General features: G+C 46.5%; 4 protein-coding genes and 1 pseudogene across 5 annotated transcripts; 3 read left to right on the forward strand and 2 right to left on the reverse strand.

Moving 5' to 3' along the window:
- Positions 1–622: 622 nt before the first annotated feature.
- Positions 623–28,408, reverse strand: LOC135910498 (ribonuclease 3-like). The gene is made up of 6 exons (XM_065442546.2): positions 28,249–28,408; positions 9,425–9,518; positions 8,190–8,265; positions 6,040–6,165; positions 4,746–5,053; positions 623–1,659 (listed from the first exon to the last, which is right to left on the reverse strand). Exons 2-6 carry the CDS (start codon positions 9,497–9,499, stop codon positions 1,480–1,482), a joined length of 765 nt encoding a protein of 254 aa, XP_065298618.2. The 5' UTR covers positions 9,500–9,518; positions 28,249–28,408; the 3' UTR covers positions 623–1,479.
- On the forward strand, positions 27,364–27,543 carry LOC135910533 (U2 spliceosomal RNA; annotated as a pseudogene).
- A 14,548-nt stretch (positions 28,409–42,956) lies between the features above and the next one.
- Positions 42,957–49,406, forward strand: LOC135910496 (T-cell immunomodulatory protein). The gene is made up of 3 exons (XM_065442544.2): positions 42,957–44,869; positions 45,591–45,848; positions 48,070–49,406. The coding sequence occupies exons 1-3, from the start codon at positions 43,457–43,459 to the stop codon at positions 48,208–48,210; spliced, it is 1,812 nt and encodes a 603-aa protein (XP_065298616.2). The 5' UTR covers positions 42,957–43,456; the 3' UTR covers positions 48,211–49,406.
- A 136-nt stretch (positions 49,407–49,542) lies between these two features.
- bug (thioredoxin domain-containing protein bug) lies at positions 49,543–51,036 on the reverse strand. Its single transcript, XM_065442545.2, has one exon. The coding sequence runs from the start codon at positions 51,013–51,015 to the stop codon at positions 50,140–50,142; it is 876 nt and encodes a 291-aa protein (XP_065298617.2). The 5' UTR covers positions 51,016–51,036; the 3' UTR covers positions 49,543–50,139.
- Positions 51,037–52,625: 1,589 nt separating this feature from the next.
- Positions 52,626–107,710, forward strand: Atg17 (autophagy-related 17). 2 transcript variants are annotated; one of them, XM_065442540.2, is made up of 28 exons: positions 52,626–53,049; positions 53,321–53,421; positions 54,069–54,277; positions 58,899–58,984; positions 59,938–60,053; positions 62,281–62,367; positions 62,682–62,796; positions 63,239–63,295; positions 64,389–64,559; positions 65,056–65,240; positions 67,577–67,763; positions 70,654–70,794; positions 76,147–76,428; positions 76,864–77,055; positions 80,929–81,030; positions 83,221–83,430; positions 84,966–85,190; positions 86,483–86,683; positions 87,872–88,012; positions 90,648–90,835; positions 92,497–92,593; positions 94,470–94,570; positions 96,004–96,061; positions 96,453–96,500; positions 99,799–99,866; positions 100,158–100,285; positions 101,687–101,757; positions 102,521–107,710. In XM_065442540.2, exons 2-28 carry the CDS (start codon positions 53,354–53,356, stop codon positions 102,755–102,757), a joined length of 3,771 nt encoding a protein of 1,256 aa, XP_065298612.2. In that variant the 5' UTR covers positions 52,626–53,049; positions 53,321–53,353; the 3' UTR covers positions 102,758–107,710. The 2 variants fall into 2 exon arrangements, with proteins under 2 accessions (XP_065298612.2, XP_065298613.2); XM_065442541.2 differs by lacking the exon at positions 80,929–81,030.
- Positions 107,711–144,179: the final 36,469 nt, after the last annotated feature.

A 144,179-nucleotide genomic window follows, 5' to 3' on the forward strand; every position in this document is an offset into this window, starting at 1 on the left:
GTGTGTGTCCGACGCCTTGTAGTTGCCAGGCAGCAAGAAACGACATCAGGAGGGCATGCACGGCACGAGTAGAGCTCGAAGCACACAGTCAAGTACGATCGAATGATTTTGATTCGGCAACGCGTCCACCCAGCTTTCCAGTGACACGTTCGTGGCGTGCTTCGTGGCCATCGGCCTGCGTGGAGCTCACGTGAACGGTTTGCAACAATGCTTAAATGCTAGCAGCTTTGGTTAGTTGGTTCGAGAATTCAGTTTGAAAATTCTCACTCGAGCGGACGCCCAGTTGTAGACGGCGTTACACTGCACGTACACCAACATACGTGAATAAGCCATGCTTTTTTAACAGGTTCCACGCAAACTTTATTTTCCAGTTTGCGTCCAATCCGGAGGTCGTTTTTCACGAAATTCTTGTGTCGTTTGGTTCGAAATAAGGTTGTGGGATCGTTCCCCACCTGCGGCAAGTTGTTTTTTCATCCACTTTCATTTCCATTAATTTCTCGTTTCTTTATCTCATTTATTAGGCACAAGTAATTTCCCCTATGTTGTCCTTGGTGTCGGTGTTTGTTGGCTTCTTATGATATGACTATTTTAGAGGAAATTCATATCCATCACAAAAGAGAATAAGTGCACTGCGACAGTTTTGATTTAAAAAAAAAGAACACGAACGTCAGTTTTATTTTTTTTCTGCGACACAAGCGCAAGAGTCTTGAACTTGACATACACACGCTTCAGACGGATGCATCACTGGTGAAATAGCTCCACCTTCGGTTAGCAGATCAAGGTCGCAGCCCACATTACGCGTAACAACGCCTGATCTTCTTCCACGTATGACCAGTGCTTAAAAAGTAAGAAATGCATACGCGAGAACAACTTCAAGCACACAAAACTCAATTCAAATGCAAGGAAAACGGGTCGCTCAGGCGTCGCGTGAATATTTCAAGTTGCCGGAGTGTACTGGGACGAGGCCGTGCGTATTCCTAGCCGATCAGTTTCAAAAAGCAGCGACGTCGATTTCCCTCTTCAAAATCAAAAGGCAAATGCCGGCCGGAAGATCAGGCTGCGATGTAGCCCCGAAAGAACTTGCAGAAGGCGCCATGTGACGATGGACCACATACATTGCGCCAGCTACATCTGCCTGCTTTCCTTTTCACTACCTGTGGTCCCCCGGAAGCTGACTCGCTCAATGTGTTCTGATCTTCTTCTGCGTCAGTAAATCTAAAACTTCAGGGTAATCAATAGCTGCAGCACTATTGAAATTAATCCCCCAGAGGTACTGCTACGATCGACCGGGAATGCGGGCCTGTATAGCACACAACTTGGCCTTCTATACACGTAATCCGTCGGCGACACGGCGTGTAGTGTGAGAGCGCCCGAAGAGGTAGTAAAGAAATGTAAGCGTGGCCTTCGAGATCCGGTGGCACACGCCATTGGATCTCGGATGCCATGTTACTACAGGGAAACACGATGACTAGGGCCGCCTCAGTCTCCGAGCTCCATGTCGACGACTTCGTCGAGGAACGGCTTGAGCATGGGCAGGAACACGCGCTCCACGGCGCGCAGGTCGTAGCCGCTGTCCACGTACACGGCACCGGCCACGGACTGGAAGAAGTTCTGGATGAAGCAGCGTCGCTTCTCCACGCTGCTCAGCTGCTTCAGGGTCTGCGGGAGGGGGGGGGGGGGGGGGGGGGGGAGTCCGGGGCGTATGCACGGGAGACACACATACGAAGAAGCGTTACCGCAGTGAACATTTCATCCATTCGTGCGTTCATTCAATCGTACCACCTACTGCATGTATTGGTAGCACAAATCAGTAACTATGCACACGTAAGCGAAGTTCAATTAAGGCCGGCAAACGTAGAACAAACTGAGCTGCGAGGTGCGGGACCTTCACTGTTAGAAGCATGAGCGATGCCGCCCAGTGGAGGTCTTCAGATTATTTTCCCCCGACCTGCTCGGGTTTCTCCCACGTGCACACAATACGCGAGAGTCTCTTTCTGCATTCAGTTCTCACGGGAATCAGACCACCGAGGATGGGAATCGATCCCTCGACCCCGTGCTCTGCTGTGCAACGTCATCGACAACAGCAGCCTAAACGCATAAATGTCATTAGAGTGTTTTAAGATACGAGGACGCAAACGGCTTCCGCAGGCGAGCTCGTTAATGGGCGCAAGCAAGATCGTTTCTGGAGCACCGAAATCTCTCTCGTCCAATTATCTAAGGCTCTCAATTAACGCCTTCGGGTGCCAATTCATTCCCTTCGTCGAAAATTCAGTTTCGCCATATTTTTTTGCATCGACAGGATGACCAAAAGAGTGTAAGAATTTTTCTATTTTCAATTGAGCTTTGTCAAGTTTGCAGAATACGGATTCCCACGCGAGAATTACCCACAGGAACGTCACATACAAGATTAGCTATTTCCAGTCTAGCGCGCACGGAAAGAACCGATCCCGCAACCTGACAATATATGCCTGACGTAGAATATTGTCAACAACGAAAAAAGTGAACCCACTACATGAAAACATACTGACGCGGAGAATAGACACCCACCGTCTACATTCCGATTTGTTTGAGTCGGACTCCTTACACTCTTAAACAAATTTACCCCCTTTAGGTCGTATCTTGCCATACAATGATAATTGTCACATATCTTGTCCGCATTTCCTTTCTTTAACGCTGCGAGCCCGGTACTTCCAAGTCACGAACGGCATGCGCGTTATCAGCATGACATGGCATTCTCGACAGGAAAGCAGCGAGCGCATCGTTTTCAAGAAAGGAAACGCAGCAAGACAGACGACGATTATTGTTGTGTGGCAAATATACACCTCAAAGGGTGTACATTTGTTTAAGAGTGTACACATAGCGTCCAACCTTGCAGAACAGGCGGTGTCAGAAGTGCTTAAAGATGTATACCACTAAACTACGTTCATCAATGCTGTTGATTTTGGTGTGCTATCTTAGTGTACACGATTGTGCACACAAGCCTAAATAAGTGAAGGTTCACAAAAGTGGACAAAAGTTCATAAAAAGTTCATTGGACAGCAGTGAGCATCTTCCAACGATGGAAAAGTGTAAATTTGTCTCTTCAAGAGCTGCGGCCTCAAAACTTCTTGACCAGAGGGCCAGATTGGCGTTCAGTGACGATGTGGATGGGCCGCACGACAAAGAATTCAATAAATATTAGCGAAAATAAACTCCTAAACGCTAATAACAGTACTGGGCGTAGACTAAAACATTATTCTAGTTACTCGACGTACTTTCTTCAGCTAAATGTTTATTTTAATTGGCTGCGTTGGCCTTCTAGCATAGTCGAGAAAACAAGCGAAATATATTTTTTAAGATTAGAATTTCGCTTTTACGACGAGGTCGATATCGATTTTAAAGAATATAAAACATCCCTGGAGCAAGCTTTGAGGGCTTTTTCTGCGCCCAGAACGGCCTAAAAAATAAAAAAAAATAGGAAATCCGTTTCGTCGAGATGTTTTGCCGCAAACTTCAAGAAAGGAATGCTTGGCCTTAATTTTCCTTCACTATATAGTAAACAACCCTGTAGTAAAAAAACGGGGTTCTGAAAGAACACTTTACCTGCCTTAAATATCCATGTTTAAGGGGAAAGTAAAAATACGCTGAATTAATCTAGACTAGTGAAGTTCAACACTTTTAAAAAAACTTCAATTTCCTTATTTTCTCCGGAATAATGCAAGCCAAACCTAAATTCGTTTTTTAATTGCGCACTGAAACACTATAACGTCCGGTACCTCACCTTGGCGTCACGGATTTCAAAGTACTTTTTCCTGTTTCAGCAGCTGCACCGCCGTAAACGTTCTCGAAACCTTCGGTGTTTGAACTTCTTTCGAACAAAATGTACAGCATCTTAACAGAGGGGAAAAAATTAGCCATGACCGCGTAGACATCCTGTCACGGTGAGCTGAAGTGGGAACTGAATAAATTAAATTATTGGGTTTTACGGTGCCACAGCCACGATCTGATTACGGGGCACGTCGTAGTTGGGGGACTATACGGATTTAATTTAAACCGCCCGGGTTTCTTTAACGTGCACCTAAAATCTAATGTACACGACCTTTCTTTGCTTTTCGCCCTCCTCGAAATACGACTGGCAGCGAATCCGCGCCCTCGAGCTTCGGTAGCGCAGCGCGATATTATAACCATGCACCATGGCAAGCTATACCGCGGAGAGGTTATCGGTCAGTAATATCCACGTGTTCGATATAAAGAAAATTTTGGAGGACGCTTAAGCTTCGCCTTTAACAGTGGAACGCAACTGCAGCTTATGTAACCGTAACGTTTACCGGGAAACGCTGGTTGCGAACGCTATGCACGAAGGCGACCTTTCTGATAGAAACGCGGCCTCTTGCGTGGGTCGATCTCCCATTATTGTTTCGCACTTCTAATATTTCAGTCTGAAAAGAGCTTACATAAAGGACATGTGCTGTCGGTGTTTTTTTTTTCTTTTTCTCACTACATTTGTTTGTGGTCTGCCGTTCTCAGAATTCCGAGGACTAACTTTGTAAAGATTGAAAGACAAGGTATGAGCAACTTTGGTGGTAGAAGAGTGGTTGCGTATGCGTGGTTGGGAATTTTGGTTCGAAATTCCTTTTTTTCCGAAGCGACGTCCAACGCCGATGCAGGACGCCGACGCCGGATTTTTGTGACACGGGCTCCTTAACGCTTTCGCGTTAATAATTGGTTTCACCCGGGTTCGACTGTTAGCAGGCGGTTAGCCTCACCTGAACGTCTTTCACGTTCTTGATGTACTCGTTGAGGTGCTCCCAGTCCCGGCGGTCGTCGATGAACACGGCCTCGTGGAACCCGTTGCGCACCGCGAGTAGCGCGTACACCTCCTGGCACTCCACCAGGGCGCGCCTCTGCGCCAGCTGCTCCTTGGTCTTGACGGCGCAGTGCTCGAGCAGGTACTGCGAGATGATAAACTTGAGCACGTAGTCGCCCACGTAGTCGAGCGGGTCGCAGAAGGTCTTGTTGTTGGGACGCTTGCTCTGCTTGTACGTGCGGTGCAGCAGCGCCCGGAGCAACGTGCCTGCGGCGGAGGGGAGGAAAAGGAGCGACGTCACGGTGGCAAGAGGTATAACTCGGCCCGAAGACTTCCGCGTTCGCATCACATCACCGCGTCACTTTATTTCCTTCAAAGACCCCTTTTGGGGTTGTTACACAAGGGGTGGGGTTTTCACAAAATGCAGGCCTCTACAGCGGTCGAAAATGTCGATGGGCAGGTTGCGGTTAACGGTGAACCTAGGGTTCTTGGGAGTACTTCTCGTTGGGCTAGTTGGTGAAACATGGCCGAATGCAATCACCCGAGAGAAGTGACCGAGAGGAGAATGGCCACGGTGGTACCTTCATTTTCAAAGCCCAGCAAACGTAATTCGAAGGGTGTGGGCTCGGTTCCCATCTGGTGGCATGCTAGCTCTTCGTTCACTTTCGCTTCCCTTTACCTGGTTGTTTCTGCATTTAAATAAAACATAACCATTGATTTCCCCTTTGAACTCCCTGGCCTCATTGTATGGTTGTGACTAACAGAAAATAGATCGCCATCCCCTTACTCGCCACGATGACAGCTATTCGAAGAGGGGAGCAAATTTGTCTGTCGTTTGTGCATACGTGTCGATTCGCCCTCCTCTTCTGCTGGAAGGAGGGCTTTAGTGCGCAAGCGAGGCTCTGCGACTGAGAGAGTTGTGGAGCTTCACAAAAACGTTGAGCACTGTCACGGAGCATGCAGTCGCTCTGCTCATCGTCTGGAATTCCTCCCAAGAAATGTTACCTGCCATAAATCGCACGCACGCCCGCACGCACGCACACATTTGTAAAAGTAGTGTTATATTTTGGCAGCGCGAAAGCGGGCACGAGACTCGTTAAAGAGGACCACATGGGCCCCCTAGTGTCCTACATGGTTAATTCTCTCTCTCTTTTCGTGTCACTTGTGCAGTAACCCTGAATCACATATTGGGCAGTTTTAGAGGAGCGTTAGCGTGTACCGGCTGCCATACGACTGCGCATGCCCAACTCAACTCTTCGTCTTGAACTCGTAGCCTCCGAGCCTTTCCTTGACGAACTTGTCCGGGTACTCCATCTGCAGCTTCACCACCAGCTCGGTCTTCAGCACGAAGTGCGGGTGGGTCGCCCCTTCGGTCGAACCTGGCCACAGAGAGGGAGAGAGAGTACTGCAGAGTGCCTCTTGGAGAAAAGTATTAAGCACAGCACAAAACAGCGATGGAACGAAGATTGCTAGGCATAACGTTAAGAGACAGAAAGAGGGCAGTTTGGATCAGAGAACAAACGGGTATAGACGATATTCTGGTTGACATCAAGAGAAAAAAATTGCGCTGAGCAGGTCATGTAATGCGCCGGTTAGATAACCGTTGGACCATTAGGGTTACAGAATGGGTACCAAGAGAAGGGAAACGCGGTCGAGGACGGCAGAAGACTAGGTGGAGCGATGAAATGAGGAAATTCGCGAGCGCTAGTTGGAATCGGTTGGCGCAGGACAGGGGTAATTGGAGATCGCAGGGAGAGGCCTTCGTCCTGCAGTGAACATTTTAACAGGCTGATGATGATGATGATTATGATGATGATGATGAAAGCGGTAATTTGTCCGATGCGGGTCGCTTGACGATAACGGCGGCAAAGTCAAAGGTGCAACGATGACTATAAGGTCGACAAGGGCGACTACACGGTGATGATGACTAATAAGGACAACCGTACAAAGGTGACGATAACGACGACAGCATAGACGATGATGACAATGCTGCAACAAGGGCGATACCAGACACGGCGCACAACTCTAGTATACCCGGAATCGAATCCCAAATGAAAAGTATTTTTTTTTTTTATTCTGGTGACCTGTTTCTGTTATGAGGACAGACGCAATGACGATATCATTGCGAGACACCAAGAAAGTTGGCTACAGCCACCGTAAGTTGGCTAAGGAGCCAGATCCTTTCCCAAGTACACGAGAACACCGATACCTCTTTGATCGGCCTCCACCGGAGCAATTTTGATGACCTTTGTTGCCATCGAAAGGAATGAAAAAAACCTGGAAACTGTCGGAGACGGATTTTTCATTCAGGCCACCAGTTTGCCTGACAATACTATAGGAAAATCGACCAATTTACAAAAAAATTAGGTGTACTGTTTAGAAGCGTAAGAACAGTGTCACATTTATGCCGACTGCAGGTATTGGGGCATCTAAAGCGAACAAAATTGTAGTTAAATTTATTTTTGATTATTTGTGTAGTTTCTTGCAGTTTTTGTAAGAAAAGTTGACGTCCTAAATCAAAATTCCGCTTCTCGCAATCGAGAGAAGTTTGCTTTTTTCTGTCACATCTAACAAACCTATTTTGATCCGGTTCAATGGTTGTCTAACAGAGGACCAGACTCTGCGTTTCTCACATGTATACTTAATAGGATACTCGGAGGCTAAAATAAAGCTTTCTCTTAATATCGCCCGTAAAGAAGAAACGATCCATGTGCATCAACAACGGAGGGTTGATGATGATTCATTGAGATTCCCTTTAAAGCGCGGCGGTGACAAACAGTCGCCTAGCTTGCTTGAGTTAATCAGGTATATTATGTACTCCTTTAATTCTAGTATTTTTATGCACATCGCGTTATTTTTTTTTCTCTACCTTAAATATTATCTACCTTCTATACCGCTACCTATGCCTATACCTACCAATCTCTTCCCTGCTTTTTGTTTCCCCAACAATAGTCTAAATGCTTCTTGCTTGTCTCGAATGCCCACCCGTTGATGCTGTTTAAGGAACGTCAAGTTTAGAGAAGGACACCTTTCCCGTTTCAAGGAAGAAGTTTCCAGGAGGATGGATGCTTGATGTGACCAACAATGGCGGAACAAAAAATGGCGCTCCGCAGCCGACGTTCCGACAATAGTCGCTGCCCTGACGGAAGGCATGGTCCCCCTTATCGAAACATTGGCTACAGCTACATATTGGTTGGCATGCTGCTACGTATTCGGGCGCTTCTCAGACATCGGCTTTTAAGCAAATAAGCATGGTGATGGTATACACGCTACCAATTTGAAGCGTTCACGGACGCTTTGCAAGCTTCGAGCAGACACGTTCAGAGTTGTAGTATTTGATTGGATTTAAGCATTCCCTATTGCCTTTCCTTACCTTTCTCAGTTGATCCTAACTCAAACTCACCGTTCTCAGACAGCCTACTCGCGGCTGATGAGCCAGTCGCTGCCTTCGGCGCTTCTTTCAAAGGAGCGCTTGTAACCTGCGCGAAAAAAAAGAAAGAGGAAGGGGGACATCTATGAAGCATTATCTTTTCAAAAGTTCAATTCGCGTGCTGCTAGCATTTCCCATGCTGTCATCCGTTATTAGTTACAATATGCGTTATTCACCACTGGCCTTCACCTTGTCCCCCAGTGCTGCATATATTTGGGCTACACTACGACCATGTGTCTTATAGTCCAAATGTTCGATGCCGTCGCACTTGTGCGTGCATAATTTTAATGCGAAGACTTATTGAAACCGATACTCTTCGCTTGTCGGGAGGGTTAGTGCAATTTAAATTAGAACAATTAATTAGAGCCAGTGAGCGCATCCCTGTTCCGCATCATAAAGCAATGAATTAGGACATAGAACCTGCACATATAACGTCGGCTTATAGCTATCTCTAAAGCACACAGAAGAGCGCGTGGAACTCAACTGCTTTGACTTGCTAAAATTTCTTACACTTGTGTCCCCCCCCCCTCCCCCTCTTTCTCCACTCATGGCGCATCCTCCACAATTGGGCATGCGCCACTGTTACACAAGGGGTATAGAATGCTTAATTATATTTAGACATGTGTTCTCTGCGCGTACACCTCGTCACTATTCTTCTATCGCCTCATTACTTCCGACATCGCAGCGTCCACACCTCATGCTTTCGACGCTCGCATTTCTGCATAGGCTATGAACGGTGTACTGCCTAAACACAGCAAACTGGAAGAGCAAAGCAATGCCCTCTTTCCTGTAAAGGAAGGCTAATATCTTGGATCAAAATCTGAAGAGGATGTGTGCAATTTATCTCCCATCTGCACACAAACACACACACACACACTGCTGCTCGGTGTAAAAAGTACAGGTTAAGAAACATGCGAGACATTATTTCTATGAAAGTGAAATGTATAAATGTGTTTTCCCCATAAACCTGCTATGACACAAGATAAACGAAGAAATAGCGCCTAGTAAGACACTTGTTGTTTTCGTCGCCGAGCGCGGTCGTAATAGGCCGACAGTTCCGATCATAATGCGTCAAACTAGCTCGGAGGCTTGTATAACCTGTACTTGACAGAATTAAAAAAAAGGGTGAAAGCTAACTGCATGTGGGCGGAGCCCTGAGAGAGAGCGACTTTGAAGGTAGATCTGTATCAAGAGCAAACAGGGCTCACCTTTTTGGTGGACTCGTGTTCTTCCAATTCGTCAAGGATGTCCGCCATGTCGACAAATCCGTCGGCGTTCTCCATCGTGAGGAAAGTGCCTCGTCTAAGGAAAAACGAATATAGCGCACGAATAAGAAGAAAAAAAAAGCTTCGAAAGCTGGGCAGACCTGCAGATCAGGGCGCCATTTGCATTGGTTGGACTAAAGCGCGTCTATAGCACTCAGTGAACGGGGTACAACAAAAATATGAATGTCGATTAAGTAAAAAATGGCTGTGGCTTAGGTAAGGTTAAGCCCAGGATGCGAAGCATACTAGCCTTTATTTTAGTTGTTGAACCACTGTTTAGCCTGGTGAACTGCTGTTGCTTGGCTATATTTGGTTCGGCTAGACGAAGAAACAACTCATGCGTTACTCTGCTTCGCCTTGGACGCCCCGCATTGGACGCGGTGAGCGTCGAGCAACGCAGCGTTCGGCGCGGCAACGAAATGTGTGCCTGAGCAAGCGACGCACGCCTGAGCCTTAGAAACAGCTCGTTTCTAAGGCAACACCGCATTCACTAGAGGCGCTTTTGTACCGCTTTGAAGCATCGTACTCGTGGCTCAGTGGTAGCGTCTCCGTCTCACACTCCGGAGACCCTGGTTCGATTCCCACCCAGCCCATCTTGCAAGAGTTGAGCCACAGCCACTTCTCCTCTGTCGTGACGTCACGGTGTCACGTGGTTTCAAGGCGACACCGCCGCGCCTGAGGAGCTGGGTTGAGCTCTCGTAATATGCTTCGCATAAAAACACCGACAGCATTAAAGAAAAGATAGGCCGGGAGGGAGGGCTGTCAGAACGATTTACAACAATCATGAAGCGTGTTCGTGAACGAGGTGAAGTTGTGAGGCGAGATCCGTAGGTGCTTAGCGAGCGCTTTAGATATGTTCTAAAAGAAGTCTTTTCAAAAGTTTCAAGAGTTTTCATGAGCGATTCACCGCGCTTCCCGTAATCAGGTCAGGCCTCCTAACGATGCACAATATATTAGGGAACCTTTGAGATCAGGGACCCAAAAGTCACACGAGAAGCTATCGGCCAAACGTGCCCAAAATAACGTGAAATGAGCACAAAAAGATCTCAAGCGAACTTTTTGGTAGCGCGCAAACGGCAGTGCTGCTGAGTGAGTGAGTGAGTGAAAACTTTTATTGAGTCTTTCAAGAGTTTCGCGGTTACGAGGTCTCCGTCGTCTTCATCTGCTGAATTCAGCGCGCGAATAATGCGCTGCAGCTACAGGCTCCATTCATCCGCAGCACAAAGCATACGCCTGGGGCATCGACGTACCGAGGTTGCTTTCTCCCTCGTGCTGTTGTGATATTGTTCGGGCTGCCGGCTGAGTTGTTATCTCCGTACACTGCTCGATTCTCGTATTGCTCTCCTGCTCGCCCAGACGACCGACGTCTGCAACGCGATGACGTCACTGCTCGCGAACACACGGCATTGGAAGCAGGGCGAACGAAACAGGCGCGACTGTATACACACACCGGGGCGAGCGGTGTCTCCACACCACCGGCCGAAAGCCGAGAACCACAACGTAACTGAATGCTGCAGGAAATCGCGGAGAGGGAACGCACGTGCCATTCGAGAGCATACTGAAAAGATCTTGCGCCAAAAAAGAAAAAGCAACACACACAAGAAAGACGACGACACCACGTCGACGACACACGCTTCTTGTGTGTGTTGTTTTTTTGGCGCAAAATCTTTTCAGCATGCAGGATCACCAACTAGCCCAGCAGTTATATTCGAGAGTACCTGCGCGGTACGGCGAAAGCGGCCACAGCTTGGAGCTGTAACAGAAACCTGAAAGTATTGTACTTTTTTTTTCTTTTGGGGGGGGGGGGGGGGAGTGGTGCGGCTGTGCACCACCTCCGGGATCGGCCCACGCGAGAGGCCGCGTTTCTACCAGAAAGCTCGCCTTCGTGCATATAGCGCTCGCCTCCAGCGTTTCCCTGCAAACATTACGGTCACATAAGCTGCAGTTGCCGCGAAGCGTGAGAAGCAGTCAGGGATCTTTGAATGCTATCGCGTTCCACTCTTAAAAGGTGAAGCTTAAGCGCCCTCCAGTTTATTTTATTGCTGCTTAAGCCGGGTTCGGTTTCGGAACTGGGGAAGTGGAAGGGTCATGACGTACGTTGGCTATAGCTCCATTCTCGCTATAGGCGTTGTCAAAAACAAGGAGTCCATGGCGTGTAACAAGGAGTCTATGGCGTGTTTCCAGCTCTGCGGTTGCTTCCGGGGCATGTAGTCAGCAAAAGCATGGCCTTAGAGATTGGCTTCTGTTAATCGGTTGGGGCCGTCGCTGGAGGTGGATTTCGACGCCTTCTTATATATGCTGCTGCTGGCACAGGCGACAGCTGCCAGTAGCGCGGGTAGCACGCTTTGGTATTTTTTTATGCGAAGCATACTAGCCGCACAACCACGCTCTTCCTTGCTGCGCCGCGCGCGGCCGCGTAGCTACCATATGACGTCGTAACAGCTGCAAAAGCGGAGGCTCAACTCGTGCGCTCGCTTGCGGCCGCGTAGCTACATAGCCGGGTCTCAGCTCGTGCGCTCGCCTGCATGAGTTGTTTCTCCGTCTAGCCGAACCAAATATAGCCAAGCAACAGCAGTTCACCAGGCTAAACAGTGGTTCAACAACTAAAATAAAGGCTAGTATGATTCGCATCCTGGGCTTAACCTTAGCTAAGCCACAGCCATTTTTTTTCTTTGTGAGCAATGTCATCATACGTAGCTTTATAACTTACGCGCTCAATGCTATCAGCCGGTATGACTCGAGGAGGAAGGAAAAGGGGGGGAGGGGGGGCTGGATCCGTCAAATATTACAGGTCGTTGATGATGACGGAGGCCGTTGATGATGATAAGGATTTTATTTGTATCGGGGAGAGCACTGCAGTGCGAGAACAGGGTCTCAACTTTTGATGATTAATATGTCTCACTATAATATGCTTCAGAAAGATGCAACTCAAGAACATACAGTTAAGCTAAGCTGGCGAAAACACGCGAATATAGCAAATTAAGACAGCAGCACCCGCCATATTTCGTCCCCACGATGGGCATGCAACACGGCACTCGAGACCCACGATAGTGGCCTTTCAAAGCTATAAAGACGTTCTGTCATGAAGTGTAGATACGGTAATCACATAAATTTATTAGTGTTTATTAAATGCCCATAAAATCAGAACATACATCACTGGTCATGTCGAACGCGATGCAAACATTATGACATAAGAGAAGAAAAGCTCGAGTGATAAATAAGCCACGCCCACACTAACCTACGTTATTAATATAAAGATAACGTATATGTCCAGGTTTCCAGGAAAATTCGTATGGCCACGTAATATACTTGCACGTGCTTTTGTCGTTAACTTTATCAGCGACCACAACGTCATCTTCAGCAATTAACTTAGTAATGACGTCACTGCGCGGTACGCAAATTCACGCCTCAGTGAAGCGCTAGAAAACTTCGAACAGATTTGGTGTTCTCTACGGAAGGTATCGTATGGTTACAACCTGGAAGGTATACTCAGAATTTATTTTCTAAAATTCTGTGGCTGTAAACAGCCGCATGCAACGCACGTATACATTATTCTATCTATAATAATGCACCACAGAGGTCGCTGAAAGGGCCGATAAATTTCGATGTAGATAATGTTCGAAAAGAAAAAAAAATGTCATTGTACCTCGGGAGAAAGGATTGCAACAGAAATAAAATAAAATGAAACCGGTTCAGCTTTATTCGGACATAAACGTTAGAGCCGAAAAAATAAAATGCCAGGATTCAATCCGTGGTTTAACACCTATAAATAGGTACGGCGAATTTCCTCAGAGAAAATGTTCGGCGAAAAAATAAACAACATTACAGTTGGCGCAAGAAAAAAAGAAAGAACAACATAGAAAACTGGAAAATGATTTGTTTGGATAAATACCGACGTACGCAGAATCCCGCTGTTCCCCAAAAGAAAAAAAAACATGAACAAGTTGACAGCAAAATGAAAAAAGGCTGGATTCTTTCTCAAATGCAAACTGTTTATTATCTGCAGAGCGTCGGCGTGAAGCGTGTTGCTGCCTTCCTCGGCCGCGTCTCTCGTGCGTCTCTCCGTGCCGTCCCTCGTGCTCGGATGACCCCCGGCTCTTCTCTCTCGCCTCGCTCGAACCCCCGTGTCTACTCGTGGGTCTCTTCTTACAGTCCCAGGAACTACGGCAGGGCATCGGTGCGATGAGTCTTTCCTCGTGTTTACTCAAGGGTCTCTTGCGCGGAGCAAAGTACCATGCGGGGCGTCTCGTGATCTACGGGATTGCGGCGGTGGAGCTCGCTGCCTGACAGGTCGGCGTAAAATGCGTGACGGCTAAGTTATGAGAGTGCGCGCCGCTCACACGGCCTACCCAAAATTTGCGACTGTCCTCAGGCGCACGTGTCCGTCGATGTCAATTCCTCGGTGTCCAAGGCGCGTTCTTTGTACTTGCTCAGCTGTTCGACGTTTACAGTTTTTTTCGTTTGATCTTCCGGGGATGATGTTTGGAACGCCGAATCGTGGGATCCACCGGTTCGTAAGAAATTCCAGGTAGTACTTGGAAGATGTGCTTGGCACTGCTGCTGCGTCCATGTACCTTGTAGCGTGGTCGATGCCATACGAGGATATAACCTTCACCTCCATCCAGGGGACCCATGTGATCGAGAGAGATGACAACATTGGGCTCGTTTGGAACTTCTCTGGGGCTGAGGCACTCTTCAGCTCGAGTCGTTCGTGAGTTAATAATCTGGCACGTGTGGCATGACTCGATGTAGCGGCGGATGTCGTTTACTTTAGTTTGCCACCAATACTTTCGCTGGACCAAGGCTTTCCTCTTCTCGCTTCCAAGGTGTCCGTTGTTGTCATGAAAGACTGCCATTACGCTGCTTCGGAGCGCCGCAGGAACCACCACCGTTTTGCAAGCTCCTCCGCCCTCGATCGATCTTCTCACCACGATGTCGCCTTCCACTTCGTAGATGGGGTTAACAGTTCCTGCTTCCGCCCGTAACTTTTGGCATTCGGGGTCGCTCTCTTGAAACTGAGGGTCAGCGGGATAGGATCTGTATGTCTTTGAGGCGACGGGAATATCGTCCCTGAGTTCGATGCTGTGCTCATCGTGGGCGCAGAGCCCCGGCGCGTCCCTCCTCGTGGTGAACGTTTCATGGTGACCACGATGAAGAACTGAGCGCAGCTCATCTCGTTCGTCGGCGTTTGCGTCGCGGGACATATTGGATACTGCCTGTTCAACCTGATTGGTGTAATCTTCGTCAGGACCGGGGTCCTTCGTGTTCAGCTGTACGAAGCCGATATCGCTCGCCGGTAGTTCGTCTAGGACCTTGCGATTGCTAAAGGCTGTTATTAGGGTCTCTCCGACGCGATGCGCACTGTGTGCGCTTGGTGCGTGACCCGACGGCTCGCTCACCGATGGCTGAACGGGGACGAGGGTGACGTCGTTAGTGGGTTGGAACGTGACGTCAACATTCGCAGCGCGGCGCCAGTCCGAACCAAGAATCAGATCCATGGCACCTGGCAACGGCGCGATCACCACCTCCTCGAGTCGCACGGTCGATGTTCCGATGGTCACGTTCAGAGTCGCCACTCTCGCCGGTCTGATGCTCCGGTCGAGCACTTCTATCGTTACGGGAGACGTCCAAGGTCGGGGATGAACCTCAGGACCCACGCAGCTCTCGCCGAGGACGGAGACGTTGGAGCCGCTGTCTATGCAGACTCTGACCGGTCGGCTCCCAACGAAGCCCTTCACGATGGGTAGGGTGCCGCCCGTCGATTGCAGGAAGCAGTTGGCTTGCCTGGAGGTTGTGCCGGCGTTGCCTGCGTCATATCTGGCTTCTCGGCGTCGTTCCGCGTGGATTGTGGCCTCCGTCTTGGGTCTGGTGCACTCCCTCGACAAATGTCCCATATTGCCACAGTTAAAGCATGCTCGTGCTCGTGCAGCTCGAACTGGTTCTCGGTGTTCGCTCCGCATTGACTGAGCGCTCGGCTCGGGGCGTCTGTCGTCAGCTGCCGCTCTGTTCTCGTAGCTGTTCCTCGTTTGGTTTCGTTGGCTCTGTTGTCCAGCTTGAGATTGTCGGAACTGCGCTGGTTGCGTCGTTATTGCTTTACGCCGCCTGGTGTCGAGCAGCGCTGCGCGGCCTATCAAATCAATGACGCTGCTGCAGGGCTGTTCAGCGAGAGGAATCGCCCAGGTGTCGTCTTCGATCCCGCTGAGTATCAGTGAAATTCTCTCTTCATTCGCCAGCGGGTACGGAGATTTGTCCAGTAGAGCATTTTTAGAGTACATGTACTCTACTAGGGTCTCCGAATTGCGCAGTTTTCGTGAAGCTTGCAAGTCCAAGAACTCCTGCATTGTTAGCTTCCGGTCGAAACGAGAGGCAAGTGCTTCCTTCCAAAGGTCCCACGTTTCACAAGCCATACCGTAAGAACTGTGCCAGTCCCTTGCGGCACCTTGCAGCCGGGTTGCTGCCGTTGCGAGCGTCAGTGATGGGGACCAGTGGGCCAGCGCAGAAATGCGTTCCACCTGCGTAATCCACGTTTGGACATTTCGTTGTACATCACCGTCGTACTCGGGGATGGCGGACGCGGTATCGTTCGTAGACTGAATCAGCACGGGCGGAGCTGGCGCGGACATTCTCGACAACGCTTCCGTCATCTGCAGCTGCGCGCGTGCGAACATGGCCACGATTTCAGTCATGCTTGGCGTACCTTCTGTAGCTGTGGCGGTGGTGTTCTCCGGCGAGGGCTGCGGAGATGCGCCACGGTTGACTTCTGCAGGCCGTTGGTTCGCTGCCATAGCGGGGGCTTGGATCCCGTCGAAACGTTGGGAGCCCGTTTCGTCCCCAGCTTGCGCCTGCGTTGGCTTCGGTGCCGCCGTTGTGTCACTCGTAGCGTGTGACCCTCGTTGCTGGGTTAGAAGCCGTCGCAGTTGGTCAACCTCTGCACGCAGACTCTCGATCGTAGCCGGCGCCTTTGAGTCCGCCTTTTCGTGGTCGTCGCCGTCAGCTTCGTTCTGGAGGCGAGTGTTGTCGTCTTGGAGACGGGTCACGAGATCGTCCTTGCGGCCGCTGCACGGAAGTCCACGCATTCTCAGCTCGTCAGTCAGCCGTTGCTTTTTCAGGGCGCCGAGAACTTCGCGGACAGTTGATTTCACCGGTGAATAGATGAATGTCGACTCCGAGCTCACTGATGGCGTTCTGCTGGGCTCCATGGTGGCCGCTCGTTCTTCGTTCGGGAAACACGCGTCTGCAGATCCTGTCGGCTGCGCCATGACAGCAAAATGAAAAAAAGGCTGGATTCTTTCTCAAATGCAAACTGTTTATTATCTGCAGAGCGTCGGCGTGAAGCGTGTTGCTGCCTTCCTCGGCCGCGTCTCTCGTGCGTCTCTCCGTGCCGTCCCTCGTGCTCGGATGACCCCCGGCTCTTCTCTCTCGCCTCGCTCGAACCCCCGTGTCTACTCGTGGGTCTCTTCTTACAGTCCCAGGAACTACGGCAGGGCATCGGTGCGATGAGTCTTTCCTCGTGTTTACTCAAGGGTCTCTTGCGCGGAGCAAAGTACCATGCGGGGCGTCTCGTGATCTACGGGATTGCGGCGGTGGAGCTCGCTGCCTGACAGGTCGGCGTAAAATGCGTGACGGCTAAGTTATGAGAGTGCGCGCCGCTCACAAAGTAAAAGAAGGAAAACGCTGAGCACTGCCAATGTACTGACGAGCAAGCCACGACAATAATGCTTTGAGTCACGTTCCTGTTTCCGTGACGCTGTCAATAACTGATAATCTGCACGCAGAACCGTTGCCCGTGAACAACAGACGACGAGGCACGAAATGATTGGAATTAATTTTTACACCAATTCACGTCGCGATATGTTTTCACTAATAAACGTCATTCCCAATACGGACTGGGGACGTATTCTGGGACGATCACTTTCGGCGATCACTATCGCCTCGGACACCAGGCGCAAGCTGATTGGCTGCTTGAGCAAACTCGGACGAGTTGATTGGTTAATCGAGCACTACGTCACGCGAAGGCGATAGTACCGCCGAAAGTGATCGGCCGTGCGTGCGTCCCCTGATGTCAATCCGTGCCGCTTTTCTCACTCCGTCAGATTCCCAAGGGAGTAAAGTCACGTCTCCGTTTTCCTTCTTAAAAAAAAAAAACGAAATCCATGGTGGTGAAGTAAACATTGCGAGCTGTGTAGTTTTACAATGCAGTGTAGCCAACAAAACTCCTAGCTCGTTCTTGTTTGGCTTACGTCGCTTAGCACATAGTTTCGGTTTCGGATCAGAGTGGGGCGACTGCGTCCGCGAATAGCCTCGGCGACCTCGGCTATGAGTCAGGTTCGCCAGCTGGCAGCGGCGAGCGACCCCGGAAACCGAAACCACGGCAGTGCGAGTCAGAGACCTTGAGCTGAAGGAGCAACGCAAAACTTTGCGCAACCGGTAGCCGCTGACACGCCCTCGCCCTGTTTATATCACCCTCCGCAAAAATTAAAAAAAAAAGAACAGTCAGACGACCTTGCAGCGTATCGCGCGCATGCCGTTCGAAAACGAAACTATGAAGCACTCAAGAAAAAAAATAAACTCTCGCTCCGGAGGAAAACGAAAAGAATAAATACAGCTGCAAGCGAACTGGCATACCACGCAACGCATCCGCAGTTCGCCCTGTTGGGTGCCCCGGCTAACACGCAGCAGAGTTTTTTTTTTTTAATTATGAAGCCCTCTGGGCGGATGAAACCAACCGTACGTTGCTAGCAAGCTCCTGAAGAAGCCTCCAGTATTCTTGCATTTTCTAATTAACGAAGTGAGTAGAATTCACTAATTGACAAACTTTTTTTAATTATTAAGTTCACGGCTGCAATGTCAATACAGTTTCTGTAGAGCACATCTGAAAACATCGCTTTCAATTTGCGATGCGTTAAAGCATTGCGCATGCTTTCTTTCTTTCTTTCTTTCTTTCTTTCTTTCTTTCTTTCTTTCTTTCGCAATTCCATGATGCAAAGAAAGCCCGCGATCTCTTATATACGCGATTAAAAAAATTACGCAAGATCTATCGCGTCGCATAGGCCACTGGTCATCTGTCCTAAGCATTACATGACTCAACCAACTCCGCATTTTCCTCCTTATTTTAGGGTATCAGCTACACCCGGTTTTTATGCATATAACTTTAAGGTAAAGGTATTTATAGTACATGATATAAACGACATGGGGTGATGGCGTCGTTGATTCTTTAACTGGATATGCACCAGGATATGTGTGGAGAGACATGCGTGCATGACATGACATGGAATGACATGCCCATTCATGCCTTGTCAATAATGTCATCTCATGCAATTCATGGCATTCATGTCATGTCATGTCAGAAGTTTGCGGGGACAACATGGCCACAATTAGTACATGAGCGGGGTAGTTTGAGAAGAGGCCTTTGCCCTGCAGTGGGCGTAACCAAGCTGATGATGATGATTATGATGATGATGATGTCATGACATGCATTTCATTCATGTCAGGTCATGCACGCAGGTCGTCATTCATATCCAGAAATATACCGAGTTAAACAAACGACCCCGGCATCATCATGCGTCATTGATGCCATGACACGCATGTCATTCATGTCATGACATTTATGTCATCTCGTCCATGTCAGGTCATGCATGCAATTAATTCATATTCTGACGTATATTGAGTTAAAGCAATGACCACGACGGCATCGTGTCATTCATACCATTTATGTCACGATGTTCATGCCATGACAAATATGTCATGTCGTTGATGGCATGAAATGCCATTCACGTTATGTCATTCACCATGCCTAATCTGATATATGTACAGTCGAAGAAGCGACCGCGACGGTATCACAAATTCCACCATATTGTCGAATTCTGCAATGGCGGCATTCAATTGGCAGCTGGCAATATGAAAAATTCGACAATATGGCGGTATTTGGCAACGCCCAGAATTGTAGCCCCCGGTCACTCAATCTTTTGCGACCACGCCGAATGTGACGCTAGAGCGTGACGTCATGCCTCGCATATGCACCCCCCCACATCCCGAAACATTGCCTCAGCCATAAAGGAAGGAAACAAACAAGGAGGAGAGTCACGCATTTAGCCTCGGCAAGCGCTCCATTCTCCTCACCCATTTCCTCGCAGTATTGGTTGCAACATGTGATCTCCGAGACTCGTCGTATTGGCCTGGAACGTTTGGTTCCCGGCAGTATTCAGTCGATGTGCACTTCTTCGGCTGCGTTGCCGCGGCTCTACCTGCAGAGCGGGAGCACTAAAACCTACCGCGCGCTCTGACGCGACGATCACGTGCTGGGCCACCACCATTTTTGGCTTCAGTCGCGTTGCGCGATGCCGTCTCCCAACTTTTTCTTTCTCTTTCCTCCACGTCTTACTCACCCGCGGGACTGGACGCGCAAATAAAGTCGGCTAACGCTGACTCACCGAAAACGAAACTATGGCAGTCAATGACCGAACATGCGCTTTTTTTTTTCGCCGTCGCACTGTAGTCGCACGTTGATGGAAATCACCGTTCGGAGCTCCCACTGAACTCACCCCATTTCCCGGGACGCAGACGCGCCAGCGATATGCTTCAGTGAGTACGCTGAACCCCGACGGATGCCCGACGTGTCAGCCGACGCGTATCTGTAGGAAACTGCGAGCCGACGCTCCGAAAGCTATTAAACGCTCAGCTGCTGCCTTGTCCTCCGTGTTGATTCTAGACACGGTGCAGCTTGACGCAGTAAAGGCAGCTCTTTTTCGCGAAACTATAAATAAATGGGGGAAGCACACAGGGCAACTCCATCGCGTTTGTCCCCTATTCGCCGTCGTCTAAATTCGCGCTGCAGTTAATCACTTCGCCAATGTGAACCGGTTGGCCCAGCAACACGCGGCGTGTTATTAGGCTATATTGAGCTGCTTCAGTCCCTTCAGAGTCTGCTCAACCTTTGGTCCTGATTACCCGCACCGTATCACCATAATGAATAGAGAAGGAAACGCTTTTCCGTGTGTTTTTATCCTCGTATAAGCCTAAGTTCGTGCTATATTTATTCCTTCGCGAATACGAACTAACAAGCCCAGATAAACACTAACAAACAAATGTCTTCAAAGTTTCATTGACAGCACATGTACACCAGAGCGGACAACAGAGAACAGAGCGCTTACTTCCAACAGTTTATTTTCTTTTCGGAAAGCATCGCTATATATAGAGTCACACAGAAGCACAACAGTCATGCGCATAGATAGATAGATAGATAGATAGATAGATAGATAGATAGATAGATAGATAGATAGATAGATAGATAGATAGATAGATAGATAGATAGATAGATAGATAGATAGATAGATAGATAGATAGATAGATAGATAGATAGATAGATCTACACAGAAAAATTCAACGTAGTGATAGCCCGCAGTATCTCATGTCCTTGTCAGTGAGAGAGAAAGAGGAGGTACTGACGCAAGCATCCTTTAAGCATACATTTTTTTCCACTTCGATTATCGCGCACGTAAAAGACACGCACAGGACACGTAATGAGGAGGGAAGATAACCGATGGTCATTAAGATTTACGGACTGGATTCCAAGGGAAGGGAAGCGTGGCAGAGGGCGGCAGAAAGTTAGGTGGGCGGATGAGATTAAGAAGTTTGCAGGGACAACATGGCCACAATTAGTACATAACCGGGTAGTTGGAGAAGTATGGGAGAGGCCTTTGCCCTGCAGTGGGCGTAACCAGGCTGATGATGATGATGATATCGCGCACGTGACACGACCTCCATATTTCGCGATGGTACTGCACTCTGTGAATCTTGGGCTGCATCCAAACGTGCTGCAGGGCAGAAGGCTATCCCTGTTTTGCGAGGTCTACATTGTGCATTTGTTCTTTCAGCCTTTCATTAACGCATCAGCCTGTCTGCCCGATGCAATAAGTACCACAGCTAGGACAGGGGAATCTGATATACTACGTTATTTGCGCGCTCTCTAAATTTATTTCGGTGTCTGATAAGGCATCCTCGTTTGGGCTTAGATGCTGGGACGGTCATTTTGCACATGTTTCTTAATTTTGCCTCTTTTCACTGAATATAACCCACATGTTTTTCTGGTTAGCGGTTCGTAACAAAACGTGCAGCACTGTAAAGTTCGTGTGTAGGAAAGCGTCCCCCACCGTCTCTTATCAGCAAGCATGTAAAGAAAAATTACCACACTTTCGCCGTAGGGGTGAAGCAGTGAATACGATAGCAGTGCATTACAGTACCGTATAGAGTCATTTTGATGATGCGCTCGTGCTGCAGCGTCAGCGCAGTCAACGCGATTGATTATTGGTAGAAACATTTTTGTCTCAATGTTTCGGACGCAATGTTTCGGACGCAATGTTTTGGGCTGCCAAGTTGGAGGTGCGGCCCTTACACGGGTTTATACGGTACTACACGAAATAAGGATCGTAGCTTTCGGGACTTGACGTCTATCATTTACTCTGGCCGGGCTCGCAGCTCACATAAACTCCGAACCGGATAAGCGCAAGTTTGAAAAAGCAATCTGGAGCGAAGAACTCGTTCCCCAACTCAGGTCCACGACGCCGTCAGGAAACTCAACCTCCTAGTTCCGTCGTGGGAGGCGCCCACTCCACGAGAGCCCCCAAAGCTCTCGTGGCCTGCAGGACCTTGGAATAAAGTCGATTTCCTTCCTCCCTTTCGGGGCAGTATGAATCGCAGTAAGCATTAGCACGTGACGGAACCCGTATGAACGGGGAGAACTCGATGACCACGATCGACGAGCCGAGAGAACGCTGGCGCTGATGAAAAACGCGTGACGTGGTGCCACCATGTGCTTGTCCGAAAGCTTACACGTTCCCACGTTCCACTCCGTTCAGCGTTGCAAGTGTCCCGTGCATTGGAAACATAGCAGGTCACATGACCAACGATCTCGGAGTACCTGCGATTCATCTATAGGGTTACCGCTAGGCGCTCATCGAGACACCAAAGATTTATGGAGCGGGAAGGTGCAAGAATTGAAAGTTCAAACAGACACGTGGGGCGGATGTGATTTCTCAATAGTCGCACGTGCGGCCATTTGCAGGATCTTCTTGATTTGCAAGCTATAGGATCTCCTGCAAGTCCTGAGCTGTTCCCGAATCAGTTTTAAGAAATTTCATGAGTATTCGCTGTGTTTCTTCCGCAGTCCGAATACGAAAGTACAAGCGGAAGCAACCTAGCTGTGTTTCGCAAGTTAGGTCGGAGAGGCTTGTCGCTACCGAACTTGTTAACAACTTAAGGCAACTGCATGGTTTCTAGATCTTTGTCCCTGCGAGGCACAACGAACCTTTTCTTGCGAGCAGTTATTCAATTCCGATTTAACAATGCCCTATCTTACTTTGTTGACTAGATGAGAGAAGACGGGTGCTACGCAGCGAATACATTTTTACCTGAAGTGGCAGCGCTAGTATGTTTCTTCAACCACAATTTTTCCATCGAATATTAATCTGCTGAGACACGTAATTGGATAAGCTGGGATTTATTAGACGTTATGTTCCCAGAACAACTGTATCGGTTAATTCACTGTGAAGACCAAGGGACAGGTGAGCTAAAACGTGTGAAACGAATGATGGTAGCAGAGGCTGCCCAAACTTTATTTTTTGAACTACATGCTAATACCTTTCCGGTGAAAGCTTGACCAGAAAAAGGGGAATATTTACCGTGAGGAACTAACTGTTTACTCTGCACAAAAACAATCTATAGAACACGTATTTGTGGATTGTTGGTGGGCGGTCTTCTATTGGGATATTAATGCAGAGGACTGTGGCCAAGCAACTGATGAAGACACCATTAGACACTGCAAATGGCCAAGTGGACTCACAGAAGTCTCAAGCGGTCAACGGATGTGCATACTAGCCTGACATGATCACATCAGTGGAGAACGTGACTGAAATCGCAAAACGCCTTTCTAGGTATAAAGCTAACGATGTTACAGGACAAAATAACCTAGCGGCCATTGTTCTTTAAGTTGCTATCGTTTAGGAAAGAAAAAAACGGACAGAAACCAAATTTTCTTTACCAAGCCTTTTCACTTCGATGCGTTAGTTAGCTTTTTCTGCGCCAACAAATTCTCAATGAGAACGCTTGTCGCTAAGCGTTAGCAGTCTCTTTAAGTTCCTCTAGAGTGACCGTATCACTGCGAACGTAGCTATAGCGGCTACTTATCTTTCGGCTCAGACACGTTAGGATAGCGAAAGTAAATACACTAGTGCAAATACGATCCTCTGCGACTAGGGGGTCAGCGTTTCTTATCGTGACGGTCCAGCGTGCCTGCATATTTAACAATACCGTCGGGTACAACAGGTTGATAACGCGGAACCTCCGGCAACAATACAAGTACGGTCGGGTACTTGATTTATTTTATTTGTCCGAAGCCCGAGCTGAGTTTGCACATGCGTATACAATGACGAAGACGTCCGAAAAATTAGACACTGACGCCGATCCACGAGGTCACTTGTGCTGCGATTTCGGTTTACATCCAATACGCGATTGGATCGCTGTGATCTCCATTTATGTAACATGAGATGGACACGCAGTAACACTTCTGGAGTGGAAGCGTTTAGGCTGCATTTGCCCGCACTGACATACCGGTCTGTCTCGTGCTGATGCAAACGGCTGTATTTTATACAAGAAGTGACGGATTTTCAAAACGTTCAAAGTAAAAACTCGCACAACCTTCGATGCTCCTATTACGACACGGACCCGGGGCTTCTTCGGTGTCCGTCTCGAGCGCTCGCAAGCGCGTCGCTTGCTGCCTTCTTTAACCCATGTAACGCGAGGAGCAGACGACGAGGCCTCGGATGTTTTCTGACCTATGAGGCCGTTTCCGCGGTAAGTCCTTTTTGCTCTCTCGTTGCAGTCTGCTTCCTGCGCTCGACGGGCTTTGAAGAGTAACTTGAGCAGCTCCGAAATATCGTCGCACCTACGCCGCATCTGCAGGACGTGCTCGACCGGGTTCTGCATGCTAGCTACAACGGCCGCCGTGCTGAGCAGTCCACGCCTGGGTGGGAAAAGCAGTATAAAAGTGCTTTTCGCTGAACGTGATCCACTGGTGGAAGTTATGGCCTTCCTCCGCAGTTTTTAGGTGGTCGTACCGTATCGGTCTTCTTGCTGGTGGAATATCTTGGCATTCCATTGCGATGTGCTGAGTCGTTTGCGGAATTTCGCTGCAGCAGACGACACATGCCTTAATCGCGTTGCGAATATCTGCTGCGATGTGTTTTTTGTCCTCGGGCAGTCAACACGAACTTCAAATAGCAAGGTTGTGTTATTGTGTTATTAGAGTTGTGTTATTGTAGAGCTTTTCTCTCCTAATTTCTCCCTTGCCGTACTCGCAAATCGCAACGGTCTTTTTGTTTCCACCCTTTGCATGCAATTTACCGACTATATTTACCGACTATTCTCTCACTTTCATTTCGATGACTTCTGGTCGTCCCCCCAGTTGTACCTTCACTTACCCTGTAGTTTGTTGCCAACCTTCTTGACTTCTGCTTCTATTCCGTGTCCATGGTTCTGAGCTGCAGATATTTGTATTTCATCAACGTTCCCGAGTCTTTTTTCACAACTAATTTTACGCTGCGCTGCTCTGACTTCAAAAGAGGCCCAACCAAGGTCACTCTGCACTGCCTGATTTGTGGTTTTACTGTGGGCCCCCAACGTCAATCGCCCCTGCCAACCTTTGGTGAACTTCTATGCCCTACAAGATATGTGATGTTAAGTGCAGAATTGAATTTGCGAACGTTAAAGCCGGCACCATTACTCTTTTCCAAATTCCTCGCTCCACCTTACATTTATTCTAGCCCCAAGTTCTCTTTTGTTTCATCATTTCGGGCATTCCACTTTCCCTTCATCCTCCTCAGATTGTCTTGGTAGATGTATGAGCAGGTCTTTCCCTCGTTTACGTTTACATTCAGGTGTTTATGTTACTTTACTATGAGTATGACTTGATGTTGAATTCACACCACCTCATTACGTACACGTGTCTTCATTAATTAGCACGATTCCCAATTTATCTGTGCTAAAATTAAGGCGCTGCTGCGTTGCCACGCATATATTGGCAAGACTCTTTAGCGCCACCAAGAGAGGTGCCACCCCCTAGCGGCGGTGAACATCTTTTAGCCGCTTTGTTCCCCATACAGCAGGGCTCCATCGGAGCACCTTGCTGTTTGTTCCGCGCTTAAATTGTGCCTAAAGAGAAAAATGATTTCAGGTGTGTTAGTAAGCTACCCTTTCATATAATAAAAAAAGTTATTCTTGCGCGAGAAGATCCTTGGTAAGCCAGAAAAACAAAAACAAAAGACAGGTGGCGACGCCGCCTTCAAATTGCGGCACTAACTTGCTGTGACGTCATGGATTTCGACACAGTCTGCTCGGGCTTAGATAAACTTTGATCGGTAAAAAACGGGCTACTTTTTATTCTAAAAGAGCCAAGGACTGAACTTCGAAAGTTACAAGAAATTTTACTGAACAATAACGGCCGAAATAAGAAAAAAAAATTGCGATTCATGACGTCAGGGTTACGTAATGGCCTGCGGGATTCCAGTGCGAAACTTTGATCATCATTTTCTCTAGTAATAATTAGCCTAATACCACGAAAACAACGAAAGTGGAGTTATCCTAGAATACCTTACTAACCTAAAATGATTCAGTGTTCCTTTTTGGTGCTCCTAGAAGCAGGAGACTCAGTGACGAGGGACGCTGTCCACTGAGCGTACAAAGTTGATGCGCAGTGGCGGCGGCGGTATATATTTAGGTATTGCGCACGCTACTTAGCAGGTAGCTGATTGCAGACGATACTTCTGCATCTCCCTGTCGTCTGTGCTTGACACGGAAGCTTCCGCAGTCCAGTAGACAATGACGGAGACAGAGGAACGCACATAAGATGATATTCGGATCATCAATGTATATAACATGCGCCAACTTTCCAATAAACTCGGTTGGAAGCACAACAACCGTGCGCGTATGTTACTGTCTCCATCTTAGTCTACTGCGTCGCATTATGCATAAGCTTTTGAATGTTTTGTGAACTTACGTCGTCTTACACGGAGGTGCGAGGGACGCACTTCTAGCTAGGTTTCTCTCTTTTTGTAATAGAGCATTGACATATGTTCGTGTGACTGTTGTGTAGCAGTTCCTTGTTCCTCCCGTTAAAAAAAAGAGATAAACGTAACGAGCAGCACTGGTTTCAGAACTTTGCCGTGCGAGATCCTGCTCACATGCACAAGCAGCTGCACAGGCCGCCACTGGGTTTGGAAGCGATGGCTTAGCAGCTGTGCAGAATTATTGCCGTTATCCACGCTCGCTGTATTTTCTAATCACAACTTAAGTTGCTTTTTTACTTTCCCCAGATGTGCCAAAAGACGTCGCAGAAAAATGTATTTCTCATGCGCGGAGTGAAAGATCCATCGCTGCGTTCGCTGGAACACCTGTTGCATTTCAGTAGAGTTCAAGGCATCGTTCACTGCCCACGGTCGCGATTCTACGATTATGTCGAACGACAGTTGAGCGTTGTTCAGTCCCGTGAGAGCGGTCGGACTGTCACAGCATATTGCGTTTACTTCTTGCGTTACATACAGCGTCAACACTTAGACTTAAGAGTCGCATGAAGATGCGTGATAGTGATACGAATGGCAAACTTTATAAAATAAACAAAAAGAATGCAAGGACCACATTTCGAGTAAACAGTACACTAGTATTACACATGTCCACACTCCGTGCCATCTAAAGGAATTCACGAGAACGAAACAAAAACTATACAAACGTTACGTTTCGACGGAACCGCCACCACGGGAGAGCGGAAGGAAAGTAGATACGCATGCGCTTGGAACGCCGACAAAGAAAGGGTGGTGCGAGCGTAGACATTGTAGATACGGCCGACTCGGGTCAAAGTGTATCTGTTCTGATCAGCTTACTACTTGATACGGATTCTATTTCGACCCAAGATATCAAACTTATTTCTGCAAGCTGGCGGGAGTGCTTGGAGCCTGCTTCACCTCCGCCGCGGGTTGGCCCGGTATCGTACTATCTTCGGGATTGGCCCACAATATTTGCACACGCTCGCGAAAGAAATGCACGGAAGCATAGCCATAAACAGCTTTGCTGTAAAATCCTGTAGGCATCACTTTTTCAAGTTTTACACAATTTTAAATGAAGTAAAATAACTACTGCGTAACACATGGCGCCAAATAGCACATCCACGTCGTATTATACAACCCGCGCTCAACTTCCCGCCTCACATTGTTGTAAACGATAATGGCGGAAGAACTGATTTAGCAACAGCTGGAAACGGACGCGTTCGAACGTTGTCTGCGCAGCAGGCTTCTTGAAGCATAGATAAGGATAAGGCCACTGGTTTGAGGCACCCCCTCCTTCGGCTTCCTCACTCCGTCCGTTAATTCCCTTCTCTCGACCGGACTGTACGGCGGGAAAAGCGGATGTCATAAAAGCTGCCGCAGTTTGGAGTCTTCGACGCTTGTCTGAGCCGCACCAGACTCGATTTAGAAAGCGAACTGGCATTAGAGACCAAGCTGGACGAAGCGCGCGACCGGCGCGAATACGACTTGTTGCTATCGCGCAATACCCGGCTTCTTTAACTTGTCCGACATCCGTCGCACGCGCACAGATAACGCACGCTGAACGCTCACAGAACACCAAACGCTCTCGCGCGACGGCGAGCAACACAAAACAAAGGCTGGGAGACTGGCGGGTGCCGCAAGAAAAAACTCCGGTAGAAAGCGTGAGACAATACTCACCTGCGGTTTGAGACAGCGAGGCTTATGACCGCCTATGACGTGTATAGGGATCGGGTGTCAAAAGCTACAGCGGTCCCCGACTGTGTTGTCACGGCTGCTGCCGGCGCTAGCTGTGCAGACGACGCCGTGAAAGCGAATGAGCCCGATGAGCCGCTGCTGGGGCTGCTGTATGTTGCTGCCGCCGCCGGCTCGACAGACCCGAGCGACCTCTACAACTCGCAGACGGAGGAGGAGAGAGCGCAGGGCTGATGAGAGAGACCAGAGAGGTTGTGAGGAGGATTTGGCGGCGGCTTCCGCAGGAGATTCAATAGCTGGCTGGGACAGACGAGGCAAGCGGGTTTGGGAGGAGGATTTTGCTACGCGTGCGCGAGAGAGTCAGTGCTCGTTTAAACACATGCCTTATTTCGCGGCGTCCGGTTGTGTGTGTGTGGCGGAATAAAAAAATTGAGAAATAGTGTATATTAAGGGGCGCTAGGAGAGCGTGTCTGGACGAGCCCCTCGCCGGCGTTGGCCGGTTGCTCTCTCACGCTCTATCTTCCACTCTCGGTCATTTTACATTCTTGTTGCTTACGGCCGCCTTCAGCTGCATCGTTATCTATTGTCGCACTCGCTTTCGGAACTAGGCTTCCCAGTTGCTTTCTTTATGCTTTCAGAGCTTCGCTCGTGGCTTGATAACAGAGAGTTTTATATCAGGGGACGAAATTGCGAATTCCGAAACCAAGAATGCCAAAGTCTGCTTGTGTGTTGATAGCACCCAGGCGACTCTCGTATGCGAGCGGAAAGCAAGCCTCTTGCGTCCGCCGATCCATAACTCAAGTGCTGTTGGAAAAATTTTTAAGTAGGCCTAACTGCGTGGAATGCGGACACGCATTGAATTGTAGCTCAACTGCCGATGGTCTGCATTGTTAGCATATGTGAACAGCACCACCGGATGGAGAAAAACGGTCCACAAGAAAGCGTAGAGAGGTCAGAATGTTTATCGATGTGAGAGCTCGTTGGCATTTCCTGCGTTGGTGTCTGCAGCCTTTTGGAAGGGCTATTTAAAGGGACACGAAAGAGAAAATTGATTTCTTCTGTATCAGTAAATTGGCCTTTTATAATATCTAAAACACCACTCTTACCACAATAAGACGTTTGGTAAGCTAGAAAAAGTGCATTAACAAAAGACGGGTGGCGACGCCTCAATGAAGTTCCCACAACCCCTCGCTGTGACGTCATTGATTTTGACAGTATCTTCTAGGGTCTAGTAAATAATATAGCGGTAAAGATCGACTACACTGTTCTAAAGGAGCCACAGATTGAACATGGCGGGTTTGGGAAACCTTTGCTGAGCTAACGCGGCCTAAATACAAAGAAAAACAAAAACACTTTGAAATTCGTGAAGTCACAGTGATGTACCAGCGTTGCATTTTCGGCGCAAAATTCAAAACCTGAAATTTTGACCTTCATTTTATCTTATAATAATCAACCTAGTATTTCAAAATTAACGACAACAGAGTTTTCAAAGAACGCTTTATCCGTCTAAACTGATTGTTTCGCTTTTTAAGGGGAAGCTTTAGCTCGGGGGCCCCTATCTAAATACATGGGAAAGGACAAATCGTTTTTTATCGGCAACCACTGCACTAAATTTGGTGAAGTTTGTTGTATATATAGAAGAAAGCGGTAAAATCTAGTTTAGAATTTAGGATGTTGATCTTTTAATAAAAATTGTCGAAATGACAAATTTTCAGAAAATGAAACTATCGAGTTTACAACTCTAACTCAGCAATGAAAACTTGTATCACGATTCGGTAAACTCCATGTAATAGCACTTCTCAAATGGACAAAATTGATATATGACCTTCTTATGTGAGTGTGACTGTTGCAACGCCCTCGTAAACACTGTAACAAATTAATGTAAGCTGTAAATTTATGCATCGAGTTTGTCCACTTTAGATGCTATAACGGATGCAATTTATAGAACGGCGATCTCTGTTGTTGATGCAGGAAGAAAAAAATATAAGAAACTTCGGGCTTCCGTTTTTCTTAAATTTACAATTGTTTTCAATTCTTCTACAGTCATCTCTGGTGTCCCCCAGGGATCCGTGCTGGGACCACTCCTTTTTCTGATATTTATAAGTGATCTTCCTAATGCCATATCATCTTGTATCCGCCTCTTCGCAGACGATTGTGTCCTTTACTGCCGCATATCTACTCCCGATGATCAGGCTCTGCTTCAACGCGACTTAAATCTCGTAGAAACCTGCTTATGCAACTGAACATTTCCAAATGTAAGTTCATGCATGTATCAAGAAAGCGAAATAACCTCAGCTATCCGTATTCATTAAATTCTATACCACTCTCTGAAACAGAATCATACAGGTATCTTGGAATCATCGTGAACAACAAACTAACATGGTCTGAGCACATTGCAAAACTTTGTACAGATGCTTCTAAGTTGCTTGGGTTTATCAGACGATTCCTCGCTTTTTCACCCCGTTCTGTCCGTCAACTCGCCTACGTAACATTCATCCGTTCGAAACTCGAATATGCCTCGGCGATCTGGAATCCCCATCAGACCTACATAATCGATCATCTTGAAGCCATCCAAAATCGCGCGGCCCGTTTTATCACATCGCAGTATGACAGACGACACAGTATAACTCTTATCATCATCATCAGCCTGGTTACGCCCACTGCAGGGCAAAGGCCTCTCCCATATTTCTCCAGCAACCCCGGTCATGTACTAATTGTGGCCATGCCGTCCCTGCAAATTTCTTAATCTCATCCGCCCACCTAACTTTCTGCCGCCCCCTGCTACGCTTCCCTTCCCTTGGAATCCAGTCCGTAACCCTTAATGACCATCGGTTATCTTCCCTCCTCATTACATGTCCTGCCCATGCCCATTTCTTTTTCTTGATTTCAACTAAGATGTCATTAACTCGCGTTTGTTCCCTCACCAAATCTGCTCTTTTCTTATCACTTAACGTTACACCTATCATTCTTCTTTCCATAGCTCGTTGCGTCGTCCTCAATTTGAGTAGAACCCTTTTCGTAAGCCTCCAGGTTTCTGCCCCGTAGGTGAGTACTGGTAAGACACAGCTATTATACACTTTTCTCTTGAGGGATAATGGCAACCTGCTGTTCATGATCTGAGAATGCCTGCCAAACGCACCCCAGCCCATTATTCTTCTGATTATTTCTGTCTCATGATCCGGATCCGCAGTCACTACCTGCCCTAAGTAGATGTATTCCCTTACGACTTCCAGTGACTCGCTGCCTATTGTAAACTGCTGTTCTCTTCCGAGACTGTTAAACATTACTTTAGTTTTCTGCAGATTAATTTTTAGACCCACTCTTCTGCTTTGCCTCTCCAGGTCAGTGAGCATGCATTGCAGTTGGTCCCCTGAGTTACTAAGCAAGGCAATATCATCAGCGAATCACAAGTTACTAAGGTATTCTCCATTAACTTTTATCCCCATTTCTTCCCAATCCAGGTCTCTGAATACCTCCTGTAAACACGCTGTGAATAGCATTGGAGAGATCGTATCTCCCTGCCTGACGCCTTTCTTTATTGGGATTTTGTTGCTTTCTTTATGGAGGACTACGGTGGCTGTGGAGCCGCTATAGATATTTTTCAGTATTTTTACATATGGCTCGTCTACACCCTGATTCCGTAATGCCTCCATGACTGCTGAGGTTTCGACAGAATCAAATGCTTTTTCGTAATCAATGAAAGCTATATATAAGGGTTGGTTATATTCCGCACATTTCTCTATCACCTGATTAATAGTGTGAATATGATCTATTGTTGAGTAGCCTTTACGGAATCCTGCCTGGTCCTTTGCTTGACAGAAGTCTAAGGTGTTCCTGATTCTATTTGCGATTACCTTAGTAAATAGTTTGTAGGCAACGGACAGTAAGCTGATCGGTCTATAATTTTTCAAGTCTTTGGCGTCCCCTTTCTTATGGATTAAGCTTATGTTGGCGTTCTTCCAAAATTGTGGTACGCTCGAGGTCATGAGGCATTGCGTATACAGGGTGGCCAGCTTCTCTAGAACAATCTGTCCACCATCCTTCAACAAATCTGCTGTTACCTGGTCCTCCCCAGCTGCCTTCCCCCTTTGCATATCTCCTAAGGCTTTCTTTACTTCTTCCGGCGTTACCTTCGGGATTTCGAATTCCTCTAGACTATTTTCTCTTCCATTATCGTCGTGGGTGCCACTGGTACTGTATAAATCTCTATAGAACTCCTCAGCCACTTGTACTATCTCATCCATATTAGTAATGATATTGCCGGCTTTGTCTCTTAACGCATACATCTGATTCTTGCCAATTCCTAGTTTCTTCTTCACTGTTTTTAGGCTTCCTCCGTTCCTGAGAGCATGTTCAATTCTATCCATATTATACTTCCTTATGTCAGCTGTCTTACGCTTGTTGATTAACTTCGAAAGTTTTGCCAGTTCTATTCTAGCTGTAGGGTTAGAGGCTTTCATACATTGGCGTTTCTTGATCAGATCTTTCGTCTCCTGCGATAGTTTACTGGTATCCTGCCTAACGGAGTTACCACCGACCTCCATTGCACACTCCTTAATGATGTCCACAAGATTGTCGTTCATTGCTTCAACACTAAGGTCCTCTTCCTGAGTTAAAGCCGAATACCTGTTCTGAAGCTTGATCTGGAATTCCTCTATTTTGCCTCTTACCGCTAACTCATTGATCGGCTTCTTACGTACCAGTTTCTTCCGCTCCCTTCTCAGGTCTAGGCTAATTCGAGTTCTTACCATCCTATGGTCACTGCAGCGCACCTTGCCGAGCACGTCCACATCTTGTATGATGCCAGGGTTAGCGCAGAATATGAAATCTATTTCATTTCTAGTCTCGCCGTTCGGGCCCCTCCACGTCCACTTTCGGCTATCCCGCTTGCGGAAGAAGGTATTCATTATCCTCATATTATTCTGTTCCGCAAACTCTACTAATAACTCCCCCCTAATATTCCTAGTGCCTATGCCATATTCCCCCACTGCCTTGTCTCCAGCCTGCTTTTTGCCTACCTTGGCATTAAAGTCACCCATTAGTATAGTGTATTTAGTTTTCACTCTACGCATCGCCGATTCCACGTCTTCATAGAATCTTTCGACTTCCTGGTCATCATGACTGGATGTAGGGGCGTAGACCTGTACAATCTTCATTTTGTACCTCTTATTAAGTTTCACAACAAGACCTGCCACCCTCTCGTTAATGCTATAGAATTCCTGTATGTTACCAGCTATATTCTTATTAATCAGGAACCCGACGCCTAGTTCCCTTCTCTCTGCTAAGCCCCGGTAGCACAGGACGTGCCCGCTTTTTAGCACTGTATATGCTTCTTTTGGCCTCCTAACTTCACTGAGCCCTATTATATCCCATTTACTGCCCTCTAATTCCTCCAATAGCACTGCTAGACTCGCCTCACTAGATAACTCTTATCAAGACATCCCTTTATCTTCAACATCTGGCACTCCGGCGTAAAATTTCACAGCTTTGCCTATTGCACAAATTATACTATACCTTCCCGCAGCTAGGAAATTCTGTATTACACCCGCCGCTTCGCACCTCACGCCGTCTTTTCAACTCTTTAAGTTTGCAGCGCATACATGGCTCCACAAACTCATTTAATAAATATTTTTTACCTAGCTCCATTACATTGTGGAATGACTTACCCGATTCCATAGTTACTTAAATAGAACCTAATATATTCAGGCACTTATTAACAGCACATTTCAAGAGCTGAGTTATTTTGCCGTGTTTTTTAATGTGTATGCGTGTTTTGTTTTGTTTCCACGTTGTTCTTGAGCCGCTGTGTCTATCTTAATGCTGATGCTTCTGATGATGTTAATGTTGAACATGAACCCTGCACTTTGTATTGCTTTTTTGTTGTTACCGACCATTCTATATGTAACGACTGCTACCCCCCCCCCCCTTATGTAATGCCCTAAGCCAAGGCCATTTAAGAGTAAATAAATGATGATGATGATGAAAAATCTCGGGCCTTAAATGGAAATTCAGCTTCTAACAGTTACCGGAATTTATTTTTCACTCTAAAATGCAACAGATGTAATTAAAATCGGCCCATGGGTCATCTCATAACGCATCTCTGCGTTTTACATGTACTCGAATAGGCGGCATCGGAGTTGGGCTCGAGATAAAGCTTCGTATTGGGTGGTTATGTAAATTTATGCAGTGCCGGAGAAGAACTTAGGGAATGAGTTCACTAGACATACCGTACAGATGCATGCATTTGTGTGTGCGTTCTCAGATTTTTTTTTATTATTATTATTGTCGATGTGCCACATAGTGCGATTCGGCCTGTTCAGGTATATTCCTGAAGAAGCAGACCTCACTCGCCCGACAAATCGCAATGTTCACTTACATATTGAACAAACTTTCTGTAATATTTTTTTATTGTTTCACATTGCAGCACATATTGAAATTGACAAATTGAGCCCGATCGGTACCGAAGTCATATCTGCTTAGCAAAAATGTCGAGAAAGCACCAGTTTTGAGGTATTCGTTTCAACTTTGTCACAAACTAACATAGGCGCTCCAGTTAATTATTCCCAATAGCCCACACCACCTATTACAGGAGTGTGTTAATTGCAAGTGAATGCATTTCTTTAGCAAATAGTAGGAGCAGATATCTCAAAAGTGGTTCTAGTCCAGAAACTCCTGCTCAGTGGATTTGACAAATAGCGTCGTTGCATTTTAGCAGATATTGGGAGCAGATATCTCAAAAGTGGTTCTACTCTGTAAATTCCTGTTCAGTAAGTCTCGGCATGTATCCTCAATGCATTTTAGCGTACAGTGGTTCTGGTCCAGAAATTCCTGCTTAATAAGTTCGGCATGGAACGTCAATGCATTTTAGGAGTTGGTGGGAGCAGATATCTGAAAAGTGGTTCTAGTTTAGAATTTCCTGTCTCCATAGATTTGACATTTAACGCGAATGCATTTCAGCAGATAGTGGGGGCAAATATCTCAGAAATGGTTCTAGACTAGAAATGTCTACTGAATGCATTTGGCATGTAACGTCGATGCACTTTAGCGGATTGTGGGAGTAGATATCTAAGAAATGGTAGTAGTCTAGTTCTGTCTACTGAATGGATTTGCCATGTAAAGTCAATGCACTTTAGCGGATTGTGGGAACAGATATCTCAGAAATGGTCCTAGTCTAGAACCGTCTACTGAATGGATTTGGCATGTAACGTCAATGCATTTTAGCAGCTAGATAGCGGGAGAAATCTCGGAAATGGTTCTAGTCTGGAACCGTCTTCTGAATGGATTTGGCACGTAACCTCAATGCATTTTAGCGAATAGTGGGAGAAGGTATCTCAAGCGGTTTTAGTTTGGCAATTTCTGCTCAGTACATTTGACTTCATTACTACTCAGCTTCGTTTATCTTTGCAACATCTGCCCTAATGTGAAAGATTAATATGGTTACTTTTTACTTCAGCTTTCTAAATTGCTCCTTGGATATTGTGATTTATCATGCGAGTAATATTCCCGTCTTCCACTAATCCACCTTCTAGCGGTGAAACAGCGCTATCAGCGAGATTACTATTTAGAAATATGGTTTCAACAAAAAAATCGTGAACGCATTTTAGCGTTTCCGTGCATTATAAGACATGTCCAGCGCATGTTTACTGTGGCTAGACAGATGACCAAGGCGAATCCTACTGTGATGTTTCAATCGAGAAATACACTTGGGTGGCTTTGTGAAGCAAGCACTAATTGCTGCATCATGTATAATACAGCATGCGGTTATAGGGTGTTTTGTGGAGGACACCAGAGATTTGTTTTCTCTCGAGAGAACAAATTTGGCGGCAAAATTTACTGTATGCACGAGCTACACCTTTTATTACCACTATTATTAGAGCAGGATAGATAAGAAAGCCAAAATGCATGCAGTTTTTGCGATGATGATAGCGTGAGGCCTGCCACGTTCCAGGGGCTAATAACAACAGAGGCAACAAATAACTCTCGGAAGAATAGGAATAAGATTAACTTTCGGATTGTGTCAGACTGCTAAAGACTATGGAAAGCAAAAATTAGCATAAAACGAAGGTCCACAAATAATCCAGTTGAAACATTGAAAGTGTCAGCAAGTCAATCAAGTATGACGCAATCAAATTTTAATGGAGCTTGTTCTAGCGGAGCTGTAAGAAATATGCTCCATATCATCAAGCAATGTGGCAAGTTCTTTCGATGGTTGTGATATTTTTTGTAAGTGTTCTGCAATTGAAATGTTCTTTAATGGTAAAAAATATACCCGTAACTGCATGGTGTATCACATATGATACGCGATAAGTTTTGCTCATAAATTTGCAATCAAGCGTTGCTTTAGAAATGTGAAGTTGATTTACGCATTTCTGACCTTAACAAAGGCTCGTCTAACTTTTTTACAACAAAATAAATATTCAAGCGGCAAGGGGGTTAACATCGAACAAATGCAGGAGGATAAGCATGTAGTTTGCATATCTTCCAAGAAAGAAAGAAAACAGCTCACATTAAAAATTCCATTTGTCATTTGGGACACGTTCTTTTCTGCTCCAAGGATGTGAGTGAATGGTTGTTTGGAGGGTCAAAGTGTGCATATATATGGAAGGCTATTGTTTTACATACACGCAATATCTCGTGATTCATCAGTATGTTTGGCAAAATTTAGTTTGAACTTGAATGCGAGATCTTGGATGTTAAGTATTTATAACGTTCAAACGGGCAATCCACGAAGCGGGGAGAAGATACACGCGCACACATCCTCACTTACTCTCTCTCTCTCTCACCCACTCACTCACGCTCGCACACACACGTGATATATAATCAAGATACATCTTACGTAAACAAGCACGCATCACTTGTTCCTTTGTTCTCCATTTTCTTTCTGTACTCTTCCCTCTCCCTCAGTGTAGGTTTATAATTTTCACCTCGCATAACGAATGCGTATGGTAGCAAACCATGTACGACCTGGCCTTTCAGTTTCTCTCTCTCTCACTTTTACTGTTTGAAGATCGCCCAAAAGTAAGGTCGAGTTCCCGCAACTAATCAAACGACGCTCTATTGTTTCAGACTTATCACAAGGAGGACAGCTAACGAACAAGACACACAGGTCCCAGGTAAGAAGGGCTCCGAGATGCAATTTGGGAAGCGTGCAAGATGGACTTTTTTGTTTCCTTTTTATCACACTCGCACAATTGCATTAGTACCAGGCGAACAACAGAAAATGAGACCGTACAGCGATACGACGGAGCCAGAAGAGATATGTTTTACAGAGAAGGCTGTAAAACATGGTATCTACAAGCACTCAGAAGTGTTACATGCGTGTTTTTATGGTTTTCTGAAAGAAAGAAGAAAGCTAATCGCTCATGAAGTTTATACCTTTAGGAAATGTGGGCTATGTTAGGGGCAATATACGAAACGCATACAAAGTTTTGCCTCTTCCAGGGGGGACCAAGAACGGCAGGGATTTTATATTTAGAGAAAACAGGAACCACTCTATCGGTGACGTGTACCGAAAGTTTGGGGTGTATGATTTAACCCGTGCCCTGGATGAGCTGGGTTGGTAAACGTGCTTCTGATAAAAACGGCCAAGGACGAGTTTAGCTCGTCGACAGTACTTTATATCTTCTAGCAATGAGCCATCCACGAGCTGAGGCTGTAGCGTATTTTGCAAGGTCACCGGGTGAGACACATGTCTTTGCAGATGCCGAAGCGCGGTGGGCTTGCGCGTATATACCGCATGAACTTTCTTCTCAACATCAGTCCTTTTTCTTCGCCTCACACTTCTCCGGAGCAGAGTATAGTTGGTCAGCGAAAGCTGTGGGTATAGTTTCAGGCCAGCCCCTCTGCCCTTCTGTAAATAATGTATATTTTCTCCTATGACACTGAATACGGAGAGAACCGAGCCTTAAACCAACGACTAATCACGAAATTCGGGTGACACTGCTCAGAGCGTGGGCTAAATTTATTTGCGGAAGAGTTCGTGTTAATGGGTGAGAACAGTTCCTCGCAAGAAAGTTGCAACATATATGGACACCATCTGCGATGGTGCGCATAAAAACTTCTGTTAAGCCGACGATTCTGAGGATTTAATTAGGAGCGACACTGCGGAGAGCTCCGGATGAGTTTCGATCACCTGGAATCATTTCACATGCGCAACATAAACTGCAATGCACGAACGCTTTTTTTTAAATTTCCGCCTTTATCAGAATGTGGGCGCCGCTACCGAATCGAACCCTCGAGTTTGTGCTCAGCATCAGGATGGCATAGCCATTGAACCACCGTGCCAAGACTATGTAATCAGTGTATGTGCCGACTGTGTGTTTTTTTTCTTTTTTTTGACTCATTTAGTCTAACATATGGAGATCGGAGGGAATCGGTATATTCTATTCTCGCGCATATGGCCAAAATGGAAGCTCTCTCTCTTTCTCTCTCTCTATCTCTCTCTCTCTCTCTCTCCACCTTCTATTTATGATCAAAACGGGGAGGAAGTATACGACTGGCAGGGTCAATTAGAGTGGCAGAATAATTCGTAAATTGCTTTTTTTTTGCGCCATGCTGGGAAACTCGGTTGTGCCGTTGTGCTATAGTGCTTAATTATCAGTGTCACTGTCTCGCGAAGCACGAGGGCCAAAATGTGAAATGAAGAAACAAAAAGAGCGCCGCGGAGTTCACTCCAGCTGTGGGAGAAGCGACTTATCACTTTCCAGCAGTCCCTCGGAACTTTGCTCACTTGACGAGCCGCGTTAAGCGTCACACGCACCTGCGTTTGTGCACACGTATACAGAAGACTATATATAGACTGCGAAGCACAACAAGGCTCGTACACGTCCTCACTCCTGTTTTTCTTTTTGTTTCTTTTGCGAAATATGCTGGCTCTCCGATCCGCACGTCCATCCGAAGTCCACTTGTTCTCACGCTATTTGAAACACTGCTCCACCACAGCCGCAGTCTTGTCATTAGAGAGCTTTAGGTTAGGGGTAGCAAGCGGTTTGCGCACGCAAGAACAAAGGGCCACGGTACTGCGCACGCGCAGACCCCTACGTCTGAGTCTTGCGCATGCGCAGTACCGTCGCCTCTAGTTCTTGCGCACGCAAGCCGCTTGCGTCCCCTAACTTAACATTCTATTAGAGAGTTTCAGGTTAGGGGGCACAAGCCGCACCCATGCGTTGGGGGAACGCAAACCGCCTAGCGTATACGAAAGAACCCAAAGCGAGCTCAACAGAGCGCGAAGAGACCATAATGAGGCTTGCGTCTTCTAATCTAAAACACTCTGTTGAACACGAGGTCGCGGGTTCGTATGTGTTTTCTCGCACTCGATCGTCGCCCGCAGCAATACGTGAGTTTTCCACCCGCGCGCGCTAGTCCCCAGTTCTGGCGCACTTCTGAGCGTCTTGTGACGTGTACGATGACGTTCCAGTAGCCATTCATGGCCGCTTAGTCAGTAGAACTCCAAGCATGGCCATTCGGCGGTGTCAAGCTGAAGCACGCTGCACCCAAACAACGCAAAACATCCCGTGGATGTCCCGGAGAGATCCGAAAGTCCTCGCTTTTTATGGGACTCACTGAGGACGTCCAACAGCAACATGCCCACGATGAATTTTAAACACATCTACGGCGGTACTTATCGTGAACCTAACTTGACATATATCCGAGCAACACCCTCGGCAAGACATTCTCGGGACACTGCTTTCAGGTGTGTTTGTATGGGAGCTTCATGCTTGAGTATAACCAAAAACGAAATACGAATGGCACACTGCAAAAAATAAAATATAATAAAAAGAATGTTTATTTATAGACTATTTTGTTTTAAGCATTATTATTATTATTATTATTATTATTATTATTATTATTATTATTATTATTATTATTATTATTATTATTATTATTATTATTATTATTATTATTATTACCGTCTTATTAGTGGTCGTGTGGTCCAACGTGCACATTTCAATGAGGGTTCTCTTGAAGTGACCACAGGTCGTTCGTTTGATACCGAACTGCTTTTTAATGGTGGCAAGAAACAAAGACGAAAAGTTTATTTGATTTCAGTACCCATGAAAGGGCGCACAAATATCCAAACGGAGCCCTACAGTATGGTTTCTCTTATCCAAACTGTGCACGCCTATTCATATTATATTAAACCAATCTGTAAATAATGAATTGTCCTCTATTTAGAGTGCCGAACAGTAGTGTCTCGGAACACGTCCTGACACCATCTTAAGAAAACTTGGAGGACGCTTAAGCATTACGGGCGGAACGCGATAGCAAAGATCCCCAAGTCCTTCTCACGCTTCCCTGCACCTGCAGCTTATGTAACTGTAATGTTTGTAACTTATGTAGCTTATGTAACTGTAATGGGAAACGCTGCCAGCGAGCGCTATGCACGAAGGCGAGCTTTCTGGTAGAAACGCGGCCTCTTGCGTCGGCTGATCCCGGAGGTAGTGCACAGCCGCGCCAAAAAAACAACAACAACATAATTTCACGCTTTCTGTTGTTGCTTCGCGCTTTCAATATTTAAGCCTGAGAAAATTTAACAAAGGGTATGCGCTGTCGGTGTTTTATTTCGTGACATTTGTTTGTGGGTTGTAATTTTCGGAATTCCTAGGAATAACTTTATCAAGAATGCAAGACAAGGTTGAGCAAATTTGGTGATAGAATGGTGTGGCAATATAATTCGCATATAATGCATGTCATAAGTATATTCGAAAATTTTCGCTCACGGACAACTCCGCCGAGGCCGTACTTTCTGCCACACAGGGTACTTGACGCTCTCGCGTTAAAATGCTCCTTCAATTATCCATCTGTTGTGTTCTCAGTATCGACTTAAGACGGACAAATGGACTTGATCAGGAGCCTTTTAGGATTAGTGCAGGACATTCTCAGGATGTTCGAGTGCCCTGATGCCGACATCCCGAATGTCTTTGCGTTGTCTGGCAAGTTCGTAAAGCAATAACTGCATCGTGAAGATGTGGTGTTAGTTGTATGCAAATCGGATGAAAAAGTTTGGTGGTCATACGTCCGTGCTTCATTAGCAATCTTGTGCAGCGCGTTGGTGCGCAGCTACTGGGATGGAGCGCCTTTTACACACTTGCCGCTGTGTCGTGGGTGTCCAGTTAAACGTGCAGCCGAAAAATGATGTTTGCAGCCTCTTAAAGCAAATTTATTGATACAGAATTATGACATTACACTGGGTTGTATTTTTCTGCTTTCCGCGTGAGTTGAGAATGAGAGCTTTTCCTTTTTTTTTTTTCAAATGATGCCCACCTTCTAGGGCCTTTTTTCTCCTTCGTCCCGTTCCATGCAGAGTAGCATGTAGGCGGAAATACGCTGGCTAAACACTCTGCATTATTAATAAAGAGCTTTCTCTCTCTCCCTCTCCACTGGTGACGTACAGAGGCCCTCGTACACTAAGCCAGAGTCAGAAAAAAAATGGAGGATGCTTAAGCTTCGGTTTTAAGAGTGGAACGCGATAGCACTCAACGATCCCTGACTGCTTCTCACGCTTCCCGGCAACTGGAGCGTCTTTACGTAACAGTAAGATTTACTGGGAAACGCTGCCTGCGAACGCTGAGCACGAAGGCGGTCTTTCCGTTATAAACGCGGCCTCTTGCGTGAGCCGCGATGGATGGATGGATGGATGTTATGAGCGTCCCCTTTGGAACGGGGCGGTGGGTTGCGCCACCAAGCTCTTGCTGACGCGATGCGGCGGAAGCGAGCGCCATCTGGAGGTATTGCAAAGAACCGAGCGCGCCGCTCTGTGGCCCCCAAGATTCTCGTGTGCCGGCGCGCGTGAATGGCGGACGCCTTGGCCGGTCTATGAATGATAGAAACGCTGGAAAAGGGGTTTATTTGAGTTTTCGCTTAACAGAATTACGTTTTCTCGTATATTCAAATTACATTCCGAGAGCTATCACGTATTGGTTATGTACAAGTCGTACTTTACGATTTTTATACGTATTTTAGCTCAAGAAATAAAATTAGCTCAGTAACTTCCTTGAGCCACATGGAGGGCCTGGGTATGGGTGGGACGAATATATCTCTTTGCCGTAATGACGTTGGACGCTGAACGCCGACCCAACCGGATTTTCTGCACATAAGATCAACTAGCCCAACAGAAGTGTATTCTAGTACATTGGGCCCTTCTTTCTGCTTGTTTTCTCTCTCTTCACTCCCCGAGGTTTAGCGCTCGTCCGCGTCTGTGGTGTCTTCTTTATGCGTATGTGTATCTTTTGCGCTGTATTTGGAATTTGCAAGACGTTCAATGTATATGCATATGCGTGCGTGTATAGGTGGTGTCTGCGGCGTCTTGTGGCGTCCAAGCAGTCAAAGTTTACGCCTTATAAGGTGGCGCCCTCTAGATTTGAAATGCAGTCGTAAATGCTATGCTTTTGCTGGTTGAAGACGCCGGACGCGATTTTAGGTGCCGAAAACACGTCATATAGACGTCTTGTTTTTGGACTCCACCTGTTTACGATAAGCTTCCAGCCCACTGTCATTTCTGTTTTTTTTTCTGTGCTTTTCTGAATAGGTGTCCAAATCAACGTCCCAAACCCCGTGAAGTTAAAATGCAGATCTTAGAGGCTATGCTTTTCTGGTTGAATGCAAGCTCCAGAATCACGTTGAACACTACAAGACGTGCTTCTGACTCCTGCAATTGCTTCCGCCTCACACAACCAGCCAATACATAGCCTGTGAAGTCTGCGTTTTTAATTTAGAAGACGTTACATTCATAGAGGTAGTATAATGGTTACATTAGTGTGTTGTGTTAATATCCACGTCTCACTATAGACTTAAAATACAGATTTTAAAGGTAGTGTTATTGCTGTTTGAATGTGGCGAAAGCAATTTCAAAAGCCGGAAATACCTCGTAGACGTCGAGTTTTGAACACCACCTATTTTAAAAAGGCTGGTGGCGCCATCTATACAAAACTTTTCATAGTATTCTCAAGTGCTGACTCTAGGATGCATCGGAAACGGAAACGGGATACGCTGTATTGGTATTCTATGGTATGCGTTCCGTGGGTTCCGCGTTTGCTTGCGCGATTTTTGGTAAATATGGTAATTTAATTCTAGTAAGTTATATTCGCCGCGACAATACGACAAAAGACCAGTGCTCACGCCACAGCTCGCGTCGCCGTTCCTCATCCCTGTCCGAAGAAATTATGTCGCTCGAAGCGATCGACGCGGAGCTACAATGTTGATGGAAGTCGTGACAGCCACCAGCGCGATCGCCGTCCTGCTCTCGGCCGTGTTTCTCAAAGAAGCTTCGAGCTTCCGCGACATCACGGCTGAAGTATTCGGCAGCGCCCAACCGAGCGTTCTCGGCGCCTTCGGCGACTTCAACTCGGACAAGCTCACCGATCTCTTCCTCACGTCGAATGATTCCCACAAGCTGGAGATATGGGCCGCCACGGGCGTGAAGCCGTCGTTCGAGAAGTCCGAGGTGCAGTGCACCGTTCCGGGCGTCATCACGGGCATCATGCCGGGCGACTTCGACGGTGACTCCATCATGGACGTGCTGGTAACGTCCAAGGACGGCGGCGACAAGTCCGACGCCCTCGACGTTCGAATCTTCTGGGGTCGCTTGCGAATGGGCGTGGACTGCGAGAACAGCACGCACATAGCGGGCGTAGGCTGGCAGCCGCTGCTGTTGGACTACAACGGTGACCGGATCGTCGACCTACTGTCCGCGCGAGTGGAAGACCCCCACACGAGGACCGTGTGGATGTTCGGTCCGAGCAGGACTCCGGCGACCGTGGCGCTCGGTGTGGGTGCGAGCGCGCTCTCGAAGCCGCACTCGAATTCCTTCGTGGACCTGAATGACGACATGACCGCCGATCTTATGCTTACCTCTGAGTCCTCCATGGAGGTCTGGTACTGGGTCGGCAACAGTTCGTTCAGCGGTCCGAACAGGCGCGACTACCCGCCTGACGCCGCAGTGAAAGGTCAGTCCCTCTTTGTCGACGTCGACGCAGACGGCGACATGGAGCACGTAATGCCCGTCTGCCTCGGAAGCTCCGACTGTAAGCACTCGGCGATAATGGTGCTCAACGGCAGTAGCCACTGGGTCACCTGGTTCGAGTCATTTCAAGACGCCGCCAACTACACTTGGAAATTCCATGTCGATGAGGGCCAACCGTCCGACGTCGCGATTCCAGTCGCCTTACGTACAGGGGACGTTGACATGGACGGTTACCCCGACTTCTTGGCGATATTGGAAGGCAAGCCGCCGGGCCAGAAGAAGATAGTCACCCGGGTCACACTCCTGCTCAATGTCCGCTGCCCGAGCTGCCCGTTCGGGCGAAACTTGGTCCCTTACTGGAATTACGGAGCCCTGGCGAACTTTGACTCCGCCAAGCTGGCAGCGTTCTTCGACATCGACGAAGACGGGCACATGGACATCCTGCTGACTAACGGAACCAGGCAGAATGGCTTTCACACGTACGCGCTTCGCAACCAGTTTAGCGACGATGCGTGCTTCATCAAGGTTTTGGCTGTAAGCGGCCTCTGCTACACCGACTGCCCACAGGGTCACCTGGCCTACGGCACGAATCAACCGGGTCCCCTCGTGCGGTACCGGATCATAACGTCCAGTGGCCACCCGCAGGTGTGTACCTTTTGCATTGGCCGGAATGCCAATTTGTGCGTTGTGATGCACGTTTGGCAAAGAAAGTGCGCTCACTTTGTTTGAAGTGTAAATTTGTACAAAACATTTGTTGTATGAATTATCACCGCCGCTGGTAGAATGTGAAACATGTGCCAAGTTCTCGGGAGTAATTTCTTATTTAGTATTAACAGTAGATACAACATGCATCAGAAATGTTGTGAAGCAGATCAGCAATGCGTGTAGGGCAGTGCGCTGCTCCCACAGGATAAAAAGGGATTCAACGACTCAAGGCTTACGCTGGCACTGACATGGTTAACTTGCTGTGACTGTGTCTTCTTTTTTAAAGAGAAGAGTGATCAACCCAGACACCCACTTATAGTAACTATGCTTCTTATTTATGCTGCTTCACTGGCCATTTGCAGGCAGTAAAGTTTTTCGTGTTAAACAGCTGCATGGAGAAAAAAGTGACACAAAAGTATAAAAAAAAGATATTCACATGAGAACAGAGGTGAGGGCCAGCTATGAATTGTGGTCATTCTTATTGCCCCTTTTTATTTCTTTGCACTGTTTCGTACGACTGAGTTCATGGGGTGGCACATTCATGTAAGTGCCAGAATATTTTTAGCAACATCTCCAGTGTTTTAGCATAGTTGTGTTCTTGTGTACTGCTTTTTAACTCATATATCTATCTGCCTTTCTTTTTCCTTCTTGCATGCTGCAGGAAAGTTGCAGCAGCCAGCTATACCAGTCCGCACACTATGCGCTGCAGCTGCCTTATTCGGTGTTTGGCATTGGCCAGTCGCCAAACTTTGTGGACGTTCTGACTGTCGCCTTAGCTAACAACGAGAGCACCGAGCACCTCAGCGTGCACCACCAGTGGACCCAAATCATCCCAAACTCGCAGATGGTGGTCATCCCATATCCGGCAAATGACCCGTCACGCTGGGTCAACAAGCTTTTCGTCACTCCGGGACGACAGGTACAGTTTCCTGGAATGAGTGCACATTCCTTCCAGCTTTCCCCCTCCAATCTCCCGAATTCGATATGACATGTCTGAAGTGTGGAGAAATGTCGATAAGATGTGACTTTACCATTGCTATGAAGAATTGGAGAAACTCATCAGGCAGATTACAGTGAAGCTAAAATGTAGATTGCACTGCACCTGAACGGTGGTGCCATCTGTCACCACTACTGTTTCATTGTAGTGGCGCCATTGCTGCAGACATGGCATTAAAATGGACCCACTGCGAAATGCTATATCTGTGCAAATCTATTTTCACGTTTGTGCAAAGCCACAAACATGAAAAGAAATACATGTGCTACCATTCATTCTCATAGTAACTGAACATTTAAAGCACTAGAGTTTTAGCACATCATGAGTATATCATGAAATCAATCGTGAGCACATCAGAGGAGATTACAGTCATAATGGGATGCGTTGGCCAAGACAATGCAGAAGATATAGACGATTATGCAGGGCATAAGCTTAAGCTTTGAAAGCACTCAAAATTTTTGTGTCCCCCTTTCCTATGCCATTATAGGTAGCTGTAGGCTCCGTGATTGTGATACGAAGCAGTGATTTCATAATTAATTACACCACCATTTATGCGAGCAGTTCCAAACGCACATGTAGCGCAGCGCTGCTTCGGACATGAAGAAGACTGTTCACACCATCGAAAGGTGGAGGGAGCAGTTACGTTGCATCACGCACAGCTTGATAGCATGCCAGTCAGCCCGGTGTGGTGTTGAAGACCATACAATGACCATGCCGTTGAAAGCTGCCAGTAGTGGCCTTCCAATTGTTCACTTCTCTAGAGGGCATCTTGTTCTCTCTACTCTTATCCTTTCGAGTGCCGAGCGGACTTGGCTTTAAGCAGTGTGCATGTACACATGCCAGTGGTGTTTGGTACCTCGAGATTGCCGCATCACGCTTTGGCGACATGAACAGCTTCCCTTTTCATGTCTAAAGCAGTGCTGCACTTCACATGCCTGTTTAACTGGTTGCATCAAAAGGTAACCTAGTTAATTATTTCTTGCATTCAAGATGAATTGTGCCGCCAAAGCTTAGTTACCGGGTCAACAGCTTTCCAATAAAGAAAGAAAAGCGAGATAGTTGTTTTCTGTCAGTGTTCTTCCTCTGCAATGGTACATTAGATTATTTACTTGTGTACCTGAAAGGGGTACTCTAAAGGAAAAAAATCAGTCTAGCTAGATCAACAGATTGTTTGTCTAGAAGTCTATCATTGTTTTCTATATACTAATACAGGAGATTTCCCTTAATTTGACTCCGGTTAATGTGATCGCCACCGGCACCCATGCATTTCTATGGGCCGTAACTCATTATTTCGATCCTTAAATTGGCCTTTGCCGGATTATGCCAATTTGACCAGTGAGCACGAATGCGCCTAACCCATATGGTGACCCCAATAGCGACCCCTTTAGTGGCAGTGTCCGAATTGGCGGAGTCGTCGAGCACATCATCTTTTGTCGAAAATGCCTACTTTCAGGCTGGCCGTATAAGGTTTTCGAGCAATAACTGTAGCTCACAATGTTTTATAACGGTATTTATCCTATTCTAACGCGCGCCTTATTCCTTTTTTTTTTAAGTTATTGGGCCGAGAATTGACAGCCGGGTGCAGTCGGACACAAAGCCAAAACCACTCTTGCAACGTTTGCATGCTTTGCCGCATAACACAAATATACCGCGGCGAAGCTGACTTAGGAACCGTGCGGCGAAGCTAACTGTAGGGGTTCGGCCACCATTGTGCAACAATGTTCTTGTTATAGAATCGGGTGCGCGTTAGATTTCTAATTTGTTTAGGAGTTTTAATGTCATTTATGCGTTAGTTAACTGCTTTGGACACATGGAAAATGGGCGCGCGTTTCATTCGAGGGCATGCTAGAATTGCGGAAATACTGCCAAATGAATTGGCAGTGTGCTTTGGCATTGTTTCTTCATCTTGTTTAATTCGACCCGCCGGATAATTCGATAGATTCAGTCGGTTCCGTTAGGGTCTATTAACGGAAGTCGACTATGTATAACTGTATAGAAAATTGTCAATAAAGGTCCCATTGCTGCTTCTCAAAAGCCTTGTCTTTCAGTCTAGCTTGACCTAATATTTTCTTTTTGTCCCTTTAAGTTTGCCCTCACCAGCATTGAATTGTCTGTGTACTAAAATCTGTGGTCATGCATATTTCAGGTGTTGCTGACATTTGTTGCCCTGGCTGGAACATGCGTCTTCATTGTGCTGACCATCGGAGCCTTGCACTGGTTGGAGAAACGAGAGGACCGCCGTATGAAGCTCCAAGAGGCACAACAATTCCACTTTGATGCCATGTAGTGCGATCTTTATAACATGTTGTCACGCTAAGTGTTCTCATTGTAAATGAACCTGTGGTGCACCGTGTTCAGCAATAAGACTGCCTTATCTGGCTGCCATTCCGTGCAGCAGCGAAGAAGCGTTTGTGATGAAGCTTTGAAGACAGTTTGGTGAATGATACAGGGCCCAATAGGGCGGGGCCGTAAACCTTGGAAGTCCTGTGCTTCGCTGGGATAATTGGTGTGCACCTTCCAATGGGAAGCCCCATTCTTCGCGCTTCATGAAGCGGTTGAACTTTAGCAGAGGGATAGTGTGGACTCTGCCTTTTCAGGGCTGATTATGAAGTCTATTTGCGTCATTGTGCTTGAGTGCTGGTAAACATCAGGCACTTCAACAATTCATAGGTCTTGTTCATAGCTGTCAGCCTACTTCTTATGTCACCATGATTGTAGGACCACTGGCACTTGGTCTGCATAAGTTTTCACAGAATTGAAACCTTGCTACGATTGTTCTTCCAATTACACTTTCTAACGAGAGTTATATGTTTTATGCACTGGAGTTTTGAGATGTCCAGAATTTTGTTGTTGCCTTGTGAAGTTGATATGAAGCACTGAGTAAAGAATGTGTGCGATTGAGTGAGAATTATTTTAAGCACCCTGGTGACCAAGCAAAGTGTATTGTTTTTCTTACGTCTTTTCACTGGTATTCACTTTAAACAAGTCTTTGCATGCTTGATGCCTTATTATCTGCAAGCAATTATAGTTTTTTGGAATCCCTACATATTTGCTAGAAACATCTTAGCATGTGTGAAGCCCAGAAGAGGCCTGTCATCCCAGTGCTCTCATGCTCAGCATATTTGCTTTTTCGTCTCGTAACTGTGTTTTGTTTACAAGGACATTGATTTGGTGCAGAGTAAACCCTTTGAATAATGTGCATCTGTATGTAACATGAATATGGTGGGAACCTATTTCAATACAACTGTTAAAAGCAGGTGATTATGTGCCTTCATAGGCAGTGCTTAAATGCAATGCAAGTTTTGAGACTTACTTTCATATTTATGCAGCACTTTCATATTTATTGCGTTGGTGACTTGTGTTACTTCATTCCTAGTCGAGCTGTTATCAGAAACTTGCTGTTGGATAAATTTATTGGAACAGCTAATGGCGATCTGTTTTCTTGCCTTGTTGGTTATAAAAGCATGTTGTTTGCCCCCCTAAGGTGTCTTTTTTTTATTGCATAGAGACTTTCATTTTATAGAATAGAACAGCAAAGCGTATAAACAAATAGTCAATTATTTCATCACTAGAGATAACAATAAAGCCTGGTTGGGTATTGTGAAAAGTGTCAAGCAAAATGCACACACACAGGCACAGTGCTGCTACATTTATCTAGGTCTGTAACCAAAACACCTCATATTTAGCACACAACTGTTTGTGAAGACTTCATATGGTACATCACAGTCCATGGTTTATTTACACATCACACAATGCGCCTACTCTCGCCACACATTTCAGCGGCATCCTCGACAAACGAGCACCTGTGAGCCAACGCACTAATGATAAGCATTTTCACGTGGGCCTAAATCTTGTCATTGGCAAGATCAGGCACAAATATGCACCGTTTCCTTGACAAATGCACTTTACGGGCAACCGTCTTCTAACCACATAATGGCCAACCAGCACAGGGTTCTACGGTTGGTCTGAACAGCTTGTAGCATCACCACGTATGGCGTGTCATGGTCGGCAAAATCCGCTTTGCGATTAATGGGTGTGGGCTTCTTACCGCAGCAGACGTACAAGAAAACAGTGCAAATCTTGCCCGTTTCTGAGATCCTCGTCTGACACAAGCTGCGTTGACGTCGCACGGGGCATCATCTTTATGAGCTGCTATCTGACCAAAACAATCCTGCGAAACTTCGGATGCGTGCGCACTTCTTACAACGTCGCGTTCTCAGTCTTGGTGCTGGTGCTGCGCTTCCCGCCAAGCGTTCTGGACACTGGCCACCATTCTCTTGCAGAGGCTCGACCGCAGAAAGGCGCCCACGGCACAGACGATGGTGAACAGCCACGCCGAAACGAGCACCCAGTCTGTGTATTCTAGCGGCTTATCGGCCAGCGGACCATTGTAGTCTGGGTCTAGCGGCCGACTGGGTTGCATTCCCGTGTGCCTAGTCACGAACGCCATCAAGCCTTGCATAGTCACGAACGTGTCGTTGAACTTGGCCACCGCGCGGCCGTTGTGGAAGAGAAGTATGCTGGGGACGGCGACGAGGCCGTAGCGCATGTTTATGTGGCTCGACTTGACGACGTCCACGGCGTAGAACTCGAGATCGGGAAAGCCGGCGGGCAGAGCGTTGACGTAGGGCGCAGCGCTGGCGCAAAAATTGCAGTAGGGCGAGTAGAACGTGACGACAATGCAACGGCCGCTGGTCGAGTTCGTCTTGTTTGGCGCAGGCGAGAGCTCCTGAAGAAGGGCCGTGCCGTTGATCAGCTGCAACGCGTTGAATTCATCGCTTTCGTTCCTCGACGCGTTACTGGGAAGGCATCGGATCGGATTCGTCGTCGACGACGCGTTGCGGGCGCCAGCCGTTTCCGTGGAGTTGTTGGTGTCGTTGGCGGTGCTGTTCGTTTCCGCGTCCCCTGCGGCGGCGTCGACAGCACTGTGGTCGACAGGTAGTACACTCTGGCCACCTGGGACTTCTGGATCATTGACGACCACGTCTTCGGTGTTTTCACTAGATGTTACAACAATTTCATCAACCTGCTCGCCTTGGCAAGAAAATAACGAAACGACGAACACGCAGCACCAAAACGACACAGGAGCCATGTTGCTGATATCAGTGGCGATTGCACTGTTGCCGTGATATCGTACCGAAAGTGTACTTATAAAATAATCGTAACGCGACAACAGAAGCATAAACCATGCGAATGGAGACATATAGTGACAACGTTAATTTTCTGGATAATTGCTTGTTATCGTTACAAGATATTCATTTATAACCCTAATTACGGGCGTCCCCTATATAGGTCTAATTGAAATATCGCGGAACACTTTGACATTTTATAGCGTGCATTTTTTATTGTATCGACCCTTGGAACACTCTATAAAAAAGAGTGTGAATCTTTTGAGGCTTATCTTGTCCTACAACTACAATCGTCATCTGCCTTGCTTGCGTTTCCTTTCTTGAAAAGTCAGCGCTCGATACTTTCCTGTAGAGAATAATATATGGCACACTGATAACGCGCAAGCCGTCGTGCCTTATGATGGCTTTGTATGGAAAGGAAATGCGGGCAAGAACGATGACGATTATCGTTGTCGGACACGATTAGCCGCAAAGGGTGTTTTAAGAATGAAGAATGTAGAGTTTCATGCCTCCTGGCTTCTTCCGACACCGAGCACGATATGTGGCGAGCACGGTCGATGCTGGTTCGAATCCCGACCAGCAAGTTAAATACGCGATTTCCACTGCGAGCAACCCATATATGTACACTCTTAAAAAATGCTTACACCCTTTGGCCTATCTTTCCCACAACGATAATCGTCATCTATCTGAATAGCATAAGTACCCGCGGTACTTCCTAGGTCACGAATGAACTGTGTAACATATATGTGCCTTATCAGCATGACATAGCATTCTCGACGGGAAAGTAGCGAGCGCAGAGTTTTCAAGAAAGGAAACGCAAGCTAGGCAGATGATGATCATCGTTGTTCAACAAGATATGCGCCAGGGGTGCAAATATTTTTTTTTTTTCTGATATAGCCAATATTGCTTTGAAGCGTGTACAGCTTAGCAATTCAACTGATCCACGAAGCGGCGGTTAATTGTTAATTTTATTATGAATGGCAATCGGTCATTAACCCTCCACTGTATAAATAAGAACGCATGATAGCAGAATTAAATTAGTGTCGTGGTACTTGAAAACACATTGGAGTTAGGTTAGCTGGAGCGACTTTGATTACGTCTTCAAAAGAAGCGCCAGGACCAATTTATTTCAATATCGGAAAACCAAAGGGAAAACTACGAAGTTCAGAGCAATTCAGAAACGCTGCTTCGGTAGCCGCTTGGGCCTAAAGAAGCGGTGAGCCTAAAGAATCGCCCTTCGCAGAACCGATGCCGCTTACTTAGTGTCGTAAGAAAAAAAAAAGGCAAAAAGTATGGAGCAGCGCACGTGCAGAGAGAGCGCGCGTAGCGCTCTGACCTTGAGTCCCGAGACCCACGAAACTCCGATGTCGAAACACCGTCGCTGTTTCTAAGCGAGCGAACTGCGCGGTTTCTTTTCCTTTTGCTATGCGTTTAGTGAATAAAAAATGACGAAAAGAGACTTGCTCTAACTCGCCAAGATAACGTTATCGTCCACGTTACAAGATAAGCTACCGATACATCGTTGGACTTTCGAAATGCTCTAATTTCGCGCTACGATCGCCCTCTTCGCTATTTGCGTTGCTGCTGCTGCTGCAGTTGGCAGCGTTTCCCAGATGGGACCGTCGAGAGTTGGCAACACTAACAATAACATGGCGGTCAGCTGTTGGAAGTCGAAGAGCAGTGGGTGATTGGAGTAGCGAAAAAACCCGTCCGCGTATCCGCGTAGAAATTGCCGATAAACTTATCCCACTGCGCTAGATGTTGTTCGAAGGACGTGACCGTCCGATACGTCGGGATTCGCATGCTACCGGAGCGTCTGCGACTGACAGTCTACGACGAAGCTTGTGCCTGGTGCGAGCATGATACTACGGATACCGTGCTTTGTCGATACGGCGCTTCGGGTGATCTCCTATCAATTGGCTCCCGCGAAAAGGTTTTTCGCACTCTACGCACCCGACTCCAACGGAGCGGTCATCTACCCGCGACATTTTTCTTAGGTAACCTCGTACTCTGTTTTACCGTGAGCAGTTGCGCCTTCGCGTTTTTTCCGTGCAGCTTTGTAGGGCAAACCTCGAACCCCGTCGCGTTTTCTCTAGAAATGCTAAAAACCTACTCCGGCTTGGAATTGTCGTGAGTGTGTAGGGAGTCTGTTGCCATTAGAGTACTCGCGTGCTTTCGGGCGCGATAAATGTTCCAAGACGTGAGCGCCAGATGAAGCGCTGAAGGCTGTTCGCTAACACCTGCCCCCTCCATCCACGGCGTTTGCAGGTCACTGTGCAGTCTATCGACAAAACAGGCAAGATGTTGTACGTGTTCCTCGTCGATACAGGCAAGATGGTGACCTTTGATATGAACCACGCCGTCGAAAGGTGAGTGTACCAGTTTTCATGAGTCAAGGGACATTTGGTTTGCGCGTAACCATAGCAACACAGTGAAATCCTTTGTTCCACGCCTGACAGTGAACGCGAACATGTTATCGCGTGAAGCGTTTGTTTGTGCATGCCCAAGACATGCTTAGCTTGGGGGCGTTCTTCTTGGCAGGCGCCCATCAATGTTGGTCTCGGTCCGCGCTGTCCGTTGCCTTTTCCTCAATAAACGCCTTTTTCAGACCTCGGCGCGTCTCAACAGCGTCGATTGAACGTGCGCGCCGCGTTTCAAAACAACGTGTCACCGGCAAATGCATGCTAAGCCCGCGTGATTTCTCTGACTGGTCGTTGTTGCGGTCAAAAAGCCGTTTATTAACCTTGGGTGTGAGCATAATCGCTTTTCTTACAAGACCCTACTGTTCTTAGTTCTTGTTCATCTCTCGCCAAACATATTTTTTTTCATTAATCGTCCATGCTGATGGTTTAGCTTTAACTCCGTACATCTGTACACACTACAAGCCTGTCATGTCCACTGGAGCAGTCAGTAGTACATTGCTCACTTAATGCTTGTGACTGGTAAAGGCTCGGCTAATGTGGCAGGTTTGCTGCACTGTTCTGCCTTCACGACGTCGAACTGTGCGTTTTTGCAGTGTGGAACATCTCAAAGCAGTGATTTCTCAACGGTTCAATGTGCCGCCTGAAAAACAAGTGCTGCTCATCAGTGGAGGCGAAAGCCTGCAGCCGGCAGCTTCAGTGGGCAGCTATAGTGCAGGCACGGACACCAACCCAATCTTCTTCTTCAATAAGGTTTCCATTGAATCGGACTCTCTTGACAGGTCCAGCGAAATGGTTTCATCAGGTAAGCATTTTTAAAGCGAAGCTTTCTTTGCCTCTTCCTTTGACTTTCCCACTGCTGCTGCTGCTGTGGGCTGCTGTGGGCTGCTGCTGTTGCGCGCACCGCATCGGGGAGGTTGTTCAGAGTGGATGACAGACACGAGTAAGAGGAAAGGAGATGGGAGAAACTCGTTTTCACCCCACCGCATTGACAGCTGTAATTATCCGTGACTCCCCTCAGAAGCATTTCAGAAACTTCCCTTTCTACTAATCTGTGAGGCCAGAAGGGACTCAGATAGAACTGTACAGAGGAGAAGGAGAGGGAGGAGAAGAGGCAGTTCCCATATAAGAGAGGTGATTTGAGAAGGCAAGGAAACCTGACTACTATACGACAGCGGTTGGGGGAAAACAGGATAAGCTTAGGTTCAAGGTACGGTACAGTACGGTGCTGCTATTACTGAAAAATAAATGCCATGCAAATATGTCAAGCAGGCAACTTACGCAGGGCGCATAGAAGCAGAGCCGCATCAATTAAAGCGCACTGCAGGGTCCAAGGGACAATACCGAAGCGGTCAGCCATCAAATCAACACTTCTATGCCCGCCACGTTAGCTTTGCGGCTATGGCATTGCTGCAGGTCATGGATTTGATCCCATTCGCGGCAGTCGCATTTTGACAGGGGCAAAATAGAAAATGCACGTGCACTTAGATTCTGGGACATCACGGTCCAAAAATATCATGGTGTCAAAATTAATTGGAGTCTGCCACTACGGCGCGCCTCATAATCCGAGTGTGGTTTTGGCACCTACAGCCCCATAATCCCATTCAAGTTTAATACGTCTGCCACAATGCGATATGCCATGTGAGAAAATGACAACACTCAACCCTCTCAGAGGTTATAAAATATGGTGCACAACAATGCCTCAAGCAAGCACCTCTCCCTGTGTGTTCTGTGTACTATTCAGACAAACAGCACTGGTGCATGCAAGGTAATGTTTAACATCAACTCGCCATTCTCGTAACCGTCAACATCACCGCTAATTATCATCAATCAAAGCATCCAACACAGAAAGCTTCGCTTACATCAATTCATTCCCACAGTGTATGGGATCTGCACAATTTTTCTCTCCTTGGAAATATAGGGTAGAAAAGGCTAAATTAGTACCTCTTCGCAGGGTGCGCTCTGTTCATTGCATTTCTCATTCACAACTTGATTATAGGCCCTATGCGCCACCACCCTACCACATGGGTTCGCTTGCTTAAACTGGTTTGTGCCTCACAAGTGTGCTAAAATATTGGCGTGCTTGTCAATGTTGGGCAGAAGTTTTCTAATATGTTGTTGCCCGTTTCTGACAGATGGCTGGGCAACAAGTTTCACATTTTATTTTCTTTGCAATTTTGAATGTTAAAGGCAGCCAAGATAGCGGTTATGATGTTGAAGGATATAAATGGTGTCAGTGGCATCCTTTACTAGATTTACTAGATCATTTGTTTTCCCATTTGAGCAGTGGTTCTGGTAGTACAAGGATACCATGAAGAAATGGTTCTCAGAGCCAACCCTATGTCTGCCATGCTCAATAAGTTTTTCTTCTAAAGGAACATTTTGCTTCAAGCTACAGTTTTATTTCTTCAATGGAGATTTGCCTAAGGAGTATCACACAGGGCGTTAACGTGAACCTGACAGAAGTGTGTTGAGCTTGCTTGTTAGCCGGAGTCAGCCTGTCGAGTTCGTGTAAACGCTAGCTGGTCGGGCTGAGCCAGCCTGACTGCAGGGGTAGGTTGCCCGGCCTGACCTGTTCGCAGCTTGCATTTGAATGCAGACTTGTGGGGCCAGCCAGTGCCGGGACTTGCATGTGACCACTGATAAGTTGGTGTTTTATGCGCTAGCAGTGGCATTGGTGTCGGAACAAGGCATAGAGAAGCCCTGTGTAGTGCAACCTTGTAACGATAAGAAGCATGAAATAGAGCTATTTGCAGACAGCTATGGGAACCAGAAGCCCTCTTTGAACCCGTCGTGGTTGCTCAGTGGCTGTGGTGTTGGGCTGCTGAGCACGAGGTCGCAGGATCGAATCCCAGCGATGGCGGCCGCATTTCGATGGGGGTGAAATGTGAAAACACCTGTGTACGTAGATTTAGGTGCACGTTAAAGAACCTCAGGTGGTCGAAATTTCCGGAGTCCTTCACTAAGGTGTGCCTCATAATCAGAAAGTGGTTTTGGCACGTAAAACCCCATGATTTAAGCCCTCTTCGAATGCATTTGTGTCTCAGCTTGACGCTGCATGCTGCCATTGTCCAGACCCGTCAGAAGCAAGTACACGTAAACAAGGTCATGTCAGGTTGGGTTCGTGTAAATATAGCCATACACATACATTTTAAGTGGCTAGATATCATCAGCATCTTGTGCCTTGCCACTACCGTGATGTTAGCAGATACAGCAGCAATCCTGAAGAAAACGGCACATGATTTAGTTTACAAGTGCATACCTGCCATTTCCCCAAATTTTCTGTGAAGTTCATGAATTGGGCTCATTCTGCGATTTTATGAATGGTGTGTCATTTTATACAGAAAGTAAAATTCCGTTTGCATAACAGTTCTGAAGGACCCCTCACCTGGTCTGGCCATTGTGGGCTGACAAGCGCAGAGCATACGTTGTGTGATAATGATCACATCTGCGAATTACATTGCTACGCGGTGCAGAAAGACCTGAAATTTCAAACCGAATGCCGTTTTCCCTTCTCCTCGCGGCCACTGCACTCCAAGCCGGAGGGTGTCGTACATGTGCTAGGGCGTCTACATACACGTGCTTGCACTGTGATGTCGCTCGTGGTGACACGTGACCTAGAGAATTATTCAAGGCAACATCTGTTATTTCTGTAACATGTTGTTTAAATAGACGAGTTAAAGCTTAGAGAAATAATAGAACACACAAACCGAATGTCTGCGTGCTCTTGTTTTACTTTGCACCGCAGCAAGAGAGATCTACTTCCGTTTCGTCTGCTTGCTTCCACGTCGTGCAGTTATGTGTGCAAACACCGAAACTATGCCATCTTCTTCCATGTTCCAGTGCGGGATCATGCTCTGTGATCCGCTTGTGTCTGCCTCAGTATTTGTGTAGCACTGACTTATATTGCTGGTAAGGTGTCCTTGTGCACAGTACGCAAAATCGTGCGTTGTGCTTAACGAGACAATCGCAACAGCTTGTGTGCGATGCCATCAGTGGAAGTGTGTCGCGCTGCAAAAAAAAAACGAGGAGAAAAAAATAAAGGCGGGGTTCATGATATATGCATCGCGCGATCCTCGAGGTCCAGTATGGGAGAATGCGGAGAAGGGATTTTGCTTGCGGAGGCTGATGGGGCAAGTGGAGAGAGTGTGGCACTTGGCAGTGGAGCTCGCCACCTGAAATCATGGGTTCACAGCACTGAAATATTTCCATCTCTGCTATTAATGAACTGATTTGAAAAATTTGTGCCGCAGAATGCTCTCTAGAGGGCACGTAACAACTTCCAGCATATAACCAAAATTTGCTATGGGACCTGGTGAGGGGCCTTTTGAAGACATTCAATGATGTGACGGGACAGAATCGCAATAAAAAAAAGAAAAATCATGCAATAAAGAAATTGTGATGGTACTTATGCCACTTTCTTGTGACAGCGAAGGATGCCATGTACCATAGAAGTACTTGTTTTGAATTTCGAGTTTGATACTTTCAAGTTTATCCACTCTAGCTCCTCAAACAGTCAACATCTGCAGCAGCAAAGCTGCTGAAAAAGTTGCTGTGATATAAGGAGAGTGCATTGCTTGTCAGTGACTGCTGTTCTAAGTTTGTTGCTACTTAGGTGCTGTGTCTAAAGTTACATAATTGCTAATAAGCGTGTATGTGTGCTACGAAAGGTTAGTGCTTAGGACATAATCTTTAAAGTGCGTGCTTTCTCTCTATCTGTGGAATTTTTACTAATTTCAAAGTTTATAGATTGACAGGTATGCAAATGTTCACCGCAATCCGTGCTCATAGACGACACTAGTAGTAGAGAGGAGCAAAGGGAGAGAGGCCTTGGAACCTGGCTCTTGGCTCGTGAGGCAGGCATTTGTTTAGGGAAGCATTGATGATGGGCAGTGAAGGTTGTAGTAGGGTCAGTTTATTGACCTGCAGTATAGTGGCAGGTACCTGCTCCGTGTAGTAAGGAACGCTGCCAAGTTGCACTCCGTGTGCTGTGAACAAAAGTGACAGAGTCGAATAGCCAGGTGTGTTTATGTATAGGGGAGTTCTTGAAATGTGATTTGTTTAAACTTGCTGCTGATAAGAATAGTGACACAAAGGGCTGTGTCACTCGTGCTCTTTGACAGGCATGCAGGGAAAGCTAACATTTCATCTAGTACTAGCATCTAGCATCTAGCATCTGGCACTAGATAGCACAAAGGCAGAAAAGTGCAGTCAGTTGACGCAATCACAACTGAACGCACTTGCTCAAGCTATGGCCTGTAACCTTCTGTACGCATTTACATGAAGGCGCTCGCAGATTTCGTTTGGTCGTACGTGGTGTAATTCAAGAAGCAAATTATGTTTTGCAGATTCGAAAAGTTGGGAGTGTGCATGATAAATTGGCAGGTATATAATCATTGGTGGCATTACTTGTGCTCTTTTTTCAGACCAGGACATGTCACTTGAGCTGGAAGCTGTGGTTGACATGCCGCCTTCATTCAACACCGTGGTTACAAGGACACAGCTTGCTCAGGTGACATGGTGCTGCCACTTACAGCACTCATGCTTATCCATATTTTGGCACGGATGTTTTTCCTTTACTTTGTTGTATCATTTTTGTTTTATAGCATGAGTTCCTTATCACTGACACATCGGTGTGATTGGTGTGTCCTAGAAGCTGTGCTGTTGTCATATGTCTGAGGTCGTTTTCTAACTCGACACTTCCAGCTCATGCACATTCCTTCACAAACGTTCACCGTGCTATGGGCAGGTCATTGGGAAGTTTCTGTGTCATGCACACAACACCAACTTTATAAAGAGGAACACGAGTGCGTGGCCTGCGTTCCCTATTGGTTTGTTATGGCGTTGCTAGCAGGCAATTAAAGGGGCCTTTAAACACTTTTCTAGCGATCGTTTTTCGGGTTGCATAGATTGACGGTTGGAGATATAACTGCAATAAGAATGGCAGCGATAGGGTTGTGCTATAAGAACACAAAAACATGGCCAACCAAATTTTTTTGTTTACTTCTTTATAATTGCGATATGTTGTATCCATGATCGTTAGATCAACTTTTGACTGTACTAATGATATAACATCTAGGAACATGCAGTTCATAATGGAATGCATTATGTAACCTCGCAAACGACAACGTACAAAGAAGGAAACACACAGGATAAGTGCTTGTCCTGTGTTTCCTTCTTTGTCCGTTATTGTTTGTGCGGTTACATAATGCATTCCAATACTGACCACCAACTAGCCTGCTAAATGCAGTTCTTAGGCGTGTAGTACATAGGCAACTTGGGGAGAATGATCGTCAAACTGCTATCCACATTGAATCCCTCATTAGTACTGACCGCATTTCACGTGCTTTGGTTTCATTTCAGAGTACTGCAAGAAATTTTTTTTTTATTGTAAAGGCATGTTTGGAAAAGTATGGCTAGGTTTACGTTAGTGTCTCAACATGCTTTTTTTTTTTGGCCCCGCAGGAATTTTGTGAACGTGCTCGGATGGAAGTGAGAACCTCCGAACTTCTTGTCCACGAACAGCACCTGCAGCAGCAGGGCTGGGCTGCTGTGGTTGCCAACCTTCAAGACATGACGGCGTGAGTAAATCTTGGAGTTTGCTATAAATTAAACTTCTATTTAACAAAGTCAGCAGAGTCGGTATTTCATTATTTCGAAGTTTCGTTATGTTGAAATTAGACCTTTTATGCCAGTAAGTACAGTTGCCGACGCATTTTGCTTGCATTCAAGGGTCCACAAGATTTTCTGGATGATCATGCAATCGGAAAAAGCAAATTTTAATTAAAAAAATCATTTTGTTAAATTTGAGAGCCAGTCGCAAAAGATTCGGTTTCATGCTGTCTCGACGATATCTTCACATTGGTGGTGCAAAGTGAGGCCTACGATGCTTTCGTGGCAACTCCGCCCCCCCGTGGCTGATAGCGTTGCCTGCAGTGGAATGACGCTATCATGAGAAGCTTGGGCAAAGATGAGCGAATGCTTCATCTTCCTCTCGCTTTAGCGCGTCTCCGAAACATTGAACATGTGGAATCCGCAGCACTAAACACGCGGTAAGGTGGAACACACAAAGCCACGGCCATCTCGGTTCACCCAGCTTTTGCACTCGCGGCAGATTACCTCCAATATAGGGTGCACAGTTTGCGTGTGCACTGAACCGTGCTGACAGCCATTGTGGGGTTCTCCCCCCATACTCTTGGGACAAACGAACGACAACACAGTAGTGCAAACAATCACAAGGGCATTTATTGTGCCTCTCGTAGATCAATGCCTGCTAGCCGAGTTGCTATCCACAAAACATGCCGATGGGCGTGCGACAAATCTAGAAGTCCGACTCACCGTGACTGCATAGCGAGCGAATATGTTCGCCCCATGCTGGATCCCAACGCCTGGTCGTTCGCGTGTACGGTCACGCCAACAGTGGCGCGTTCGAAGGCGGCCACGCGAGACAGTCTCGCAGAAGCGTGGGTCGGCGCACGCGCGGCATGGCACGTCCGTCCCGCTTGCTGTCCCAAATCCCAGAGAGCGCCCAAGCGCCTTCCTTTCGGCGCCCGAGTAACCTCGCCTGTCGGCGGCGTTAGCAGCGCAACACTCGCGCCATCTCTCACAGTGTGCTTCAACCACTCCGACCGCCGCGGGCGCCAGGCCACGCGGCGGGCGAAGCCGCCCTGCAGGAGACAAGCTATGCGGGAAAACTAGATCTCAGGGAGGCGTGAGAGTCTTGCATCCCCACACCATGCACAATCAACCCCCGAGCTAAAGGAAGAGAGAGACACGCCAACTTACCCTTCTCACCCTCCCCTCCCCCAAACGGGTGCTTGATCACGTTATGACACACTCAGTCCCCTCCCTTCACCCTTTCCCCCTGCTCACGTGAGTAAATTGCACTTGTCAAGCCACCGTACTTCTTGGCTCACCCTTGTACACTTTCTCTCGCACCCAAAGCATACGGCACGTTAGCCACGATAGGGTCTTATCACACTTGGACTTTATACAGAAAATGCTTGGTGGCAATCACTTTCTGTTGCAGGGCGCACATGTTGGTAGGTGCGTTCGCAAGCAGCTGCATGGCAGCTGCATGGCCCTTGTAAGCAAAGAAAGGCGCTAGACGCGTGCACTCGAGAAGAGTAGCTGCCCGTTGGTCTCGTGTAAAATGCCGGCGGCACTCGGTTTCCTATTGTGGCACCAGAAAATCTCTTCCCGGGTTGTCGCACACTGCATTCACGGCTGTCGCCACCAACCCTTATGCAATAAACATCTTTATCTATCTGTTTTGCTGTGTGTAGGGCATAGTGTCATTGAAAGCTTACTGCACGCTTTTCGTAGGCGATAACCCAAATGTGCCACCGTTCCCTGCTGTAAGCGGTGAAAAGTGTCATGTTTTGCTCTGGTGTCATTGTATTTCGGCATTGCCTACCAGCTTGATTTGGTTTCCCGTTGCCGTCTTAAAACATTATTCAATAGGAAAGTGACTATGTGCATCTCGGGTCACTGGGGAAATTTGGTAACAGCATTAAAGAAATTTCAGGTACAGTAAAATGCACCTTGCTCCAAATGGGACCCTGAAAACAGTGATAACCTGGTGAAAAATAGTCACCTGGACCAAATAGTCCTGCCTGGACCAAAGCATGACAGAAACAGAATGAACACATTATGCAAAGCTTCCACCATGGGCAAATGTGTCTTGTTTGGTAGACATTGTCTTAAAAATTTGCATTTACATTGATTTTAGTTTAAGCAGTAATGTCAAGGATGTTTTTTTTTTCTCTGAAGTTACCTATTGCTGCTTCTCACTACTTTGTTCTTCAGGAGTCTGAGGAACAATGCAGGAGTCATTGAACAGGAGTTGACAGAGTTCCTTCGAAGTCGCCAGCAGCACACGGAGCTGCTTGAGAGGTAATTCTCATTTTTTTATCATTTTTTTGTTTGGCGAATCCTCCATTGAAACAAGTCATACTTTCAGGATTATTGCTGATCCTTGGAAACCCTTCAAAACTCTTGGGCATTGAAATGTTCTCTTTCAGTACCTTGGAAACCCTAAAATTTCGAGCTTAAAAATACTCTTTCTAAAATAATGTGCAGCAAACCATGAAAAATTGACCCTACCCCTCAAATAAAGAAGTAGAACACAATGAAAACAAGTGAGATTAATATTGAGTGCAGAAAATTATCTAATATTCACGTTGCTGTTTGGTTTCTCTTCTGTGCAGTTTGGATGAAGATATTGTACTCCTGGGAAAGATTCCTGTTCTTCCGGCACTGCTGTGTTCCGTGCATCAGGATGAACAGAAGGGCATGATGTTGCTAGACTGGATCAACGCCACGGTGAGGAAATTTGGTCTTGGGAGTAAACAGTGGTCGTTGGCAGACGCGGCGTCACTCCCACTTTCTCACTGCGTGACCTCCTGACTTCTTGACATTGGCATAACTTGAAAGGACTAAAGGGCAACAGAAAAAACAGGAGGCAGGGGCACTGCTCACTCCAGCTTGTGGAAGTCCTGGCAGCATTGCGTGAGGGCGTCATATTTCGTAGCGCTGTTACAGCCCTTTCCAAACTAGACGTGCAGAACATTTGTAATGCCAAAGTGCGCCAACAGAAGTTGAAACACTGGTAGCCATTTTGTTTTTGATACATGACTGCTGACAGTTGTTCGCTCTCCACAAATGCTGTTTAAGCTGCCATAGCTGGTATTGGTGCTATCACACACGCACACGCACGCACACGCACACACACACAAACTTTTGCTCTTTCATTTTGTTGTTACAGGACAGCAAAAGCAGTCTGAAGGATATGGCCGACCAGTGCAAGGCATGCCTGAAGCAGGTGGGTGTTATATCAGAATACAATATGTTAGCAAGTATGTTAATTTGTAGAATGTGCTTGGTGCAGCCTTTTCTGAGGCGTGAGAGGGAGATTTCTTTTCGGTTGGTTCCGTTTGCTTTTTCTAATATTAACCATTCGGTTGCTGGTTTCTTTTTTTCATAGTTCAAGAAATTCAGTTTAAGTAATACATCAGCAGGCTTTAAGTTCAAATGTTATTTATTGGTGAGATGTTTGTCATCTGAATTTTTATATCTGAAATCTAAGCAAAAAGTTAACTTTTTTGTAATTATATGTTTGAATGAAAATAATTACTGTTCCTTGGGCAACATGACCTCTTTGCAGCTGTCATTGTCAGTATCAAAGTCCACTGAAGCAGAATTGAAAAGAAGTTTTTTAACATTTTTTTACACCACTGAGAAAAAAAATATCTTTTTTGTTGCTGATCTGCTGTGTCAGAAAGCGATAGATGGGAGCAACGAGAGATGTGTTGACGGTTATTATGGCACTAGCAGGACATGTGGCCATGTGCTTCGAGCATGTTGAGATCAATTTGTTTATGTATGGACGGCAAATCTTTCACATTGGCTGCATGCTTTGCGTCACCAGCACCAGGAGCGTAGATTTGAAACTACGAATACTATCGGTCAAGCGAAAATTATGCAGCTCTGTTTTGTGTAGGATCGGGGTAGGTGAGAGGGGAGGCCTTGATGGGCAGCAGGGGTGACCATGCTAGGAAGCAGACTAAGCAGGCTGCCTCAATGTAGTTCTGTAATTGTGGGTCAATGTACATTTCAGCACTGCCTTCAGGCTGATCCAAAAGCCTGTGGCTGCACCTTCCAACTCGCATTCATATTAGACTCAAGTCTGGCCTGGACCAGTAGGCTTTTGCACTGGATGGCGTGGCTGTATACAAAGCCCGACTTTCCAGTCCGACAGTGATGTTGTGCAGTGAAGTTGTGTGCCACAGCAGATGTTTACTTCGAGTGACAGTACACGAGCCATGGCTATTTGCACCACATACTACCACACTATCTATTGCTGCAGCTACTTCACTTGTTGGGCTGAAACTGGAAAAATTTTTATGTGCATGCAGCTTGTTGCAGAAGGCCTGGAGAAGTGCCGCACGGAGGTGCAGAAGGTGATGGAGATGGTGAGCAACCCGCGCATGCTGGAAATTCGCGGTGTCGAGGAGTGGCTGTACAACCTCGACGAGCTCATGGCCAGAGCGCGCAAGCTCGAGCAGGACCAACAGGAGCACCTGCAGGTTGGTGAAGTTTCACTCTTCTCCCCCAAGGGAGCGTACAAAGAAGCTTGTTCTAGTCCTTTCCCCCCTTCTTACATCCTTTCCCTCTGCTGGAGGGAGGGGACGCCTGTAATGGGCCTAGCGCTGCATCTACTTCTTAATGCATATAAAACTCTGCTTTAAAGGGCGCATATGATGAACTGACAGTGGCTGAATCAGCGTGGTGGTCTCGCAACCCGGAGGTCGGTGGTTCGAATCCACAGCCCGACAAGCAATTTTTGTTTTCATGCTGCTTGACTTTTTTTGTATGGCAACACCGACACCGCCACGAGTGAGGTAATATAAACCTCACTTGAAAAGTAGCTCTTCAAGGACAAATGGGTGGGGGTTGGGTTTTCATTATGCAAGTGACTATGGTATTTGAAATAACCATTTTTGCTCTCATCAAATTTTGTTTAACTTGTGTGCTAAACTTTGCAATACTTTTTGCCTCCTCCCCCCCCCCCCCACTGCACAGTCCTTTGTGCAAAACCAGTCGAGCTTCTCCCGCCTCAAGGATCCCAGCGTCCTGCCTGACTTGAGTGAGAGCCACGTGAAGCAGCTCAAAATTATGCTGCAAAACCATGAGGGTCTGCGTGACATTCGGCGCCGCTGCGTCTCGGCGAAAGATCACCTCTCGAAAAACCTCAAGGAACGGCTGCGGTAAGGGCTTGAACCTTCCTTTTCTTCGTGTGCTTGAATGGAAAACTGAGGCACAAAACTTGCCTTGCTCAAGAGTAAATGGCAATTAAATGAAGAATCCAAACAAGGAGGACGTAATCACTGACTTGATTTTTCGAACAGGGGCAGAGCAAATACATTATACGGATTTATGGAAAATGTGCAGGTATTATAGGGCAGTTCTTTTTTTTTTTGCCACATCTTCACTAGAGAAAATTCAAGTAATAAAGTTTGTCTATTTTGTGCTTTTTTGAAATAATGAAATTTTGTGTTGGTCAAGGCTCTGGGTACGGTACATCTTGCACTTGCGACCTTGATCCCGCGATGCTGTAAGTCTAGGCTGTGTTGTGCAAATTCACTGGGTGCTTTGTGCCCAGGTGAGCTTAAGCGATTCCATCTAGTAAGTGGACACAAAACTATAAAACTTCTAACGTTTCTGGTGCTTGTCGGATGATGGCCCACAGAACCAAGCTTCCTTTTATATATGCAGCAGTCAGTCTAATGCATGCACGCTATCTTACACCCAGTTTCCAAATTTGTTTACGGGCACATCCTGCCCACTGGTCGTAACCACAGCTGCTTCATCAAGTGTCGGCAACCGAAATGGCTGTTTTGTGCCGCGTTGACGAAGTGCAGCATTGTATAGCACTTGGAAAGCCAAGGAATTGCCTCAACAACGTAAAGGGGGGCACTGCCTTGCACTGGCTTACACGGGCGACACCTTAAGATTGCAGCCATTTAGTTTGCAGCTGCCATGTTTGTGGCATCGGACACGTGGATCAGTCCGAAAAATTTAGTGACGCACACCGTGGTGTCCAAAGTTTCAGTTGCCATTGTACATTGGTTCTATGGAGTAAGTGGCAGTACTTTGAGGAAGTTCAGCTTAAAGAGCAGGTCCAAAAAATTGGTTGGCGATTGTTTAGGTACCTCAGCACGCGTCTGTTGTTTATTTTTGTCTTTGTTTACACGCTTGTTTGGAAGTCTAGAATTGGGTTGTATCAACTTACCCAAACCACACACTACATTGCAGACATTGCAAGCCAAGTGGTACTTGTGGAACATTTAGCCACCGTGGACCTCTTAAAGTGCACGCAAGCCATTCAGGAACCTCTCTTGAGAACGTTTCTGTTGACGCAAAAGGCCACATGTCAAAAGAGGTTTCAAGCTAGTCGGAACACCAGTCAGGCACTAAAGAGCAACATTAAGTCAGTTTGGACTGTTAAATTACGCTTTCAGAAGTCTACTTGCATTTATCTTGTGGAAAGGGTTGATTACTAGTGCGGGTAAAAGATACGCAAGCGCCCCTTTCTTTGAATTTTGTGGTGAAACTTTTGTGCCGTGTGTCAGTGGAACATCGGCATGGATTTCAAGTTTTCCTATGCTTGGGTTGTCTTTGCACAGCAATAGCTCTTAAAACTTGCCAGGTTGAGTTTTCAGTCCCTTAGAGATGCATCATGTCCTTCTTTTATCAATAAACAATTAACCCGTCCCAAGCACGCACTATCAAAATTAAAGTTGTCTCAGGAGTTAGTGGCTTAGAGTTGGCTTATAGTCGAGAAATGAATGCCGAGAGAATGGAAGCACAGTTAAAGACTGCAGAGAACTAAGTGGTATGATGCACAAGATGGGGTCAGTTAGCTGACTCAAGACGGAGGTAATTGGAGAACATTGAGAGAGGCATTTATCTTGCATTGGACATAAGTAGGCTGATGAGGGTGAACTTTGCTTTGTTTAGTATCCCTATTTTGAGTCTCTCTAATGCCAAAGTTATGCGTGTACATGAAATGCAGGTTCCGCGAAAAAGTGTAATGCTAGCCCAACTTTATCTTGCAGCCATTAGAACAGTACGACACCTTCTTAGTAATTTACACTAGTACACATAACACACTTGAAATCCAGGGTGCGTACCCAGGCTCAAGAACTATTCCTCTTTTTCTTGGGTCTCGCATTGTCTGCCTGTTCACCGAAAGGTCACAGGGTAGACATTAGAAAAAGGAGAGGGGGTGGTGCTTTCCTGAAGATATTGTGATTAAGCTATATCGCATGGTATGTTGAAGCTCCTTGCTCTTGCGTGCTGGAATATTTGCACAATCAATGTCTTACTGCTGTATTCAGAAATTCACTCTACAAGCCCATTCTTGACTTGGTCGAAATAACACCTGGCACAAATGCGCCGAAGGTAATGCAATGAGCGTCTCGGACACGCTTACAGCAGGCGTTATTTAGATCAAGTCTGTCTGTCATAAACTTCAAGTTAAGGTATATTTCTGAATGCAAGGGTTGAGCCTCCCTTCATGGAACCATTTCCTCTGATGCAGGTGGGTAATTTATGTAGAGAAGGTCATCTCGGAGGCACAGCTGCGCTTCATGTTCACCACACTGGCCACCAGGCAGCTGCGCAGGCAGCTCGAGATTTGCCGCCAGATCCACATGGCACCGCACACTTACCTCCGTGCTGTCACCGAGGTCATCCGGCGACGCCACTTCTCCCACAACTTCTTGCAGGTGGGCAGGTCTTGGCCTTCCTTTGGAGCGTATCCTAACGTCAGCTGGGTTAATCCTTCGCTTATCCCTACTTGTCGCAAAACAGTATGAAGTAAGGACAGGAGAGGACATTCTTTCCTGTCCTATTCTTACTTTATATTGTCTTGCGTCCTCTTACACCACAATTGTTTAGCTAGCCGGTTCCTGGCTTTGATGGCCAGGGGGAGTCAGTACAAAGCACAAGAAAGAAACGAGACATTGCAAGCCTTGTAAATGGAGTTTCAGCATTGTCTGCGTAGTTACGAGAGCTGCGGCTGTAAAAAAATATGACTTTGACACCAAAACTAGCTGTGAAGAGCTATAGCTGTAGGAGGAGGAGCCATGGTTTACGTAGAGCATGCAAACAAGCGCACATACAGCTTCCATGATTGTTTGTGGGTGCAGTGGTATTGCTTTGGAGTTGAGACGTCATCGCTTCACTGTGCCTCTCCTGAAAGCATTGTACAAATGGACCAGATGCCCCAACGAGCGTGGGAGTGTTTCTTCAAAAACTATCTCGCGAGGTGCTGGAATGGATGGGCCCACTGCGTAACGAGGTTTTAGCTGTGCGACTCTGGACAGTGCTGCCCTGGAGCCCTGTTTTATGTACCGTAAAAGCCCATGTACGATATGAACCCGCATATAGTATGAGGTGAAACTTTTGGGACGCAAAATGGAAAAAAACACTTTTACCCACATATAATATGAGTTAGGAAAGCTCGAGGAAAACATTTAAATTGCACTCGGCACTTCAATCACTGTCTTCCTCAGCTGCACTCTCTTCGAATAGTTCTTTGTTGGACATCTCTTCCCAGAGGTACTCATCCTCTATGCCATTGAGCGCGTTCGAGATGCCGCACTTCTTGAATGCGTGGCGCGGCGCACAAGGTCCTCTGGTATGCTGGTCATGCGTCCACAATCCACTTGCATAGCGCGGCTGGCAAAGCCCGCTTCAGCCGCCCAGTCGGCGTTGCTGCAGGCTCACCTGAGTGCATCCAATCTGCGTAACACCTCTTGACTGAATCCTTTAATGGCTTGTTCTCACAAACATCTAAAGGCTGCAGCTGGGACGTCATCCCACCTGGGATAGCAACGAGTTCAGTGCCGGATTCACGCAATAGCCTCTTCACTGAGTTGGCCAAATGGCAACGAAATGTGTCCAGGGGCACTATAATGTAAAACTATACCAAACTTTTCTATTCCAATTCTGCAGTCAGCCCTCTGCAATTGGTGAAAAACCTTTTTGGTCTAGCCCCACTTCACCTGTCTGTCACGCGACGTCATGAAAACCGCGATAGATCATCCCCATCTGATAGGACGTGTACACACTGATTATGCATGATTTGACCGAACAAAAGAAAAATAGTTATTTCTGATTAGACGTCTTTTCACTATTAGCCCTCGGCTATTGGTCAAAGGTTTTCAGACTGCACCGACTTCACCTGCCTATTACATGACGTCACAAAACTGCAAGAACTCACCGCGTCAAAGTGACGTGTACGCGTTAAAGATGCATTAATATGCCTAACAAAACTGGCTGCCCCGTTACGAAAGGGATAAAAGATGGCTGCCGCCGATCGCTCAGGCACTGGCTACTCGCACCTGCTGGAGAGCATGGATTTATTTATGTGCAATAAAACTTTTTGCATGGCCATGTAACATTTTCGAGCACTTTTGGCACGTTTACGACCTCGTTCTGACAACTCTTCCTTGCTGAGGATCCGTTTTAGCATTATCCTTAAGCTTCCGTTGCATGCCGCCGCGATTGTCGACGAGCCACCGTAAGCTAAGTAAGGGAAAGTGGACCAATAACAGACGCTGGCACCACCCTCTTCATCCAGTTATCGTTCAGTGCAGTGGCTCGACCCCATCGAATCCCTCACCACTTGAGCGTGATCCTCGCCTCTTGTGAGCCAATTAGATAAGACAATCCGCTCAGTGTAGGCAATGTTATTCGTTTTTCAAGCAAACAAAAGTGACCTCCTATGAATGGGGAGAGCGTTTGATGGGTCTGTCTAGAGAACCCTTTGGGACACCGCCCGATGCTTGTGTTGGCAGTTACGCAAATTTGACGTTGGAAGATTGGAATAAAAACATATTGGAATAGTTTTACGTTATAGGGCCCCTGCATGAGGATGGACAGGAACGACAACCGTGCGCCAGGCCGCCTACACCAGACTTTATCCAGTCGAGCACAAGATTCTCGTTCATCCTCTGAGGTGCTTGGTGCACTCGCACTAGTCCGGCACGGCACAAATGTGGAAGGTTGCGACTTCAGCTGCTCCGACTCTTTAGACAATGTGGAGGAATGCTGTTGCAGGCAGCGACGTTGCCCAAGCGGAAGAAAATACTCTTAACAGTATTTCACGCAAAACTAAGCTAATTTCATAAATAAAGTGCTTTTATAAATGGTATGTGCTTTTATGACATCCAATTCTTTAGCAGGCTTATATTGAATGATTTTCTGTATTGAACTAATAGGTGTTTTCTTGCGAGTTCGATATAACTGGGTTCGACTGTAAGCATTTAAACCCTTGCAATCAGTGCCACTATCTTGCCTACTGTACTGTGGCGTTGTGACATCCACAACACCCTCAATGTTTCCTCCTCGCCGATATTGAGACAAAAACCAGTTGGGTCATTTATGAGTGAATTTAGTTTAGAACACCTTGTGCAAATTTGCGCTGGAACTTCAGTAATTTATGCATTTATGTTGCGCAATGAATTCTATTTAGGTTGGTTCATTGAGATTATCTTGAGGCGTCTCCAGGACTGCTGCAAGGAGCGCAGCTTTTGCATTGACTCAGTTTGATGGCTGTGTTGATTGATCGTAATGCCACCTTCCCCCTTTCTTTTTTTACGTTGCATGCAGTGGGCTGGCACGTTGTCATCACAGTGTCAGCAACTGCACCAGCATGAAGTGCAAGCACGGAGGGACTTCAACAGCCAGTTCTCCAAGCACTTCCTGCACGCCCTCTTTCCCGGCATGGACGACCTGCCTCCACCATTTGCAGTAAGTCCCACTCGCAGAAAACGATACGCTCAGCACATTCGTTTGTTTGCCAGACGAGCCTAGTTCATTACACAGTCGAAATTCGCGATAAGGAAATCCCGTGACGATGAAATTCTTGCGACAACAAAATATTTCTGTATCCGTGACAAACGCCCATAGGATTCGATGCATTTTGTACATTTCGACAACGAAATGTCGCTGTACTACGATCCCGCATCAACAAAATTTGCCAGAACCCGGTAAATTTTCTACTCGTGCAAGGCTAGCAGGCTCCAAAATGTGCACAAATGCGATTGCTTTGCACTAAAATTGCGTAAAATACAACCACATTACACTTGCCTGGGCGCCGCCATTTTTGTTTACAAAAACAACCAAGTGCCGGGAGTGATCATGTGCGCCAGATGGATGGATGGAAGACTTCGTTTATCGACAGACGGTTGGGAGATGGTGGGTTGTTGGTCGCACTAGGTGGCCGGGAGCCCCTGGCTCTTGGCGACCTCTTCGGCCCACTTGACGGCCCGGAGTTGTACTGCCGGGTCTGAGTTGAGAAGCACGACCTCCCACTGCTTGGAAGTAAGGAGCTGACCCAGTTCCAGAGAAGGTGGGTCCTCCAGGCAATTCCAAAGTATGTGATCTAATGTGGCTCTATCGCCGTAATGAATGCAGGAGGGAGAGTACTGACCAGGATATATGTGAGAGTATGCGGCCGGGTTGGGGAAGGTATAGGTCTGTACAGTCGCCGACCGATTTTCCGGACTCCGAAAATTCGGACATGCCCGATTATTCGGTCAGCTTCGCGGCACCGCCGTTCTCCCCATAGACCACAATGTATAACAACTGCCGAAAGTTCGGACACCTTGCAACCTCTCGTCTGATTTTTCGGACACTCCTTGAGCCAACTCGGTCGAGAGCACCATGCACCGACTCTGACCGGTGCATGGTTCGACTTGCTGAACGCCATTTTTGTTTTGAACGGAGCTTCCTTGCTGCCCCATGAAGTGGCGCTAATGGAAATCCCCGCTCATCATCATCGTTTCTGTCTGGTTAGATAGAGCGGCTCTGCAGCAGTTCCGGTTTTAGCTTAGTAAGCCATGTCAAGACAATCCAGCAGCTGATTTGTTTCTTCGCGCACGACGCTGCAAGCATGCTGCGTTTTCTCGCTTGTGTGACTGGTGTCGGCACGGTGGTGTTTGCTTTGTGTGCGGTGTCGAGGTTTCGGTGATCCAACGTGGCATACGGAAACATCTCGTCAAGTGTCTAATGTAATGGCGCCGACAGTGCCCGCGCAGACTGCGCTGCGGAATGCCGGCAAGCGGGTGCCGGGAGGCCTAAGATTTGTCGCCTTCCGATGTGCTCCCTACCGACGCGGAAAATGTTCTGCCGAGACTTGCGCAGTGGTTGCATTGCGATTCCGGACACCGTCTCATTGAGAGTTTCACAGGTGCTGACACTGCTGTACTGACATGCGCAGAACTCGACGACGGCGAGATCATTCGTCAGGTTTCTACTGCACCGCCGGACGATGACCGAGTCGGAAGTTGACACACCATGTGCTTCGCTGCCGTCGCATGCGGAGCGTGTACAAGCAGTGACTGTGCTTTCAGCCGCCTATAGTGACCGTACGACCCTCTCCGAGATTCAGGCTTATCTGATTGCGCGTAAACGGAACAGCGTGCAACGGCGCATTCGCGATTTCAAGCCTACTGCCGAGCCCGAATAAGTGCGTGGAAATAAAGGATTTCCCTTTTTTTTTTCATAATCTGCTTTTTCGGACACCTGTTTATTCGGACATTTCCGCAGTCCCCGTGAGGTCCGAATAAACGGTCGGCGACTGTAATTGGCACCAGATGATTTTCATATGCGCCAGAAACGTATCGTGGCTGTGATCTTGTTTGATGATCGCCCATTCGAAGCGGCACGCATGTTTGAGCCATGATTAAGCGATTGTCCAGGAATATGCTTCCCTTGCTTCAAGAACGCTGGTTTCGGTGACACCCTACAGGCATCACGTGCGGATTTGGCACCAGACGCAGATTTGCACGAAGGGGCCCTAATCTCGATCGACTGCCTTCGGGTATTGGTGTATGGTCGCTTTCACCTTCGCCCTGAACGCATCGGCGTCTACAGGCGACAATGTGCACTGGAGAAATACTGCTGTTGCGTGGAGCCCTGTTGCTCTGCATCTGGTGCCATGTTACACAAAATCTCACAGAAGTGACCATATCTCCGAAAGCAATTGACCAAGAATACTGCTCCACGGCAGTGTTGCCACTGCTGATCGACGCGTGCGGCGCACTTTGTACTGTTGGAAATACTAATATATCCTAATATATATACTAATATAATAATATACCCTCGAGCAAAGCTTGCCTAGGCTTACGGAAGTTTGATAATAAAGTTTCATTCTGTGAAGCAGTACCTATCTGTGCTGTCTCACTTCGCAACAACGAAATTCTCGCGAAAGCAAAGTTTTTACGTTCCTTGCGGATTTCGTTATTGCGAAGTTGAACTGTATATCTATTGGCAGTAGAAATTTACTTCGTTATAATGAGGATGTAAAGAAATGAATGTTCAAAGATTTCAAGGCTACTGCATTTAACCTATTTACTCTCACTATAAACACACTTGCGCAATGATCGCACCCCGAACTTGCTGCCGTGAAGTAGAAGACACGCTATGATGTGGCAGCCAATGTGCTGGAATGGCAGCCGGATCCAAGGCGTTTTGGCCTATTGGACACCTGGTTGGCAACAAAAGTAGGAGACACAGTACAAGTCAGCGTCCGATAGGGTGTCTGACATGCGGGAACGATGATCCAAGGCATTTTTTTGTGCAGTAGCGATGCATCAGATATATGCGTAATACTGTATTTACTCGCATAATGATCACACCCCGGCATTTCGTTGTCAAACTTCGCTTTTTTTTATTTCCTGTGTAATGATTGCACCCCGAACTTGTCGCAGCGATATGTCTTGTGCCAAGTATAGCTAATAATGATCGCACTTACCATCTGTCGAAGGCTACGTGAACGACTCTTCAAGACAAACCAAGTGGTCTGCACGCACCAAACATTCTTAAGCAGATGCCCCATTTCATTCCTTTCATCACTTTCCGCACTTCCATGACAACAGCTACAACCAGACTTGCCTTTATTATGTGTAGGCTTTATGATGGTTGTGGTCAACAACTACAACAACAAAAAAAGCACCTTTCGATTCTTCTCGTCTGCACTCGTGGGCACGCAACAAATCACGCGCGGCAATGATAGTAGCCACGTTTACGTTGATAGGTTAAAAGTGTACCCTATTCATACACCAACGCTTGTAACAGCCCATCCTTAGCAGAAATGTGCCGTATTAGGATAGTGGTGAATATAGATGCCGCGGTTTCCAAAGCATGCCGGCCATGTGTTTCTATGTCACTGACAGCTAAGCGCGCCCCTTTCTGTCCCCTCGGAGTGCATATGGCTACGTTATTGCCGCAAACTTGCTGATATTAACGATATTATACATTACTGATATGGAAGAAACTGTTTCAATGCATGTGATGTACTCACGAGAAGAAAAAAATTGGATTCGGCGCGTTTGGCTAGTTCCGCCGGCCACCATTTTTGTTTTGGTGTCCTGCACTACCTACAGTGGCAGCCGCCTATCTGTTGACCTGTTGTCATTGCGCAGCAAATGCGGGATGAAAAAAAAAATGGTTTCCTTTTGCGGGAAATTTAACCTGCGTAATGAATCGCACCCCTGAATTTGCGTCAATTTCTTTTGACAAAAAAGTGCGATCATTATGCGAGTAAATACGATAATTTTCTGTCATCCGCAAGCATTTGTTGATTTGGTATTCAAATGGCAGGCACACAAGGTTCTTCATGCAGCAAGGGCTTGCATACCTGTCGATGACGAACGGCTTGATTTTCTTTGCGCCAGTCATGTTGCAGCAGAGCAAAATGAACATGCGAAGATCTGACTTTTTCCCTCCTTTACACTGCTGCCCTTTAAAGTGCATTGTTCCATCCGGTAGGAGTTCGTAAAAGCAGAGTGGTCTTGTCCACATTGAAAGTGTCATCGGAGTATAACTTGGCCACCTGCCAAAAATGGTCATTTTCAGGCGCTTTTTCTTCAATGGAGACAACTTGCCACACAATTCCATTCCTCTGATGGAAATGAAAAAGCCAACTGGTGCTTGCATCAAATCCAGCGATTTTCAGTGCGTGAGCAAATTCAGTAGCTTTCTCCTGAAGCATTTGGCCGGACATCTGAACATTTTGTTGTCTGGCACCTTTAAAACGAAGTCAGCACTGCATATACTGGAAATTTCTGAGTAGCACCCGTTTCCTTGTAGGAGCGATTTGCGACTCCCGATGAAACTGACTTTCACGCACTTCACACATTTAGGTTGGTCATGGTGGTCGACGGGGCAATGCCGCACCCTCTGAAGACATCGATTTGCTTCTTTCCTGCATTGACTTCTTGCAAAAACGTCCACTTTTTTTTGCAACGAAAACTGCCTCTGCTGCTTCTTAACGCCGTCGCTAGCTGGATTCATTGTCAGCGGAGCCTCAATGCACAAGCTTTGCTACAAAATCGTTCACAAGTCACAGTCTAAAAAGCTGCCCGCACATGTGAATGGCACAAGCAATAACGGCCAGACGTACAACACGCACAGTGCGAGAGGTTACATAAGTCTGCTAGGCCTGGCTATAATACAGCTGCCATACAGCTGCGTGTATAGCAGCAGCTGCATGGCAGCGCGAGCAGTTGGCGCTAAATGTGCTGATGATGATAGCTACTGCCATCTCTGGGACGTACAAGCTGCGAACAGTGTTAACCACATACGCGAAACTTATGGGGCTGTTACTCATAGCTGAATTCGTAATAGTACTGATGTTTCTTGTGTATAGACAAGCCATGAAATTATGTACTTTTTTTTTATGTACGGTATCTGAAATATTTTTATGTTGAAAGTACAGGAACTCGTGTGGGGATTGAAAAATATTCATAAATATAAATATTTGTTAATGTATTCAATAATGTGGTGTTTGTGGCTATGATATGTAACTTTATTAGTCTTGAGGCATTGTGAGCCTCGCCTAAATCTGAAAATCTGAAATCGTATAGACTTTCTGTAAACTGAAACAACCTAAAAATGCTTTCTATTTCAGTGTTGTTGACTGATAAGGCACATGACTAAGTTTCTAGGGGACACACTCTCTGCTCTTCTTGCATGCACGAAATTTTCTATGGTTTTCCAGGCGATCGAAAAATATCCAGAGCCCTTTCCCCTCTGCTACGCCGTCCCCAATAACCCAGATCCTGATTTGATCTTTTTTTTTTCCTTCCCTATGCGCAGACTCGGAATCCCAAGCCGTTTGATGACAATCTGCCTCTTCTGGCTCCTGACGACTTGGAGTTCCTTCGGAAAGCACTTCCAGAGATGTCGGAACTCCTTCAAGCTCCTGACACGGTCATGTTGCCGACCATCGTGCTGCAGCAATCGGGTGCCACACAGTCCTGCCAAGATGCCGCATCACAGCCAGACGGGGAGGCTTCATCATCTTGCATTCCACCGCACGCTTCTTGTCAGCAGCTGCAGCCGGAGGCGACCGATTGTGAAACTGACGAGGCGCTGCTGGTAATTGAGGTCCCCATGTCCTTTTCATTATAGGGGTTCCGAACCAACCCTTAGGCTTGGTGGAAAAAAAATGCATTCTGCGGTTAGCATACACTGCTGCGAACATCCCAGCCAAATTTTGCAGTCGTGCCCGGTGTGGTCACAAGTGGGAAGGAAGTGCGTCATCTTCCATTGCATGCGAGGCTCGAGGGGGGGGGGGGGGGGGGACGCGTTTAGCGAGCAATCGGACAGTTGATTTACAATTTTTCAAAGTAGTACATGAATTGTAGTAAATGTTACAATAAATGATATTTGATTTCTGATCTCTGGCTGCGAAAATTGGGCGCATTTCACAATCTAGGGTGCATTAAAATCGGCTAAATACAGGAAATTGTATTGGAGCTAGAGGAATAGCTGAACTAAGGTGAACTTTTTCTGTTTTGTCTTTTGCCACAGAGTGCCTCCGAGAAGGACTGCCACGATGGTACCTGTCCCGAAGATCGTGAGCGCACCCCGAAGCTGGCAGTGTCTGATGACGAGTTTGAAGAGGTCTCCGACGAACCGACTACGGGCCTCGATGCTGCCACTGTTGACATCCTCGGCATGCCAGCTCCTCAGGACACGATCCTCTGCTCCCCGGACTCTTTGGTATGGCACTTTCAGCACTGGTTACATTGTGCGTCATATCTGTTAATAACATATTTAGCAGTGTGGAGCGTTTGTGTGCTTTACCCATATACAAGGAATACTGAGTAATTTACACCATCCATTGTGAGTATACATTTCAGACCAACTACAGTGGAACCCTGGTTATGTCCCCCGATATTATGACAGATTAGTGCAGTCCCGGCGAACTTGCCATAGAGACAATGCATTAAAAAACCTCCATCATATGACGATAGATTAGGCACGTCATGTCTTGTACAATGACCTGCACGAAACTGCAAACCCAACAGCGGATGCCTGAGGCAGACTGCCAGCTTTCAGCAGTTCCTTTGTTGTGCCGTCCCCTCCACCCCCACCAGAAGGCGTGCAGATCGTATTGGATAGGTATGTTCATGCACGCAGTTTTGAGCTTTGTTTACGTGTGAGAGCACAAGACTTCTCGCGCGTCTGTTGTTGGGTTTCCGGTTTCGCAGCGGGGGTTGTATCATACTGACCCTGCTGGCAGCGCCTGTACGAGGATGACGTCACAGATGCTACCCTGCTAGTGCCTGCATTCGCGTATGTGCTGCATAGCGTTGACGACAACCGGACGCTCGTCCATGAGGTAATGATGGCTGTAAGTGAGCTCCTTGCAGAAATCATTATGCAAAAAAGAGGTGAGGCGTGCAGACAGGACACAAGAGTAGAGAAGTGGACAACACGAACGCCGACTATCAACTGAAGGGAGCACTGAGGCGAAAAAAGAAAGAAGACGCAAAACTCATCTGCGCAAGCTCGGGAATGGTATCACCACATGTCAGTCGGGTACATGTGCTGGTCTACGTCTACGTACATGTGCTGGTCTACCCGACCTTCGTGGCGCTGCCACATACCCCGCAGAGTCAATGTACAAGAACATCTGAAATTTATGACATAAAGCATAATGTTGAAGCATGCACCTGTTATGACAAGCACGCTGTGTGCCTCTCTCTCTTCGACCGTCCTGCTCATCAGCATGTCAGTTTATCAGTGTCTGGTCAGCATTTCTGTTTTGTGAGCAGATAAACTCTGTGTCCCGCAGCAGGCGTATAACTCGACTTAAGGCCCATCACACACATCTAAATCCAAGGCAGGCAGAGAAGTGAGCCACAGGCACGTGAATTCAGCACTAGGCCCAACTATGGCCACTATGTCGATAAAGTGCCGGCCACTCCTTGACTCTCCCCTGCGCACGCTTTCCTATTAAGTCAGCATAAAATACGTTAACTGCATAAGTTGCAGAGAGTCAGTTGCATTTTTTTCTCTCTCGAAACTGCGAGGTGCCTTTGTGCCGGCACTGGCGGAAAGGATGCATTAAGCATCAAGTGCGCCTGCTTTAAACACACGTGCGAGAGTCAGATCGCAGTCTCTCTGAAAAACTGCAGCACGGCCATTCAATCGTGGAGCTATACAGCAACAGAGATGTGGGTGCATTCGTCACGCGAGTAAATACGGTAGTCATTCTGGCTTAAATATCTTGTTTTTAGTAACGTGAGACAGTCATTGCTGAAACGTCTCGTAAGCTGACATGCCTTTGCACCAGTGTGCTTTTTGTGTATGCTGACTTTTACATAAAGTTTATATGCTGGACGTCAAGCATTCATTGGTCACTGACAGTAATGAAGAGGTATGCAGTAAGGCTCTGTAGATACATTCTTGGTTTTACAGCAAAGGGATACGTATTGGAGAGTTTTACGTCGTTTTTTGTGCGGTGGTTTTGTCAGTATTGAACTTCAGATGGAGAAAAGCCAGCAGTACAACCTGTGGCCATATGACCACAGTATTGGAACCCATAACTGGATGCCGGCGTCAGCAGAGCGGGCACAGTATGCATAAGTATGCATAGGATTTAGCTGAGTATAGATATAGTAAGTAGGGGTGTGCCAATACAGTAGACGACCGTTAATTCGGGCTCCATGGGGGACGCAAATAAGTCTGAACTATCGAATGTCAGAAAAAAACGAATGTATCCAAAAAACGGTTACTTTATTTACGTTTGAAGGCCCCTGTGCAAGGAAAAAGTGGTCGATTCATTTCTGCATGCATTTCCGCTTACGTGCAAGCAAGTCCACTTGTATTTCTGCCAGTTTTGTGTTTTCTCTATATGCCAATGCAACGTCTGCAAAGGTTTGAGTGAGATCCACATGTGAAAGCTCCAGAGCCTACAGCACATCATCATCATCTGAGTTAGAGTCACTGTTTGATAGTGGGAGAATTTGCTCAATTGTTTTGTCTGCAAAGTCTTCAAATGTAATGGAAGCAGGATCTGCACACCACAGCCTAGCAGGTCACCAATGATGTCCACATTTGAGTTTATTATGGTAGGCCGCAGTTCAGGTTCTTTAGTTGTGGAGTCGGGCCCATTCGTACTGTTACTCAAGACTCATTCGGAGTCGGACTGCGAGGGCACCGATGGCGCCATTTGACGCATTTGTCGATAACTTCACAGACGATGAGCAAAACGAGAACAAGGTGAAAACGGGAGCCTCCTTTCACCTTGTTCTCGTTTTGCTCGTCGTCTTGAATTTCCATCTCCCACCTTCCCCGTGTTTTCCCTGGATAACTTCACAGGAAAGACTTCTCGAAGCCAGCAGAGCGCTGTCTGGAATGCATACTAAACAACCAAGCACTGAATGGTGGAATGCTGTCCGGAAGGCAAATTCAACAAACAAGAGCGGGCCATGCTCGGTAGTGCTGGAATGGATGTGATGGTCGCGATGTTGATGTAACCTAACAATTCAGGCAAAGCCTTCAAGATTGACATTTGCAGTTAAATCTCTGAGGTGCAGTGCTATGACTAACGAAAGGACTCAGAGACAGCCGTTTAGTCTGCAATTTCTAAGGCTATATGTGATGTCTCGTCAAGGTTGCCAGAGGAGATAATGGTGGCAGAGTCGGCATACGCTACAGCCACGGATGGAGTCTCGACAATCAAATGTGGAGCTGGTGGCTGTCTGAAATATTGGTCGTCTTTACACATGAAGTCTGTGGAGCCATTGGAGGTGTCGGGAAGCTGCCCAAATTACCGATCATGTCGGTCTTATTTATCAGCTGGTGACTGTACTTGAATGTTACTGAATTAATTCAAATATCAAACAGTCAAATAACTGTAATTGTAAGCTTAATATCTGCTGTTCACGTTTTTTTTAATATTCAGTATGTTCGATTTAAAGATCCATGCATTGTTGCATGTTGCGTATGCCACAGAGCTCCTTGTGCTTCATGCTGGGCACTTGAATACCTCACGTCATTGCTTTTGACAAAGAAAAAGGGGGGGGGGGGGGGGAACGCTGAGCATGAATAGGCCATGGTCTTTCCGATTCCAGAACCTTTGTCAGATGTTAAATGACGATGAACCTGAGAATGAAAATGTGCCTGCTCTTTGCTGTTGGCGCCGACTACAGTTGACCCACACTGTACCAACGGTGGCTATTTGTGGAGCGGGGATTGAGTCACGCGATGTGTGATCTGCCTTTTCGTCTGTGGCACAGATTGGCCCTACGATAACCCAGCTGCTGTAAGATAGGAAAGCCCTTCCGTATTTTGGAAGAAAACTGGAAAGTCACTTTTTATGCAATGTGTGTTGCAAAACTTTTTGTACAATTTATGTGTTGCTCGGATCAGCGTATGCCCATAAAATATTTTTTTTGGTTCTCTTGTTCTGGAAGAAGCTTATTTTGACAACTACAGAAAATAGTTTTGCGATCACTTCTGGAAGCAGAAGGTCTGAATGTTGCTACCTGCGACCTTAACGCAGAGATTTCATTTTGGAGTCTGTTTTGTAGAATAGTGCAATAGTGCATTTGAGTTTTAGTAATTCTTTGGTTTGTCTGGTAGAAAACAAAAACTGCGGGGGTCTGTCAACCTGGCAGGCAAAGAAGCAAGTTTGGCCAACTGAGTGGGCTGATTTTGTCATCTACCCTGAAGAAAATGAAACAGGTAATGCAAAAAAAAAATATTAGAAAAAGAAATCGCAGCTATTTCATTTCTAAACTGAAACAGGTGAACTGTTGTTCATATGAATATAACAGAAGTGTATCGTACTAACTTTCAAGCATCCACTTTCATTTCCATTAATTTGTCATTTTCTTATTTCATTTATTAAGCACAAGTAATTTCCCCTATGTTGTCCTTGGTGTCAGTGTTTGTTGACTTCTTATGATATGACTAATAAAAATCTGGCCCTTTGGTTAACCCCCTCTCCTCGTTTATTACATGACGAGGGTCTCGAATCCGTTAACATTGATACTTTCACGTAGCATGTGTGGGTTTATTGACCAGTTGCCTTCACTCAAAAAGATCACATTCTCGTGATGCCTGTGGCAGAAAGGACGTTCAAGTCCGCCGCCAAGGTCTGTGAGTGGTGGCGCTGGCTAACACTCCCAGGCATCTACTAGTACACATAAATACCCAAGAAAGTGGATGGGGAAACGACACCGTAGTAGCTCAATTGGTAAAGCATCGCACGTGAAATGCGAAGGTTGTGGGATCGTTCCCCACCTCGGCAAGTTGTTTTTTCATCCAGTTTCATTTCCATTAATTTATAATCTCTTTATTTCAGTTATTAAGCACAAGTAATTTCCCCTATGTTGTCCTTGGTGTCAGTGTTTGTTGGCTTCTTATGATATGACTAATAAAAATTGGTCCCCTTAGTTAACCCCCTTTCTTCTCATTTAAGCATATCACACCTCATGTGAACAAGATAATTATCTAGAAAGGCGTATTGCATCAAATGAGCCAAACAGGGGTAGTTCGGGATGAAAAATGTGCATTGCATCAGCCCTGTGAACGGAAGCATACTTTATCACGAATTATGGGGACATGTTTGCTGCAATATTAGGACCAGCCACCCAGCTGCCTCACCGCAGGATATCAAAGCAAAAATGGCGGCTTAAGGAGCAGGCCACAAGCGATTTCTTTTCATTTGGGAGTACATTATGTGCATCTGAACAGTACAGTCTTCATCAATAATAAATGAGATTACTATTGGTGAGTTAATTTGTGGCATTAACGTAGTCGAGTCCACGTTGAGGAGATGGAAGCAGAGACAGCCGTGCCTGGCTAACACTGGACATGGCAACATGCAGGAAATTTAAATATCCCAATACAATTTGATATGTTCCTGCAATATAAATGTCGTATAAATTTGTCCACGCGAGCAAATGAAGGATAACCTGACGGAATGTAGTCAACACCCTGCAGCTACTTTCGGTGCATTTCACAACACGACACTAAAAGCACACTTACAGAAGTGAGAGCGCTAACTTTCAAATACGACTCTAGATGGCATTAGCTGGCTTGACAAGAAAATGCACATTCCTGTATGCGGTGGCGTTTTGGTATATGTGATACGGTAAATTCATGTGATACGCTTCTACCGTATCCATGTAAACGAGACTACAGTGTCTCTCATGTTTCCCAGACAAATTCTACATCTGCTGTTCAATTCCTTCTGTGCTGTATTCTTTGAAATTCAAAATTTACAGGTTAGGTAAGTTATCAAAAACATTTAGGTTATTGCAAGGTTGCAGCGAAGTCCTGCTGTTTTTTTCACAGCAGGCACATGGAACACCTTTGCATAATTATGGGGGTGCCTACCTTGGAAAATACTGTATTTTCATGCATGAAACACATTCGTGAATGCAACAATGTAGACTTGCTGGAACAGGTAATAAAATACAACAACGTGCCAATTGGTATAACAGTATTACGTCGATGTCAGATGGGCACTTTAGATCGCGGTCAAGCCTTATCAGAATTGCATTTTTCAACTGCAGGTGTTAACTGTGCACCCTTGTGTTTTTAGTATGGGACGTAGTGTTGTGTTCGTGAGCGTAAGGTGTGGCCACTGGTTGCCCAGACATGTCATTCTGCTTGTTCGCTGGTAAATGGGTTCAAATCTGTGGTACCTTCGATGCAATAATGTCTGAGATTTTACATTGAATTACATGACATGTACCTGTATCTTTCATATGTGACACATTATTTTTTGTTTGCGAACATGAGCAGTGTAAAAAGTTCCTCTCGACTGCCATGTGTGAACTGGGGCATAAGTACTGTGCCTTTTCTTTGTACTTGTTTGGCTTCTAGTTCTCACTCCTAGCTGTTGGACCTTTCTTGTTAATTCAGGGCCACACCTCGCAAGATTTCCAGACAGCAGACTTCTACATCGACGAGTCAATGCCTTCGTCGATATCGGACAGCAATGGTGTTGTGCCTGCTGCACCAGGTGTTGTTGCACCATCGTCTGCTGCGGCAGCGCCCGTCCAGCAAGCTCACGTGGCTGCTGAGCTTCAGCGGCAACTAGAAGAGAAAAGTGCCGCGCTGCTAGCCACTCAGGTGAACATGCCGCCTTGCGCAGGATAGCACTGAAAGAAATTTTAGTTAAGAAAATTATTTGGGTTCTCTCCCTGCGCCTTCTCATGACCTTGCACTATCCCCTTGTGCAAACGACTCACAGCCTCGATAACCCTAAAAAAATATAATGTGGGAAGGGATGTGGCAATCCAGACTTGTAGCTTACGCAAGTAACTGCATGCAACTAAAACATTCCAGCCTTCATTAAGAACAACGTGGCACAATAGATGATATGCAAAAGTCTGTAAGCAGGCTTTCCCACAGAGCTGAGTTTCTCTAACCGAGATTGCTGCATTCCTGCTAGTAGCGGTGTTAAAGCTGAGAAAGGTGTTTTGAAACCTTGGATGCTGTTTGGAATGGGTAGTGGCAGGAATGACGTCACCGACCCGGGTCGTATATTGATACTACTTCCATTGCAATTATTGCTCAAGGTCATTCACCTTGGTTGCATCAGAGGAGGTGAGTGGAGAAGTGCACTGGCAGGTTTTGCATATCGTCTGTGTCGCCTCAAAGCAAGGCTCCAGAAAAAAAATTTTGTTTTGCCCATTCAGTCATGGCAACTCTTCCATTGCTACTTTCCCTCAAAGCATAGTGCAGCCTGACGGAATCGCATTGTGCAATTGAACGCAATATTCTTGTGTAATCGGCTTTTTACATTCATCTGTACTATATATTGTTGTACATACACTCTTGTTGAATATATTGGCTCTTGTATGCATGAAAATATGCTGGTTTCTGTTGCTATATGGGGAGTCTGTGAAAGCTTTCTAAGGTGCTGGAGGGTCTACTGGCCCAAGATAGAAACTTCTATGTGCAGTCAGTCACTGTTTTTGTTGATGCAGGCTGATTTGTTACAATAATACTATTAAGTTGCCTTTAGCAACTTACCTTTGTAGAATGTTTGTCCATCAGATGTCAAAAGGACCAAATGGTAGAAACATTTATGAGCTCTAAACTGTACAGCGTGAATTTCTTGAATGTGATTTTGTCCATTTATTCTTTTTCTGAGCGGCGGTCAGTAACTCAATGCACCCAGTTGATTCACCTGCTAATTGATGGAGGACTGGACGTTAACCCCCACATAGCCCGACATGTCATTTTTGATAAGCGCAACTTGACACATTCAAACTATGATTTAATTAAGTGCAGCAGTGTTAATGCAAAGCCTATAGGAGCGCATTTTGATGTCCTAGCGTAAACTTTCAGCTATTATTACTATCACCGCCACCATCATCATCATCATTATCATTATTATTAGTTGCAGGTAGTTGAACGAACCAATTACAAATGATTACTATATTAACTCTTTTCCTCGGAACAGTAGTTCATTGTTTTTTTTTTTTGTACGAATGCACTCTGGATGGCCAGAAATAACAGTGATATAGTACTTCTCATTTCATATTATGTGGGATGGTGTTTGTTCTTTCTGGGTTCAACTGAGCTAAACGGCTTTCATTGGTCAGCACCTGGTTCTTGTTGGTCTTCAATATGCAACTCTGCTTTGGGTGATTCTGCAGAAGGAGCTGGAGAGGGAGCGCGTGGAGAGGCAAGAGCTGAGGCATAGCCTGACGAGCCTATGCGAAGCAGCTGCGGCAGTGTGCTCGGACTCCCGCTCGGACGCTGCGTCGCTGCGCGAGGACCTGGCGGCCGCACGCCAGATGCTGAGCCAGGAGGCGTCTCTCATTGGGGCTGCCATGGACACTGCCCTTCAGGCCCTGCTAGCCAGGCTCGAGAACGAAAAGGTGTGGGTGCGTGCGTGTGTGTAGCACAAAACTGGCAACAGGAAAGCTGATGAAAAAGTGACTGAGATATAAAAAAAAAATTCGTTGCTTATCAGTTACTGCTGCTTCCAGTTCTCTGCTGTTCCTAGTTTATCTCTGCTGCATCTAATGCTAAAGTGAAATGTGTTTGTATCCCACAAAAGGTGTGTGCTTAGGGCAAGCTGAAAAATGTCCGCAATTCTCCACTTTTGAATAATTCTGCTGCAGACAGTGAGCGAACATTAAATTGCCTTGAACTACTGTATATGTTATCGTGAAGTTTGCACCCATATAAGGGTGCAAGGCCTCTGTTTGGCTCTGGCACACACACATCATCAATAGGAGGCAGCATATCCAAGTAACACAGGCAAATTTAGTGGCACTTTGAGCAAATGAACTTCGTAGTGGCGGGTCTCACTTTGGTGGCACATTACATGGAAAATGAAGATGTCAACTGTAATCGATGGCAGTGTCAATGGGTAAATCAATAGGCACCTTGTATACTTTTTATTTAAGGTAATGTGTGCGAAATAACATCAATCATCATCAGCAATGACAAAATGGCATTGCACCCAACACCACAGTTCATGCACTTTGAGCTTCGAAGTGGAGTGCTGAAAGTGGTGTAGAGTCAGTAGTTTTTGTCAATGCTTTTCACTGCAAATGGTATGTCTATGCTATAACATTTCAAATTTCAAAATAAATGGTTTCAGAATTAGTACTGATTCTGGATTGAGTAATGTTTGATTTGAAGCACTGCTATCAAAGTTACACACTACGATGCACTGAATAGAGCTTGACGAACGCATTGGCTGGCAAGAGCCCTAAATTTACCTGTCTCGAGTGGGTATCAGACTTTCATCTTTTGCTTGCTTGTTTATGATTCTGTAGTGAAATTATCTATTATTAAATTAAATCTATTAGCTATAAGCAAGTCTGCAATGTGTGCAACGCGAGTATAATGGTATAACCTAAAGCCAACACAAATGCGAGCTGCATAACACTGCTGTCTCACGCCTCTCTTCTCATTCACCATGGTGTCTCAGTGACTGTGGTGTTCCACTGCTAAGCATGACATCACAGTTTCAATTCATGGCTGCTGCAGCCGCATTTCAGTGGGGGCGAAAATGCCAATCTACTGTGCTTTCGGCGCACGTTGAAAAAACACCGGCTGGTGAAAATTAACCCAAAGCTCTCCACTGCGACGTCATTCATAACCTACCATGCAGTTTTGGGACATTAACCCCACAATTTAAAGTCTGCATTCTCCACAGGCCGCGTCCATAGCAGCCGAGCTGGACAGGGTGCAACGCGAGTTTGAGTCGGCGGATGAAGAACACCGGCGCCGCCTGGAGGTGGAGCACCTGAAACTGGAAGACGCCCACCGGGAGGTGCACCTGTACCAGCAGCAGCTCCAGCAGCTGTCACAGCTCACCGACAGCCTGCGGAACGACTCAACCCTCGCCCTTGCCTCAGTAGGCCACATCGCCTCTGTCTCAAAGGGGGACAATCTAATCTCGCAGACAACTTTCCGAGGCAATGAGGGAAAAAGGGAAAAGCGACAGGGCAGAGCTTTTGTGCACATGTCACCGCGACAAGTATTCCCACAACATTTTACAGTACTTTCGGTTTCTTGGAGCTTATATAAAGTCGGAGCAGTTTCCACGTGGGACAATTCCACATTTACTGGAATGCGGAACAGAAATGCAGAAAAATAGTTTAACACTTGGGGGTGTAGCCTAAGAGCTAACGTAACTTTGAATGGTGGAAAACCCTGCCTTGAAGTGTGGCTTCACAGCAGTGCCTACCATGCTGCCATCTAACTTGCACTCAAACCTTGCTGTCAAATTTTTAAAATTTTTGCTATGGGTCATATGCTCAAAAATATGGTATTTTTGGGAGCGCTCTTACTTGCGCACTTTGCTGATGTAGCTTTGTGTTCATTACCACAGAAAGTTGTTTGTGAGTGTAGGTTCCATGAGTTATGGTAGTGCAACAGGCATGGATGGAAGGACTGGAACAAGGCGAGTGCTCACTCACCGCTAAACAAGTATTTGCAAGGAACAGTACTTGCAGTGCAAGTGGAATATCGCTCGACAGCTTCCAAGCCAGTCTATGGGGCAGCAGTTTGGCTTGGAAAGAATAAATAAATAAAAGTAAGACGAAAAGCAAAATAACTGAGCAGGAGTGCATTCTTTGGCATGACTCCAAAGCATTAACCTCAGTGCGTGTTATCATTACAGAGGATATATCATGACGCACTCATCTCCAGCCTTTTGTTAAACACTTCTATCATTTCTCAAGACAGTTAATTTATGCGCATTAGTACTCCACTGCACAAATTTACGCCAATAGGTATGTTATTATCATCGTTTAGTTTTTCTATCGGGCCCCTAGTGGTGTGCTACATAAGGATTGGGGATCATCAGCAATAAACAGGGGACATTTTACGAGCATAAAGATCTAATAGACATAATACGAAGAGCACAGTTAGAGCAATCGCACAGCATGGTTATGCACCGAGTACGACAATTGCAAAAAAACATAGTATGAGGTTGACCTTCAAACTAATCCTTCTTTTCATGCTTAGGCTGTTCACGCAAGTTCATTCGTGCAACCGGTCCTATAGTTGTTTCCCTTTGCCTCCCAATGCCCATCCGCAGCTGAAGAACAGCTTGCAACAGGAGCAAGAGTCTGCACTCGCCAAAGCCACACTCGAGCACGAGCTGGAGCAGGAGGCCCTGCAGGAGCGACTGCGCGCCTTCGAAAGGAGCCACGAGGAGGAAGTGCAGGACCTCAACGAGGTGGGCTGAATTGTCTCATGCGTTCTTACAGCGAGGTTGTTAAGGGGGACACGATACACTTAAAATAACTTTTTAATTTTCCAAAACAAATTTGGATGAAATTGCACTGCTAACTCTTTCGTTACCGCGCCTGTATGAGTGGATTGATTTGATTGACAGTTTCTCTACACGTTGCTAAACATTTCAGCTGAAATTTCAGCCAGATTAAGAAACTGCGCGTGCGTCGGCATTTTCACGCAAGACAAGCAGGCGAGTACAGTAGGATCTCGTTACAATGAACTTTGCGGGACTGCTGAATTTAATTTGTTAACGTGAATTATCGTAGTACTGAAAAACTAATATTTTCATGTTAGTAATGTAACACAACGAAAATTGCATACCTTTGCAGCAGATGTGCGTGTTCGTACGTAAATAATAAACAAGAACGCTGGGCATAGTTTAACTACAATTTATTGCTTGAAGAAGTCTGTAACCTTCTTCTGGTGAGTAGACAGCAACCGCTGCAGCAGCAACTTTATTTTCTGCAGTAATACAGCGCGCGATGAGCAGCGGCGACAGTTTGGGGCGAGATTGGGAAGCACGGTAGAGCCCATGTTAACTAGACCGGGCTGACACATGATAGGCATTGCTTTGGTTACAGAATGAAAAAGAACACACCTTGATTTTTTAGTCAGCTTCATAATGCATTCATAGTTCCTAATGCGTCCTCGCTGAACTTTTGCGACAATGTTGGTTGCCAAGCATGATAATCTTAGAACATGTTTGAACAGAATAAGTTTAATGTGCGTGCACGAAGAAATCGTTCATCCATTCGCAGTAGTTGATCGACTCGGAATACGCACCTTCTTTCACAGCCCAGTTTGATCCTGAGTGCGGAGTTCTGAGTTCGTCGCCATGTGCTAACCGGTAACAAAACCGTCCGAACATGCACGCGATGGCATCAAGTCCTTTCTTTTTATGCTGGCAATACAGAGTGGACGCTTCTCTACTATCGCAGCAGTGGTGTCCACGAAGCCGCCACGACTGAAGATGCACTTCACGCTTGCTTCCGTAAGTTACGTTTGCAGCCAAATACAGTGGTGTGGTAGCCCGTCGATCTGAACGTCATCTGACATCACAGAAATCCCAGACAGAACACGTTAGAATCGCATTAATTAGCAAATAAACCACTACCTTTCCAAGCTGCCGCTGGGAGAAAACGGAATGTGCACATACCAGCGCAAGGAAGAGAGTGGTGCGGCATGCTGTCTTGAGGCTTCGTTCCTCCTTGCCAGTAAAGCTGTCTATACATCCATTTGAAACACCAGCGATCAGGCTATGATCTTATGTTCCGCACTATACGTTGCAACTACTATGACTTGAGATAAGATGTGGAAATATAAAAGCACCGAAAATAAGCACATTTATAGCAATCATGAAAAAGTTATTGTATTCTTTAGGGGTGTGTAAATACTGAGTAGTATTTCAGTAACATTTGCTGTGCGAGTTGGTTCATATTAGTGAGTGAAAGAAACCAGCGGGAAAACACGAAGACAAAGAACTACGCAAGAGAAGTGCCAGACTTGCAGTTGAAAATATAATGAAAATGGTAGTTCCGACATCGAACCAGCAGTGCATGTGTCAGCTTCGGCAGTCTAGCTTAGAACAAAGCAAACAAGCAGGCATAGTTAGCTAGTCAAGCATTTCAATGATTAGGACAATGTGCACCAGCAATATGAAAATGCGACCTATTTATCTTTGAGGAGTACTGAAGCATCACTCATGCATGAGCTTTTGTCCTGTTTCTAGATTTCAAACGCTTCGCAAATTTTTCGTTCATTCTTATTCTTTCATTTTTGCAATAATGCTTACTGATTTGAAATCTGGCAGGTAGCCATAGTTGCCCACAGGCACTAGTGGCAACTTACCTTTTCACCAGAAGACCTGTGGCGTCATGCAATCAAACTTGCTTGAAGTAAGTAGCCACCTGCTTTGAGAAAGTTTTAATTCAGACAAGTTCCTGAAGCAGGTGAAATCGGCAACAACATCATCACTGAAAAAGAGTCGCTGTGATCTTAGAAACAAAGTGTTGCTTTTCAGTCTCTGCGGTTCCTAGATTGCTGCTGCTTGTGTGCTGCATTTAAAGGTAAGACGTAGTAAATAAAGGGCATACATGTCTTACAAAAGCCACCCAGCTGTTGTTCATTTACCGGTATTTCTGAAACTCATTGCTCCTTCTGCTGCAAATGGCAACTCCTTTCCACTAGTGGCCTTTCTGGCTACAAGGCCACTCGTGGCAGCGTGCCCACATGATCAAATACAGCCCTGCCATGCTGCAGGACTCCAAAGCCTCTCTACTGCACCTTACAAGCTTTGTTTGGGACTTCATTGTAGAGCTCCTCGAAATTTAGATGCAAGCTCACCTCGACTTCCTTAACTTTAGGCTATGCCATAAACTATTTCACGTGCTCCTGATTTTCATTGCTTTCCAAAAGCTTTTCATCACAGAGATGTACTGTTTTCTTGCTGGAATGTTGCCAAAGGCAGGAAGAACAAATTAAAGCATGGGACAAGGCTAGGCCAGAGCAGAGCCAATCCTACGCAAGCATGGTGTCGTTCCCCCCAATCAATCCGTCTCTCTCTCGTGTTGGCGCAGTGCATCTGCGAGAAGGACCGGCAGATCCAGATGCTGTTCCAGGAGAGGCAGGGCCTGGAGGAGCAGCTGCACAGCCACTTTGCAATGGAGAAAGAGGAGCTGCTTGCACAGTGCCGCCAGGAGTGCGCCCAGAGGGAGCAGGCCATCAGGGAGGAACTGATTGCCCTCCACGAGCAGCAACTCAACCGGTGAGCGCGCGCTTGCAACCTGGCGGGGCTGGAGACGCAAAAATGCTGGAGGGGACACAGACCGACCCCGTATTTTGACGGGCACACTACGTATTCAAGAACGGGGCTCATGCTCACAGCTCTCTCTCGTCTCGACAAAACGGTGGTGCCCTTTGATTGAAGTAGGCACTGCTCATAGATAATGCTGCTCCTTAGTGATTCGAGCGGCAAGGGGTTGGTTTAGAAGTGTTCCTCCTAATGGTATGGTATTATCTTCCAGCACTAAGACTGGATAAGCAAACAGACAAGACAAGAAGACAGCCGATATTTGTTCTGTCTTTGCTTTGTTTTGTTTTACAGACAGCGCTAGACAGTGCTCCGTCTCGTATCATTTACTTGGCTGTCCCATCCTCGTGGCGAAAAATAGCACTCTGTCAAACCAACCAGCTGTATGTACCTCCAAACAAGCGACTTTGAGCATACGTCAATAGTGAACAGATCTTAATTTTAGCATGAAAGTCACTGGGGAGTACAGTAATACCTTGTTAACTCGAACTCGCATACGTAGAAAAATTGGCTAAGTCAAAATTTTCCATGGCAGTAAACCATTTTCCATATGTGCCACCTATTTATTGTCCTTTATCTCAAAATATTTTTGGGCCAAATTGTGGTACCTCGAAATCTCGACCGAGAGAGAAACAAAAACTACGCCACCGACGGTTTAACAAGCTTTGGCAAAGGCTGCCGTGCCTACCACAAAGCGGACACTTTCCCCGAATGTGAAGTCGGAACCAAGCAGCATAACTTTGTTAAGCAACCAAGTGGCATGACATGTGACGGGAGAGACATGCACAGAGGCAGGCTCTGCAACATAGCAAGCTTGATGCAGTTCGTGTTGTTCACTTTATGTAACGCAGTCATTTACAGTCAGATGTGCAATTTCCATTTTAATTTTCTGCACAACGCACATGGCACATACTTACAGGGAACGGTGCCAAATAAAGTGACGTGAGCTTTCACGAGTATGCACTATGCGAGCAGGATGTATCGGTGACAAGTGAGTTTACTGATGCCAGAACCGCTGGGATGGCTACAAACGGGAGGCCAAACACAATGGCAACGATAAAGGACCTCGAGAGGTGCCAACCTGAAACAAGAAACATATTTTGCTTGCTGTGTAATAAAGTTAGGTGTAGCGGCGTGATGCGATGTGTGACACAAACAGCTTGACGTCGCCTTTCTAGGTCCAAGTGCTACCGCGAAGCTGACCAGCCTTACACAGTTTCTGTGCACTGAATAAAACGACGGTGCTACGAAACAGAGCTGGTTCATATCTCTTGTATGTTTTTATTTTCATTTGAAATCTTTACGAAGAGCCAGTTTAGAAGCTCTTTTTGAAAAGCTGGTAAGTAGTGATGAATTTTTTTAGGAAGGACTCGACTTTTCACTGCAATTTCCGCAACTTTGGCAAGAATCCGCTTATCTCTAAACTTTTTCCAGATTTTACTACTTCCAGTTAGCAAGGTATTGCTGTAGTGTTGCTGAAGTGCACTGAACACATCAGTTTGTGGGTGAAGCTGTTCTCCACCGTCAAAGCGATCGAGGTGCAGGGTTGAACGGAGGGACGTTAACGTGGTTTAACAGTGTTAACATAGCTTAACATTGCATTCTCTGGACTGCAGGATTCAACACTGCCACGAAGAAGCGATACAAAAAGCCAAAGAACAGACGAGGCTAGAGCTTCAGCAGGAGTGGGAAAGTAGGATGCCAGATTTCAAGGTGAGCCTTTCGGAACAGCACAACAATGATCGCTTCTGGGACTTGCGCGCTGCAAGTTGCAGACCATTTATGAGGATTGCACTACAGTTTGCTTCAATTATTATTTTTTGCACTGGGTTTCTTGCTTCACTTTTTTACCTGAGTGGAACTCTGCACTACAACTTAATTGTAAACTGCAGATTGGGATCCATTGCCTTGTACAGTCAAACGTAGATGTACCAATGCTAACACTAGACGTGTGGGAGCACATTCCCCGTCAAAGCACCAACTGTCTAGGCTCCAGCTTTGCACTTGCTGCAGATTACCTACGAGATAAGGCGCACGGCCCGCATGTGAGGAAGAGACGCGTGTATTAGGGAGAGAGGGCAAATAAGGGGTTCCTTCCTGCCCCCCTCCCTCCCCCCCGTGCTTGTGCCTGATCACATAACTGTGCGGTCACTCCCTCTCCAACACCCTTGTGCAGAAAGAACATTTTTGTGCCTTTTTTTGGCGCAACAATGTATTCATTAGCAGAAAGAATCGTCAGCTCATGTTTTTTCGAGCGCTGCAAGCTGCCGCGTGCCCTACGGTCTTTCAAGTTGTTTACCATCGTGACAAGTAATGCAGCAGTGTTTCGTCTCTACCACGTCATGGTGCGCTTGCTTTGATGCATTTTTGCTGCTCAAACTTTTCATGCAGAAAGACATTTGAACTAACTATTGCCTCAGCCAACATATTTAAATTCTTTTGCTAGATTGGCCGAAAACTTCGTTGAATCAAAAGCATGCATAAAATTACTTTGTTAAATTGCGAAAAAGAAAATACACGGTTTTCAGTGTGACTAAGATCGGGAAATGAAAATAGTTTGTTGCAACTCAAGTTATATTAAATCAAGCTTTGTTGTGTCAAGGTTTGATTGTATAGTATTCTTTGCTTTTACATTTGCTGTTACTTGGTTGTCAGCGACAAGTTATGCTGGTATTTTCTTTTATTGTTTCCCCTCTACATTAGGCCTCTCTGGGTCTGTAAAGTAACTTAATAAAAAAAAAGTCAACTTGATCTTAGTGGGACATAGGTGTCTGCTTAAAGTACTACAGAATTTGAAGTGAAGGATACGTTTGAAGCTGGCTTGAAATTAATTGTTTACCTACTGGAAATCTCTCGTCATAGCAGCCTCTGCTTGTGCACACATGTGGTACTCTGTACAAAAAATTTTGCTAGACTAGCTTGTTCGTGTGGGCGACATTGGCATTGTCTCTGTGCATAGTCAGCTGTTTTGTTAACAGAGTTCAGCGTGTATTTCAGCTGCAGTCAATTGTAGATCCTGGCCTCTATGGTTACTTCAACTGGAATCTTCCACTTTCAGATGGCTGTAGCAAATAAATCCAAAATGATCATGTAAGATGACAACATAATAGCCAAGTTGCAAGAACAATTGCACTGTAAGTGTGATCAGGCTACTGGCACCACATAACCTAAAAGTGAACTTAATTGTCTCCCAAAGCCGTTAAAGTATTACTTGAGTGCTTGGAGAGAGCCACTCAAAGATGTTATTGTCTGGAAGCCTCGCTCATGTTGTGACATGAGTGCTATATGTACTAAAATAGCTATTTATGTCGACAGAATCTTTCGCACGATGGATGCATGTTTAGAAGTAACAGGGCTTTTATTTTCGGTTGCATTTTTACGTTGAATCACTGTTTTGGAGGAAGCGTTTTGGCACCAAGTTTTGGTGAACTGATGCATTTGCTGACAGCCATGAATTGAATGATTCGAGAACTTTCTGTACAGCCACCCACAGAGAACCTTGATGCCAAATGACAGGTGCACAGCCTGACTCAAAATTTACCCACTTGAAACTGGTGCGAACCTCATGTGCCACGTTATTGCCTTGCAGCTGTTGCAGAGGAGGGAGTCCATTGAAGACTTGGACACCGCTGCGGGAGACTCCTGCTCTCTCAAGGAGGCGAAACCTGACCCGTGCGGAGAGAGCATGATGTGAGTTCACTAGAGACCATCATCATTACCAGCCTGTTTTACATTCACTGCAAGATGAAGGCCTCTCCCAGTGACCTCCAATTGCCACTCTGTCGCACCAGCTGGCACCACCCTGTTCCGTGGAAATTTTCTTATTTCATCATACCACCTACTTCCCTGCCACCTGTGCTTCCCTTGTCTTGATACTCGTTCTGAAACTAATAGACCAACGGTTATTTGTTTTATGCATTACATAGCCCATTTCATCTCGGCTAAACTGTTGGCTACCCTTGTTACCTCTCTAATCCACACCGCTTTCTTCCTGTCTTTAACCGCCCAACATGACCTGTTCTATCGCTTGCCACGTGGTCCTCAACTTCCACTTAAGCTTTCTTTAACCTCGAAGTTTTCACCCGAGAGATTAGTAGCCGTAGAATTCAATGATTGTATGCTTTTCATTTCAAAGAAAGCATTGTAAGCTGCTGGTCGTAACTTGGTAATAACTGCTACACGTGCCCAAGTCCGTATAGCACTGGGAAATATTTGATGCTAATAACTTTTTAGCATTGTGCACAGCTCTCTTCGGAGACTCGCAGGCCATTGAGCTCACATTCTCTGTGCATAGGTTTCACTCGTGCATTCCCATTTTCTTCAGTTTCTTGTGCCATATGAAAGCAAATATCAATGCAGAATATATTGGGTAAGAAGAACCGAGGCATTTTATGGAGGTATCACTCCCAAGTGAGCTTTATTTGTGCAGCCGTGACCTTGTTTTCGGCCAAGTAACTTTCAAAGTGTAAACAAGTACATGTCTTGGCATGTCACATGGCGTCACAAAAAGAAGTCACCGTGGCACCAGGTTTCACATCAGGCCTTCACTTTCCTGTGAATGTTTGTCTTGTATGAATACAGTGACCTGTATTTTTATTCGAACAACTTTGAAAGATTTGGTACTTGCCAATGCGTTATTTTACTGAAAACTTCACAGCAAGATTGTGCTATTCGGTCTGCATTGCTAATTGAGAGACTTACCATCTTTTTGTTGCTTGCCTGGTATATCTAGAAATTGAAAAACCACCACCAGGCCTTGCCAATGGAGAAGCAAGTTTCTGCACAGATGTAAATTAGTTTTCCTGCCTGTTCGCAAGTACGATTCCAGACAAACTGGGCAAACACTTATTCCAAGTGTTCGGTTGTACTGTAAGGACTAAAGAATTCAATCTTGTTGCAAAGGAAGTTAGAATAAAAGAGTAGGGTGCCGTGAAAGTCTCGTTGCACAGCTCAGAGTTCATTCTTGTGACATGCTATGTTAACAGCCAGTTTCTTTGCTTGTTTCTTGCTGCAAGAACTGCTTGAGCTACTCGACAAACTTTTTGTTCTTGCTCCCTGCATTTCTCATGACTGAAATGCTGAAATTAGTTGACTGATTTCTTTTTTTTCTCACTTCAATTCAGGGAGTCCACTGTGAAACTTCCCCACTCGGCTGACCCCATGCTGCTGGAGTTAAGGAGTGTAAGTTCATTTATTTATTTCGCAATACTGCAGGCCTGTATGGCTCAAGCAGGAGTGGAGTTAATACAATGAGAAATGAGTTCTGTCTCACTTAGGCTCATGCATTATTTGCCCGTGTCAAAAGAAAACAACTATTTGAGTTTTTTCCTTGCTCTTTCTGTGTAGAGTTTTGGCCTTAGCATGTTGGTCAGCATTGGGACAAAAAAATAAAAAATTATCACAATGTTGCTGCAAAGCCATGGTACATGTGGTTTTCGTATTGCCCCAAACTGACTTAGGCAGAATCTTGTTGCACACTTGTTGCGCTGTGTTGCCTTTATCATACAACATGTCAGAAGCTTGTGTGTTAATGCAAATTCTAATCAGATTGTCCCTTTTCATTTCATTGCAGCAATTGCTTGAGAAGCAAAATGAAGTCAATAGACTGCAGCAACAAGTTGTAAGTTGACGCTTTGTGTTTGAATTGTACTAAGACATCCTTACAGCGGCAACTATGAAATGAATGAGCTCACTGATTTAACAAGAACAGGGTTTAGGGAAGGGGATCACTATGTTCCATTTTCTAGTTGGCGAGTGACACTGCAGAAGCATCAAAGTAGTCCTGTCATAGGAGTCTCAACTCCATGCACTTTTCTGTGCAGTTGTGTGCCACCTGCGGAGTAACTACCATACTTTATATACCAGAACTATGCTTGAGTATCAGCTGCAAGTGGTGCACTTGGCTGGTGGTTGCAGGAACCTGCCACTTGTTCAGTGGTAAATTGGTTCAGATGTGCTTCACTTTCAGTGTAATAGACACGGCACATTTTGTGGCAATAGTGCGAGACATAATGTTACACAGGATTATATATGATGCCTATTTGTATCTTCTCTTTTATACATGTTATTTCTTGGCCATAATTATTGGAAGTTTTGAGTGTGAATGAAATATTACACATTACCTTCCAGTGCAATCCCAATAATTCAAAATCTCTTTAATTCTCATTGACAAATAATTCAAACCGCTTTATTGGTCCCAGCAGAGGCCTACGTACTTGAATAGAGAAAATATACTGCGAATTCAAACTCCAACTACCATGCAGTAGTTTAGAACAAAATTTCTCACTCCTCTGGACCGCTTTTCGGACACAGCCTGAGCCAAAGGTGAAGGTGTTCGATGCGTGGCTAGCTACCGTAACATTGCCTGCTGTAAACATGATGAGCAAAGAGAAGTCGATATCGAACCGGACCAAGCAGAGTGGCGCATGCCCAACGCCTCCTACCCCCTTACTGTGAGCTTGATCACATTACCGTTCTCACCAATGCTCTCCTAGGGCATGCTCGATCATGTGATCATGCTCGATCATGTGGACGGCATCAAGCCACCATCCTTGGCTCACCCTCGCATGTTTTTTCTCGCGCTCACAACAAACAGCGCACGAGGCGCGATGTTATCACACGTGGACTTTATACTGAACCTAGGCTTCTTACAGGACATGTAGTGGCTCGCTGATGTATAAAAGATAAAACTTTTATTTTTTTTGTGTGCTGAACCGCACAACTTATGGGGCGCTACACTTCAAGAGGCTCTCCTTACTTCAGACTGCGTTTTACTCGAATAAATTTTTGGTCTCCTTGAAGTTCGAATTAACGAGATTCTACTTTATTCGTTTTCATATCTGAAAATGAACCACAGTCAACGACTGATTTTCAACATGACGCTCGATTTTCGGCATGACGCCCGATTTTTCGGACATGCCCGATAATTCGGATGCCTTTGCAGCACCGCCACATGCGCCGTAGAGTCTACCTACAAAAATGTTCGAAGTTTAGGGCGCAAAAACACTTATCCATCCAATTTTCCGGACTTCTTGCCGTGACCGCAGGCCCGAAACGGCCGCCGCCTCGAACCGGCACTCTCGCACGCAGATTTGCTGGCAGCCGTAGCCTGCATCGTGGCAGCGCTAGGCCTAGTAGCTTCGACGTTCGCTACCAAGCTTCTTGCTGTTCGGTGCCATGTTTTTCATTGAAAGAATGAACCGCTGCCAGCAATGATGCCGATTCCGCCTTTGCAATAATTGCCAATGGCTTCGAAGCTCAGAAAGCACGACGCGTTGCATAATGTTGGTTCCTGAAAATCGGCTTCACCTCAATACAGTAATGTTACGCAGCGAAGCATACGCAAAGTATTGCGGTGAAGCATACCAAGAATAGGAAGGGGCAATTGCCACTGAACACGGTCTGTAAGACTTATACACACGCGCACTCGCCATTCCCTGTCCCAGTATGTGCACCGATATGCCTAATAGGTGTACCGGCAGGCCTTCAGAGCTAGTTCGGACATGCCTGTGGCGCCTTCAGCTCTTGGGGGCAGTGAAAAGCATGCATTCATTATTTCGGATTACCCAGTTTTTCATACGTTTTCGTGGCCCCTAGCGAGTTCAAAAAAATTGGACGTTGACTGTATTCGGTATTTTAGAATGTTTGAAAATAACCAAATATTTCGCAACTAAATGTTAGTCTGGTTACTGTTCACCTGCTAAACAAAGTATTGCAAATTATCAGAAGTGAAACAACAGTGAAAGTTTTCGGAGCAATGCAGAAGCAAAACGGGTATTGCAAGCCATTTTTGGTTTCGTGGAGGAAGCCTACATGACCGCCTGTTAGTTTTTCTTGCAGTCTGTCAGTGTTTTTGGCAATGCAGTCATGTAGCAGTTCTATCTTTTACACTATAACCAGCGTTGTTTTCCTTGCAACGAGCCATTGTACATGTCGCAAGTCTTTCACACAAGTCCGACGCACTCCTTTATTACATGCAAGCAACGTGTTCACTCTGTTATCAGGACACACTTGCTCTAAAGAGAGCAGGAAAAGTTGCTCTGACTCTGCCACAGGAGCACACCGTAAAACGTTAAAGATGGGTGGTGCAGTGCCATTTTGAAGTTCCTGCACCATCTTGCCTCAATTAAATGAATTTTTATGGCATCTAATTAAGCCTAGTTAACTTTTTAGGGGTAAGATGGATTACATTGTGTTCTAAAAGAACGAAAGACTGAAGATAGCAAGATTTAAAGAGCATGAACTGCACCACAACGACTCAAATATGAGAAAATGTTATTTTGAAGCTCTTGACGAAAAATTCAGGAGATGGAAGCTTGGGTTTGATTTTTCTCTTCATTTAGTCATGTCTTACCACAAAATGAATGAAAAAACGGATGTAAAAAAAGAAAGCACACTTCACAGTTGTAAGTGATTTAGTGTCCCTCTCTGCAAGCTGCTTCCCCACCTGGCTTAGTAGTCATAGTGACAAGCTTGCCTGCAGCAATAATCAGCACTTGTCCTGCTTTACCATGCTTGCTGTGATGGCATTCCAATTCTTTTTTTTTATCGATAGACAAGATAATGTGCTGTACGCCATTTATTCATGCATTCAATACACCCATGGTGCCCTTGAATTTGTTAGTAGGGGTGTGGAATGGCGTGTGGGCAGTCTTATGATCAGCTATGTCTTACGATTAGGAAGGTATTGTAGAGAAAGAACAAGTGCTGGAGCATAATGAACATTTATGTTCATTGTGCAGTGCCAGTTCAATGTTCGTGCTTATAAGCAGTATGAAATGAAGGTCATGGGCAGCCAAGGTTCAGGCAGGATGAGCGTTCGTACAAACAGAACTAATGATGGCAATGCCATAATTATAATCTAGGCTACTGGTCGGTCTTGTCGTATTCATTGCCTGCTTCTGCTGTGAAATGTGCAGATGGCCATGTCCGACAACTTTGGCACCCAGCTTCCACCGTCCTCCGTTGACAAGGTCTCCATCCTCACGTATGTCATTTTTAGCTTTTTCATCAAAATTGGACCTTGGCAGAGGGTTTAATTACACAGCTGCCAACTTTTAAGATTTTGTCAGGATATGTACAATTTTATAGCTTTATTTATGATTGTCATATAGACACCAGCCAACTTAAGATTTTTCATTTGCATCCCGTTTAGGGCATGCATTGCCACTCTAAACTGATTTAGTGTCTGCCTCTTTAGTATCCCTTTAAATGTGTCATAAGATTTGTCTTTTGCCATTAATTTGTGGCTCTGTTTATGCCCTTCTCCTCTTGACAGATGCCAGCCTGGTGACATTGTGCTTCTCTGCTACGATGAAGGTCACCAGAATTATGTCCTCTTTGTGTTGGGCCCGAACTTGCACTTTCTGCACACGGACTGCCTCGACACCCTCGGCCTCAAGACAGGTGGGTCGGCATAACTTATACGTTTCTACGTTTGTGTGGTTCTCTGCAGCTTCGCTGTCACAAGAGCTAATGCAAGAAGCCATTCTAGAGTTTCTAACAGGTAAAGTGGTACTCGCACGGGGAAGCAATCCCTCGCTTTGCAGCAGGGAGTGCTCGTCACGTGACGTCTTGCCTTTGTGGGGCGAAGGGGCTGATGTTAGACATTGCTGGGGAATGGCACACACTTTGCTGCTTCAGTATAAAGCATCCTTTTTTTGGCGGAGGAGAGAGCGGGGACCTTGGCCGACTGTAGTCTAGCTATTTATCACCCTGTACTGACTGGCAGTATAGAGGCACGATCGAAATCACCATTGCCTTCATGGGTGCTAGGTGACCTTGTTCGCTTCACAGTGAGCTTTTTCTATTTTTCAGTGACACGAACATCTGCTGATGTGTCAGAGTTATGTGATGGAGCAGCTCTTGTTTTTATTGCAGTAGCAGGTCTACGGACACTCCAAGCAAATTTTTTCCATCGGCATTTCCGTGAGATTCCATTCATACATTTAGGTTATATACAGGGTGTCCCAGCTAACTTTAGCCAGAGTTAAAAAATATGCAAATGCCACATAGCTGGATAGAACTGAATGTTGTTTGCCGTCGCTTGGAGATGTTCAGATTATTTTTTTCATTCAGCCTAATTAGATAATTAGTCTATGACATCCGTCAATCTCTGCACAATCAGTTTGAGCAGAAGAGCAGCGCGAGGCTGCGTGGTGGCTCATGTCATGCTCTTCGGCTCCCTCATGTTAACACTACCACTTCATGCACAGATAAGCTCCTACATTTTCACTTTCTTGTTCTGAGCATATCCAAGGGTGTTTTTGTAGCTGAGTTTACACATAACATTAGAAATTTTTCTCAGCTTTCTCATTATTGCATTTATAATGTGCAGACTAAATCTTGAGTTAATACAGGTACGAGTGTATAATATGAATAAAGTAGTGTCTATTGGTGTCAGGCTAAAGAGGCTGAAAACCAATTGTTTGTGGTACCTGTTTTTCGTTCTTTAGTACAACAGAAAGCATACCGGTTACAGTGTACTGTACACTCCTGCAGTTGTAACGTGGAAAATGCATTGGAATATTTTTTATTTGAATCATTAAATCTGCAGTCACAGTCGTGATCGCGAAGTCGTACACTGGTATAAGTGGACATATTTGAACAGCTGGGCTAAGAAAAACAGTGAATGCAAGAACACAAGACGGGCGCCACAGGTGTCTGTGTTCGTATTGCCCATTTTGTGTTGTTGCGTTCTAGCTTTCTTGTTTTTTTCGGCTGTTGCCGAGATTGTGGACCCTAGTAGACCAGTGACAAGAGCAGTCTTTAATGTCCATGTCTTTGTCCTTCCGTTCTTGTCACCAGCACCTGGCACAGTTCGCAAAGGTTGGGTCCTGGCTGAGGTTGTCGAGAAAGAATTCTGTCAAGCCCGCAAGGTGAGGGGATGCTTTAATTAATTTAATTAAGTTCTGAGGTATTACATGCCAAAACAACAGTCTGATTATGAGGCACGCTGTAGTAGGGGACTCTGGATTAATTTTTAATCCCTGGGGTTGTTTAACATGTGCCCAAATCTTAAGTACAAGCACTTTCCATTTCGCCCCCATTAAAATATGGCTGCCACAGCTGTGGTCAAATCCGCGACCATGAGCTCGGCAGCGCAATGTCGTAGCGGCTAAGGTATTATGGTGGGAGAGAGGATGCTTCGCTACCCACTTGTTTACCATTTCTTGGGTGGTTCAAGGGAGACGGGCTAACGTAGATTTCAGCTCTTCTGCAGTGGAGAAGAACTCAGAGTTGTGCAAGAGCTGAAATCTAGGCTAGTTGGCATAAGCTAAACCACAGCCATGACTTTAGCTTGAGTTTTGCACAGAGTAAGCTTTTTGCAGTTTAATACCATGCTTATGAGCATTACTAGCTTGTTGACAATAAAGCCGATGTGCTCATCGTCTGCAGCATTGCCACTGAAACTGTCAACTCAACAAAGCAGTTGAGCCATCTGTCACTGCTATGTTGGAATGTACCTTCACTATAGCGGTGACGGTTGGCACCATCACTGCAACAAAAGCGACATTTTTCTGTTTAGATCTATGTTTAGTGTTTTCAGGGGGAGTGGGGGGGTAGATGCTGGTTCGCAAGATGGAAGTTCCAGCCACTTTTCACGAATCCCTCTTGACCTTTTGAATCTGCTACACGCAGCCGCAGAACCGATATCATGTGCCCGCTGGAACCCGCTTCTACCGGGTCAAGGCAAAGCCATGGGACAAGGAGGCTGCTGTGCGTCGTGAGCAGCAGCGGCGGTCGTCACTCCGCAGTCTCACTCAGTCATCGCTCATCACTGCCAGCTCTGCTGTCGAGGAAGTGGCCCCGCCCCCTCCTGCCCAATCGGAGGGCGCCTCCACCGGAGAGCCCTATGCACAGCCCGTCGATTCCTAAGTTGTCCACCCTCTTAAAAGACACACTTCAAGGACTTCTGTTGTTGATTTCACAGTGTGCCCATGTGGTGCCCATTCTTGTTTTCATTTTTTTTCCCAGTTCACTGCTCTTCTCCAATTGTGGCCACCCTGACTGGCTAACGGCTGGCCATTTTTTTTTTTTCATCGCAAAATTATTTCGTCTCTTGCTGTGCATCCACCACCCCCTGTTTTTAGTGCGACCCAGACCTGAAAGTGATGCTGGCTTCCCAGTTTTTAAGAGTGCTCGGCACAAGATAGCTGCATGCAGCACTCTTCGGCAGTTTTTCTTGCTGTAGGCACCCCTTACACTAACTGGCTGACTACCAGTTCAGTAATTAATCTTGGGTCATGTGTATTGACACATTGGTTTGGCTACAGGATAGGGTTTGGATGAATTGCTGTGATCTGAGCGCTCATGACTCTCCTCCTAGCAAAGGTGTTCATCAGCCTCTCTATTTTCCTCTCTTTTTTTTATTGTACCTGCCCTGTAGGCATTTTATTTACAAAGCCTCGTTGTAATTTGTCCAGAGCGCAAGGTAGGTTTGCGACAACTGCTACTAACCTGTCTCCACAGATGCCCCTTCTTTTTTATGACGATGGCTTGCTTCAAAGGCATGGGCCTTATCTTCCTGCTTTAGCAATCTTCAATTTGCTTCACAAACAGTCACGATAGTTTTCTGCTGTGCTCCAAAGGCATAGCTTGTGCCAGATATAAGCTCACCTGTTTGAGAAATATAAACATCTAATAGATGCGTAATAGACGTAAAAAAAAGATGTCTAGAAGTAGACATCTCGTTGATGTCTTTTAGATGAATCGCGCTGCTCGTGTTACACCCTGCACCTGATTCAGAAGGGTGATGAGCATGACCAAACCGTCTCGGAGATGGCAGAGGTACACCACGGCTGCCATAATGAGGAATTTGTGAACGTGGAAACTATTAGAAGTGCTCTACAATTTGGAACACAGATTGCAGCCTTCATAAGGAATGAGACACCTGCACCTGATTCAGAAGGGTGATGAGCATGACCAAACCGTCTCGGAGATGGCAGAGGTACACCACGGCTGCCATAATGAGGAATTTGTGAACGTGGAAACTATTAGAAGTGCTCTACAATTTGGAACACAGATTGCAGCCTTCATAAGGAATGAGAAAAAAAAAAAGAACAGGTGAAGAAGTCATTTCTCATTTCATGCTGTAGCTTATACCGAAACGTTGCTTCATCAAGCGACATTTCGGTTTGCATGGTACACAAAGGCACGCAAAATATTTTTCGCCTAGGGTGCAAATGCGAGCCCTTTTTCAACCAGCAGAGTTAGTCTGCTGAATTTAGATTCTGCTGCAATAATTATAGTTTATGTCGTTTTATTTCAATGAGATAGCACAAAACAAGGTATAACGCGCGGCGCATTACAGATATAGCGTTTAGTTGTTCTTGTTTTGTCGAAGTATATAATATTTTTGCGTTAATTTTTTTACTGCGTTGTTCTAACTTTGTCAAGAAAATCTGATTATTTAGCATGCATTTATAAAAGGCTCATCTGACAATGGTTGTGAACCGCGACAGAAATTTTGTCTTTTAAGTGTGCAATTTGAAATAACTGTTTAGAGATGCTAAGTTTTATTGCACATAAGCAAGTAGCCTCTGGTGTAAGCTGAAGCATTGGCTTGTGATGTGAATTGCGATAATTTATTGTCTCGAAAAAGAACTCTTGAAATGTGAAAACGTGGAGCTATGAAAAACTTGCGTTCTCCGAACATTGTAAACACAGTGCATTGAGAGTGACATTCTTTAGCCCATGAGATTGACACATGACAATATTTGGAGGGGGGAAAAAAATCAATTAATATACTATGGCAAGTTGTGCGGGCATTGATGGTATGCTGCTGATGTGGAAAAATGTACCCTTTTTACGCACTTCTGCAAGTGGAAGCTATGGTGGAGCTTCATTTTGCTCTATGCACCAATGTCTTGCTTCAAGCTCTGGTGCCTTTTTTTTTTTCTCGTATAACCATAGCTCTGTTTCGGAAATGGTACAAAGCTCGAAGCACGCTCAATGGCACATGGGTGGCCATGTTTTACTTGTTCTGAAGAGACCTTATGGTTGTACCATGGTGATGCCACTCCAAGCTGCATGCATTTTCCACCCGTCATAAATTACTCTAGCCTACTCTCCCTCGAGGCAGTAACCCGTTTTTTGCTGAAGTCGCCAAAGAAAGAATCGTAACATGTATAATGACACCCACTGTTTGGGAGATCCATCTGGACTATGTACTTCCTTCTTTCCAGAACATGTTAGAAAAGAACCTGCTGTACAAAGGTTGAGGGTAGTTTGAAGAGAAGTGTCAATCTAAGGTTCCTCTCCCGTACCCTCTATTCATTCTCCAAAGTGGCAAGTCGAGGAACAGATTTCCGACTTATTTTTGGCGCGGCATTGCATGGTGTCACAGTGCCAATATTTTGCGCTGCGAGATAACCAGACTAACACCGGCTGAAGTGCATTTTGCATGGTTGGTGTGACTGTAAAGAAAACCGTATTCCATAGATACCTATGTTGTCTGTAAAATTGCGTAATTGTTGCGAAGTACAGACCAACGGCCCATGTTGCCATGCTGAAGTACGCCGTAAATATCTTCCACGTAGTAGCTGCTTTATTCCTTTGCAGCTGGGTAGGACTCTTCTTACAAAGGAACTGGCAAATGCTCTTAGCACTATCGCACATCTCTTAAGATATCTCTATCTATCTCTCTCTCTTCTTCTAAGGGTGGAGGGGGCAGTTGGTGTTCTCTGTCAGACCAGCTACTAATTCCACAGCATAGTCGAGCCTCTACAGGTGCATAGCAAGAAGCCTTGGCTGAACGTGCACGGTATTGTTTCACGCACTTGTGCTTAATCATTTCCTGTTCACAACTTTTCAGGTATGCTGTAGAACGGTAGGATTGTGTAGGTGTTAACCGTTTGACGTGCGCAAAATCTTTCGTCATCAGTCTTTTTTTTTTTTTTTTTAAGGATGAGGTGCAGCACAAAGAGGTTTTGCTACTGTGCAGCTGCCGAAAGTAAGCGTTGTGCACAGCAGTACTTATGTATACCGGGAGCTTTATTCTAATGCTGAGAGAATTTTTAATGTAAGTATGGTACTAACCTTAAGAGCTGCAATTACTCTTAAGAGGCCCAGCATAGTATCCATGACAAACTGAAATGCATCTTGCCTGCCGCGGTGGCTAAGCGACTGTGGCATTCTGCCGAGCATGAGGTAGGTCATGGGTGTTAGTCCCTGCTGCAGCAGCAGCAGCATTTGGATTGCTTAGCATGGGTTTAATCCACGAATTGCAGCATCTGCCCTAAGTAATTAGTAGTGATTAGTGATTTTCTATGACATTTGGAACATAAATATAATGAGCACATATATAACAAACTGATAAATATTATAGACCAAATGTAAACTGTTTCCTTGTGAATATTGACACGTAAAAAATTTACGCTTACAGCAAAGTTATTTTTGTATAAGTGCAGTTTCGTTATAACAAGATCGGGCTGCATAAGAATATGCATTTTGCTTTTTCATGCAAGTAATGTTTGCCTATATATGTAGTAATTCTCCTCCTGGGCTAGGAGTATGCTATCTTCCGCAGGCGATGCTTTAAAAATTCGGTTAACATTAAAATCAAATGCCCCATATAAATAGTTTCCCTTACACAGTTACCTGAGAATGTGCACACTAATGATGCACATTAACTGCAACACCGCCCCTTGCAAGCAGCACGCAAGTTGTCCATAGAAGTGTGTGATTTCTAGGCTCTTAGCTTCTGAGACGTGCTTTTTGCATGGTATTTATTAATGGGCCAATATATGTGTGGTTTGGGTGTGTGATGTTTCATGACGTCGCAAATTGTGCTGGTAACTGTATGGGCTTTGCTTGAGAAACTCCGTAAACGTGTGCAACTTGCTTTGAGCGAAGTTGACCTTGAAGTGCATGTTCCTGCATGTAAGGTATCTATATGTGTAATCGGTATAGGCGGCCTTGGTAGTGGAGGGTATTCCTTGGGTTTACATCGATCGGTTTCCTGAATACCTGCGATTCGGCGGTTGCCAAATGTGCGCTTATGACGTATAGGTATTGCTGGCTTATGACGTATAGGTATTGCTGGCATGTCCTTTAATGTTAGGCCATTCAAGATGAGCATGTTTTCTCGCTTCTTTTTAAAATTTTGTGAAGCAGGGTCAAACAGCCGCAGAAAAAAAAGTAATTGACAACAGGTGTCAGCTAAATGAGAATGGGCAGCTTTGGCTGTTGATGAACTGATCGTCACGGTGGCATTTGCCTTAGAATTGTTTAAAAAATGTTTATTTTAACTGACACTTTCAGAATATCTTTAATTAATTTTAGTTATTTAGTTTGCAGGTTTAAAGTTGCTTACACGATATTTTTATGAACCTGCAGGGTATAATGAAATCTTAAAAAAATTCTTTTTGACTTTACCCACTAAAATCGTCCCGTATGCATTGTCAGAGTGTCATGTATTTTCCATGCGTATAACGCGAGGAAGTTGCAGAACTGTGACAATGTGTTTATATCTTTTATAAGGAAAATGCAGTTGCGCCATCGCTGCATGAAAGAAGTGTTGTGTGGTGTGTTACAACAGAACAAAAGTTAAACAGCATAGAGTGCGTATGTACCAGGGTTTTCCTTTTAAACTACGAGGGTTTTGAATAGTGTCTCAAGATGCAATTCTTAAGGGCTCTGTGTGGAACTGGAACAGCTAAAAAAACATGGGAACAGGTTAGGGGAGGGCCCACTTTTTCTGTACATACGCGAGGCATGGTGAGAAGCACCAATCTCGCCTTTGTTTTTATCGACTGCTATTGTATAGGCGAGGCACTGATGAGGTATTTGTACAGCAAATGTAAACAAATAAATGTATTTGATAAGTATTGTGCATGCGTTCTTACTGCGTCTCCAGCAAAAAGCGCAACTCTCTTGCAGCATAAGTCAATGTGGTTTGCGGAGTAGAGTGTGAGAAAAACGAAATTTCTTTGTATGCGAAAAAACAAGAGGAAAAAAAAAGATGTTTTGGGATGCTTTTTCACGAGTTCAGTTAGGATTTGGCGCCTTCAATTTATGTGAATTTATGTGTGCATGCACATAAATTCAGGTGCAGTGTGCACAATTGTGCACGTCAAGAAGTGCACCAGGCACGTACACAGGGGGTGCCCGGGGGGGGCCCGGGCCCCCCCCGAAATCAAGTGGCATACCCCCCCCCCCCCTCCCCACCCACGCCACCACTCCTCACACATTCCTAAAGCGCCGCCAGATCAATGTTGAGACTTGGCAGCTATTAATCGGTCAGCATTATGCTGCCTTTTTCACTCCTTTTAGATGGCGGCGGTAGTTATCGGCATCTCTTGTAATGTGAAGAACAGTTTTCTCATAGATTCCGCATCCGCGCGATTAACTCGAGATGCATTCAGTTGTCACCATCTATTCAACCTCAACCGTCACGCTCATAGCTGTTGCTTTTGTTAGTTCAACCTTCTTTGTTTAGGCTGATCCTGGGACCAGAAAAGGGATGCGGCTGTTACAGAGCTAGTCTGCACTCTCGTGGAACGAGTTGCGGCCGGAGAAAACGCCAATTGCATTTAACTTTTCCCTTTGCTTCATTATTTCCTTGAGTTACGGCTCGCCGCGAGGCTGGCAGGTGCCCGCGACCATATACCAGTGATATGGGTTAGATAAGGTGGGAAATAAAATAATGTGAAAGTGCGTCCATCATGAAACCCTGCCATAACCCTTAAACCCATAAGCAAGATGACGGTCGCCCGTTATCTCGTCTGTTTTTCCCTAACTGTATAGCACTTTTTGTGCAAAATTGGCAACTGGAAACAAAAATCGAAAGGAGTTGAGAAATTAAGTAGGGGTGTGCGAATATTGAAATTTTCGAATACGAATCGAATACGAATAAGGCGGAAAACTGACTTCGAATATCGAATCGAATATCGAATATATGTGTAGTATTAAAATATTGCAAAACGAGGTAACAATAGCTTCATTACCCTTTTAAAAATAACATTGCATTTTACAAGGCTGCTTCAGGTTAAAGAGGCACTCAGGTAATGTCAGGTAATGCTCTGTCAGGTTATCGATATGCCCACAGATTATCGAGAAGGAAAATATACTGCTCAACATGTTCAGAAAGTAAGGGCTCTCTATGCACTGTGACATTTGTCCAGGTAACATTTTCTAGGTGCATATTTTATTGCGCATACTTACAAAGCCCGAAAGTACATCATATATTGTTATGAAAGAGCCCTGGAATAAAGCTTGGTAAAAAAAAAATCGAAACTGATCATGTCTCACGGGCTTGATGCAGATAGACTGGAACAGAGCGTACACATTCATAGTAAGGTTCGTTACAGCACTTAAGATCACAGTGCTGTAACGCTGTGTCGTCGTTTTGTCCCTGTTTTGTGTAGCGCTGTAACGAACCTTACTATGAATCCCAACAAACTGGCCCAACTTGCCATCTTGATGTAGAGCACACAGATAATGAGCGGATCATGTGAAGCTCTCAGTGAATAAACATGTTTTTAGGAGAATGTGGAGCAAGCACATAATTCGTTAATTGCTAAATTATTCACAGTCTGTCCGAATATTCGCCGTTTCGACCATTATTCGGCCGTCCTCGAATATTCGGGAATTTATGAATATGCATTTCTCGAATCGAACACGCTTCGAATAAGGAAAATATTCGATTCGTATTCGAAATTTCGAATATTCGCACACCCCTAAAATTAAGTGATCTACTAAGGGAGAGAGCCAAGGCAACAACCAAACTGCAAGGGAAATCGAATAATAAAAAATGTTAACCGTTGTTTATGAGAATATTTATGGATCAACATCTTTTTATTTAAAAAGGAAGTAGAGAAAACGCCGCCGGAAGTGGAGAACAATTACTTGCTTTGAATGACGCTTCTACAGTTATCGGTCGAACCGCCTCACGTAGCCAGTTCTCTGCTGTGCTTATGTGGGTGTTTATCTAACCTTTCGCGTTGAGCGCAGTACATCTAGAATCGCAGAGTCCTGCGCTCTACGTGGTTGTGTGGGACTGGCGGCCGCACAGCGTTACGCAATTCGCGGAACTGTCAAAACTTAACAAGGCGAAAATAACTGATATTCGAAACTATAACATGAGAAAGACTGAAGAAGCCGTAAAAAATTAATGCAGCCTGAAATCAGTAAAAAAGAAACCTGGCTTGGGACGAACCATGATGTATACACTAAAAGATATCATCAGCAATCTCGAAGGTATAGTAAAAGCAGCGGAAAAATTTTAAGCTGACCTGTATACAGTACTCAGAGGAGACACGACACCTCACTTAGAAACAGTAATGAACAGGATACAGAAACTTTCCTATAACTAGTGATGAGGTCAGAAGGGCCCTGCAAGAAATGAAACGATGAAGAGCGGGAGGATAAGGTGGAATAACAGTCGATTTAATCAAAGATGGAGGAGACGTAATGCTTGGAAAACTGGCGGCTCTTTATACGAAGTGTCTATCGACTGCAAGGGTCCCAGAAAACTGGAAGAATGCAGACATTATACTAATCCACAAAAAAGGAGACACTAAAGAATTGAAAAATTATAGGACCATTAGCTTGCTCCCAGTATTATATGAAATATTTACCAAAATAATCTCCAATAGAATAAGGGCAACACTGGATTTCGTCAACCAAGAGAACAGGCTGGCTTCAGGAAGAGATACTTTACAATGGATGACATCCATGCCATCACTCACGTTATTGCGAAATCCGCAGAGTACAATAAGCCTCTCTACCTAGCTTATATAGACTACGAAAAGGCATTTGATTCAGTAGAGATACCAGCAGTCATAGAGGCACTACGTAATCAAGGAGTACAGAACGCTTACGTAAAAAGCTTGGAAAATATTGCTACATGCGTGTGGTATCTGTTTGTTTGAACGAGGCGCGTGGGCGTCATCACTACAGAAAAGAGGAGGAAGAACGAACTGGGCTCGCGCTGTGAATCTAACCGGTCAGCGCTGCAATCGTTGTTGTAAATATAATCTGTAAATAGTTTCTCGTCTTACTGACTCGTCCTTCGCGTAGGAATATGTACAGAGGTTCTACAGCTACCTTAATTCTACACAAAAAAGCAGGTAGATACCTATAGAGAAAGGGGTCAGACAGGGAGACACAATTTCTCCAAAGTTCTATTCAACAACAATGCAGACGAGTTACAACAAATGATTGGAGACCTTAACTGAGAGAATGCTAAGAGTGGCGCTGAATATTAATATGCAGAAGGTGAAGATAATGGTAAATAGTCGGGCAAAGGAACAAGATATCAGGATCGCCAGTCGGCCACTAGAGGCTGTGAAGGAGTTCGTTTACCTAGGTCAATTGATCACAGGGAACCCTGATCATGAGAAGGAAATTCACAGAAGAATAAAAATAGGTTGGATCGCATACAGCAGACATTGCCAGCTCCTGACTGGAAGCTTACCATTATTATTGAAAAGTAAGGTGTGCACTCAGTGCATTTTGCCAGTGCTGACATATGGGGCAGAGACTTCAGTTCAAGTTAAGAACCGCGCAGAGAGTGATCGAACGAATATTGCTAGGCATAACGTTAAGAGAGAGAAAGAGAGCAGTTTGGATCAGAAAGCGAACGGGTATAGACGATATTCTAATTGACATCAAGAAGAAAAAATGTAGCTGGGCAGGTCATGTAATGCGCCGGTTAGATAACCGTTGGACCATTAGGGTTACAGAATGGGTACCAAGAAAATGGAAGTGCTGTAGAAAACGGCAGAAAGCTATAGATGGTGCGATGAAATTAGGAAATTCGCGGGTGCTAGCTGGATTCGGTTGGCGGCAGGACAGGGGTAATTGGAGATCGCAGGGAGAGGCCTTCGATCTGCAATGGACATAAAACAGGATGATGATGATGATGGAGATGGTGGGCCCCCCCCCCCCCCCCCCCTGAAAGAAAATCCTGGGTACGTGCCTGAAGTGCACAGATAACAAAAGCACAGTTAAAATGTGTTGCATACATCTTGAAAAAACTTCGAATTGGGATGATACTGCAAGTTTGAATAATATGTGTGAAATGTTATATTAACGCGAGTTGAAGGGCATAAGGCCGACTTTAATTTTTGGCGTCAGTATGTCATGCAGTGGGCTGCCTCTTTCATTGTTTTTTTGCAACAATGCTTTACATGAGGCATATTTTTCAAGTGGCTGGATAGGTACTTTCAAAGTGTGTTAGACACGAAATGGGTATGTTCTCCGATGCGACGTTCACGTAGAGAGTACTTGTATGGAGTCCACATTCTGAAAACTTCGAAAAACTCACTGAATAATAGAAAATTCCACATCCATTTTGCAGCTTTACACTTTTTACGGTTTTGAGCATGGAAGAAAAGTGTTGAAATTAAGTTTTAACGCTGTAATGTTATGGGCCCTGTGTCGCAGAAAATCTGGTGTCGGTGGCAAAGTTGCCTGTGTGGGAAATATCATCCCGAACCATGCATCCCAATCTACGCAGGCCCTCCACATGGCGTATAGGCATTGCTGAACTAATTTAATTTCTCAAAGTAAGTGCATTGGAAAATTCGTAAAGTAGAACTTGCACACAACCTCGAGACATGATAGCGTCCGACTGTAATTTGAGTATACGAGAAAACATACTTCTGTTATGCGGACACTCGAAACGGCAGCTGGAAAAGGGGCGCATTCATACTTTGTTGAAGGGATACAGTGAGAATACAAAAAAATAATTAGAATGAAGGAATATTCTGTCAAAACTCTTAATTTTGTGGTAGAAGATTGATTACCAAGAAGGATGTCCAAGCTTACGAGCTTATGCTTGTGTGACGTCACAGAGTTAAAATTGTTTAGTATTTGGGCCGTTGTGACGTGGTAAATGTTCCAGAAACTTGCGAGGTTTAAATTTGGCTCCTTTGATTGTTATACAGTGTAGTCCATCTATGCCGATATGAGCAAACTAAGCCTGAACAGATGCTGTCAAAATCATTGACGTGACAGAGAGCCGATGCTTGAAGCAGGGTCGCCATGAGTATTTCTTTTCGTCTTTGCTGGCTTCGTCGGCTTGAAAGCACGTGCAAACATCACTTTGCTTCGTTATATCGAAATTTCGTTGTATTGAAATTCTACCTTTTGTGCAAGTACGTATAGTCGCCGATCGATTTTTTCTTGCACGGAAAGGGCCGCAAAATTTTCCGGATTGTCGGGCAATCGAAAAAAAAAAGCAATTGAGAAAACGATTCATTTCGATGAATTTGGGAGTCGGCGACGAATGATGCGGTTTCATGCCGCATCGACGGTACAAATTAAGCGAAGCCAGCGGCTGATGGCGTCGCCCGCACTGGGACGACGCCTTCACGAGAAGCGCCGGCAGCGAGGAGCGAATACTTCTGCCTCTCGCTCCAACGGGTCACCGAAACTCGAGATTACGCAACCTTCAACACTAAACGCGCGGGAAGATAGCTTACATAATGGCACGCCGTCACAGCGCGCTCATTATGTGCACACGCAGCAAATTACCTCTAAAGCAGTGGGCGCGGCTGCGTATGCGCTCAGCGCGCTTCAGCCATGCGCAGCCACGGCCGAGACGCGCGCCAGAATTCGCGACGCTCACCGACTTAACACCCCTTCCCCGCCCCTCGCACGTGCTTGATCGCGTTACCGCGAGCGAGATCCCCTCCCCCTCTTTCTTTTTCTTCACGCGGTGAGGCAGCACTCGTGAAGCCACTACCTTCTTTTTTCCCCCTCACACTTTCACTCGCACCTAAAGCACAAAGTGCGTGGGGCGCGATAGGATCTTATCGCACTTGGACTTCATACGGAACATGTTGCGGCTGCACTTCGGCGGTCGCCCCTGTCACGTCGCGCGCGATTTGGGAGGCGCGTTTGCAAGCAGCCGCTTGTAATTCAATCATTTGACCATCTCCGTCCGCGGAAGTTTCCGTTTATTGCCTCGGCGTACTTTTGCTGCGGAAGCGAAATTTCGTTATATTGAAATCGCATACAGACGCACTTCGTTATATTGCGGTTCTAAATACATGATCTGTGGACACGAGGTTATGGAAATTTAGATACTTCGTTGTATAGAGAATTTTGTTGTATTGAAGTTCGTTATATCGAGGTTTAACTGCGCAGCGCAACGTATCTTGGAGCGCAGTTCTTAGGCGTCCGTTGCTGCGTCGGCGTTCCCGGCGTAACCGGGCGAACGAGCACAGTGGATGAAAAAAAGCAGAGAGAGCGAGGGTGATAGCGGAAAATAATCTCGCTTGACTGATCTGGACGCCAGGCCATGCAGAGGTAATTGAGAACAATGCTGCGCACGACGCTGCCCGAGCAAGTATCAACCGGGAGAGTCACTTGCGTCGCCCATCTCTCTCTGGACAACAAATCCCAGAAGAGACCCTAGCAGAACTACGCCCACCAGAACCAGATAAAAATGTTTCCCAATACAAAAACGGGAGCTCGAACGACCACTTAAGGAGAAATCTTGGAATACTATCGAAATGCTCGCTACAGATACCCTCCTCCTGACAAATCGTTAAACATCAAACAACTACACAGAGACTTCTACAAACAAAGCACCTTCCCTACACCACTTCTCGTGCACCGGATACACCCAGAAGCATACTCATCACACTAAGACATGCAATGCACCACATTACCACATTATACGGGCATGCCCATCAGCTCCAAACAATATCAGACACAACACAAACCACAATGCTAAAATAAAAAGCACTCAGTACTAGAAGGCTATACTGCTCAGAAGACTAGCTCTGGGCTATCCGGTTGGCGGAGGACGCCGCTACGGTCCAAGGCCTGGCCTGCTTCTTACAACGGAAGTGACGCAACGCGCCAAGAAAGACGGGCGAAAGGAAAAGGCGTCTACCTGGCCTGCGTCTGACGGAAAGGGGAGCTTTCGAACCCAGCTGGGACTTTTCAATAAAGATTTTTTGTCTCCCTGCTCTCTCTCTTTCTCTGTCTTAGATCCGAGAGGAGTAAAAGGCTACGCTTTTAGAAACGTTCGCACCCTTTCGAGGTTATGTCCCCTAACAATAATCGTCATTTCCCTTGCGTGTCCTTCTTTAACGCTATGCGTTTGGTACTTCAGGGTCACGAACGGCATGCACGTTATCAGCGTGACATATCGTTCTTGTCAGAAAAATAGGGGGCGCAGAGCTTTGATGAAAGGAAACGCAAGCTAGCGAGATGATTGTTTGAGGATGCGCCTAAATGGGTGTAATATTTATTTAAGAGTGGAAGTTCCGTAAGTCTGGCCGTAAAACTTGTGACGAATCAATTCCAACTAGGTCGACTCGCAGTGATGCCCATAAGTTTCTCTTTACGGAAAGGTGACGCTCCTGGCCGCCGATACAATGAGGCAGCCTGCGAGTATCCATCTCTCTAAGTGCTGGAAAGATGAAGGAAGGAAGGAAATCAACTTTATTAAGGTCCTGCAGGCCACGAGAGCTTTGGGCCACTCATGGAATGGGCATCTCCCACGACGGAACCGGGAGGTTGAGTTTCCTGGCGGCGTCGTGGACCTGCTGGACGGTCCAGAGTTGGGGAGCGAGTTCTTCGCTCCGCATTGCTTTTTCAAACTTGCGCTTGTCCGGTTCGGAGTTCATGTGAACTTGCGAGCACGGCCAGAGTAAATGATATACGTTAAGGAAAGATGAGAGACGATAACGGTGACGTAAAACACAAGCGCTTGTGTCGGAGTGTCAACTTCGTTTTCACGAGAATGAAATGCCAGCTAGCAGTGGCGTAGCCAGCTGGTGGCGCACCGAGCACGTGACCTCCCCCCCCCCTCCCCCCCCCCAAAAAATACATGCTAGTATGCGGCTTCCCCTCCTTCCTCAGCCTTCACGTCTCCGGTCAAGTGGGCGCGCCTGCCCCACTTCTCGAAAAAGATTTCTGGCTACGCCCGCATCAGTCCCAGACTGATCCCTCAGGACCTAAATAAAGTTATTCATACCATACCATACGCCACTGCCCACTAACCCACCTGTTTTGTACTGATGACGTGCTTCTCCCATACCAGCTCGGTTACCCCATGATCTGCAGCATTCCTCCAATACGAGTTCAGGAGGGAGTTTTCTTGCACAAGGGCTGTTTGCTCCTCCTCAAACCGAAGATCGTTGCGTGCATAGCGCCAAAATACTCCTCGGGCAGGGTATAACGACTCCCCCGCCCCCAGTCCCGACGCACCAACGTTTATAGAACCAAGGTTGGTTCTGTAAACATTGCGACGAACGACGAACTGCCCTACAAACGATATTCTGACCTACGTATACTCTGAGTTGCGCAGCTCAGTGTCGGAAGGGGACGCGTGAGGTCAGTCTGCCCCCACCTCAAACTCTGGACATGCATGATTTTCCAGTCATTATCTCCTGTTGCCTTTGGACCAGCGGGTGTTGCGCTGAATAGCGTTCCTTGCTTTTCTTGGCTGCGAAGGACACCTACCTCTCCGCCCAAGCTTACCGTAGCGCGATTGAAAGACAGGACAAAAGAAGACACACAAGGACACGCACGGTGCTATGGTAAACTAGTAATCTTTCAATCGTGCTACGTTCTATTATTGCACGCGGTTCCTGGTCATCTTATTAGTATTTAAATGCAGTACACTTTTTTTCTATGTGTTGGTTTGATGCAGACGAATCTATAGGGCCTCGCGTGGCGTTGCAAATATGCTCCCGTAAAGGGGAAGCGTCTGTTATAGTTCACGGCAGATCAATCAATTTCCACGGGGTACGGTTGGTTGCGTGGATATTGCGATATGCCCCCTCTTGCACGTTTCCCAAGTATTTGCTGCTCGTGAAAAAGTGTTGGTCATGCGTAATAAGTTTTGACTAAATGGCAATGTGCAGCTAGTCTTTGGTTTGTAGGGAGTAGAACTGCTGCGCTCCAAGCGCGTTCCTGACGCATTTTCGATGCCGATCCCAGACGCAACAGTACCCGGCTGATGGCGCCGCGGCGTGCTTTCGATGCACGCGACAGGCCGCACCTTCTTTTTATGCGAAGCATACTAGCCGCACAACCACGCTCTTCCTTGCTGCGCCGCGCGCGGCCGCGTAGCTACCATATGACGTCATAACAGCTGCAAAAGCGGAGGCTCAACTCGTGCGCTCGCTTGCGGCCGCGTAGCTACATAGCCGGGTCTCAGCTCGTGCTCTCGCCTGCATGAGTTGTTTCTTCGTCTATAGCCGAACCAAATGTAGCCAAGCAACAGCAGTTCACCAGGCTAAACAGTGGTTCAACAACTAAAATAAAGGCTAGTATGCTTCGCATCCTGGGCTTAACCTTAGCCAAGCCACAGCCATTTTTTCACAGCGGAGCTGCTAAGGGCCAGTTCCCCCAGGATGATGTCCGCGTGTCGACACGGAACTATCATCATCAGGACTCGCCGAAGCGTCGTCTTCTTCCACAGCTGGCTCGTTGGCGCCACTGCTCCCGCGTTTGTCGCCGGCATTAATTAATTAATTAAGAAACACGATGACGTAACTAATTTTGCAGCGATGCTGTTAAGAGATGCATCGTGTCCGTGTGTAGACACACAGCTCCCCCATATCTGGGCTGATCCCGAAGATAGTGCGATACCGGGCCGACTCGCGGTGGAGGCGAAGCAGGCGTTAAGCACTCCATACGTGCGCCGATCCCGAAGATAGTGCAATGCCGGGCGGATCCGCGGGGGAAGTGCATATGCGCAGCTTCGCTGGTCATCCTTCTTCACAGAGTCGAAGGGCGCTGAGATTTTACTGTTTGTGCGAAGTGACTTTAAGGAGAATGGAAGAGATAAGTGCAGTGCCTTAATTGTCTCTCACAGGAGGACACCTGAACAGCACTGCATTGGGAAAAGGGTGTGAGGAGAAAAAGATGGAGAGGAAAGGAGAAGGTGGCAAAAGAAAACAAGCGTATGCCAGTGGTCGTGTCTGTACTATGTGTCAGTGGTTTCGTTGTCGGTTTAAGGGGCCAAGAAAACCAGGCACACCAGAAAGCCACAACTAGGAACAACAGGTAACAGAAATCCTTTTCCTAAGCAAGCTGTTTATTTGTTTACTTGTTGTCAAATAAATCTTGAACACTAAAAATTCACCGACGATTACGGCACTTCCTAATGCGAAATTTGAGCGCATGCTCTATACGTGTTTTCATAGCGCGATATTAGGACTGGCGCCTAGGAGGTATAATTTTTTTGTTTCTTTTGGAACCTCCTTGGCTGGCGCGGACAATCTGTCTCGTGCGGCACGTTGCAAACGGAGCGAAGTGCGACGCAACTGCCTCGCTAATCTGGAGATCCCGAGAGCCAACGCGTGGGTGACGTGTGGGCGCTATTCACAGCAGCCGCCGCTGACGGGCTGGATGGATGGATGGATGTTATGAGCGTCCCCTTTGGAACGGGGCGGTGGGTTGCGCCACCAAGCTCTTGCTATTATAATGCCTAATGTCCTACCTAGGTTAAATAATGAAAAAAGACAAAAAAAACACTATGAACTACCACGCCGGAATTTTCTGATCCCCTATTGTGAACTGTGCTTTTGTACGTCTCCGTCTTTTGTCGTTTCCCTACTTTTCTTCCACCAATCCTCCAGTCGCCTCTTACTAATGTCTATTGCGGGCATGTTTGCTTTACCACTGCTCCCATTGAACCCAAGGGCTTCAAGGAGGCCAGTGGTGCCTAAAGCGACCGCTGGGTAGACGTCTTCACATCCTAATAAAACATGCTCCGTAGTTTCCCTAGCTTTACCACAGCAAGCACATGCTTCTTCTTCCTTCTTATATCTCGCTTTATAGGTGCGTGTTCTAAGGCATCCCGATCTCGCTTCGAAAAGTAATGAGCTTCCCTTTGAGTTGTCATAAATTGTTTCTTTCCTGATTTCGTGTTTTCCTCTTAAGTAGTTACTCATGGCCAGTTTCTTTTCCATTGCCGCCACCCATGAGATTAATTCAGCTTCTCTGACTTTCCGCTTGACCTTTGTTGTTGTGTTGTCCACCCTACAGGCCGCATACTTGATGGTAAGCTTCCTAGTTCTTTTCCTCCACTGTGAATCAATGTTGTTCCTTTACAGATACCTGAACACAGGGCGCCTCAGAGCACGCGCGCTCTCTGGCGCCATCTCGCTACCATTGTCTCCGCAGCTACGCCTTCCTTCTCACCTTTTCACTACACCCCCCTCCTCCGCTTTTCTTCTCGCGTCTTTCGTCCCCCCACTACGCTCCGCGTTCACTTTCATCTTTCGTTGTTGTGCTCGTTCGCTCGGTTACGGCGACGCTCGCCGCAGGAACGGTAAAAGCGCTGCGCCCTAAAATGCCTGTCGCGTTTCGACTGGCTGCTCAAAAGAGCGTTCGACTTCGTCGCAAACTCGACTTTCAAATTCACAAAAGACTTGCCGCTAGATCCACTTGATACCTTTCAGGTCAAGACAGTTGTAAGATAGAAAAGTGTGCAACCTTTCCGAAGCATTGCGATTACTGGAAAAAAGAAAAGCAGCGAGTTCGATCTACAAACCAACCGATGAAATCGCTCAGAAGCTAAAAGAGCCGATCGATCGGTTTACCTTCGACTACAACGAAACTAAATATGGGCGTAAACGCTCACAGTGGCGAAAGGCAGAGTGTTCTAGTAGGCATAGGAAAATAACATGCACCTCGCATATATCGCGAGGCTTGTCGTAAGGGGGCAGTCGCCACAAACCGCAGAACTCTCTACGACATGTCGTCTCCACGCGAGCGGCGCGGTTTCTTCACCGCTTTCGCATTCCCCCTTATCGAAACGTCGTACGAGGAAGTCCAGCTACATACATTACATATGGGTCGTGCAAGAGTCCTCCACCACACATACAGCGCACGATTTATCGCCGAGCCTTCTGGAGATCCGGGTTTGTTTATCTCTTTCCGACCTCTTCCTGGAACCTTAAGTCACCGAGCAAAGAGGAACAACACATAACGTGGTCGACACATGCTCTAGTGCAGAGGACAAATAGATATTTATGACTGCGGTGCGCGCTCGGCTGGGGAGCGCAAGTATATATATATATATATGTGTGAATGCAGTGTCCCTTTCTAATCGGTCCCAAAGAGGCACCGATAAGACTACTTCATCGACACATCAAGACGTGGCTGGTGCCCTTTCTCTAGGCGAAAGCCGATTGTGGGGCGAGGTATACAGTGTGAACGGCGGGCGCAGTCCGCCAGTCAGGTGGGGACCTGGAACGCCTCCTCAGGGCTCGCTAACCCCACTAATGGCCGCCCACTGGCACGCCGTGTGGTTCATATATTTGAATGATTCGTTCTGCCGCATCGGCCTCTAGTCGGCTGCTGGTCATGCTGCGTCATTGGCCGCGCGTTGTTGCTGGTCGCCTACTCGCGCCGAACACGCCCTGGGCTCGAACGAAGACGGATGTCTCCTCCAACGTCAAAGACCGCCACAAGCAGAAGCGACGTCGTGTAAGAGTTGGGCTCGGGCATGGAAACAAGGGCTAGCTGGCCCATGCCGTCGTCCGTCTCATCGTCGCTAAGCATGTTGTAGAAGGGAGGAACGTGGACTCATCGACAACGAGGAGTACTGGATTTATTTACAATGTCTGGATGAAGAGTGGAGAACGTTACGTCTCATCAGTTCAGCATGACTGAATTGGAGAACACTGAGGAGCCGAAAAAGTCTGCTTAAACCCCGTTGTCCTCCCTAGATCCCAAGGCCAAGGAAGTCTGCCGCCTGCCCCTCCGTCCAATCGGGGTGTCGAAAGTCGTCGAAGGACCCGTGTTGAGGGCGAGGGTTCACACAATCGCTCCCGCACCTTTGTTCGCTGAACACGCAGAAAGGAGAGGAGCTTCGCAGACAGGGATTGTCACGCATGAATCAAGCTGGCGCTTCTTGTTTCCCGGGATGAAACAACAATTTGCTCGAGCGTCTGTCAAACGGACGTGACGGTTACCGGATTCCTTGAGGGATCGAACGCCGTAGAACGCGCATTTCCAGGAGTTGTTTGCTCCCATCGTCTGTAACGGCGACCGTGAACCAACAAACGACACTCGATCCGCCAAAAGTGTCTCGCCTTGCCGGTGCCGCAGTTCTGTCCGAGCAGGATGCATCGTTAGCTTCACGAAGAGATTCGTCGCAGTGGTGCAGGAGAGGCTAGAAGTTCAGTACCCCCGCTGGCCGATCCTTGCAGTCGACAGGCACAACAGCGTCTGCTGTCGGTTTCAGAAATCACTCAGTGGCGATGCATTTGGCTCCTCCACGAGCCGTACCTCGTTGAAGCCGGTCCATTACCGTCGGCGCTGATACAGCTAACCTTTGATTGCGGGGGTCTGGCCCTGGCCTTGGCTCTGAAGAATATCGCGGCTGAACCGTCGGAAGCGACAAGCCGTGAGCCTATTTTGACGCGCCGAAGTGTTTGGCTTAGTTCTTAGCTCGCCGACCGGACAAAGGAGGAGGTTGGCCCTCGTTTGTGACCGACTGCGCCCTGACTGCGGTTGTGCTCGACACTTTGTTGACTACGGCATGGCGGGGTCTCTGGGATCTCTTGAACGGGCGGCTGAGGAGGTCAGCGATGGCGTCGCTGGTTTCTGGTGCCATGGTCGGAGCATTTCTGCCGGTCATTCGGGTGCCCGCTGGCATCTTGTGGCGTCGCCTATGCGGGAAGGGTATAGCTTCGAAGAACGTGCTAGATGGGAAGGCCGGAATTTCGACGATCATCTTGGAAGAAGACAGACCCTCCAAGAACGGCAAACCAAAACAGTCGCTCTCATGCCTACTGATTCTTCAAAACGGACAATAAAAGGGCATAGACAGAACCAGCCTTTAGCCCCTCTTGCCCTCCCTCCCCCCCCCCCCCCCCGCCGCCGCTTTTCGGTCCGCCAGTGATGTTAGATTATTTGGTACATGATAAAGTGGTACACACTGGTCTACACAGAAGTTGTATCAGCGCTTGCTGCACAAGACTTTTGCTTTTCTCAATGGGTGCTTCTTTTTTTGCATAACAATTGTTCAGAATCAGAACGTACTTGTAGAGAATCTTTGGGAACATATGTTACCTGCATATACTGAATGCCATCCACCTTATTAACACTGCCTTTAACAAAGTGAATAGTTGCAAAAAACAAAGCTGAGAGTCAATTTAGCAGCCAAATAATGTGCTATTACATACATTGCATTAGAAAATGTAAATCTTAACAGATGCCGCCATAGATCCAAAAAGGAGTGTGATCTGCCAGCTCGTGCAAGATCTGAAATATGCACACGAAATACTATGACATTTTCTGCCCTTGTAGGGAACACTTGTCGGTGAACACGAAAAAGTGAGTACAGCTTACTTTTGCTGTTAGAATTTTGTCACAAATTAACTAGGCACTGCTATTCCATCCATGGACCTCACCCTCCATCTCACGTTCTGACTTTCTTTTAACAAAAATGGGCGGCGCATACACCCTCTGGAGATGATTGGCGAGGTTAATGCGATTAGCACTCTTTCTTATGATCGCTATGTATTTGGTAATGGTGCATTTTATATAATGTGATGGTTATTATGAAGATTATGGTATAACGTTTCCACACGCCCATGCTATCCGCGAATTATGAAACCTTATGGGCACATCACTAGACACACGAAGTGGTCATCTCGCTGCCAACCACAATGTCGAATGATACCACGACACAGTATATTTCGTCGCAATCACTCCACCCCATTTGAAACTCCGTAGAGACCCCCACTATCCTTAGTATCCTCGCCGCAACTTCGTCGCAACGGCTATCCATCAAGGAGGCCGCGCTAGGCGCGGAGGTGTCTAGGCTGCATGCTCCTTGTGTAACCTTGGAACATTCACTCTGGGGGATTGGCCAATAATGACAAATACCGATATCACGTATGCAGTGCCACAGTTTTCCGTTCGGGTGCACATACCGAGGCGTCCATGTTGCTTGATCGGCAAGGCAGCAAGGACCTAACACATGCCTTGTGGCCCATGCTAGTGTACAATTTGGGTCGCTGGGTGTGCGAATGCGGTTAGATACATACCGCATGTCCTCCATATCTAAAAATGTCCATAAATATCCCATAAACACTTCTCGATCAGACGAAATTATATGAAATGGATGCACTGGACCTCTTTCATTGCGACGGGAATTGTACGCGGGCACTCGAGGCGCATTTTTGTTATCGCCGTCGCCGTCGCCGTGATGTTTCGCATGGGCACCGGGCGGCCATTGTAAAGCGCAAGAGCTGCGTCAGCGACATGCTGGCGAACAGCGCCGCAAACGGCAGAAGTCGGAGCATGTGAAGCAGACGACGGGACGAAGGCGCTCACAGTGCTTCCGGCGATTTCGCACTGCAGGTTTTAAGGCCCGACATACCGGAAGACGCATTCTTGTCTGTGCGTGTTTTCGAGAACGGTCACCACTTGCGCGAGGCCGCCAACGTTCACAGCACCAGGTACTATATAAAGTGGAAAACTAGCGCAAGTTGCCATGCACATGCACCCCGCCAACAGAGCTCGGCGCGGTAAGCTATAGACGTGAGGCTCTAGCATTTAAATTCCGGATGTTGTTTTGCTGTGCATGTTAACAGTGTCACGTCTTAATCATGTAAATAGGGGAAGTGGATGGGAAAGCGGCGCCGCGGTAGCTCAATTGGTAGAGCATCGCACGCGTAATGAGAGGACGCGGGATCGTTCCCCACCTGCGGCAGGCTGTTCTTTCAACCACTTTCATTGCCATTGATTTAAGCTTTCTTTAATTCAATGAGCAAGTACAAGTAATTTCCCTTATGTCGTCCTTGATGTCATTGTTTGCTGGCTTCTTATGACTAATGAAAGTCGGGTCCCTCGTCTAACCGCCCTTCTTCTCGTTTATGCCATTGGGTATGTATTATGAGGCCGCTGAGTGTGTGCACTAGGATCCAACGGGCACATTGAACCTTCTTACAGCGAAGCTGTATACCTCTACCGTCCAAGGAAATTTTCGTGTCGTTGTGGTAAGTAAAAAAAAACTCCCCATACGTGGTCCGATCCCAGAGATAGTGCAATGCCGGGCCGACCCGCGGCGGAGGTGAAGCAGGCGTTAAGCAATCCCCATACGTGGGCCGATCCCGAAGTTAGTGAAATACCAGCACCATCCGCGGGGGAGGTGAAGCAGGCGTTAAGCACTCCCCATACGTGGGCCGATACCGAAGATAGTGAAATACCGGGCCGACACCGGGCGGAGCTGAAGCAGGCGTTAAGCACTCGCCATACGTGGGCCGATCTTGAAGATAGTGCATTGCGGGCCGACACGTAGAGGAGGTGAAGCTGGCGTTAAGCACTTCCCATACGTGGGCCGATCCCGAAGACAGTACAATGCCGGGCCGACCCACGGCGGAGGTAAAGCAGGCGTTAAGCACTCCTCTTACGTTGACCGATCCCGAATATTGGGGATGAGCTCCACCGCTGGGAAAGCTGGCGCCACCGTCGGCGTGACGTGGCATGATGCATCACGTGGACACAGCGACTGCGTCGGCTGCTTCGGAAGCGCCGAAGCGAGCTGAAAACGAAAGCTTAAAGTCCCACCTGCGCTGCGGTTCTGATTAAGTGGTGAGGCTTTACCGCCTTGGGTGCTTGTTTGACAACATTCGAAAGTACTATAATAGGTAGTGGCTGCCTTTGAGGCGTGCAGCGTGGTAGGCTACTGCTCGGTGCCGCAGTGCCGGACGTACGCAGCGGAGCCCGGTGTCAGCCTTATTCACACGCAGCCGCAGGACAAGGAGCTGCGTGAAACTTGGCTCGCGAATTTTAGAACCGGCAAACAGCCATCGGCTACAACTCGGGTATGCAGCAAGAACAGATCGACGCGTGGAAGATTTCTCTTACGTCGCCGGGACTACGATGCTCGGTGAGTAGCAGAAAACGCGCGCTGAGATGCTGGCCCATGCCCGCTGCCCGGCTGATGTCATGACGGTTTGGTCTATCGACTTGTTGATACTAGATACTGGCAAGTTCACTGGAACGCAAAGGGAGCGGTAAACGCACATTACAAAAAGGCATGGCATATGCATATGGTCATGTTTGTGTTATGAATTAATGCACTGGATTGCGAAAAAGAAGCAGAGGGAAATCGCACGCTGAAAAGACCGATAAACATACAGTGCCACGTTACTTGAGAAATAGTATTGAAATGTCCAAATATTTAGAAGACAAAAAAAGCTTGAATCGTCGCGACGGCACATCACAGTCGCCGTAGGCGTCGAAGTCTCTATAACGAAATTATTTTTGAACAGTTCTGATCGCGTCCATGCAACAATGGTTGCTAATGTACTGTAAAATGTTCATATGCTGCTGCTATAAAGCTCACGGCATGGTGCGAAAACGCGTTGGCAACGAAAGCAAGAAATTGTGCGCGGACATGCATGCAGACGCGTAGTCGGTCACCGCGACCCGTGCATTTCGCTGCATTGAGGCTTCATTCTGTTATGCTCCATTTGGTAATACAGACAGCCCACTATAAGAACATATTTCACATAGTTTGCTCTCAGCGTTTGCCAACCTTTCACGTGAGAGGCCGGTTCGGGAGACTCCATCGCGGCGACCGCGCGCAGTGACATTCACTCTACATATACGGTAAAGAGACAGCGTCTGTAAACGATTCTGCGCTTTCAGTTTGCCCATAATAATTATTTTCACAGTAAAAAACGTACCTCGTTTTGAGAGTACCTACATGAATGTCCAGGAGGGCTGCCGCGTGGTGTTTTTATTGAGCGCCGTAAGCGAAACTTATGAGGAGCGCGCCGCGTGATCCCTCATACTACGCAATGGAGGCGCTCCCGACAGGTGGCGACTCCGTAAGTCCTCGCCCCCAGTACTACAGTACCGGGCTGAAGCGCGGCGGATGTGAAGAAGGCGTTAAGCACTCCCCATTCGTGGTCCGATCCCGGAGAAAGAGAAATACCGGCCGGCCCAGCGGGGGAGGTGAAACGGGCGTTAAGCACTCCCCATTCGTGGGCCGATGCCGAATATAGTGCAATGCCTAGCCGACCCGCGGCGGAGGTGAAGAAGGCGTTAAGCATTCCCCGTACGCGGGCCGATCCCGGAGTCGGTGCAGTGCTGGGCCGACCCGCGGCGGAGGTGAATCAGGCGTTAAGCACTCCCAGTACGTGGGCCGATACCGAAGAGAGGGAAATACCGGCCCGCACCGCGGGTGAGGTGAAGCAGGCATTAACCATTCCCCATACGTGGGCCGATCCCCGAGATGGTGCAATGCCGGGCCGACCGGTGGCGGAGGTGAAGCAGGTGTTAAGCACTCCCCGTACGTGGGCCGATCCCACGGCGGAGGTGCAGTTCGCCATTAAGGGACTCACATGCACAGCTTCGCTGGTCATCCTTCTTCACAAGTGGAAGGGCACTGAGTTTTTTGCCGTCAGCTTGGGTCACAGCAACTATCCCAGCAACATCACACCTACATGGTTACGTTCACGTCATGCCATTTTTCTTGCGAAGGAGGGTCGGCGTGGACATTGTGGCTTTTTTCCCACAGGGGCGCGATCGGAGATCTTTGTTCGATACGCGTTCTGTTCGGTTGCTGCAACGTCACAAAGTGGCAATATGCAAAATTTCTGAGAACGGGGCGGAGAGAGCAGCCAATCGGCAAGCGGTGAACTCTCCGGAAGTTTACTTCCTGCGTTTGTCGTCTGCTTGCAGACAGCATACTACAAATCGAAATGTTTCTCGTCTTCCAATGAATCAAATCTTTGTCTAAAAAAATTTGTTTTTTTTTTCTGCTCAAGCTCAAACACGTTTTCAATTAGTAGAACGTGTGACTACTGCAATTTATAACAATTAGTTTTTCTGCGTCCTTCCTAGGTGCGGTCGCGCACAGCGAGAAGAAAAAAGAAAAAAAAGAAACGACGGGAACAGCGGCGCACTTTTCAAGAGGCAGCCACAACATACCAGTGGCTCGCTGGCACCGATGATGGGGCCGATTTCGTTGTACAACCAACGCACTATTTGTTTCGAGAAACAAAAGCGACGCCGGAATTCGCTTTCTGCCATTTCTTCAAACTCGTTTTGCACCGCCACCCGCTCTACTTCCTCCTCGAGCAACGCCAGCGCAACAACCTAAGTTCCCAACGCAAGCGCCATTTTTCTCGAATTAAACTATAGATTGGATCCGAACGTGCTATTCAGCTGCCGAAGCCGCCATTTGGATCCAATCCAATCCACCAGACATGCCATAAGAAACCGGTCTCCTAACGAGCGATGATCGCTCCAGACTTCCCAACTCCCGTCGCGTTCGACGACGTGCTCGGTGGCAAGATGATTGACAGGAGCGTGTCGTCATTCTGACGTAACCAAAAACGTGGCCGCACCCCGCGGCTGGCGACGTCGAACGCGCCTAACAACGATCTCCGATCGCACCCCACTCGCTCAAAAAGCACATTTTTGCCAAATTATGACCTTCAACATCGCGTTTGTGCTCTTTAAGGGCTTCGCATGGTAGATATTCAGCTAAGAGGCTTTTGCTGCTACTGAAGTGGTACACGAAGGTTATTCTGATTTTCTGGATAATCATACCATGACGAAGTTTTCGTCAGAAGACTGCTATTATTACCAGAGTGAACACGGTGGTTAACCGCGATAAGGTATTGGCTAATGCGTGTAATCCTTGGCTCCATAAGCAGCATTCGAATGGTATAGGTTGGGACGCCCTCATGCAACAAGCACACCTGCGCAATCCATAGAAGCCCCACGCATTACAGTGCAGCACCACTTTATTCGAAGCGCGAGGAAAGGAAATATACCTTAACAGGAAGACTGATGCATGGATACGACGATAAAATGGCGGTTATACAAATCTGGCTGTTCGCCTTCGTAGCCCAAGCTCCGGAGGCAAAGACAGGCAATTCCCGTGAGACCCAAAGCGCCTGCGTGTGAACAGCTCCTTTATTATTGCTAGAACGACTAGACGTTGGCGAAACAGCGTCGGAAAGGTAGAGTTCTCAGCGATTGAAACGAAATATTCGGAGCGCGCAGCTTTCGCCGTCTTTTTTTTTTTCTCCTCAAAGGTGAGCTCTAGGTGATCGCCTTTGGACAAAATGCAGTCGCAGTGTGTCACAAAAGCTCTCGCTCTCACTGTATACCACGATGCATCAGCTCGGTGTCCGCAGCGCCTGCAGTCGGTGCAAAAAGCGCCGGCGACCACGTGCTTCGAGCATCGCGTCTGAATTACTGAGCGCTGTATGTGTTGTTGCCTACAGAACGCGCGAATCAGTCTTTCCGCCATTCCCATGAGACCCTGCGCAATCCAATTCCACCTGCTGGAAAATTGCCGTGGTTCAACGCGGTTAAACCGTTTTGCCGAGCGATAGCACGGTTTTGCTTGCGTTGGGAAAGGACGCAGACGCTGCTCGGCGCTGTCAGCACCTACGGCATCTGCAATTGCACCGCAAGGCAATACACAGACGCTGCCCGGCGCGGCAGCTGCAGCGAGCGAATTAACGCTCATGCTGCGTCTCTCTTCAACGCGAACTAAGCGTCGAAAGACAGCGCATACCAAGCTTCCAGCACTCGGAGCCCTTTGAACACATCGCAGATCGCTTTCAAGACATCGGTGCCCACGCTGAGTGCGCAGCTGCCGCCGCTAGTGGCAGTGTAAGTCCCACTTCGATCTTGCCTGAGCTTGAAGGCCAGATTAACGGACCCAGGCGTTTTCTGGGTTTTGATCAGGAGTAGTGAAGCTATCGCTCTAAAAGGATGGAAGTGAATGGTCTAACCAGCTTCGCTCATGTTTCAGTAACTATTGGTGCACCCCAAAACACATGTTCGATCAGATTTGGTTTCACGTGATATTTCGGCAACGCAAAACTTCGACTCCGCCAACAAGTGCGTACTTTGCACGGCCGCGCAAAGGTCACTTCGCTCGCCGCTGCTGCCGCGCTTGCTCACGCCAGCGTCCAGCGTTCAGCGAGTGTCTGCGCTGATCGAGTGTGATGTGTTCACGTTACCTTGTGCGCGCTGACACCGTGCTTGTTATTTCAGTTAGTAAGCGAATGTTTACAGCTTTATACGGTCGATAAAACTACTATGCTTACTTCGTACGGCTGTGTACTAATTTGCTATCGCAATCGATGCTTCGCCTTTCGGGCGAGACTGCAACTTTTTGATGGGACTATGCATTGAAAAAAATTTATATCACCGCTTTTGATGAGTTGGAATTCTTTGAGTACTTCACGCACTTTCAGAGGGATATCTGCCCATCCACGTATCTCTGTATTATATATGTATGCATGTCTGTATCTATGTATCTAGGTGTGTTGCATGTAACCGCTTTCCCGCCTTCCTGGGTCACTGTGTAGTTCGTGGTGGAATCGTTAGCGTATCGGGCTGCTGTGCTGACGTAACAGAGTTTGAAACCAAACATGGAACCTACTTGGGTCACTGACCATATGCCAATATTTGCATCCGTGCCGCTCTTGAACCCTTTTCACGCCGAGCTGGGTTCCTGTAGATGCGTGACTAGTAGGCACCGCTGTTCCAAGAAACTCTTAGACACCGTCTTAGAGCACTGGATGTGTGCCTCCCAGTTTGTGCTGGTCTTCAATGAACCTGTAGAAGGATCGACATTTGGGCGAGTTGGTACTGGTTGAACATCTTGAAGGGGCAGCGCGAAAAGACGATGACAGAAGGCAGGAACACACAGGACACCGCTGTCCTGTGTCTTTTCGCGCTGCCCTTTCAAGATGTTCAATGAACCTCTTTGATCCAAAATTGGGTCACTGCGTTCGTGCCAGTGTAGGTTTGTGCCTGTCATGCGTGAAGACTTATGTGCGCGTGTCTGTGGTGCGGCAGGTGGCCAGTGACTCTTAGATAAGAAAGACATCTGGCGTGATTCGGCGCGAGCTCGCAGGCCGCGGCATCTCCGCCAACAGGCAATCACGAAAAGACACGGGTTCTTGAAACGGGGTAGGAGAAGAAGAGAAGGAAGAGAGGCAGGACTTTTTGTTCTGGGGAATTCTCAAGAATATTTTTTCTAATTTCTAAATCCCAATTCTTTATAACCCGCGCTCTGCTAATAAAATTTAGCTTTCTTTCAATTCCAAACAAACGTGAAGCAGCCTTTTTCTTGGCCAATCCTCCGCAGATCATGCAGTAATCATCGACCCGGGGCTTGTGCCTTATTGACAGGCACCAAAAGACAACGTGTTTTGTGTTGTAAGTGCTAAACCTTGATTACCAGTTGGAAACATGAGGAACATTCTGCGGACGGAGGAGAAGCAATGGCAAGAAAGAAAGAAATGGTCAATAGTTCCTGGGTCATTACAAAAAAGAGCGGAGCTTAGTTGAATTGAATAAGATGGTCTTGAAGGAGACCTTCAAGTGTGCGCGCAGAAAGAAGTTTTGCGTGTTTCGGAAAAAAATATCATCGAAAATCAATTTCCCTTTCAACGAATTAGAATTTCGAACAATCAGGCTCGACAGACTAATTTGAAGTTTTGCTAACCGCACTTGAACAAAAACACCTTGTGGCTCTTGATAGCGCCGCCAACCTGTTCTGAAAAATAAATCGCGAGAATTGATGAAAACGGGTTGCAAAAGGGATGCATCGTAAAGCTCCAAGAAAGTCAGGACTGTAAGTTGCTTAAACCTGCATTCAAGCGGAATAATTCCACACTCCAGATAAAGCACATTATTAGCCACAAAACTTGGCAGTCCAAGACAAAGACGCAGCGCTTGCCTTTCTATCAGTATTGAAGGTCTTAGCTTGTATGCTGCACATCCTGAAAAAAGAAGACAGCCAAATTCGAGAACGGGGTGAATGTGAAGTCGCATGCCTGTGTTTTTATTACTGAACCAGCGCAACAATCCAATTGCACTTTCTCATTTCCTACCATTTGCTTCGATTTGCTGTTGCCGGTTTAGCTGCCCATCATAAGTTATAACTAAGTACTTCAAAGCTTTAACTTACGGTATCGTCTGGTTTCCATAATGAAGAGAAATGAAAAGGGGATTTGACAATGAACACAAGTAACGAGAATTTCCTGACGTTAAGGGAAAAAGACAGTCCGTCCAGCCAGGACTTGAGTTCACACAAATATGATTGCCAAATTTTGTATAAGATATTGATATCCCGTGACGAGAATAAAAGTGCAATGCCAGCAGCCTAGAGATAAATTGATGATGAATTGAGATAATCCTGATGGGCTGTGACAGAAGATAACAAAATATTAAACAAAATTGTAAAAGAACTGATCCCTGTGGTATGCCTCTCGTCTGTTTATATGTACCCGATTTCACCCCACCCATGAAACAAAAGAATTATCTATCACAAAGGAACTCTTGTATCCAGGCTACTAAATATTCTGGAACAACACAGTTTGCTAATCTAGGAATTAAAATTCCGTGTTCGACACTGTTACATGCTTTTGCAATATCTAAAGTTACCAATGCTCATATATCTCCGGATAGTCCTGTGAGTCGAATGTGGCTTTGTAAATCAAAGTGAGCCGATAATATAGAGCACTGAGGCCTAATTCATATTTGTCTCGAGCACAGAATACCCTGAGAAGGAGCAAATTCATTAAGCTCGACATGGATTACTTTTTCGGCAATTTTGACTAGACTTGTCCACGCTGCTTTTCTTCGCCTATAACCCCACGTGCATGCTTCATTCCAGCAAGATGGGATTGACGGGGAGCTGCCAGACATAACCATAACCTCAGGCTGAATCTCAATCTCAATCAGCTAGATAGAACACCGTTCACCTTGAAGAAGATCTTGGGACCATGGCCTCACATATCGCAGCTACAAAACGCCGCAAAAGCTCTGCTGCGATATTTGAGGGCTACTGGACTGAGTCAGCGTCTGTGATCCGGACTGAGTGACCGAACGATATCCCCAGTGGACTTTCTCTTCTTCTTTTAATCTTTCCATTCCCTTTTCCCTTTCCCCAGTGTAGGGTAGCCAACCGGGCTCAGTCCTGGTTAACCTCCCTACCTTTCCTTTATCATTTGCTCTCTCTCTCTCTCTCAGGCTGAATAGTAGAATTTAAAAGGTCAGCCCTCCGTTGTTCATCACAAGTGTTCAACGCTGATAACCGTGATATTATACTTGATTTATAAGTTTTATAACTAATGAGCCGTCTCTGCCGTACAATAGGGGCCTGGCGTGAAAGCATAATTTGAAATGTAATGGGTGAGTGATCGCCACTTGTTTCATTGTCAAAGGTGTCCCGAGATGAAATAGAGGTATGAGCAGAAGAGAAAGTCGGGTCTAATGCACACGAGAATCAATCACGCAGACAAGTATTTCGAGCGGAACTGTGACATTGAGAGTTGTTACCGTGCACCTAATTCCACAACCTCTTTCCCCAAACGTCCGTTTTCAGTTCCCAAGAAGCACGATGAGAATTAAAATATCCTATCAGAAGAATTGCATTTGAACAATTCAACACAGCGAGTACAGGTGATCCGTGCACTTGACTCCGTTCGGGAAGCGCGCATTAACCACTGTGAGCGCAGTGCAACTAGGCAGTAAAAATAGAATCCTAAAATTTTGCAGTCTGTATATACATGTTCAAAAGAGACAGTTATATTGCGATAAATTTTTGAATAACTAATGCTAGCAGCCCACTGCCTCTATCTGGGCGATCTAAACAAAATGTTCCAAAATTATTAATAGTAAATATTTGATGTGACGAACGCACATACCACTGCGCGAACGCTCCGTCACGTGGCTTTTTTTTTTTCATATTTCGCGGGCTTTCTTTGCAACCAGGAAAAAAGGACTATGCGAGATGCATCGTAAAGGAAACAACTCGATCAGTGGTTTCTGAAGGTGCAATACAAATCTGCGTATCATAAGTAGGGTCTTCAGGCAGTCAATAAAAAGTTGGGTAATTATACCTAATTAGTGAGGTATGGGTAAAACAAACAAATGCCTGAGTTACTATAGACTATTGCGAATAGTATGCGTTCGGTTCAATTCACTTCCGACGCGCCCTTCATATTAAAATTCTTGGCTCAAGTTATGTAGGGCACCCTGTATATATGCTCTTCTACCGCTAGCTCAAAGCACAAAAGCAACAGAGAGAGAGAGGTATTTATTATGATAGAAAAGCTGAGAGGTCGGCCTAAATCAATGTTCTGACCTGCTACTCGACGTTTGGGCAAGGGGAAAGGGTGTAGACAGAAAGAATAGAGAAGACGTTGATTATGAGGATGAAGATGGCAATGAAAATTTTGCACGCTCCAAGTCGCTTCAAAGTTCAAAGTTGAGAGCCTTCAGACTATCAGGCTGATGACGAGGATCAGGTGAAGGTGCCAACAGAACCTTTTAAGTTAATGGTCCAACGACAAATTTTGACTAGATGCCTGTCAGCGACTTTCTTTTTACATCAAATCTCGGGCAGATGCACACGAGGTGTTCTGTCGTCTCAGGAGTACCCCATTGCTCTCAATTCGAACTGTCCGCTCAGCCGACGCGATTTAGGTAGCGCCGGGTGAAGGCCTAGCTGTAATCCGCAACCGTAGCTGTAATCCTGTAACTGTAACTGTAGCTGTAATCCGCAGCAAACTTGCATTAGACCTTCTCATGTTCGGTGATATGCGTATTTTCATCTCCGCCGAGTTCGTGAAGGCGGTGATGACGATGACCTAGCGAGGCCCATATACTGCAGTATTATCACGCAGAAGTCTGTACACCATGGCATTAGTGTCTAGTCGTGAAAATGGGATGGACGCTGGCGTGGCAATAATGTGGACCATCTTTTTCTCCGCGTCGGCGAGCTCATTTTCGTGTAATTCACAGCGTCCCGGAATCCACTGAAACCTTATGCAATGGCCAGCTCTTAGGGTGACATCGTGTGATTCGATCACCTCTTGAGCAAGGACATAGTAAGGTCCTCGTCTAAGGGCATAATCGATCACCTGATTTGCCCGCTTGGAATCGCAAAATATAGTCCAAGACTGATGCGTCTGCATCGATATATAACGAATTGGCTCCCGAACGGCAGCAATCTCTGCGGCTGTTGAGGTAGTTTGGCGGGCGAGATGGAAGCGCTTTCTGACCTTCATATTCGGTATTACGAATGCCGCGGTTGAAGTGGTTGTTGACACCGACCCGTCAGTAAATATATGTATGGAAGCGGCATATTCTTCAGATATACAGGTTAAAGTAAGTTGTTTAAGTCCGCATGAAGGTATAAGTGATGTTCTCCTGACTCCGAGAATGGATAGATTCACCACAGGTCTTGACAACGTCCATGCTGGTACTGCCGCTACTTTTGCCGTAGTAAAGCCTGAGGAAAGGACGCTCTCTTGACGCGAGAGAGATTCCGAGAAAGCGCTGCCTGAACGTGGAATGCGAATGGTCGATAGAGGGTGACGTTCACGGCGGGTCAATAGTCGAAGATGTATACCCTTAAAGGTTCGCATGATAGATAAGCGTCTGCAGGAGGTACACGCGCTTCCGCAATCACGCCCTTCGTCGAAGTGCAACGTGGCAGACCAAGACAGGTTCTCAGTGCCTGAGCTTGTAAACCTTCCAGTGTACGTAGGCAGGTGGGGCGAATGTTTGCAATGATCAGTAAACTGTATCGTAAGTAGCCTATACGAAAAGTGATTCAGGACAACATTCATTTGCGCTAGATGGTGCATACTTGAATTAGGAAGGAACAGCGCCGACTAAGACGATCACAAGTGGGGAGAACGACACAGGACAAGCGCCAACTTCATGTGTACATGAAGTTGGCGCGTGTACTTGCACTGCGTGTGACCGAGCGGCAGAACATTCGCCACGAAAACAATGTCAGTACTGCAAGAAGTATGAACCACGGTTCGGAGAGGTAAATATTCTTGGCAGAAGCAGGGAAACAAAGGCACGTGAGGTTTTGGAAGCCTTCCATGTAAAGAAAAGATGAAAAAACTGTGTTAGTGATACTTCCGTGACCTTCTTCAAAAGCGATATGTCCTATCTAGAACGGTTTGGCAGATGATGCATTATGATCATTGTGCGCATGTCTGTGATTTTCCTTATATTTGCTGATTTTTCGGTGAATAAAGATAGATGAAGTTGGCGCTTGTCCTGTGTCGTTCTCCCCACTTGTGATCGTCTCAGTTGGCGCTGTTCCTTTCTAATTAATGAAAAGTGATTCATATAGCAGGAGCAATGATCTCTCTGACGCGTGCCCCACTCCATGCCTGCTCTAAATTTAGGCATGTGTATGAAGCTGCTTAATGTGGACTCGAGCATCGACACTTGCTTAGACCAGGACAAGGTTCGGTCAGTCGTCACTACTGGAAATCTGTGATGCGTTGCGTACGGTATGGCTGCGCCGTTAATCGCAATCTGGTAGCGGTGCATCGCCTTGCCGGGTAAATGCAAGGGCCGCACGCTTCGCAGGTGCAACAGAAATTCAGCATGCGCAGGGGCAATAAATGCTGAAGGCTGAATTTATGTTGTTTTTGTGCTTTGAGATAGCGGTACGCAAGTATATATATGTGCTGACTGAAAGAATAAAGGCACTCGGTTGTTAGAGAGCGCTGTGGCCTGTGTCCCTCTCTTCGTCCTGTTGTTTAGCGCTGTTTACTGCTGGTATAATCATGAACCAACCAGCCCAGATGTGTACCCTTCTACTCCTTCGATTTAGTTATTTATTTTACTCTTAGGGTTTGCACATTACAGAAGGGAGGGGCAAATTACAGACCAAAATTGGAAAAAAAAGTTCCACAAATTATAGCTAAATTGAGCCTTCGGCTTCTGTAATATACAATGCTTTGTGTTAATGATAAACGATTAACTGGGCGAAAGGTGGGGGGGGGGGGTATTCTGTAAGAGTCTGCCTAGTGGACATGCACATTTCGTCTGCTGCTGAAGTTATGATTGGCTGGACTGGGGCATCCGTCAGAAGGAGGCAGGCACTCCACCCAGTCAGCACTTCAGCAGCAGACGAAATAGACGCGTTCATTAGGTAGACTATTGCAGAATACCCTCCCTGGGCTCTAGCAGACATTGTCAAAAAATGTATGACGTCACGGCGATATAGTTCGGGAACATCAGGGCGGCGCCGCCACCTGTCTTTCGATCTTGCGTCGTTTCTGCCATGGCTTACCAGGCCCTCTCTCCCATGATCAGGTACAGCGTAATTTACTGATACTTAGCCCGCATTCTCAAACGATCCCTGACTCGAAGCACTATCTGTTCGGCAACGCTCGTCCAGCAGCATGCATTTGCACCGTCATGTGATAAGAGCCGCATGCCCAGATCTACACCAGGCATAACGGCCTGTCGTGGGCCGCTCTCGCTGCAGCCGACCTTGTTCATCCATCGCACGCTTGAGAGCAGCACAATAACAGTGCGCAATCGCCCCATCACGTGGTATTTTTTCATAATTCGCGGGCTTTTTTTTTTAACGCGGAAAAAAGGACCACGTGAGATATGAGTGAGTGAGGGAAGAAACTTTATTGCAGGTCCGGCGAGGACACGATCTCGTCGCGCACCCGGCTAGTCCCACGTCGGAACCGGCAGGTCTAGCCCACCAGCCCGGTCGCCGACCCGCCGGACAGCCAGAATTTGCTTGTCTAGAGCGGGGCTACGCAGAAGCGAGTCCAACTCCTCCTTGATGAGCTTGGGGTACGTCGACCCGCACTCCCAGAGCATATGTGCGCTAGAGTGGAGGTCTGCCCGCAGGAGGGGCAGGCGTCGTCGCGATACACGTCGGGGTAAGCCTCGTGGAGAGCGGACAGACACGGATATGTGCTGGTCGGTAGAAGTCTAAGCGAAAAGGCTTTCGCCCTACTCAACTCGGGGTGAGGGGGTGGAAAGATTCTTCTAGACATGCAGAATAACTTAATAACCTCGTTGCGAGTATTGGAAACAATTTATTGAGAGGTTTCTCAAGGCGCTCAACAACTTTGCTTATCACGCTTCGAGTCTGCAGCCAATACTTAAAAAGTTGGTTAATTACACATAACGAATCCATTAGTTAAAGGGAAAATAAAAAAATAGTCTGAGTAACTCTATAGGCAAGTGCCAACATTATGCGTTCGGTTCTCCGGAGTGCCTTTCATATTTTAAATTTTGGCTCAAGTTATGTGGGACCATCTATATATATATATATATATATATATATATATATATATATATATATATATATATATATATATATATATATATATATATATATATATATATATATATATATATATATATATATATGTGTGTGTGTGTGTGTGTGTGTGTGTGTGTGTGTGTGTGTGTGTGTGTGTGTGTGTGTGTGTGTGTGTGTGCGTGTGTGTGTATATGATACGTTTTCAAAACGCGAGCTCCACCTATGGACTCGGTGTGCGGAAAACCGAGCTCACGTCGAAAACGGGCTAAGGACTTGCCGTTTTATAACAGGATAATTTCGATGAGTAGCAATGTACGTCACTATTTTTTGTCTGTAGACGGTTGATGAAGTAATGGAGAGCTGCGGTCCCGCAGGTTGTAAATCCGCTTAGTTACTCACGATCGACGATCGTCTTCACCGCATATACATCTTAATTTTATAAGGAAGCCAGTTTTATGCGGCAGCACTTAGAGAAGATAAGGGGAGAGGAGGCGTGCATGCAGATTACTCGCTGGTAGCCACTTCCAATGACATTAGGTTGCAGTGCTGAAATTTCCTTTCTTTAAAGTGCTTCATGTTCAAAATTACCTTTAATACAATCAGGAACGAAGATCATACCTTCTGTAATAGCTGCATAGCTGGTCATGGTGATGCATTCTGTATAGTTCGCGTTCTTCTGTCTAGTGGCATCACACCACTCGAAGCGGCCCCAAAACGTCATTATATGCTTGATTTTCCTTCATACCTTAGGCGAGCCCACGTTTTATTCCGACAAACTTACATGTGATATTTGCCACTTCCAATGTTCTATCTCGATGCACGCAGTTTGAAGAACTGCAATATCTGTCTTCAGTGAACAGTTGCAGAATTGCAAGCTTTGTAAATGATTTATTTATTTTCTTTAGCGTGTCAATTTTCGACATTTCCTTAAATAAATATAAGATCATACATCGTAGTTGTGAAAGTCAGTAGAATGAAGCTTTCAGTCTTAAATGATGCAAATTGCATTCAAATTGATTTATCAATTGTTTAAGATAATTTCTGCGTTTCTCAAGTGGTTGGATTAGGGAACTGGAAGTTGAAGCCGAAGGAATGACTCCTCCTAAGTAGTAACCTTTGTTTGTTGGAAGGGCTTGCCCTTTCGCTAAGGTCGCTTTTCCATTCAAGTGCTCGTATAATCTCGGGCAACGAGAGTGTCAATGTCAAAACGTTTACGTTCGGTCACATGAGCAGCTGCTGGACGGTGAAGCCGAGGTATACAGGACCGCTCGCTTCCAACATGTCGCACTAGGCAAGTGTAAAGCTTTAGCGTTTCCCTAGCGAACTTCAATGCCCTGTGGCATTCACTGAAGAGCACCTAAGACACTACTCACCTCAAAGGACGCGGTAGGTAACCCTTACCATTAATGTAACGACACTTTTCATTGGCAAAGCAGCGGAGGCAAAGATCAGACAGGAGTAGAACAGCATAGCTCAAGGAGAATACGAGTGACTACTCTCCCATTAAAACGTTCCACGCGCTCCGGGAGCAGGTAGGAGGGCGAAGGTGCATCACATGACCAGGTTGTTTACCTTCCCGCGCTGATTATCGTGCGAACTTTGCTTCTCAGCCGCCAATTGCTGCCGCCCGCTGGACCAAAACGGCGGAAACGCAGCCAGAATAAAAGGATATGACGCCTTTGCGTCACGTGACTTCCTTCGCCCTCCGCTCTTCGCGCGGGGGCAACTCGAAATGCTCTCGAGTGCGCCCGGCTTCTTCAAACCGCTCCTGTTCTCCCCATTGCATCACAGCACTCCTGCTCCTGTTCGCTTATTGGAGCGCAGCTATACTCTCTCGAGAGCACTTTGGAGACGTTTTTGGGTGCTCCCCTTTGCCCGCTGGAATGCGCCACAAGTTGTAGCTTTAGTAGTGTGGTCTGCTGGGCCAGTTAGTGCATGGTGAACGTGTAGGGAGTTCCAGCAAGTACGGACGCGAGAACAAGTAGTAAAAAAAGGACCCCAGCGTTGTTCTGTCCGTTCCTTTTACTTGTGTTCGTGTTCGTACTTGCTGGAACTCCCTATAAATTGTAGCTTGTCCGTCTGTAAACGACACCGCGGGTTACTGTTCACTTTAAAAGACGAGCGGCCAGGTTGGTGGCGTCGAGTGAAATCTGAGAGAACACAGTGCTATTACTTCATATAGTCAAGTACATTGTGTGTACGTAGCTGCTGGTATAAATTTTCGGCACAGGCGTATTCGTTTAACACGCAGCCTCGGCCCCTTTTATTTTTCTCAGATAGAAATAGCATTGTTGGTCTAACGTGTTAATATATATATATATATATATATATATATATATATATATATATATATATATATATATATATATATATATATATATATATATATATATATATATATATATATATATACATATATACATATATATATTATACACGTCTCACTACGTGCGTCTCGGAGACATAGTGGCCGAACAGTATGAGAACGACGACTAAACCAGCCAGTGAACGAGCGGGCGATCACACGTTTTCTTTGCGAGTGCTGCACCGCCGCATCCTTAGCTACAGACACTTTATAGCTGACACAAATTAACAAGTACGTCTCAAAGACTTATGATGCTGTCGTTCGGCGACGATCGCGTTTTCAGGAGAGCACGCACACTTTTCCTTTGCATCGCAAATCCACTGGGCGACCGCCAATGAAGAACACGAACAAAAGAAGCAAGCAGAGCTATTCGCTCAAAAGAAGGCTAGTTAAAAAAAAAATGCAGAGAGTTGCTTTCCTAAGATGAGTTTTCACGCTCGAGCCTCAAATTTTGTCAAAAGCAATGCGCTGAGTCCTAAAGGTTTTGTAATCACGTTTTCGCACGCAGCCTCGCTGCCTTTCGAATTCAAGCCTGTTGGCGGACAGTAAGATAAGCGCACCAAGTACGACCACGTACTGCTCATATGTAAGTACACGTCGCGCAGGACTATAATATGAGAGAGTCGCAACTACCTCGAGTAGTCGTGTGGAGAATGTTGCTCTGAAGTTTTCCCTACCAATTCGATGAATCCATGTCTTTCTTCCTAACCCGTAGCGCTTACCGGACGGTATCGAAAAGTGATTCTTGTCTTTGCCGAACCTATTACAAAAGAGAAACGGCGCCAGCATGTTCTCCTCGCCACTCCATACACGCTTCTCAAGCGAAAATGGCGCTGAAGCGGGACTGTATAAACAAACGAAGCCGGCGCGAGCACCCACGTGATGCCGAGTCCTTCCATTTTTTTTCTGGTCACGAAACTGCCGCCTCAGTTTCATATAGAGCCAGCTCCCGCCGCTAGAGGCGCAACCGTGCATGAGAGGGCATGCGAACGCCGCTACCGCTGTGGTTGTGTGTGGGGCAGCCTCGGTATTCTAGCTTTCTCAACTTCTTCAACCGTCGCTTTAGTTTCACGCAACTATTTTTAACATTGAATATGCTTAAATTACTGCCTGAGTGCGTCTTCTGCCATGACATGAGCGCTCGGGAAGAAAAAGAAGCCGCTCAAACATGGAGCTTACGGCGGTCTCAGACAAAAAAAAAAAAAAAAGAGAGAGAGAGAAAGAAATCTGGCATTTTAAGAGCCAAAACCACTACACGATTATGAGGCACGCCGTAGTGGGGGACTCAGGATTAATTCTGACCTCCTGGGATTCTTTAACATGCACCTGAATTTAAATAAACTGGTGTTTTGCATTTCGCCCCCGTCGAAATGCGTCCGCTGTACACGGCCGGGCGGTCTCGGTCCAGATTTCATCATCGCCGTTAGCCTCAACACTTCGGTGGGGTCCGCTTTTTGATGTTTGCCTGAAATGAAACACCGCGCATTGGCAACAAAGCGCCAGTGGTCCCACTTATCACCATATGCAGACATATGGGCTGTTGCACCCCCGCTTACCCGTAAGTAAGCGCCAACTCTCCGCTGCGCATAGCGCCAGATTGTTCGCCGAGCACAGCTGTTCACTTTCTGTTAAACTGTGGCAGAGAAGGACTCTGACTGTGGGCAGCATCTTATAAGGAGATCCAAAGAATGAAATTGTGATTGCAAAGGGCTGCTACTGTAGAACACACTATGACAAAGAAATGTTTCTTTGTCATTGGTCTTTGTTATCAGTATGGTCATCACGTTGCACTGCCCTTGGAGCCAAGCAATGCATGCTCAAGCCGACATGTTATCGCTCATAACCACTGCAGTCGTTCTGGCAATCATTGCAGTCTTCTGACGAGTACTTCGTTATCAGATGATATTTCAAGAAAATCAAAATAGTTTTCATGCACTGCTTCGGCACCAGCGAAAGTCTCTTAGCCTAATATCTACCACGCAAAGCCTTTAAAGAGCATAAACGCCACGTTGAAGGTCATACTTGGCAAGAACGCGCTTTTTGAGAGTCGAGGAGGAGGGGAGACCACAACATCGACGCCGACCCTCATTTGCAAGAAAAAAATGGCATTACGTGAACGTCACCGTGTATGTGTGATGTTGCTGTGATACTCGTTGTGACCCTAGTTGACGTCAAAAAAAAGAAAAGGTTCATTGAAGAGCGGCGGATACCTGATAACGCCTTGGGCGCACAGCCAGTGGCACACACCCAGAGCCGCATGATACATACATACCCAATGGTATGAAGGAGTAGGTAGGAAGGGAGTTAAACGAGGAGCGCGATCTTTACAGCGATGCTGTTAAGGGCTAGTTTCCTCACTCATCCTGCCCGCGTGCAGAAAAGAAAACTATCATCATCAGCAACGACGCCACCGAACGAACTCGAGACATCGAACGCAAGCGACAACGGCGGACGGCGGGCGTATACCGTCACTGACGTCGTTCTCTCCGTCGCAGCCGAACCGTGTTTGTGACCTCATGAAGAAGCAGAAAGACTTAACCAATAATTGAGAAAGACTTTAATGAACCGTCGGGATTTACCCAGTGATAAACACCGGGGCCGCACGTTTCAGCTTCGCTGGTTAACCATCTGTACGGAGTGCTTGGGCCGATAGTTTTTTCATCCACTTTCACTTCCATTAATTTATCGTTTCTTTAATGAACTGGGTAAGTACAAGTAATTTTCCCTATGTTGTCCTTGGTGTCATTGTTTGTTGGCTTCTTATGTTAGCCAATGGTACGTATTTTATACATTTTTGAGACATCGTTGGTGAATATTTTTTTGCGCTCTTCCCTTATTTACATGAGTAAGTACTTGACACTGTTAACGTGTACAACAAAATTACATCTGGAATATAAATGCTGGAGCTCCACGTCTTAGCTTACCGCGCAGAGCTCTGTTGGCAGGGTGCACTTGCACGGCAATTTTCTCTAGTTTTCTGCTTTATGTAGCACGTGCTGCTATGCATCTGGCCTGCCTCGTACAAGTGGCGACCATTCTCAGAAGCAGACACACGAAAGTGTGTTTTCCGGCACGTCCGGCCATAAAACCTGCGGTACGAAATCGCTGGAAGCACCGCGAGCGCCTTCGCCCCGTCGTCTGCTTCACATGTCAGTGCTCCTCTGACTTCTGCCGCTCGCGGCGCCGTTCGCCAGCACGACCCTCCCCCCCCCCCCCCCCCCCCCGTAGTGTCCCTGTAAGTGGACCCAGCTCCTTGCGGGACTAGCACGTAGTTGACGTGCCACTGGCGCCTTACGACTGCCGCCCCGTGCCTATAGCTTCAGCAATGACGCTGGAAAGACGACAGTACAAGACGAAATAGGAACAGAGACGCCACGAGCGCTGTAATGTTTGGGGTCGGGCACGAAATAGATGGTAGCGGGCCCATGCCGTCGTCCAACTTATCCACGCTGAGGACGTTGTTGAAGGGAGAGACTTGTTCTCATCGAGAACGAGGAATATGGGTTTATTTACAGTATTTACGTGAGAACGTTACGGTTCATCAGTCTAACATGACTGAAAGAGGAACGCACACTGAGGAGCCGCCAACGGCTCCTTAAATACACTCTGTCCTCCCTAGATCCCTAGGTGAGGGAAAACGGCCGTTCGACCAAACGGAGCGTCCAAAGCCATCGTTGTCGACCCGCCTTTGAGGGGGAGGGTTTACACACTCACTTCCGCGCAGGTTTCACTGACCACACCGAGGTGAGAGGTTTCTCGCAGACACGGGTCCTGCCCCGAGCAGGCGCTTCTTCATCCCAGTGTCGACCCTGCAGACAATGGCCGCCGTGTCTGTCCATGACTTCTAAGCCCCGTGAGACGGCCGCAAGACATCTTCTCCCAGGATTTCCACCGCTTCTAACAAGCCGTGACGGCGACGGCGAATCCACTAACTATACTTGGTCCACCGACCGCGTCCAGTTATAGCGGCGCCGAGGGGGTGTTGATGCGGCACATCGTCGCCCCTGCAGCCGATTTACGCTCAAACCGCCCATCGCCGCACGCCGCACCGCACGCCGCACCGCACGCGTGCGGTCGCGCGAGAAATTGCACATATCGACTCCTTGTGCACAAATTTCCGTTCACACTGTGTACACAGTGTAAACCGTACACATTGTAAGCCGAAATGTGTGCATGAGTGCTCGACATGTGCAATTTTTCGCGCAACCGCACGCGTGCGGTGCGGCGTGCGGCGATGGGCGGCTCGAGCGCCGCAGCAGGCGGGGAAGGGCTCCACGGTCGCCTCTCGGGAGCTCGCCACCTCCGCAGCTGCACCTGGCTGGGAACATTTTGTAGGTCGGTACCCTTGCAGGCCGTTCGCAACAGCGCTGAGTAACAACGGGAGGCTGCTATTGTAGCGATGTCTATGTAGTGACCTCAATGATAAGAATTTATCAGGGCCTCTTATAATATTGTCATCATCCCGGAATTCGCATCGTACACATCGAACTACAGCCACGGCACAAAGTGAAGGTAAAATATTGATGTTTGCTTAAGAGGATTCCTTTCAATTTAAAAAAGGAATAATGTCACTGATGATATTCTGGACCGTTCGTCCATAGATGTTTTCTAGAAGAAACGGTTCTGGAACGCGCAAAAAAAATTGTACTCGTTTCTTCACACACGTTTGCAGCGCTTACTAGACGCCATATTCAGCGCTTTTTATGTGCGCAATTCTGTGCCATGCTCATGTAAGACTGATGAGGCATCCTAATAATGCTCTTCCAACTAGTTCAAACGAAGGCCTTAGTCGAGGTTTCGAACTCCGCCTTCGCAACCGAAAGCTGCTGCAGTGCTCTCTTCGCGATTACGGATTTCTTGAACCTCATAATGTGAGCTCGTATGATCCACCACGGTAGAAG

Source organism: Dermacentor albipictus, chromosome 6 (assembly GCF_038994185.2).
Source record: "Dermacentor albipictus isolate Rhodes 1998 colony chromosome 6, USDA_Dalb.pri_finalv2, whole genome shotgun sequence".
NCBI classification, from domain to species: domain Eukaryota; kingdom Metazoa; phylum Arthropoda; class Arachnida; order Ixodida; family Ixodidae; genus Dermacentor; species Dermacentor albipictus.

Bases quoted from the DNA above. Each gene is read 5' to 3' on its own strand.
- LOC135910496 (XM_065442544.2), top strand. From the start codon at position 43,457: ATGTTGATGGAAGTCGTGACAGCCACCAGCGCGATCGCCGTCCTGCTC. The intron at 44,870-45,590 runs GTGTGTACCTTT...TGCATGCTGCAG, and splicing joins CGTCCAGTGGCCACCCGCAG to GAAAGTTGCAGCAGCCAGCT. The intron at 45,849-48,069 runs GTACAGTTTCCT...TGCATATTTCAG, and splicing joins TCGTCACTCCGGGACGACAG to GTGTTGCTGACATTTGTTGC.
- Atg17 (XM_065442540.2), top strand. From the start codon at position 53,354: ATGTTGTACGTGTTCCTCGTCGATACAGGCAAGATGGTGACCTTTGAT. The intron at 64,560-65,055 runs GTTGGTGAAGTT...CCCACTGCACAG, and splicing joins ACCAACAGGAGCACCTGCAG to TCCTTTGTGCAAAACCAGTC. The intron at 88,013-90,647 runs GTGGGCTGAATT...GTGTTGGCGCAG, and splicing joins AAGTGCAGGACCTCAACGAG to TGCATCTGCGAGAAGGACCG.
- LOC135910498 (XM_065442546.2), bottom strand. From the start codon at position 9,499: ATGGAGAACGCCGACGGATTTGTCGACATGGCGGACATCCTTGACGAA. The intron at 6,166-8,189 runs GTGAGTTTGAGT...CTCTGTGGCCAG, and splicing joins GAGTAGGCTGTCTGAGAACG to GTTCGACCGAAGGGGCGACC. The intron at 5,054-6,039 runs GTTGAGTTGGGC...CCTCCGCCGCAG, and splicing joins CTACGAGTTCAAGACGAAGA to GCACGTTGCTCCGGGCGCTG.
- bug (XM_065442545.2), bottom strand. From the start codon at position 51,015: ATGGCTCCTGTGTCGTTTTGGTGCTGCGTGTTCGTCGTTTCGTTATTT.